Source organism: Hyperolius riggenbachi, chromosome 6, assembly GCF_040937935.1.
Source record: "Hyperolius riggenbachi isolate aHypRig1 chromosome 6, aHypRig1.pri, whole genome shotgun sequence".
Lineage (NCBI taxonomy): Eukaryota > Metazoa > Chordata > Amphibia > Anura > Hyperoliidae > Hyperolius > Hyperolius riggenbachi.
The window spans coordinates 73,497,910-73,619,805 of NC_090651.1; the positions used below are offsets into that span (position 1 = coordinate 73,497,910).

The 121,896-nt window shown below is 44.0% G+C and overlaps 4 protein-coding genes across 5 annotated transcripts; 2 read left to right on the forward strand and 2 right to left on the reverse strand.

Moving 5' to 3' along the window:
- Positions 1-39,298: 39,298 nt before the first annotated feature.
- On the reverse strand, positions 39,299-57,848 carry LOC137520921 (target of EGR1 protein 1-like). The gene is made up of 8 exons (XM_068239509.1): positions 57,770-57,848; positions 56,865-56,981; positions 54,820-54,860; positions 54,356-54,452; positions 49,582-49,740; positions 47,484-47,743; positions 46,343-46,514; positions 39,299-43,257 (listed from the first exon to the last, which is right to left on the reverse strand). Exons 2-8 carry the CDS (start codon positions 56,973-56,975, stop codon positions 42,400-42,402), a joined length of 1,698 nt encoding a protein of 565 aa, XP_068095610.1. The 5' UTR covers positions 56,976-56,981; positions 57,770-57,848; the 3' UTR covers positions 39,299-42,399.
- A 77-nt stretch (positions 57,849-57,925) lies between these two features.
- Positions 57,926-93,808, forward strand: MUTYH (mutY DNA glycosylase). The gene is made up of 16 exons (XM_068239510.1): positions 57,926-58,005; positions 61,622-61,716; positions 63,458-63,576; positions 69,037-69,076; positions 69,396-69,469; positions 71,690-71,731; positions 78,756-78,827; positions 81,003-81,116; positions 81,223-81,320; positions 81,837-81,981; positions 88,172-88,265; positions 89,328-89,510; positions 89,621-89,766; positions 91,265-91,432; positions 93,110-93,160; positions 93,232-93,808. The coding sequence occupies exons 2-16, from the start codon at positions 61,626-61,628 to the stop codon at positions 93,343-93,345; spliced, it is 1,551 nt and encodes a 516-aa protein (XP_068095611.1). The 5' UTR covers positions 57,926-58,005; positions 61,622-61,625; the 3' UTR covers positions 93,346-93,808.
- Positions 93,809-95,030: 1,222 nt separating this feature from the next.
- HPDL (4-hydroxyphenylpyruvate dioxygenase like) lies at positions 95,031-101,142 on the reverse strand. Of its 2 annotated transcripts, none has more exons than XM_068242527.1 (2): positions 101,093-101,142; positions 95,031-98,013 (listed from the first exon to the last, which is right to left on the reverse strand). In XM_068242527.1, the coding sequence occupies exon 2, from the start codon at positions 97,991-97,993 to the stop codon at positions 96,827-96,829; it is 1,167 nt and encodes a 388-aa protein (XP_068098628.1). In that variant the 5' UTR covers positions 97,994-98,013; positions 101,093-101,142; the 3' UTR covers positions 95,031-96,826. The 2 variants fall into 2 exon arrangements, with proteins under 2 accessions (XP_068098628.1, XP_068098629.1); XM_068242528.1 differs by lacking the exon at positions 101,093-101,142 and adding an exon at positions 100,878-100,990.
- A 5,126-nt stretch (positions 101,143-106,268) lies between these two features.
- On the forward strand, positions 106,269-121,278 carry LOC137520923 (selenoprotein Pb-like). The gene is made up of 5 exons (XM_068239512.1): positions 106,269-106,349; positions 106,558-106,767; positions 113,171-113,383; positions 117,974-118,115; positions 120,404-121,278. The coding sequence occupies exons 2-5, from the start codon at positions 106,562-106,564 to the stop codon at positions 120,647-120,649; spliced, it is 807 nt and encodes a 268-aa protein (XP_068095613.1). The 5' UTR covers positions 106,269-106,349; positions 106,558-106,561; the 3' UTR covers positions 120,650-121,278.
- Positions 121,279-121,896: the final 618 nt, after the last annotated feature.

Genomic DNA, 121,896 nt, shown 5'->3' on the forward strand with positions numbered 1-121,896 from the left:
CTACAAAGTAGGGTGGGGGAGCACTTTAACAACATAAAGAAGAGGTGTGTGGGACATCCGCTATCCAAACATTATAGAGAGGAACATGGGGGGAGTATAAGAGGGACAATATTCTTTGGTCTTGAGGTTATTAAGCAGTGTGGAAGAGGGGGGGACTATATAAAGAAAATGTCGCGTAATGAATCGAAGTGGATCTTCCAGTTGGACACAATTATGCCAAAGGGTCTGAATAGTGAAATGGAGGTGTTTGCCTTTTTTTAAAAAAATGAAAATTGGAGGTCTAGATAGTGTATGAGGATTGCAACAGTCAGATATTGGAGAATGGAGTGCAATACTATGAGCATGTGGAGAGTGATTGCACCCCTCTTCAAAACTGTGGGTGTCGGAATGGAATTCCTCTTGATTAAAATGATGTGAGCGGAGTATGTATGTATGTAAGTTTGATGTGATACGCTCAATATTGCTATTGATTTTTTAATTTTGGTTTTATTACTAATTTTACCCCACCCTTTGCATTGCCTGTTCTTATATGGATTTTAAACAGGAACACTGAGTGAACATTACCAAAGTATGGTCCTAATTTGAATTAGAACGAGAGATGGCCCTATGAACCATGACCCCTGACCCCTCTAATGAGGGGGATGAACGCTCTATGATGAGTATAAAGGAAGTGACTGAAATTGCAGCACTAGATCAGCAACAAAAATCCTCCTGAAGAAGGCCATCGTTTAATGGCAGAAACGCGTTGAGGTTTCTCTTCTTTAATTGAGTATCGGCATATGGTGGGGACCGTGGACGAAAGGTGTACCGTAAAGGCGCCTAGCGGGCACCTGTAAGCAAAGATCCAGAGGTCCTTTGAAGTGGTGACGTCACCTATACTAAACCAATCCGGAACTGAGCAGGCTGAGCGGAAGTGCGGCTAGTGAGTCACTGTAACGTGTGTGCGGAAGTGACACGCGCCGTACTGGGGAGCCAGCGTAAGTTGATCAAGTGAGCGGTTGGCAACACAAGGTCTTGCTGTTGTGGTGGATTACCGGTAGGAACATCAAAAGTCTACACGGAGGCAGCTGCAGCGGACTGTGAGTAAAACCTATCCTTGGCATAGGATTGGGCTCTCTCTCTTGAAACTTGCGGAACGTTGTTTTGAAAGTTCAGTAAGGCAGAAATCGCCTAATGTGAGTTTCTATATGGGACTATTTGCAATGAGGTTTTAACAGGATCCTATACCTCCAATCACTCACATTCAATTTATTGGATCACCTGGTCCTATATATTTTTCTATATTTTTATATATTTTTTATGCTCTATGTTTTAATTCCATTTTTAGAAGGGCCCTTCTAGGGTGTATGTTTGAATGTGGTATGAATGTAGGAGGAATTGAGTACCAACAAAAACGGTGTATATGCAATTTTTTTCAATTTGTGCAATTTGAATAAAACTATTGGTAATTTCAGCTAGCGCGTGTTGGGTGTACTAATATAACTTTGCCCAAAATTTTTTGAGTGTTTAAGGGACAGCTCAACCCCACACGCTGCTTGATAGGCAAGGGATCAGACCTAGCGCCTGGTGACGAAAATAATTTGATTTATAAAACAGTCCCTTATACCATGGCTGCAGGAAATGGATTATGGGAATTTAGAAACCATCAGAATGATCGGATTAGGAATTTTTTCAATGAGAGTGAAAACAATCAAGGAATATACAGGATGGATGGCACACAGAGAGTGAAGGAATTGGAGAAATTATTAGTAAAGGAAACGAAGAATATGTGGGAGGTAGCGTCCCTTGAGAAGTACTTGGAGTGGGAAATAGCACCCGTAGGTTTGGCGGTGTCTAAAGTTCTATCTGAGGATTTGGCAGATGAGGAGACTTTGGAGAAGTGGGAGTATATGTTTCATGTATTCTCAATGGAAACGGTCCAATTTGTGATGGATGCTAGGAAGGCCCAATCTAAGAGTTTAGGGGAAGAAATAGAGGGCCTTAAACAAACCCTGGCCCCATTTAAATCAACGAAGGAGTACCACAATCTGGAGGTGAGTATATATAATAGATTAGAAGCATTAGAAAAGGATATAATAAACAAAAAATTGAAGAAATTTGCCAGGGACGCAATCCCTATGAATAATATAGAAGATTTAAGAATAATGGTAGAGGAAAGTATAGGAGAAGAATGCCCCCAGGGCACCACCATGATGGGAACGCTTGAAACTATTGATGAGATCGGGGAGGATTGTGAAGGGGATGGGGAGGGAGCAAGGTGCTCCACTATACAGGATTTTGAGGTGGGGAGTGATGAGGAAGGATTTGGGGATATCAGTGATGGGGAGATGCAGGTGAGTATACCGAAACCCATAGTGGAGACACCGAGAGTAGAGAGGGATAATGGGGTATACACTAATAAAGAGAATAGGACTGCACGTGATGGGAAGAGTAGAAGCAAAACAAAGTCCCCGCATGTGAGCCCAAAAAGATATAGTATCCCCACTTCTAATAGATATTCAGTTCTGCGGAGCCCGGTAATTAATCAGAGACAGATAGAGGGGAATTTGGCCAACAATAGGACACCAAAAGGGTATCCACTGAGGGGAAAGGAAGATTTTAAGAAGAAGAGACTTAATAGAATGGCATTGACACCAAATAGAACCCCACGTCAGCAATCTAGGACCCCACAGCCCACCAACAGGAGGGGACCAAGGAATGAGTTGGGGGATCGAAGGAGTAGGAATAATATAGTGGTAGAGGAACCACGAAACTCCATAAGTCAATATTTTTTACGGACACCCAGGGTGGGAAACGGAAAAGGGGATGTAGGGGGGGTCGGAAAGGGGGTAAAAAGGTAATGGGGGTTGACAGTCAAACCACTGAGGAGGGGGGGAGGGGGGTGTTCAATTTAAGTAAACGTAAGCTCGAGAAAAATGAGATAGAACTTTTGTCGAAAGGGTTAAAGTTTGCTCCTAGTAATAGAATCAACAAATTTGACTCTTTCATAAACATAAAGAAGTTTATGAGGAAACTCTGTCTAAAGAAATTTTTTCTAAAAAACCCCATGCAGAGGGAGAGTGAAGACTTAAGGTTTACACATACCTCATTAAGAAACCCCTCCACTTTTTTTCCACAAACGGAGTATAGTGATGCAATGACGGCATTTGAGAATCTGGTAGAGAAAGATATCAGACGTATAAAAACCAACAGATTTGCGAATGATAATTTAACAAATGCCGAAAGGAGAGCCTTGAAGGAGCTACAGGGTGATCCGAACATCACTATACGGCCGGCGGACAAAGGTGGGGGGATTGTGATACAGGATACAGAAGTTTATAAGGCTGAAGCCTATAGACTGTTGAATGACCCAGAGACTTACCGCGTCTTGGGCCACGATCCAACAGTCGATTTTGCAAAACAACTGAAAATAATATTGGATGAAGGATTGAGCTGTGGGATCCTGACCATAAAGGAATATGATTTTCTAAACATAGGATTCCCACGGAGACCATTGTTCTATCATCTGCCAAAGATCCATAAGGGTCTGAACAATCCGCCTGGTAGACCCATAGTGTCTGGGGTGGACTCGCTGACAGCGAACCTCTCCAGATACGTGGATACGTTCCTACAGAGATCTGTGAAGAGTACAAGAGCCTATATTGCGGACACCAAACAAGTTATCAATATTTTGGGAGACTTGCAGTGGGAAGAGGGATGGATCATGTGCACATTGGATGTGGCATCCCTATACACTATAATTGATCATGAAAGAGGATTGGGGGCGGTGGGTTTTTATCTGGAGAAAGATGAAACCCTGGATGTTATCCAGAAGGAGTACATTTTAAAATCGATACAATTCATATTACAACACAATTACTTTCAATTTGATGAGAATTGGTATCTACAGGTCGGTGGAACGGCGATGGGGACCAGGTTCGCACCTGCCTATGCAAATTTATTCATGTCACAGTGGGAGGAGAGCTATGTTTATGGGGAGCATGGCCCGGGTGCGGACCTGGTCCTATGGCGTCGTTTCATCGACGATGTGCTGATGATATGGAAGGGTGATGCCCCGTCACTGCACAGGTTTATCGAGAGTATAAATAGGAACGATTGGAGAATTTCATTCACTGTGGAAACTAGTGTACACACTGTAAGTTTTCTGGATTTAGAATTATATGTAGAGGATGGCATCTTGAAAACCAGAACATTCCACAAACCGGTGGATGTCAACAGTTATATATTATATACCAGCTGCCACTTACCAAGATGGTTAAACAATATCCCCAAGGGACAGTTCACGAGACTCCGCCGTAATTGCACTAATATAGCAGAATATGACCGGGAGGCGGAACAACTCGTGAGCAGTCTCTTAGAAAAGGGATACCCAGAGAAATATGTTGATGAATCAAGGACATTAATTAGACAGAAAGAGAGGGACAGTTTACTGGGACCGAGATTGGAACAAAAATGGGAACACAATGATTTTAGTGTTGTCCTGCAATACACGTCCCAATCAAATAAAGTTACAAATATAATACGTAAACATTGGGACGTGTTGAAAGAGGACAAGATTCTGGGTGATAAATTACCATGTATCCCTAAAGTTGTCTTTAAAAAGGCACCCAATTTGGGGCTCTCGATTGCAACAGCAGCAAATGAGAATAAAGGTACCAATGGTGGGGGAGGGAGAGGAACAACAGGATTCATCAGATGTGGGATTTGTCTAAACTGTAGGAGGACTAGTAATCCGGGTAGAATAATAGAGGTTGAGGCACTGGATGGAGTGAAATACAGAATTAAGGACCCTATAACATGTACTACAAAGGGGGTCATTTACTGCATCCAGTGCCCCTGCCAGAAGAGATATGTGGGGAGAACGAAGAGATCTCTACAAAGTAGGGTGGGGGAGCACTTTAACAACATAAAGAAGAGGTGTGTGGGACATCCGCTATCCAAACATTATAGAGAGGAACATGGGGGGAGTATAAGAGGGACAATATTCTTTGGTCTTGAGGTTATTAAGCAGTGTGGAAGAGGGGGGGACTATATAAAGAAAATGTCGCGTAATGAATCGAAGTGGATCTTCCAGTTGGACACAATTATGCCAAAGGGTCTGAATAGTGAAATGGAGGTGTTTGCCTTTTTTTAAAAAAATGAAAATTGGAGGTCTAGATAGTGTATGAGGATTGCAACAGTCAGATATTGGAGAATGGAGTGCAATACTATGAGCATGTGGAGAGTGATTGCACCCCTCTTCAAAACTGTGGGTGTCGGAATGGAATTCCTCTTGATTAAAATGATGTGAGCGGAGTATGTATGTATGTAAGTTTGATGTGATACGCTCAATATTGCTATTGATTTTTTAATTTTGGTTTTATTACTAATTTTACCCCACCCTTTGCATTGCCTGTTCTTATATGGATTTTAAACAGGAACACTGAGTGAACATTACCAAAGTATGGTCCTAATTTGAATTAGAACGAGAGATGGCCCTATGAACCATGACCCCTGACCCCTCTAATGAGGGGGATGAACGCTCTATGATGAGTATAAAGGAAGTGACTGAAATTGCAGCACTAGATCAGCAACAAAAATCCTCCTGAAGAAGGCCATCGTTTAATGGCAGAAACGCGTTGAGGTTTCTCTTCTTTAATTGAGTATCGGCATATGGTGGGGACCGTGGACGAAAGGTGTACCGTAAAGGCGCCTAGCGGGCACCTGTAAGCAAAGATCCAGAGGTCCTTTGAAGTGGTGACGTCACCTATACTAAACCAATCCGGAACTGAGCAGGCTGAGCGGAAGTGCGGCTAGTGAGTCACTGTAACGTGTGTGCGGAAGTGACACGCGCCGTACTGGGGAGCCAGCGTAAGTTGATCAAGTGAGCGGTTGGCAACACAAGGTCTTGCTGTTGTGGTGGATTACCGGTAGGAACATCAAAAGTCTACACGGAGGCAGCTGCAGCGGACTGTGAGTAAAACCTATCCTTGGCATAGGATTGGGCTCTCTCTCTTGAAACTTGCGGAACGTTGTTTTGAAAGTTCAGTAAGGCAGAAATCGCCTAATGTGAGTTTCTATATGGGACTATTTGCAATGAGGTTTTAACAGGATCCTATACCTCCAATCACTCACATTCAATTTATTGGATCACCTGGTCCTATATATTTTTCTATATTTTTATATATTTTTTATGCTCTATGTTTTAATTCCATTTTTAGAAGGGCCCTTCTAGGGTGTATGTTTGAATGTGGTATGAATGTAGGAGGAATTGAGTACCAACAAAAACGGTGTATATGCAATTTTTTTCAATTTGTGCAATTTGAATAAAACTATTGGTAATTTCAGCTAGCGCGTGTTGGGTGTACTAATATAACTGTATTAAAACAACTGGACCTAGGTTAAAACATACAACTTACATTGCAGGTCCAAGCAAACTGGACCCTAACTGCATAAATTCGCTTACAAGGTTTTTGCAGAGACTGTAAAGTGGCGATGCACCTTACATAGGTAACAGTCTCTGGTTGTCTTGGGAGAAGCCCGTTCTCCTTCCCTAGATCACAACTGATCACAATATGTAACAGGGTGAACTATGCATGTTGGCAGGTAATGTGCTTCTGTTATCTGCCACAATCAGATTTGCTCATCAGTGTGGCACCCATTTCACTGCTGCCGCCAAAGGCTGCAATGTTAAAAGCCGCGATCAACCAAATTTGGGCCAAAATCGGTCAAATTGCTGGCTGGCCATGCTTGTTGCAGCACTGATTTTAATTTGGTTCAATAAAATGATTGAATCAGATGGTTGACCAGACTGCAAAATCAATTTATGGCCATCTTACGGTGTCTGCTGTCTAATCATATCCTTATGCTTTTAAGTAGCTAAACAAACATTATTCAGATACATGATCAGGGCCAGATGTAGACTTTGTGCAGCTTGAGGCTAATTTGTGAGATTGCTTCTATAGCTGCAGTGCACCCCCCCCCCCCCCCCCCCCCAAAAAAAAAACCTCACACACCCTCAGTATAGGTAGGTAGCCAGGTATAGGTGCCGCCTGTATAGGAAGCCAAGTATAGGTTCACATGCCACTGTTTGTAGTATAGGGTCCTAAGAACGTACATGGCCCCCCTCCCCCTATTTTGGCTGGGCTCCCCTCCATTGTGCTCCATCCTCTGTAGCTAAGAGTAGAGCCAGATATGTGAAAGCTGAGGTAGCAGTAAATGTATCCATTCTATGCTCCCTGTACATCATCCCTGTGCCCACAACACTCTGGGCTGTGCACTAACATACAGGGGGCATGGATTGGACAGAACATGCACCGCTCATTACAGAGTGACACATGGGCACAAAGAAGGTACAATGGAGAGGAGCCCATCAAAACAGGGGGATCTGCAGGCATTTGGACCCCATACTACAGATATTGGCATGTATAGCTTCCTGTTCAGGTGTGCTTTAAAGTATATTTTAAGTTAGAGTGTACTTGAGATGAGAGGAACCACAGGAATTTTACTTACCTGGGGCTGCTCCAGCCCCTTGTAGTGTGTCCTCCAGTCCCCTCCGTTCTGCTGCTGTCAGCCCTGATAAAGTCCACAGCTGGCCCAGTTGCGGAGTACTGTGCCCCCTTGGCCCGGGAGCGTTCTGCACCTGCTCAGTTACAAGCTTTAAATGTGCAGAATGCTCCCGGCTATGGGGGCGCGATCGAGGAGCTGACAGACTACAGGGTGCTGGAAGAAGGTCCAGGTAGGTAAAAATTCTGTGGTTCCTCTCAGCTCAGGTTTACTGTAATCTGTGCATCAGGAACAAGGCAAGCCCTACCATGAAGTCACCTGACTCAAATGATTCAGGCAGTAAAATATAGGGGGCAACTGGCCCAATCTGATTGGCAGAGCAGCCTCAGTGGAGCACAATTACCCAGTCCACCTATCCATCCTTTCCGTCACTGCAGCCCATCCCATGCAGCAGCATCTCTCTGTAGGCTCCTGATGACCTGCACTGGGAGTCTATGGAGAGACACTTCTGCACAGTGCTAGGCTGCAGTGACTAAAGCTGAATACTCACCTGAAGACGCCAGAAAATGGATCAGGGAACCTCACAACCAACGTACAATCATTCCCCGATCCATCTTCCTACCCACGGGAACATGAGATGCCACACGGCGTCATCTATGATCTTAAAGATCTGATCCTCCACGGTGCTCGCAATCGTCGTGCATCACAAAACATCATTCGGCCAATCGCACGTATGTACCGGCCTTGTAAACTCATGGAAACAATCGCTCCTCGTGCAAAAAAAAATAGATAAATTTCATTAGTCCTCTGAAAAATCTTGCAAGAATTTGTGTTGTGGGTATGAGCCTTTAGAGGAGAGGTCCCAATGCTGGACTAGGCGATTGTGCTCCGCTGCATGTTTTCCTATTTGGGGGAGGGGGGATTGAGAAAGAGAAAGACTCCCTTAGCATTAGTGTCCCTTAAATCAAGAGCAGGGGAAGCACAGCATGTGACTGCATGTTACTGCACTTCTTACTAAGGTGGGGGATGGAGGGGCAGATTCTGACCACACTTCTTACTGGGGGCAGGTTGCTTCAGGGCCCTTTCACACTGGGGCAGTGGAGTAAATTTAATGCACCCCACCACAGCCTAATGAAAGTCTATGGGGTAGCTCACACTCCCCACGTTGCTGTACGCTGCACCGGAAGTGCCCTATCCAAGGTGCGTCCATACCTACCTTACCATGCGGCTCCTGCAGCGATCTGCGTCAGACCGGAAAGCCATTATCTATGGGCGCTCTCTGCTTCCTGCTTCATCACAGGCAGCAGCCGTGAAGAGCGCTGCTGTGAATTATGGAGCAAGCAGGAGAGGGGAACAGGGTTGCCAACCTAATTTTTAATTTTAGACGGACAAAATGACCAAAAAAGCAGGACGCCTATAATTTTGGATGGACGGGGGGCGGAGTCAGGGGTGGAGTCAAAAGCGCACTTTTAAGTTGAGTTGTTAGTGAGGCTAAGCGCTAGGCATTTTCAGCAGCACTGTACATAGTCATGTCACTGACTGCCCTCAGAGGAGCTCACAACCTAATCCTAATGTCCTACCACATTATTATTTGTTTATATAGCGCTGACTTCTTCTGCAGCACTTTACTGTCCTCAGAGAAGCTCACAATCTAGAAATGTGCCACATAAATGCAGTTCAAAGCAGCTGTAGCGATGTCGTGTGTCCCCAGCCATCGTAATTCATGCCTTGAGATGTAGTCCATTAATCTACCAGACGAGACATATAGTAATACTTATGGACTATATCTTCCAGCATGCATTATTACGGCATCCAGTCAGGGGTGCATAATAACACCGCAGCTGCTTTGTTTATATTGCGTTTCTGCTGTATACAAATAAGTAAGATGGAGGTACCTGTGTAGACCTGGGGGGTTAAATATCATAATATGTACATAAAGGCTCACAGCTGCCCCCCACAAACACATCATATACAAACCTCCCTTATGCTGGGTACACACGTTTCTTTTTTTTGTGCGATTTAGCCACCCGATCATGTTTTCGGCACAACTTCACACTCAATTCTCTTATCTTTATTCGTTTTTCATCTATCGCACGAAAAACGTAACCTGTGTACCTAGCATTAGGGAGAGATATGTGTCAGATTATGATCATGTACAGCAGTGTCAATGTCAAAGGGGGAGGGAGGACACTACAGATAAGAAGCTCATTGAGATTCAATCAAGCTACAACAGGAAGTGAACCTAGATCAAATAAACACACAGAACTTCTGCTGCTCCTATACTATATCTGAGCAGCTCCAAAGGGGCGACGCACGTTATCGGGCACTACCTACCTATACTGGGCACTTTACTAGCTATACTGGGCACTATACTAGCTATACTGAGCACTATACTAGCTATACTGGGGCAATTCACTAGCTATACTGGGCACTATACTAGCTATACTGGGCACTATACTAGCTATACTGGGCACTATACTAGTTATACTGGGCACTATACTAGCTATACTGGGCACTATACTAGCTATACTGGGCACTATACTAGCTATACTGGGGCACTACCTACCAATACTGGGCACTATACTAGCTATACTGGGGTACTTTACTAGCTACTTTACTAGCTATACTGGGCAATACTACATGCTGGTCTTGGGGTCCTGAGTAGTGGCAGTGCTCGGGGCCCCGGCCTGTCATGTGGACTAGTGTTTGCATATTTTATTTCATTTGTAGCTCCTTATACAGGTTAGTTAGGAAAGGGGGGGGGGGGGGGTGAGGGGGAGATTCCTGCACGTTGGTGCCCCCTGCTAGCATATAGCCTTTGTCTATAGGTTACTGAAGCCCTCCCTCTCCAACGATTGGCTGTATTGCACAGCCTCTGCTTAATTGAGTATTGCAGACTAGGTGCAATGTATTTGCACTTCCTATTGGCTGACAAGCAGTCTGTAGACTACATAAGTGGCAGAGTGCTGTCTGTCAGTGAGCATTTTCTTTGGTGTTTGGCGTTAAATTTCCCCAGAATTTCTGTGCAAAAAAGTGATAGTACATTTTTATAACTTTTCCTGTAACTTGCCAAAATGTGTCAAGCAAGGGTCTAGTATACAGTGCAGGAGAGTATTGATGTGTATGCACGTTTATACTGTTCACAGAATGTTTTGTATGGACGGATATATCTGTCAATACCGCTAGGGAGGTTAATAGGCGCCACAGCCGAACAGCTGCTTGCATCACTCACTCCAGGTGGTGATGGTCTGTAGCAGGTCAGGAGTTGTCAGCATGCTCGTGGGGGGGGCGGGACTTTAAGGGGCGGAGTGGAACAATTAAAGCATACCAGAGGTGACATGATGATATAGACTTGTATGTTCAGTGCCTAGCACACAAATTAACTGTGCTGTGTTCCTTTTTTTCTGCAGACCTACTTGGGCTTCCTCCTGCCCCTGGCAGCCGATCTGTCCCTCCCGCAGCTCCGGTGTCCTGGGTTCTCCTCCCTTGTAGATTCCGGAACTCGCCAGGTCGGCATCTTCTGCGCCTGCAGATTGCTTCTGGCGCGGCCGCGTGCAGGCACAGAAGATGTTGACCAGGTGTCTGCATCGGAGGAGACCCCGGACACCGGAGCTGCGGCAAGGGACAGATCGGCTGCCAGGGGCTGGAGGAAGCCCCAGGTAAGTAGATTTATTTTTCCCCTCAGATGGGTCCTTTAAGGCATTTCCTATTGGCCCTGCAGCCTGCCTGTAATGGAAAGGAAGGGGAAGGAAGAAGAAAGGGAGCAGTGAGCATGGGGACTTCCTGCAGGAAGCCGCTGCTGATAGAAAACTTTTTGAAGTAGTGCCTTCACACCCAAGCAGCCAGGCGAACGTGCGGCGGACAGACGGCCGGCCGGCCAGGCAGCATCACTCACTCTCACATCACTTAAAGGATACCCGAACTGAAATGTGACGTAATGAGATAGACATGTGTATGTACAGTGCCTAGCACACAAATAACTATGCTGTGATCCTTTTTTTTCTTTCTCTGTCTGAAAGAGTTAAATATCAGGTATGAAAGTGGCTGACTCAGTCCTGACTCAGACAGGAAGTGACTACAGTGTGACCCTTACTGATAAGAAATTCCCCTTTTTATCTCTTTCTTGCTCTCAGAAGCCATTTTCTGCTAGGAAAGTGTTTTATAGTTGGAATTTATTATCAGTGAGGGTCACACTGTAGTCACTTCCTGCCTGAGTCAGGACTGAGTCAGCCACTTACATACCTGATATTCAACTCTTTCAGGCAGAGAAAGAAGAAAAGGAACACAGCATAGATATTTGTGTGCTAGGCACTGTACAACATACCCATGTCTACACGATACATACATAAACATAGGAGTCCCTCTGAGGGACAGTTAGTGGCAAGGCAATATATACTCTGTACAGCGCTGCGGAAGATGTCGGCGCTATATAAACACTAAATAATAATAATCAACTTTAACCCTCCCACTATCGATGCCTGATCCTTAACCACTTCACCACTGAGGGGTTTTACCCCCTGACCACCAGAGCAATTTTCACCTTTCAGCGCTCCTTCCATTCATTAGTCTATAACTTTATCATTACTTATCACAATTAAACGATCTATATCTTGTTTTTTCCACCACTAATTAGGCTTTCTTTAGGTGGGACATTATGCCAATAATTATTTTAATCTAAATGTGTTTTAATGGGAAAATAGGAAAAATCTGGGAAAAAATTAATTATTTTTCAGTTTTCGGGCATTATAGTTTTTAATTAATGCATGCTACTGTAATTAAAACCCATGAAATGTATTTGCCCTTTTGTCCCGGTTAAAAAACTGTTATAAAATTGTCCCTATCACAATGTTTGGCGCCAATATTTTATTTGGAAATAAAGGTGCATTTTTTTCAGTTTTGCGTCCATCCCTAATTACAAGCCCATAGTTTATAAAGTAACAGTGTTGTACCCTCCTAACATAAATATTTAAAAAGTTCAGTCCCTAAGGTAACTATTTATGTATTTTTTTTTATTGTACATTTTTTTATTTTTTTTTTAATTACAAAAAAAAAAAATTTGGGAGTGTGGGAGGTAATGAGTTATTTTTTTGTGTAAAAGTAATTTATTTGTATGTGAAAAATGTGTAGGGTGTAGTTTTACTATTTGGCCACAAGATGGCCACAGTAACTTTGTTTTAATGCGACCTCCAAGCGTCCTTCCGGAAGCTTGGAGGAAGTATTTGGAGGCTGGGTAAGATCACAATGATCGCGCTGCCCATCTTAGAGCAGCGGATCATTGCGGGGCTTAAATCAACGAACGGGAATGGATTTTCCCGTTCATTGATCTCCGGGCGAGCGGGCGGCAGCGTGTTTACTAGCGGCGGGCGGCGTGTTTACGAGCGGGAGCGCGGACAGCGGCGGGAGTGCGCAAAGTACGGATTTCTCCGTCCCTGGGGGTTAAAGGATGGAAAAAGGGACGGAGAAATTCGTACGCGTGGGGGGAAAGTGGTTAAGCCTCCCCCTACCGATTCCTAACACTTAACCCCTCCCCCCTCCGGCAAATATTTGATTTTTGACCTGAGGTTTGCCTCAGTTACACTGAGTTGTCTTAATTTGTTTCTAATTGCTGTATTTCAACATTAATACAGAGTTTATGGCGAGGGTATAATAAGAGGTATAGTGCAGTATTAGGCCTATTTTTAATAGTATCTCTTAAAACAGAATACTTTTAACTGGCATATGCCAATTCCCATAGGTGTTGAATAACAAAGATTGTACAGTACCATTATTACAGATCTATACTTACATGGCAGCAGAAACATTGTGCACATGAAAGTAACAAACACACACAGAGGAGGGGAAGCGTGAGATGCGCTACATTGTGGAAACTTCCTTTGAAGTTACCTCAGAAAAACAGACGCACTGGACAAGGTGATTGAGGATGAGGAAACCAGTAATGTCCGGGGACACTTGTGTTTGGTCATTTTTGTTTTTCTGCATGCTCTGATTGGCCAAATACCGTATTTTTTCAGACTATAAGACGCCCCTGAGCATAAGAAGCACTTAGGTTTAGAGGACAAAAAAAAACGGGGGGAAAAATATATATACTAAACCTGGTGCATCCATGGTGAAGGCGCATCTTGTGGATTATGCCCCCTTGTACCTCTTATGTCCTCCTCTGTCCACCTTGAGTCCTCCTCTTTGCCCCTTTGTCTCCCCATGTGTCCTCTATGCCCCTTTGTGTCCCCCTGTGTCCTCCTCTATGCCCCTTTGTCTCCCCTTGTGTCCTTCTCTATGCCCCTTTGTGTCCCCCTCTGCATGGGCCTAGTACAGGGAGTCCTCGAGATTGTGGCAGGTGGGAAGTTCATATTGGGAGGCGTTCACAAGTCAGGAACTCCATACATTTGGACTATAAGACGCATTTACTTTTTTCCCCCACTTTTGGGAGAGATAAAGTTAGTCCAAAAAATACAATACTTCCGAGTTGAGTCTGCATTCTTTTACAGGTTCAATGCTTGCTCACCTGTTTGCACTCGCTGGAAGCAATGTGTTTGGGCCGAGTGGCTGCTGCTTTCAGTGAGTGGGTGTGTTTATTTGCCTGATGATTACAGATCTGGCCACAGTCACCAGCATATATACCTGATGATGATGGTGGTATCCTGATGACAACAAGCAGCCATGAGAAGAGCCCCAGGCAGCTCTGCTGTCACACAGACATAAGGGGGCCACTAATGATGCAATCTTATACATCTATGTAGCATACAGGTAAATTAAGTGAATACATTGAATGAATCATTTACAAAACTCCTAAAGGAGGCCACTAACATTACAATTTCTAGCGAAACATTGTTTGATCGATCAGATAATTCTGATCAGATTGGTTGTAAAAAAATTATAAAAATCTTGAGATTGGATTTTCGTTGAACCAAAATTTGGATTTTCCGGTCGGTTGTGATAGATAGGAAGCAAATATTGGTTCATTGATGGTGTAGTGAACAATACATTACGATATTTCACTTCCAATCAGAATTATGCGATCACTCAAATGATTTTTCGCTAGAAATTGGATCGTTAGTGGCCATCTTTATATTACATAGAAATGGTAAGAGTGGATGAATAGGTTGGATCATTAATGGCCACCATTAAAATGATCAATAACTATACAATTTGCCAAACAATTGTTTACAAACGATTCTTTGCATGAACAATCGGAAATTATTGTTTGAGACCACTAATGGACAAAACTTGATAGATCTAAAAATGTGATCAATTTCATTAATCTGATTGGGTTGGTTAGGAGATTTTTGTCCATTAGTCGCACCAAACGATCATTTCCAATCGTTCATACAAAGAATCATTCATAAAAGATCGTTCAGCAAATTGTATGTTTAGGGACTACCTTTAGAGTGAGTGACTCAGGAATGGTACACATACTAACCAGGAGAGGGGGTGGGTCTGTGATCCTACACATCACATGCAAAGCACTCTGCTGTACACTGCTCACAGCTGAGAGTAGCATAGTAGTGCACCCAGGACATTAAATGGCACTCCAGGACTGCACCTGTAAAGCCTGTGCTTTTAAATGCCTTGGGGCGTATTCACAAGATGGTAAAATTGCATAGCACACTACCTATGCAATATGGGTTGCTATAATTGCTACATGTGGGCTACATTGGAGTAAGTACTGGTGAAATTGCCGTTGTCATACGGCACATAGCAATTTTACCATGCTTTAGTGAATATGCCCCAATGACTCTAAATACAAAAACACACAGTACCTCCTCCATGATCCTAATGCAGTCCGTCAACTTGGGCATGTCCTTACTGCTTCCAGTCACTCAGTTGCAGCAGGTGTGGAAAATAACTACATCCGGCAGTTTGTCTTCAGAGTCGGTTTTGACTGTAAACACAAATAAATATATTATTTCAGAAACATTACATTTACACGCTTGCAGCACATTTTCAGCAAGAGTGGAATTACGCTTTAAAGGGAACCTGAGATGGGGGATTAGCATTAAAATACACATACCTGGGGCTTCCTCCAGCCCCCTCCAGCCTGATAGCTCCCAGGGTGTCCCCTCATCTCCTCGTTTTTCCACAATTGGCCCCAGATAGAGTCTGGAGTAAACTGCGCATGTGTGGCACGGCTGTGTGCATACTCCCGCTGCGTTCACGTTGCCTTGAGCGTTCTGCGCAATACTATTGCACAGGAGCTGAAAACTCCCGGTGACAGGAGCGAGACAGATGAGCGCACTTGGCCAGACTGCGCATGCGCCGACTGGCCCCGACTGACAGACTTCCCGGGGCAAGTAGTGGGCAAATGGAGAAGGAGAAGAGGATGGCGTTGGAGTGATCAGGCTGGAGGAAGCCCCAGGTATGTATATTTTATTGCGGGGGTCCCATCTCAGGTACACCTTAATGCATCAGGGCTAAAACAGATTAAACAAATGTAAGAGAGGAGCAGCTGCCCAATGGAGAGTAATATGAGAAGGACTGCTGTACATGGAAGAAGGGGCTGCTCATGGAATGGAAGGACAGCTGCTCTACATAGAAGGGGAGCAACAAGAAAGTTGGCCTAGGGGTGGATAAATTGTATATCCAGCCTTGAATGGCTGACCAGGAAGCCTAGGTATGTATATTTTTTTCCGCTTTTTCCTTTAAGATGGTTAATCTGCTATAGCAGATCAGGGGACAGTGAACTCTATAAGGGATGTATTAGCAGCACACTAAGGTAGTGAAAAGGTTAAAAAAAAGTGAAAAGTAGAAGACCCCCGTCAAACAATTATATTTTGGGGAAAATATTTACATTTTTAAGAAGCGAGGTTTTTCATAGCATGACATATGTCTAGGGGTTGAATATTGTGTAAAGTTGCTAGTTGGTGAGCTGTATACCCACATACCTATCCTGCCGGCTGTAGCTGGGATGACAGATTTGCTTGCACATTTAAAACCAAATAGGTTTGGATGGAGAAACACTTTATTTTGATTCATGATTTTGAGTTTGGCTCCATAAATGCTGTGACTGACTTGGCCGCTGGCTTTGCCTAGTAGTGTGCTGCTGTCACACAAAGGCTCCATTGGTCACATGACAGCTATTCTACCTGTTACATGTTGCAATGTATGCCCATATTTAAAGGGAACCAAAGACGAACAAAGTTAAAATGAAAAAAAGATGTTATACATACCTGGGGCTTCCTCCAGCCCCATAAGCTTGGATCGCTCTCACTCTGCTGTCCTCCATCGCCGGTACCGGGTCCCGTCACTTCCGCCGGATGCGGCCAGTTTTCCCGCATTCACAGAGGTTCCCTCCGTCTCTTTACGCATGCGCAGTATGGAGGGAGCGCACTGCGCTTGCGTCGACTGGCCAAAATAACGGGACCCGGTACCGGCGGACAGAGGCAGCGGAGAAAGGCAGCGTGGAAGCGATCCAGGCTGATGGGGCTGGAGGAAGCCCATGGTATGTATAAATATGTTATTTTATTTGTCTTTGCTTCTCTTTAAGCTCATTTAACAATGGCGAGTGGGAAAAGATAATGTTTAGTGGAATAGAGGAGTTCTGCTGTAAGATGGAAAGTTAGACTAACATTTATATTTATTAACAAACTGGTACTAACTGAACACAATTTATACATAAAGTGTAATCAATTCTCAAGAGTTTACCTACTAAATGACAAAAAAAATATTCAAGAAAACAGATAGCTTTTTAAACTTACATTGATTACAATAATATCTTAAATTAGAATGCAATTATCAAAGGACAACTTTCACAATAGTTGTAAAATTTTAAATACATACAAATATTTTTCCCCAAAATAAAATGCACTATTCCTTTTTTTCCTCTGTTACCGTCACTTATAGTAGGTAGTGAAAATCTGACAGATCTATAAGGTTTTGGACTAGTCCATCTCCTAACAGAGGATTCTTATTTATTTATTTATTAATACACTTACTGTAGTTGCTCAGTCCAACTGCCAAAATAATGTGCAAAAGAGCTGGAAAGCTGGCTAACATCTTTGTATGAATCTTTTCCAGGAAGTACTTTTGAAAAGAATAAAGGCAATGTTGAGAATCACCCATGAGGACATGGACTAGTACAAAATCTGTCAGCTTTGTAATTCCTACTTTGAACGACAGCAACATAAGAAATACGGAATTTTTAGCTCCTCTTACACTGGGAGAAATGTACATTTTATATGTATGTATTTTACATTTTACAGTTATTTGTGATGGTGGTTCTGTAGCAAAATTGCTTAAATAGATGTTACTTGCTTGTAAACAGTACAGAAATGTAAGAAATTGAGGTTATTGGTTGGTTGGGAGATGGCTCTTCTGCCTAAACATTAGAGGATTCAGCTCTGCTATAGTGTGACATCATCGGCATGAGCTCCCTGCATGAGCCCTGGCAGTTGGTAGTCAGGAGGTGGCAGTTGGAAGTCAGTCTAGAGCTGGCGGCCATTTTGAAGAGCAGCAGCTTGAGACTCTCCAGGCGAAATTCACGGTTTGTATTCTTAAAAAAATAAGATTTTTGTTTAGAAGGTGACATAGACCGACTAGGACTACATCATGGAGGGACTGGACCCAGGACATGTGACGGGAACACAGAGGAAGGCGAAGAAGAGGAGCAGAGGTGAGCCAGCTGACAGCAGCCAGGCCGAGGCAGGAAAGCAGAGGGCGAAGAGAAGCAAGCAGAGGGTGAAGAGAAGGGAGCAGAGGGATCCAGAGCTTTGGCTGCCAGACCTGGGGCTGACCATGGAGGACAAGAAGGACCTGCAAGGCACTGGCATGATCCATCGTCGAGTGGTGAAGGCTGCTGTGCTACTGCTGAAGCAACAGTTTCAGGATGCTACGGGTCTTCCTTGCATCAGAGCAGTGGAATTCAATGTCAAACCAACAAGACAGCCAACAGTTCAGATTCACGTGGACCTTCAACACCATCATGCCTTTGTCACAGCGTGCGATGGAACAACGGTGCTGGTGGCCGACAGTGTTTCTACCTGGGTCTTTGGAGACATGGCCATCCAGCAGATTGAAGGCAGCTACAAGAGCTATGTTGAAGAACCACTGAAGAACATGGAGTATCTGCAGGTAGACCAACAGACATACACCATTGGAGATATCTACTCTTGTGTCCTGCATTCCATCGCAAACGCCTATGAACTGTTGGCAGAAGATGGAAGCACAGAGTGTGTTTACAACAGGGAGCGCATGAGGCCGCATCTGCTGCAGTGCTTCATCAACAGGAAGATCACAGAATTTCCCAAGGATTCCAAAATAGACAAAGCACAACAACCCTTGAGGAGGCCTTTCAACTGGAAGACATGAAGCTAAAGCAGATTCTGCCTGCCTCCCACCACTCCAGCCACCACCAGTTCTCTTTTCAGCCAGGATCTAGAAAGACCAGCATCTCAGCAATAACACATTAATGGGGCATGCAAGTATTAGCTGAAAAGTTTCCTTACATGCAATTCTCTGCTCGCCCAGGAATTAGCAAATGAAAGCCGCTAGCTGACGATTATTTAGCTGACAGATTGGTTTCATTTGCTAATTTTTTCATTTTTAGTAGATAAATCTTTGATTCAATTTTTTATACCATCAAATCTGTAAAATCTGTAAAGGATTATACATGTTTAGTAATGTCATCATCCTGGGTTAGTAATTTGTATGCAAGGAAGCTTTTCCATCCACCCCAACCACACACTCTGCCTCCAAGCTGCAGACATCCAGCTGATCTTATAAAGCATCTGAACCACTCCAGCATGCCAATGCCCTTTCCTACCACACCGCAAACATCTGAGTTTTTAAAGTATAGTAAAAGAATAGTAAAAGAAGTGCGTATAAGTCCCCCATCTCAGAAGAGGTGAGTATAATCCTCCCAACTCATAAGAGGTGAGTATAATCCTCCCAACTCATAAGAGGTGAGTATAATCCTCCCAACTCATAAGAGGTGAGTATAATCCTCCCAACTCATAAGAGGTGAGTATAATCCTCCCAACTCATAAGAGGTGAGTATAATCCTCCCAACTCATAAGAGGTGAGTATAATCCTCCCAACTCATAAGAGGTGAGTATAATCCTCCCAACTCATAAGAGGTGAGTATAATCCTCCCAACTCATAAGAGGTGAGTATAATCCTCCCAACTCATAAGAGGTGAGTATAATCCTCCCAACTCATAAGAGGTGAGTATAATCCTCCCAACTCATCAGAGGTGAGTATAATGCTCCCAACTCATCAGAGGTGAGTATAATGCTCCCAACTCATCAGAGGTGAGTATAATGCTCCCAACTCAGAAGAGGTGAGTATAATGCTCCCAACTCAGAAGAGGTGAGTATAATGCTCCCAACTCAGAAGAGGTGAGTATAATGCTCCCAACTCAGAAGAGGTGAGTATAATGCTCCCAACTCAGAAGAGGTGAGTATAATGCTCCCAACTCATAAGAGGTGAGTATAATGCTCCCAACTCATAAGAGGTGAGTATAATCCTCCCAACTCAGAAGAGGTGAGTATAATCTTCCCAACTCATAAGAGGTGAGTATAATCCTCCCAACTCATAAGAGGTGAGTATAATGCTCCCAACTCAGAAGAGGTGAGTATAATGCTCCCAACTCATAAGAGGTGAGTATAATGCTCCCAACTCAGAAGAGGTAAGTATAATGCTCCTAACTCAGAAGAGGTAAGTATAATGCTCCCAACTCAGAAGAGGTAAGTATAATGCTCCCAACTCATAAGAGGTGAGTATAATGCTCCCAACCCATAAGAGGTGAGTATAATGCTCCCAACTCAGAAGAGGTAAGTATAATGCTCCCAACTCATAAGAGGTGAGTATAATGCTCCCAACTCATAAGAGGTGAGTATAATGCTTCCAACTCATAAGAGGTGAGTATAATGCTTCCAACTCATAAGAGGTGAGTATAATGCTCCCAACTCATAAGAGGTGAGTATAATGCTCCCAACTCATAAGAGGTGAGTATAATGCTCCCAACTCAGAAGAGGTGAGTATAATGCTCCCAACTCAGAAGAGGTGAGTATAATGCTCCCAACTCAGAAGAGGTGAGTATAATGCTCCCAACTCAGAAGAGGTGAGTAAAATCCTCCCAACTCATAAGAGGTGAGTATAATGCTCCCAACTCAGAAGAGGTAAGTATAATGCTCCCAACTCAGAAGAGGTGAGTATAATCCTCCCAACTCAGAAGAGGTGAGTATAATCCTCCCAACTCAGGAAAAATAACTTACTTTTCCATTTTAACTTTTGTTTTAGTCCCCCCCCCTCACCCCCAAAAAATGGAAAAAAATCCTCAAAAAACATTGTTTTTTTATCTAATTTTATTTATGATGTTAAGACTGCCATAAATTAGATAAGCATATATATATTAAAAAAAAAAAAAGCCCCCCTTTTCAAATGTTCTAAGTTTTTAATTATTAGAATATTTATAATGTTTGGACTGATATAGATGAGCAGAATATATATACAACCCCCCTCCCCCTTCAAATGGTCTTTGTTTCTTTCTCTTATTATATTTCTGATGTTATGACTGACATAGATGAAGGTATTAAAAATAAAAAAAAAATAAAAAAAAGCCCTTCCCTCCCAAATGTTATTTGTTCTTTTCCTCTTATTATATTTATGACGTTATGCCTGACATAGATGATTGTATTAAAAAAAAAAAAAAAAAACTTCCCCCCCTCTCCTTCCAAACATTCTTTGTTTTTTATTCTATTTATAAGGTTAATATGAACAGACTGAAAGACAGAAGTAAAGCTGGGCATACACTATTAGATCTTTTTTTGTAGGTCAGATAAAAGCTCAATATCCCCCTGATGGGGATCCTTTACCGGATTACCACCTTCCACCAAGATATTTCATCTAATTTCCAAATGACATGTCACTAGCCTTGCACCCCTCAATGCAGCTATGTGGCTGCAGATTACTGGTGGGTGACCCCTGCACCCCATGGATAATCAAGAGAGGGAAAACATTTCTAAATTAATGGTTACGTCAATGAAAATTAATTTGACTTTTTTTCATTCAATTTTAGTTGTAATGTACTGTCAAATTTCTAAATTATTAAAAATGTCTAACAATGTTTGCCCAGTTTAACAAAGGACAAAATACACAGACCTGTCGTTATTAGAGTGACTCACTGAGTGTAGTGATAGGGTACAGTATGCAGGTTAGATGTAGGGTTAGACAGATGCTCACTGAGTGTAGTGATAGGGCGCAGCATGCAGGTTAGGAGACGTAGGGTTAGACAGACTCTCAGTGACTGTAGCGATAGGGTAGAGAGCACAGGTTAGGAAATGTAGGGTTAGGAGAAGCTTAAAGTGTACCTGAACCCTGCATGTCTAATTAACAATGGTATTTGTACATTCTCCTCTGAAGCACAATTACTTATTTTAGTGTCTGGTCTGTGAAGTCCCATTCTGCAGATATTCCCACTTCCTGCTAGCTGTGGGAGAAAATGGGAATACCTGAAAAATGGGGCATCAAACAAAGTAAAATAGACTATTTTCCTATAAAACTTAACTACTGTACATACCTTTATCTCTGTGAAGTCCCATTCCTTTCATATCCTCAATGAAGAATTGCTGCTGGTCTTCACATAAGAAGAGGGAATATGTCAGGAATGGAACATCACAGAGACACAGTAATGGAACATAGCTAATCCTGCTTCAGAGAAAAATCTACTTTTTATTCAATTAGTATTACCTTTTACAAAAAAAAAAAAAACAAAAAAAACACTGCTGCAGCTCATGTTCACTTTAAACTCCCAGACGCACGTGTGAGGTGAGAGATGACTAGCATCTATTAGGTGAGGGTAGCATAGTGTAGTGTAGGTCCTGCCCAAGATGAGTCTACCTTGGCGTTGGTGGCAGGCTTAAGATCTTTTGGCCAAATATGTTTATGTTACTTACAGCAGCGTTTTTAAACCAGTGTTCCGCGGCACACTAGTGTGCCGCGGAACGTTGCCTGGTGTGCCGTCCTCTTATCCCCCCTCCTGCACGTCCCCGCGGCCGCCGCTGCTATTACCTTAGCAGCGGCCGCTCTCCCCTCTCCAGCGCATGTGTTTATTCTAGCAGCGTATCTCCTGGCTGCTCTGTGTGTGATGCGCAGGAGGCAGGGCTCGGTTTCCATAGTAACGATACATATCGCCGTTACAGGAAGCCGCTGCCCTGCTTCCTTCCGCATCACACAGAGCAGCCGGAGATACGCTGCTTGAATATACACGCGCCGGAGAGGGGAGGAGCGGCAGCTATTAAGGTAATAACAGTGGCGGGGACGGGCGGGGGGCACTATACCGGGGCACTATACTAGCTATACTGGGGCACTATACTGGCTATACTGGGGCACTATTCTGGCTATACTGGGGCACTATTCTGGCTATACTGGGGGGCTATACTGGGGCACTATACTGGGGCACTATACTGGCTATACTGGGGCACTATACTAGCTATACTGGGGCACTATACTGGGGCACTATTCTGGCTATACTGGGGCACTATACTGGGGCACTATACTAGCTATACTGGGGCACTATTCTGGCTATACTGGGGCACTATACTGGCTATACTGGGGTACTATACTAGCTATACTGGGGGGCTATACTGGGGCAATATACTGGCTATACTGGGGCACTATTCTGGGGCACTATACTAGCTATACTGGGGCACTATTCTGGCTATACTGGCGCACTATACTGGCTATACTGGGGCACTATTCTGGGGCACTATACTAGCTATACTGGGGCACTATACTGGCTATACTGGGGGGCTATACTGGGGCACTATACTGGCTATACTGGGGCACTATACTGGGGCACTATACTGGCTATACTGGGGGGCTATACTGGGGCACTATACTGGCTATACTGGGGCACTATACTGGCTATACTGGGGCACTATACTGGCTATACTGGGGGGCTATACTGGGGCACTATACTAGCTATACTGGGGGGCTATACTGGGGCACTATACTGGCTATACTGGGGCACTATTCTGGCTATACTGGGGCACTATACTGGCTATACTGGGGCACTATACTGGGGCACTATACTAGCTACACTGAGGCAACTAAACTCCCTACACTGGGGCAACTATGCTAGCTATGCAGCCGCACCCCAGCCCCCCCCCCCCCCCCCCCCCCCCCATAGCCTGCTGCGCACGGCACTGTCCACTAGGTCGCGCAAACAACCGGGGGCCGCACCGCACCCCTCCTCCCCCCCGCCGTTCCCCGGAGAAAAATTTGGTCAGACAGTGTTCCCCGGGCCGGAAAAGGTTGGGAACCACTGACTTACAGTACTTACTCCACCACTACTTCCTTGTTCCTATTTACAGCCACTGATCAATCCTCAGCACACATATACGGTACATTTATGTCTCCCCAACATCGCTCTTAGAATTGCTTATTGTCTACTCAATACAACCTTATACTTGGAGTATCTTTCCCTGTCACATTATGGGGTCCTCGTGTATAACCCACACTGTCATATCCCACTTGTGCTGGTCCTAAAGGGGAGACATTCTGCAGCACACACGTGGCTTCCTGCCAGTAATTCCTTTCAAGGACACTAAAAGCTGCATTTCATCTATAAAAGGCTGACAACACAGGAGGAATAACAGGGACACCTCTTTACACTGTATCATTTTTGGCCACTTGATTGAACTAGAGGACTCTGTTTTTTGAATTAGCTTATAAAAAAAATAGCTTTACTGAGACAGAGTAAAATATATAAACAGGTAAAATAATCCAGTGTAGTAATGAAATTGGTGAGTTTACTTTTCAGAAAATATAGCAGCCCTGCTGAAGCCAACAAGAGCGACAGGTGCGGCAACCACAAAAGCGACAGGTGCGGCAACCACAAGAGCGACAGGTGCGGCAACCACAAGAGCGACAGGTGCGGCAACCACAAGAGCGACAGGTGCGGCAACCACAAGAGCGACAGGTGCGGCAACCACAAGAGCGACAGGTGCGGCAACCACAAGAGCGACAGGTGCGGCAACCACAAGAGCGACAGGAGCGGCAACCACAAGAGCGACAGGAGCGGCAACCACAAGAGGAGTTTCCACAAGAACATGTAACTGCTACAGCATTTCCTGATAGGCAAAATAGTGTCATGATCACATGACAAATCACATGTCTTGTCAGCTGACCAGCACAAAAAAAAAAAAAAAAAAAAAAAAAATCAAGATGCGACGCATAAAAACCGCCACAACAGCAATGCGTACAAGAAGCTGCATGATGCAGCTTCTTGTACGCGTTGCTGTTGCGGCGTTGTGGCGGTTTTTATGCGTCGCATCTTGATTATGGTTTTTTTTTTTTGTTTTGTTTTTTTGTGCTGGTCAGCTGACAAGACATGTGATTTGTCATGTGATCATGACACCATTTTGCCTATCAGGGACTGCTGTAGCAGTTACATGTTATTGTGGAAACTCCTCTTGATCTCTGAGTGGTGAGATTCAAATTTGAACATTGTGTTTTTATTGGTGGTGTATTTTTGACATGAGTCTTCCATCAGGTCCTCTGCCCTAGAGTGTTGGTGATTGGCTGATGGAGGAATCATGGGTAATTGTGTTTGACTATATATATGTGCAGTTTTGATATTGTCATTTGATGATCCTGTGCAACTTGATAAAGGCCCATGGGGGCCGAAACAGCGTCTGTCGTTGCTATCATATTGATGCCAATAAATTTATAAAGAGCTTCTAAATACATCGAGTGGTGCTGGTCCTTTGGCGAGATTCTATGTTGTGACCCCTTGGTACTGGGGTGAGGACCTAGGCACACTTTCCTGCACTAAAGCCACTGTGAGTGCTCCTGGGCACTTGGAAGAAATAGCTAAACACAAATGCACACTATATTATCCCTTTAAAAGGAACATAAAGGTGAAAGCAAAGCTTTGTCAATGGCGGCTGCTATCCACCATTCTCCTCACTCTCTTGTAAAATGCATTTGGCAAGCTGTGAGTCACATTGCTGTGCTTTTAAAGTGTTAATCTGAGGGGAAATCTGCCTTGGGTTGCTGTGCATGCAGATGTGGTCAGAGTATTATGTCCGTCCTGAGCAGTGTTAAAGTGTACCTGTCACAGACACCAGGCAGACCTCACCGGAATAAAGTGCTTCTAATGCCACAAACTCCTAAGTGGGTTAGGTCTGCTGCTTCTGGCCTACTGGATTTCTGGCTTTGTTGTCATCTATGGCAGATATATTTTACTTTGACTGAAAATTAAAAAAAAAATAAAAAATGAAAGGATGAATGTAATGTTTGTAGTTGAGCAAATCTTCAGTCAACTGTCAAAGTATAATTCTCCTTACTGCCATCTGTGTCTGCACTGGAGACTGGCACCTACAGTTCCTGCGCCAGTAGCACAGTGAGAGCCGTATAAACCGTAAAAAAGGAAAAGTCTCCAACAGGGACAGCTGGTAATAGTTTGCCATAGGCTATTAGAGATTAGGGGCTCAGACACACTATAAGCGCCTTTTGGCCATCAGAGCTTTCGGAGGGTTTTTGGTTTTTTTTCAAAAAAAGGCTCCCATTGATTTACATTAAAATCGTGGTAAAATCTCAATCGTGTGATTTTTACCGTAAGTCAATAGGAGCGTTTTTTTTAAAAAACTCTCAGAAAACTCCAATGGCCAAAAAGCGCTCAGAAAAGCACTTACAAGTGTGTCTGAGCCCTAAGGCCTCGTTCACATCATTTAGCACAGATGGCTGTGCGATCGGAACGCAACGCGTCTGATCGCACACCATCTGCGCTACTATGCGCTGAAGATCCCATTCATTACAATGAATGGGATTTGCGCTGCGATTCCCAAAAATGCATGCAACACACGATAGCGCAATCGTACTGTTTATGCCATTCTAACGGTCTTGCGTGTCGCACACTATACGCGCTGCCAAAATGCACACAGCAGCGCGTATAGTCTGAACGAGCCCTAATACCCGGGGGGGGGGGGGGTGGCTTTGGAGTTTAACATGGATCATGGTCTCTTTTGGTTATTCCTGTTGTGTGCAGCCATTTGGGTGGCTCCTCCCCTTCCTGTCTGACAACCGTATAGCTTAAAGGCCACAGTGATTCCAAAGTCTTTCAGCAGTTATGTGCTGCAAATAGCAGAATGGCCTCTCCTGTGAGCACAGTGCCAGGAAGATGCTGGTTGTACATCAGACCTCTTCAAATAAGTTTACTGTAATCTTTCCATGGCCCTAGTATTGGGCTCAGCACTTATTGGGAACTACAAGCTGTGCATTCTCACATGGACACAATTTGTACTGTAGTGTAGCATAGGGATGCTGGGTAATGTAGCCTGACCTCTGATTGTCCCCTTATAATGTCGCATTCTCACAAATGATAAACTTACCCAACAGCTTCATCCAGAGGGGAGAGGATGACCACTGCAGTTGAGTTTATTCATCACATTCGGCGCTCGTCTACCATAGGGAACCCAGCGGGTACTCCCCATAGACTAGCGCTGCACACCTTTTGGGGGGGGGGGGTAAGAAATTACTGCCCGCCGGAGACATGCAGTTAAATAAAAATTACATGCGCATGTAGCTTAGACATTTCCCTAACAAATTCTGTTCTAAATGCAGCAAAAAAAAAACAATACTTGCCGCGTTCTCTCTCAATCAGTCATGTACCCTTGTTGCTCTGCTGTGATCTTGCTTCCCAATTGGAGACTTCCTTGCTGAAAAAAGTGTTTAAGCACTCCATCTAGTGGTGGCAAAGGATGCAATTATATGTATTTATTTTAATAGTTACTTGTTTTACTGGAATCCTTGTTCCCTACTGGCTTCACTCGCTGGGCTGCGGGCTCGGTCCTGGCTTCGCTCGTACAACTTTTTATTGAAACTCTAACACGCTTGGATAGTGGATTGCACATGCTCACTGAGCTTTAGGCTGGAAATTCTGGTTGGCGTAGGGTGACCATATTTTGAATTTCAAAAAAAGAGGACGATCACAACAGCATGTGGGCGTGGTCATGGGTGGGGCCAAATATACAAGACCTTAGCAGTGTGCTGTCCAACTTCGCGGGCATGGAGGGCCGTTTTTTTTTTCCAGACCACATGGTGGAGGGCCGGCCAACCACAAAATGCAATCAGATTCGCAGAAGATTTCTCCACAAAGTGCAATGAGATTGGCAGCAGATTTCCCCACAAATGTGCGGACAAGGTATATGTCCGCAGTATAGGTTAGATAGGAATATGGCCCCAGTATAGCTTAGAGAGGTATATGTCCGCAGTATAGGTTATATAGGAATATGGCCCCAGTATAGCTTAGATAGGAATATGGCCCCAGTATAGCTTAGATAGGAATATGGCCCCAGTATAGCTTAGATAGGAATATGGACCCAGTATAGCTTAGATAGGAATATGGCCCCAGTATAGCTTAGATAGGTATATGCTCCCAGTATACATTAGATAGGTATATGCTCCCAGAATACATTAGATAGGTATATTCCCCCAGTATAGCTTAGATAGGTATATGCCCCCAGTATAGCTTAGATAGGTATATGCCCACAGTATAGCTTAGATAGGTATATGCCCACAGTATAGCTTAGATAGGTATATGCCCACAGTGTAGCTTAGATAGGTATATGCCCTCAGTGTAGGTTAGATAGGTATATGCCCCCAGTGTAGCTTAGATAGGTATATGCCCCCAGTGTAGCTTAGATAGGTATATGCCCCCAGTGTAGCTTAGATAGGTATATGCCCCCAGTGTAGCTTAGATAGGTATATGCCCCCAGTGTAGCTTAGATAGGTATATGCCCCAGGTGTAGCTTAGATAGGTATATGCCCCCAGTGTAGCTTAGATAGGTATATGCCTCCAATGTAGCTTAGATAGGTATATGCCTCCAATGTAGCTTAGATAGGTATATGCCCCCAGTGTAGCTTAGATAGGTATATGCCTCCAGTGTAGCTTAGATAGGTATATGCCTCCAATGTAGCTTAGATAGGTATATGCCCCCAGTGTAGCTTAGATAGGTATATGCCGCCAGTGTAGCTTAGATAGGTATATGCCCCCAGTGTAGCTTAGATAGGTATATGCCCCCAGTGTAGCTTAGATAGGTATATGCCCCCAGTGTAGCTTAGATAGGTATATGCCCCCAGTGTAGGTTAGATAGGTATATGCCTCCAATGTAGCTTAGATAGGTATATGCCCCCAGTGTAGCTTAGATAGGTATATTCCTCCAATGTAGCTTAGATAGGTATATTCCTCCAATGTAGCTTAGATAGGTATATGCCCCCAGTGTAGCTTAGATAGGTATATGCCCCCAGTGTAGCTTAGATAGGTATATGCCCCCAGTGTAGCTTAGATAGGTATATGCCCCCAGTGTAGCTTAGATAGGTATATGTCCCCAGTGTAGCTTAGATAGGTATATGCCCCCAGTGTAGCTTAGATAGGTATATGCCCCCAGTGTAGGTTAGATAGGTATATGCCCCCAGTGTAGGTTAGATAGGTATATGCCCCCAGTGTAGGTTAGATAGGTATATGCCCCCAGTGTAGGTTAGATAGGTATATGCCCCCAGTGTAGGTTAGATAGGTATATGCCCCCAGTGTAGGTTAGATAGGTATATGCCCCCAGTGTAGGTTAGATAGGTATATGCCCCCAGTGTAGGTTAGATAGGTATATGCCCCCAGTGTAGGTTAGATAGGTATATGCCCCCAGTGTAGGTTAGATAGGTATATTCCCTCAGTGTAGGTTAGATAGGTATATGCCCCCAGTGTAGCTTAGATAGGTATATGCCCCAGTACAGATTAGATAGGTATATGCCCCCAGTACAGCTTAGATAGGTATATGCCCCCAGTGTAGCTTAGATAGGTATATGCCCCCAGTGGAGCTTAGATAGGTATATGCCCCCAGTGGAGCTTAGATAGGTATATGCCCCCAGTGGAGCTTAGATAGGTATATGCCCCCAGTGGAGCTTAGATAGGTATATGCCCCCAGTGGAGCTTAGATAGTTATATGCCCCCAGTGGAGCTTAGATAGGTATATGCCCTCAGTGTAGCTTAGATAGGTATATGCCCTCAGTGTAGCTTAGATAGGTAGATGCCTAGGCCAGGAGGGTGTGCGGAGCGGCGGGGAGAGAAGTTTCCACTTACCTGCCTGGATCCTGCAGAGAACTTCTATCTTCAGCCTCTCCCGGCCCGCGTCGCATTGGTAAGAGCTCCCCCTGTAATGACAGGCGGTTACGTCATCACAGGGGGCGCTGTTACCATACCGACAGATGCCGGGACAGGAAGTAGATAGTAGCTGGCAGGATCGAGGAAGGTAAGTGGGAAAATCTCTCTCTCGCTGTTTCGCCAGGTGCCCGCACACCCGCCGCCCGATGTCCGCCCGCAGCAGCAGAGCGAGGCCCCCCCGCAGTGTAAGGCCCTAAGCGGGGGGCGTGCCTCCCCTATATGCTGACCGCCTCTGCGTGCGCTCTTCCCCGGGCATTTCAAAAAACCGGCCGGATGCCCCGGACAGGTCTGAAAAAGAGGACCTGTCCGGGGAAAAGAGGACGCATGGTCACCCTGGGGCAACTTGAGATTCCAGCCTGAAGCCCAGCGAGCGAGTAACGGGACAATGAGGTTGACTGAAATGAATTAAATAACACATTAAAATTGATTTAAGTTTATCCTTTAGAACAACTGGGGGGGGTGTTTGTTTTTGTCGTGTGGGTTTTTTTTTTTTTTTTTTACTCTGCTAGAAAGATTCCAATCAGGAGGCAGGAGAGCTCAGAGCAAAGATGTCTGTATGTAGTAAGAATCAGGTTTTTGGTACATTTAGAATAGAACTTGTTAGGGAAATTCCTTGGTTACACACTCCTGTAATGTTTGCATGGCTCTGGCGGGCAGGATTGCAGTGTGTGTGTGGTGCTGGGGGAGAAGCAGATAAATTCCTCACATTTAGCGCACAAAACACACATTCTGTAACTAGTTTGCCTCTGCACACAGTTCACAGTCACGTGACCACCCGATTCACAGTCACAATTTACTTTTTTCAGTCTAAGTTTAGTTAGGACAGGAAGGCATATTGAGGCCTCTTGCACACTGCAAGCAATTCCGATCCAGATTCAGATTCCGATTTGCAGTGTGCAGGGAGCAAACTGCAAATCTGAATCTGAATCGGATGTAAAAACTGATGAAAAAGCGGAATCGGAATCGCGTGCAGTGTGCAAGAGGCCTAAGCCAAACTAAGGGAGAGATTTTTCCCACTTGTTGTGTGGTCAGCAACACAAATAGATTGCCAGTCAAATGCAAATAATTCTAAACGTGCCCATGTACTGTATAATCATCAAAAAAAAATTGATTTTTGATAATCTGATAGGATGTGTTGGAAAAATCAGGTTGATTGCTTTGAAAATTGAATGGTGTATGGTAGGTTTGATAAAATCAAGATGGATTGAAATCTTATAAAAACAAAATAAAAAAAATGGAATCTTGTGTGGCCACCTTCACAATGCAAATTGCATGCAGCTTGCTATCGAGCCCATCAAAATTCACAAGAAGTTGACTTGATTGGCTCGCTTCCAAGCTGAACACAATTTGAATGAAACGAGCTTGCAAGAAATAATCTGCATCTAAGGCTAGAAACCCACTAGGAGAGCTTTTCTGAGCGCTTTGTGATTTGAAAAGCTCTAGCTAATGTAATGCTATGGGTGTGATCCCACTTGAGTGATGTGATTTCATAAAAATCCCCCATAGCATTGCATTAGCTAGAGCTTTTTCAAATCACTCACGCTTACAAAGCTCTCCTAGTGGGTTTCTAGCCTTATTGACGATATCTGAGCACACATTGCACTAGAAACACAAAAGGTTATCACCCATGTTTACACTTTCCAAAACTAGTAAGGCCTTGTTCACATTATGAATCGCCCATAACCGAATCGCTCATATGTGAACACTCTCATAGGAAATCATTGCACAAGCGCTTTGCGATTTCTCTATGCCTTCCATTACAGGCAAATTGCCCTGAAAATGGTACAGGCAGTGCTTTGATGAGCGGATCGGAATCGAACTGCTCATATGTGAACACTCTCATAGGGAATCATTGCACAAGCGCTTTATGCAATTTCTGAAATCGCCTGTGCTCAAACACCCACAAACGTCCTTAGTGTGAACAAGCCCTAAGAGTTGGGCTACAGCTCCCTTATTATTTCTAAATCTAAAGGGAGAATTGTAGCTGAAGAGGTCTGTCTCAGTGTTTTTCACTCAGTAGGGGGCAGTGGAGAGGCAGCAGCTGCATGGAGGCACATCGGAGCTGTCACACAAGGCACAACTTGAAGTGGATTCTTGCTCCTGGGTGACAGCATCACAAGTCAGGTGTAGGGTTACAATCACTGCATTCAAGTGTACCAGAGGCGAATCTTTGGTCCAAAAGCTCATACTTACCTAAGAAGAGGGAAGCCTCCAGATCCTATAGAGACTTCCCACCCCATCCCCATGGTCCCCGTTGCAGAGCCAGACCCCTCCAAATATTACCCACAAGAGCTTCTCGGTAAGGACTTTGGGGCCTTGCTCCTCTTCAGGCACAAGCGTGGTTATACTGCGCCTGTGGGAATGTGGCTGCACAGTAAGCCGGAGCTGCTTATTCATGAGGGGCAGCCAGTCTCGTGCCACTTGAGGAGCTCAACCCTGATGATCTGGCGAGTGGTAGGAGGAGCAAGGACCTGGAAGCCTCTGCAGCAGGGGTGTCCAAACTTTTCCATCTTGCCGCTCTTGCTAGATAAACTAGCGTAACACAATTTGGGGGGGGGGGGAAGATGGGGCTGGGGATAAGGAATAGGTATCTTGGTTAAACTGAGATATGCCTGTGACAGTTCGTCAGATAAAACCTTTCCATAAGATATGGCGTATATCCTGTGTGCAGTTAGCACAGTGGCAGCTGCTAATCGGCGGCTGTTACTGCTTCTGGCATAGTTTCGGCTGCTAATCTAATGCTACAGTGGTGGCTGGCAGGCTCAGTGACTGCACAAGGTGGCCCCTGCATGCGGCGTGGCAGCTACGGCCTGTGGGCCGCATGGAATGAACTACTGTACAGGCCCACCAGAAAAGACTTGGCGGGCCTCATTTGGCCCCTGGGCTGGACTTTGGACACGCCTGCTCTATAGGATACAGAGGCTTCCCTAAGGTGGCCATACACTTATAGATTTGCAGCAGATTCGATTTCTGTCAGATGCCGGTCAATTAGAATCTGACAGGAATCTATCTGATGTGTGCCACACACTAGGAACAGATTTGGAATAGATTTCAGAATGAAATCTATATAAATGCATTATTGGACCATTAGATCCAATGCAACTCTATAGGCCATCAATCTGCAGCAGCAGATCGACCTAGATCTTCCATCCTGTCAGATCAAATCCATCGAAATCGATCAAAATTGGCCACAAATCTATTTGAAAGAATAGATTTCTGATCAATCGATTCTATAGACTCGATCGACTGCTGAAATCTACCAGTGTATGGGCCCCTTTAGGCATTTCCTCTTTGTCCTGAACTTCGGCTTGTATGATTCCTCCCTTGTGATAGAGGCTCTATTCCCAATGAATGCATTGTACATTGTACCAGAAAATGTTAGCAAGAATTTACACAGACCAGATCTGCAGCGTGTCACTCCCGCTTTTAAAGTGTGTATATTTTAGTCAGGTATTTCCTGCTAACAAATGCTAGTTAATGCAAGGCTTTTTCTCTAAGCCACTATGATAGGCCCACGGCTGTCTACACAAAGCTGGGATTATTCATGGGCTGAATTGTGTTTTTTCTGTAATGGATCTTCTAGCTAAGACACTTGAATTTTTTCCGTTGTAATTTTTTTATGCACTTATTGCTGATAAATTGCTGTCCGAACATTTCTATGCAAAAAAAAAAAAAAAAAAATGGAAAAAAACAATCTTTAAGGCTGCTTACACACCAAGACGTTACAGGCGCACGTTAGTGCGCCTGTAACGCTCCCCCAACGCACAGCAATGTAACACAAGTGGGCTGTTCACACAGCCCACGTTGCGTTACATGTAACGCTGCACGTTCTGTGCAAAGTGCAGCATGCTACGGCGTTGGAGCGGCTATAGCCGCGTTAGACTGTTTGCACATGCGCAGTGGGGGGCGGAGAGGAGGCGGGGAGAGCCAGCGACAGTAGCCGCGCACATGGCTACTTAATATTCACTGCACTGGCGGGCGCTGATTGGCCGGCGGGACCACGTGATGCGGAGTGTCTCACTCCGCATCACGTGGTCCCGCTGGCCAATCAGCGCCACTCTGGGAGACATTATAGGACTCGAGCCGCCTAACGCGGCTCACTCTACCGTCGGCTCTTGCAGCACCATACGTTGTGTTAGGTGCACGTTATGCGACCTTAACGTGGCACCTAATGCAACGTCTTGGTGTGCAAGAAGCCTGAATGGAGTGGTGGTCTTTGGCAGTCAGATGAGATTCTGAGCCTCTTGAAAAGCGGTGTTTATATTTATAAAGATGTTTTATGAAGTCTTAAAAAAAAGTGTTTTTTTTTTCTGTAACTAACAGAGCTGTAATTAATGTTTATTACGACACTGCCAGCGGACTTCTCCTCACAAGATGATTCTGTTTCTGTTCCGATTTCCTGTGTATATTTATGAATCTGCCAATGTTGTATATATAATTTTTCTGCAATGAGGAACCAAAGAAGAAAATGGATGAATCGTTTTACTTTTTATTGTTGTAGTTTTTTGTCTGGTATCATTTATCTTTCAGATTAAAATCTCTGGCACTGCGTGTGGCATGGCTGTTTACTAGCTGTGGTCTCTCAATGTGATCTTGATGAATCTGCTTCTCAGACAAAATTCCTTAAAGGATACCCGAGGTGACATGATGATAGACTAGTGTATTTACAGTGCTTGCACACAAATAACCATGCGGTGTTTTTTTCCATTTCTCTGCCTGAAAGAGTTAAATATCAGGTATGTAAGTGGCAGTTCCTGTCTGAGTCAGGACTGGGTCAGACTACAGTGTGATCCTCACTGATAAGAAATTACAACTAGAAAACACTTTCCTAGCAGAATATTGCTTCTGAGAGCAGGAAAGAGATAAAGGGTCAATAGTTCATAGATTTTAGCTCTGGCATACTTCAATGAATGGGTCATTGAGCAAAAACAAATCAGTAAAAACTTAAAAAGTAGATTTAAATAAAAAATAAAACTGTAGAATATCTTAAAAGGTAATTTTTAAAAGGAGGATAGATACAATTGGTTATTTTATTAATTTATTTTCAGCTCGGGTGTCCTTTAAGGTTCCCCTCCCTTCATGGCAAAACAGCAAGTCTTGGAGGGGTTCTCTGAAGCAGTTCCCAATGCTCCTCAGAAAAAGTATAATCTAAATCCTAGCATAAGAATTAGTTTACACTTAGCTCACTGTGGGGCATTTTACAGATCAGACGGTAAGGGAACAATGGCCATAATCCTGTCCATATAGTCCATTTTCACCTGATACAGGTATTTCCATTGCTGTACCATAATGACCATTCCTAACCTGTACAGATGTGTTGTTGTCTCAGATGCTACTGCGGCTCTGCGGACTGGGAGTATTTCATTGGACCACTGGAGTGGGTACAGTACATAGGATCACAATGAAAAGTTGCGTGGTAAGATTGCGACTGTATAGTAGTGGCCAGTGAGCCATGCTTTCATTGTAAATGTGCACAGCGCCCAGTAAATGTACTACTTGCTGTGCGTTATCCTGATGGAACCCGCCGCAGTGAGTGTGATAGCCCCATAGGAATACCTTTGTATTGTGCTATTCTGCTGTAATGCAATGATATTGTCTGTTGTGCAATGTGAATGGAGCCTAAGGCCAGTATTAAATTTGTTTTTTGTTTGTTTTTTCCATTGCCATGCTCCTGCTGCACCACACAGCAAAAACCCTCACTCTTATGACACTGAGGCAGAGAATGCTGAACAGGTCATATGCTTAGTGCCCCCTCCTGCTCAGCAACTTGCTCTCTGCTGGGCAGGAAATACATCACTGGGATTTCCCAGTCCACACATGCACAATGTACACTTTACTGCGTTGCCCATAGACTTCAATAACCCCAAGCGCTGTGCGTTAAGCGCGGTACTTGTGGTAACGTGCTGAAGCCCTTGCGTCAATCGGATACTTCAGCACACTACAGCAGACCACAGTAGGTGTGAACATTTCCATAGATTTTCATTGCTCTTGCGTCCCCTTACGGTAAAATAGGGTTTTGATTCCTAGTGTAAAAGGGCCTAAGGGCTAACACTATAAGCACTTTTCTTAATGCTTTTTGGCTTCCAGAGCTTTCTGAGAGCTTCGTGGGAAAAAAAAAAAAAAAACCCTCTCCCATTGACTTAAATTAAAATTGTGCAATTTTAATGCAAGTCAATGGGAACAGGTTTTAAAAACCTTTCAGAAAGATCTGGAGGTCAAAAAGCGCTCAGAAAAGTGCTTATAGTGTGTCTGAGCCCTGAGGGCCCATTTCCACTATCGCGAATTCGCATGCGTTTTTCGCATGCAAATTCACATAGCAATACAAGTGAATGGAACTGTTTCCACTTGTCAGGATTCCTATGCGTTTTTCTGTTCAGAAAAAATTCGCATGGCAGAGCCATCAGGATTCGCATACCGCTATGCGAATCGCATACAATGTATTTAATAGGAAATTCGCATGAGGTTTGGGTATGCGAATTTTCATGCAAATTCGCATAGAAACAATGGAACAGCACACCAGCACTGCCATGGTTAAATTCGCATACATCATCATCCATGCGAATTCGCAAGAAAAATCGCATGAAAATTCGCATGGACTCCGCATGCAAATTTTTACCGCGGCGATTTGCACCGCGCAAGTGGAAATGCAGCCTAAAGGTTTTCCCAGTCTGGTATAAACATGCAGTGCTAGAGCTTATTTTTATTTTAGTAGAAGTTCCTTCATTGCTTGATGTTAGTTAGTGGGCAAGAGTGCAGGCATTTCCTGCAACAGAGTGCTAGAGCAGTGTATCCTGTCTGTGTCCCCTTACAGCCTGAGTAGCCCAGCCTATAGATCTGGCTGCAAACCCAGACAGTTTTTACTTCAGTTTTGGAGTGAGAAATTTTAATCTGCTCAGGGATATTTCTCACCTCCCTTTCCAAGCATGGCATCACCTAGAAAAGAACTGCAAGAATGCTGTCTGGAGTATGTTGAAGCCCCCCCCCCCCCCTCAAAAACAAAACACAGTTTAGTGTAGTAAACCACACTGTATGTAGTGTATAGCTATAATGGAGAGCTACTCATGGAGTGTGGGTTGTAAGACCAGTAGCCACAGTATTGAGCAAGTGAGGAAAACCTGGCCTTACTGGGGTCTTAAAGTGGATATCAGATGAAAAACTATAACAAGTAACTTGCCTATATATCTTATCTAAAGTTTAGATAGTTTACACAGCAAATCTAGCTGCAAACAGCTTCAAAAGTTTGATCATTTATTCCTGTGATATGAGGGCAGCCATGTTCTGTTTGTGACAGGCTGAGGGCTGGAGATGCTATCAGTTTGCCTGTGTGTAAATTCAGTCCCCTCTCCTCCTCCCCTCTGTAATCAAGGGCTAGTACCCTCCTCCTCCCCAGACTGAGCTTCCATAAGCCCTTGCTACAGTGCCAAGGCTTGTTTAGAGTATAGGGAATTAGAGTACTAAAACAAAACAAAAAAAGTATTTGTCTTGAGGAACGCCCTATAAACTATATGATAGGAACACAATTGTGCAAGGAGTAAAAGTTTATCCCAGATCCACTTTAAGACATCTGCAGGTAGGTGGGTTGCGCTTCAGGGAAAGGGTTGGTTATGAGTTCCAGGGGAACTGAAACCATTCCCCATAAAAAAAAAAAACTGGGTAGTATACAGTAATTGAGAATGGATGCAGCACCCTAATAAAATGGTGTTGCTTTGCTTCAAATGCATGCAGAGTAGGCAGAATAATTTGTATAATTAAGATATGAACAAAACATGAAAAGCATTCTTTAAAAAAAAAAAAATCTTCAAAAAGCTCTTTTATCTTATAAGAGTTATCTCTGCAAGAATCTAACGTATGTACAGCTGCTCTCTGACATAATTTAGCAATCCAGCAGACTGGATCGCTAAACGCCCAAGAACGAGGGCATTGTTTTTACATACCCACCTGCCAGAAGCTGCTCACTTGTGTCCCCTCTCCACTGACAATGCTTGCTATGGTTGAGAAGCGTGTCTGTATAGCACTGGTGCACAGAACTCACCCTAACGATTGTGCCACACTAACTTTCCATATCTTCACATACCTTAGGCTCCCTGCACACTACAAATCCGTTTTGCGATTCCGATTTGCAATTCCAATTTTCGCTGAATGCAATCAACAGAAAAACGGAGGAAAAAACGCAGCATGCAGTAGCGATTAAAAATCGGAATCTGATGTAAAAATCGAATGCAGTGTGCAGGGAGCCGAATACAGACTAAAGAGAATTAAACTACTTGTATGTTTGCGGAAAGAAACCACTAGAAACACAGCATCTGGGCAAAAAGTGGAACTTTAATACTATAAGCTGAGGGTGTGCTATACACTTACCTATAAAAACTGTAATTCTTAGATCCACTGCTGAGCGACGGTCACAGTTGATTATTCCAAAAGGAAGTGCAAATTTTAAAGTAAACCTGAATTAGGGGAAAAATATGAGTGAAGGCCATGGTGGACAGATTACCTCCTCCATAGACTCCTAATGCTGCTTCTTGTCTTCAGGGTTACTCCCGTCCACGACTCTTTCAAATAATTTTCTGGAAGTTCCCCTCAGTGGTACCGAGTGATTGAGAACTGCGCAGGTCCAAGTAATGCAGTGTGGTGTACAGTAAGGAAGTGCCTTTCTAGGAACGCTTTTACTGTACATGTGAGGTTTAAAACCTGCATTTCAGGTGCTCAACACTGCTCAGAGGAACTCCTGGGAGGCTGTGGAGAGAAGAGGACCAGGAGGGACCCCAAAAACCCCATCTAGCCCTCCATGGACTTCATTCAAATTGTACTTCAGTAAAAGAACTCCAGCATAGGCCACAAATAGATTTACTAATGCCAGGTCACCCTACAGGAGGAGTTTTTAAAGGAGAACTGAAGTAAGAGGTATATGGAGGCTGCCATATTTATTTCCTTTTAATCAATACCAGTTGCCTGGCAGCCCTGCTGGTCTATTTCTCTGCAGTAGTATCTGCATAACACCAGAAACAAGCATGCAGCTAGTCTTGTCTGATCTGACTTTAAAGTCTGAAACACCTGATCTGCTGCATGCTTGTTCAGGGGCTATGGCTAATAGTATTAGAGGCAGAGGATCAGCAGGGCCACCAGGAAACTGGTATTGCTTAAAAGGAAATAAACATGGCAGCCTCCATATACCACTCTCTTCAGTTCCCCTTTAACTATAGGAATAGTTGAAACCAGTGGTCACATGACCTCTCCTCCCTATATGGATGAAGCTCAAGTTTTCTGGCTTTCACATCCCCAGGTCACGCCTCCCTTCATGCACTACAGTTACAGGGGTGCAATACACATCAGTGTGTGGCTGCACATGTCCTGAAACATTGTGTAATAGTTTCTTATTGTGTGGTGATTATTTGTACTGTATTTTGTAACAGTGGCAAACACCATAATGAACAAAGTGAAATATTACGGTTTTCAGCTGAAATCTGTTGTCCCCTCATCCTGTCCCCTCCCTTTTCTCTAGGCTTTGGCTACAAAACTGCTCCATTTCACTAATCAGAGTTGCTTCTTAGAACAGCAAACCCCCACCCACATCCAGGCAGCAGAACAGCACACAGTCATGACACTAAGCACAGTGACTGTCACTGAGCCTCAAGCAGGCAGAATTGTAGAAAGAAAGCAGAGTGGTATTTGACTGACAAGTAATTTATACAGTTACATAAGGAAGGTATAAAGAAACAGTAGTAAAAGTCATGGTAAGGCTATTGCTGTGTCAGATTGTTAAATATAACAAAGTATATACAATAAACTAATTTACTGTAGTTCCTCCTTAAAACCAGTCTAAACACTACCAAAGTAAGACTACTGTTACAATGGACCTCATTGTCACAAGATGCCCTTCGTTGGAGATGCTGACCTTGCTGGGTAGGCATCTTCTGTGCATGTGCGAGCACGCTCCAGTGGCTGAGCATCCAGGCATCGTGAGCAGCACGGTCATGCACTCACGCAGGCGCAAAAGATGCCAACCTTGCGAGGGGTCAGCATCTCCAACAAAGGGGATCCCTGGACACCAAAGCTGGGGTCATATTGGCTGCCAGGGGATGAAGCCCAGATAAGTAGAATTTTTTTTTTTTGCTCAGACCTGTCCTTTAATTTTTTGGGGGATGTGCCCCTCCCCCTCATGGCGGATTTCAGTCTTAGCCATAGGCAGTTTTCCCTAGATACGCCACTGGTGAGAGCACAGACACAGCTGTGAGTACCTCTGCCGGTCACCTCACCAGCATCACTGCATAAACCACTGAATGCCAACATGATGAGGAAGCTTGAGGACACTAGCAATATGGCAAGACAATATGATTTGGGGTGGTAAAAGTGGTTATGTTATGAGCAGGAAGAGGAGCACCATGTTGGGAATGTGTTTCAGGGTAGACTGAGCAGAATGATTATCACAAGTGTTGGTAATTGAAGGAATTGTGGCACATTGGTTGAGCAAGATAGGAGCATTGTGGGTAATATAGGGAGGATGCAGGATATGAAGCGCGGGGGGGGGGGGGGGTAGGGGGTGCTACAGTAGTACAGAGAATCCTAGTGTGCTCCCTGCTACACCCCTTCCAGCCTCCCGGGCAGCACTCATAAGGAGGTCAAGCAGTGACAACATGGGGAGGGAGGAAGAAGCTAGTAGCCAAATACTGTGGGGGAATTTTCTAGGTTTCAGTAGGCCCCATTAGTGTCAGCAGCTAGTACTACTGAGGTTGTAAGGCTGTATATTCTACCTCTACAGGATCACTTTGTGGCTCCTCTCGGAATCAGTGGCTGATAGCTTCTTCTGAGAGTGTTAAGCCTGGTACACACTTTCAATTATGATTGTACAATCACTGACCAATTTTACCACCTCCATGGCCTCAATTCATAAAAGTGCTGTCGGGAAGGTAACGTCGAGCGGGGAAACACCGCTGTCGGTATTTCCGCCTTCAGGGTGGTAATTCATAAAAATTTTGCTAGTTGTGACAGGCGTGCGGAGATATTCCGCTGTAGGCAGGCGTTAGGCTATCGGGAGACATGCGGAAACAGGAGAAGCAGGCGGAATCCCTCCGTGCAGTGTTCTCTCTGCAGCTGCTTAGGAGGTCTGTCCCATTCACTGCAATGTATTCCGCACGCTTCTCGCCACATCAGAGGTAGCGGTAATACCCGTCCGCATACCGCTACCTCTAATCTTTATGAATTGACTACTTGTTACTTTTGCTATGATAATCACCGCGCAAGGCGGTGATTTATCACTCTGCTCGCGAAAGTCGGCTTTTCATGCGGAAAAAGCCTTTATGAATAAAGATTCTGCTGTGGGGTCGGTAAAGTGTGCCATTTTCAGCATTCCCGCATGCGGGAATGCTTTATGAATCTAGGGCCATGTAGTATGAGGGTTTACCTACACAATCAGCTCATAGTATTCAAGATCTGTTGGCCCTCATACTACATGGAGGTGGTAAAATTGGATGTGTACCAGGCTTTACTCAAAGTACTGAAGCCAGTTGACTGACTGGAAAACGAGTGTATTCCCACTTCCCTTTGATTTCCACCCCCACCTTTCCCTCCCAACAGTTTAAACATAATCATTAAATCACAGTTACCAGACAGCTCCCAGCCTAAGGAGTCACATCACTGATACGTTCAACCTTAATGTGAACCTCCAGACTAAAAATCTACTCAGCAGGACTGAAACTTTTCACAGCATCAGAACTTTGTTTTTGATACCAAAGTCTCATTTTTTAACTGCACAGAAGAAAAAATGCCCGGGCATTTTTCCCCTGATGCTGTGCAAAGCATGATGGGATTTCTGATGATGTTGTTCTCCTTCTGCTGTTTTAGTGCAATTTTTTTTTTAAATTTGGAATTTGAGATTTGAAGCCTAGCGCACGCAGCTGGGAGGGGTGATCAGGACACAGGACAGTTGGAACTGTGTCTCATGCTCCCTGTCACCTCCTTTCAACCAAAAAGATGGCTGCCCCCATGAAATCACAAACATTTGCCTGTTCTTTTAAAACAGAGTGGGTAAGAGATTATATTACCTATCTATTTTAATTAACATAACTAATGTAACATAATGACAGTATGTTTGTTTAGGATGAAGTTCCAATTTAAAAGGAACCCAGGTGAGAGCCATATGGAGGCTGCCATATTAATTTCCTTTTAAAACAATAACAGTTGCCTGGCTGTCCTGCTGATCATTTTGGCCTTAGTAGTGTCAGAAACGAGCAAAGGCTAATCCAGCCAGATTTTAGTCAAACATCTGATCTGCTGCATGCTTGTTCAGGGTCTATGGCTAAAAGTATTGGAGGCAAGGGATCAGCAAGACAGCCAAGCAACGTGCATTGTTCCAAAGAAAATAAATGTCAGCCTCCATATGTCTCACTTTGGGTTCCCTTTGACAATACAATTCAAGGTCTCTTCAGGAGATCAAATGGGCTCCTTCACTAAATAATCCTACATTTCATTTGGGAAAAAGGAAATGTTTAAAAAAAAAAAAAAAAAAGATAATTAAAAAAAAAATAGGATAATTATTGTTGGTGGGAGTTTCTTCACTCTTCATAAATCAGCCCCCCTCAGACAGTGAGAATTATGGCTGGATTTGATGCTGCCAGTGCATAGAACATGACAGATAGGTTGTGGTCGGTGAAATTCTAGTTCAGACCAAACTAGACATTGAACTTCATAAGAATAAAGTCATTCCTCAGATCCAGACTCAGAGGCAGCCTTCTCAGTCATATTAAAAATGCCAATGGCGCTCGTTGTTAGGAAGCTGCAATCAGCTTCATTTTCTGCATGTGGGCGCGGGAGAATTTGGCGAAGATACTTTTTGCAATCTGTAGTGGAACGTTCTTCCCGCTCAAATAGATTTTATTGTGGCAGTCTGGGAGGCATTCCGATGGTTGTGCTTCCTTCCCCCTCTTCAGCATGCACACGTAAGCCATGATATATCCAGTCATAAAAGCATCGAAGCCAGCACGGTGGGTTCCAGCATCGGATGAGTTGGTGGTGGGTTTTTTAGCCATCTGTAAATGCTCATCCTTGGTCTTGTCTTCCTCTGCGCAACCTTTATGTAAAGGTCCAGAAGGGGCTTTGTGGTCTTCACCATGGATAGAGAGGTCTGCTTCCTTTATCTCTGGTTGGTCAGAAGGCCTTGCACTGTACAGCACTTCTTCAGTCTGCCCATCACCTCCATCAGTCAACATCTCTGCCCCTTCATTCTCCTCTAGTTTACACTGGTCGGAGGGCCTGATAGTGGCATTCTCCTCTTCTGCCTGTCCATCCTTGGCACCAGTCACTATCTCTGCGCCTCCATTCTCTTCCTCTGACTGGTTGGGGAGCCTAGGGGTGGCCACCTCCCCATCTGTCTGCCTGCCGCCTCCATCAGTTACCATCTGTTCTCCTCCAGGATTCCCCTCTTGCTCTGGGACATCAGTAGAATCCAATAAGGCCTTTTTACTGGGAGGGTCTGCATCAATCTCCATATTATTCTCTCCTTTGTGCTTCCTCCTCCTCCGCCTTTTCTTCTTCTTCTCCTCTTTGCCCTTCTCGTCCTCATCAATGATCAGATCAATGTTGTGGGAAAGAGTGCAACCCGTTCCATTGGGGCACCAGCCATAGGCCTGCAAAACAGATATAACTCACATCAGAACTGTAAGAACATTGCACTTGTGTATAAAATTCCTACTGATAAACCAATCAACTATTCAAACATTAAGAGGTTTATTTAAAAATATCTTTGGTCACCAAATTTAAAAAGTGATATTGCAAGTAGCGCTCTCAGAGTAACATTACCATGTCTGTTTCTACATACACCAGAGCAGCTCCAGTAGAGTCCAAAGCCATCTGATGGCTTCCTGACTGATGTTTATTTGGAGAGCCAAGCCAATCCATAACTCCATTCACATGGGTGGAGCTACTGGACGCATGTATGGATCATATTGCAAAATTAAAAAAGTGGTGAACCATGACCCACAGATATGCATTGCAGGCAAGGCTGTGGAGTCGGAGTCAAGACATCTAAGTCTGAGCAATTTCTGGGTACCTGGAGTCGGAGTCTGATTTTTGTACTGACTCCACAGCCCGGACAGGCGCACATGAAAGAGCAGAGCTCGCAGTAGTGGAGACCACAATGCTGGGTGGAAACTGTGGACCAGTAGGGGACTACCCTCTGGAGGACAGAAGATGCTGGCAGCCATTGCTGGCCTGGGTGGAATGAGGTGCAAGTAGTGATCCTCTGCAAAGTCGAAACAAACACCCTGTTCTCCACTGAAATCTATGGAATTTACCGCTTTGGTGATTCATATAATGTGGTCACTGATCACAGCTTTATAAATACTGCAATAATGAATTATTGGTAAAAGTTGCTCCAGGGAAGACCATATTACTGCTGTTGCCCAGCCTCTTGTAATGCCTTCTGCAATAAAGGTTGCTTGGTGGTATCACACGACTCTAGAAGTTGGGGTCCTGCCTGATCCCAGATTTCCTCTATAAAGGGAATGCTAGTTTTGTTTTGTTTTTTTAACCACAGATGCTTTTTTTTTTTTCTTCTGCTAAAAATACATTTTCACAAGTAGCTAGAGCGTATTGATAATTTACTGATATTCTACTAATTTACTGATATTTTTCTAAAGCTGCAGTGCCATTTTTTGATGTACACAACCACTGCCCTCCTTTTCCCAGTCACAGCTGATATTTAAAGGTTAGAGGAAAAAGGGACTTTCCAATAGAAACACGATACAAGACTGCAAAAAAAAAAAAAAATCCCATTAGAAGTTGTAAAGGCTAACATACATAATATACATCCCATCTTATAAAAGCCCTGGGATCTGCGCCAAGTGCGAAGAAAATTTCCCTGACAAAATGTACGTACTGTGTAGTACAGATAATTAATAAAAAACATTAGTAGCGAAGTAAATACTTATTTTTATTTTCAATTATATAGGTTGTTTTTTTTTTTACATAACATTGCATAATTCTCTAATATTTGCAGTTAACACACTACTCAGCATTCTAAATGATTTTACAGAGCAGGATAATGTCTTTTGTAGTTTCCTCTGCAGAAAAAAAACAAAAAATACAGTGGCAGACAGTTGAGATAATAAGCTTCAGAAGACAGATCTCTCTGCCACTTTGAAAGTAGTGGAGCTCAGTGAAGCTCTTCTGCACAGATAACAAGTGGAGTTTAACTCTTCCTGTACTGGAAACAATATTAGACTCATATCTCTGCTGCTAATGTTTTATTTTTTTGCTGTACTACACATACAAATCATTACATCATAAGTTTATTTTCACTTCAAATTCCCTTTAACAATGTATCATTAATAGCCTGCCTGACTCGTCCAAGGAAAAACAGCTAAAAACATATGGACGAGTCAAGCTTGTCCAGCAGTTCTAAAACTGGATTCAATTTTTTCACATTTAAATCTGCCGTCCTATTCAAATTTTCACATGCTCTGGAAACCTGCATGCACATGAACGAGAATTTTAAATGAAAAAAAAAACAAACAAAAAAACCCATGTGTAAAACTGCACGGTTTCTGACAAAAGCTGAAGAGTGGGGAAATTGTGGCCTGGCAGAAAGAGAAAATTACATTTTTTTTACATGATATTCAGTTTGAACCTATAATAATGCTCAAAAATGTGTACTAGACCCTTACTTGACACATTTTGGTAAGTTACCGGCAAAAATTTCATGGAAATTAGTTGAACCACTTTTTTTGCACAGAAATCCAGCAGAAATTGAATGCCAGGGAGGTTAAAAGCTACTTATAACTCCTACAAAAAGAAGAAGAGAACTCAGAGAGCCCAATATAGTATTGGAAATTGGGAAAATGAAGGTAAGTAAATAATAGTACTCACAAACCAGGGTTACCCGATTAGGCAACCACTGTAAATGCAGGTGGGGAGATTAAGACCTGTCCCCACTCAGTATTAAGAGGTCGCTCTCTGTAGATCGGAAATAAGGGCGTATATCACCCCTCCACCAGGGGTGGACACAGGTATCGCAGAAGGTGAACAGAGGCACCAACAGGATAAAATATGCCAAAACTTCTAAAAATGCTAGGGAGGCAGTGGTGGACCTACCTCCCCGAAGCAGACATGAAACTGTCCATTTTCGAAAGATTAAATTTATTCACATACTCCAAAAACCAGAGCAACGTGTTTCGCAGGTATATTCCCGCTTCCTCAGGCAATAACAAGTAGGAGTATCTAACAGTAATATTTTGTGATAATGCCTAGCGCCCCTCTCTACTTATAACTCCTGTTTCTTCCAGCTGCTTCCTCCCTCTCATGTATCTTATAAGGTCCTCCTTTCTCTTCACATCCCCAGGCAAGTTGTCATGAGCAAGTAGCATGGTCTGAAGCTGCTAGGATGGGCACAGTGTCAGGTGGGCGGTAACATGGGTGCAAGGATGCACAGTCACCATAATGCTTTAGGCTTGGCAGCTTTCAGTAATATTTGTGCTGAAAGGAAATACAGGGGGAGGAGCCAGGAAAATAAATCTGGGCGAGGAGCCAGGAAAGGAAATCCAGGGGGAGGAGCCAGAACAGAACATTTATTTTATTGGGGAAGTATGAGGTTTCCCCACCTTACCTTCCTCCAAGGTTTTTAAGTTTTTACCTATAAACATCTAAATTTATATCTGGAAAAAAAAAATCATCAGAGAGAGGTTTGTAAAGATGGGAGGAGATCTCATGACTCACAGAAAACCTCTCGCAGATGTGTGGTGGGTTGGCTCCGATGGTGGTGGGCTCTGGTTCAGGGAGGGAGCAGACACGATAGTCCACATACACCGACATGCTGCTGGAGTACTGACAGAACTCTACAGACAGGTGATTGATGCTCAAGTCCATCCGTCTGCTGTTCTCCCGCTTGCTGTACAAGAGACAGAAAATGAGAAAAACTGACATTAAAAAAGTCAGCAAACCATTAGATGCTACGATGCAACATAGACAAGCATTCTTTACACAGATAAGCTGCTCTGAGTACAGAACAAAAATGGACACTGGAGTCTATACTAGAACAGTTATTTCCACTCTTTTGATATCTTATCTAGTTATGTTGTCAGTTATGTTTTATAAATATACAGGGATTTCAATGTAAGGTTTAACTACCGCATCACGCCAATGGGCGTGACCGCAGGGGCAGCCCCAGGACCGCCTAACGCCAATTGGCGTCAAGTCCTGGGGCCGGCTACTGCAGGAGATCGCGCGCTCGGAGCTCCGCCTTCAGTCTCCCAGCGGCGATCACTGCTCGGGGACTGTTAGATGACGCCTTGTACAGCGCTGTACTGGGGACACAGGAGTGATCGGCTGTGATAGACGCAGAGCTTGGGAGACGCACACACGCTGTATACAGGACATCAGCCGTGGACGCGTAGGAGGCGACCGGAGCTAAACTTGGATGTGTAACTATGATGTGCTTTTTAACAAGAAGTTTTAATGTACGTGGATTTTAAGAGGGGCCATGGGCGCTCTATTAAATTGATTTACACTATGCGAGGCCGTCTCTCTTATACTTTTTAGAAGCTGCCTTATGGGATTTGATACGCTATATACCAAGCAGTGATCTGGTGAGCAGGGGAAAACTGGGGGGGGGGGGGGGGGGGGGGAGTGTGTTATCCTCCTGTCCTATTGGTGATAGCTTTAATCACTTCAGCAGTACTTTTTGAGCACAAGGGTGTTGTGATAAGGCGATATTCGCTATGAGGGCTCCCCTCTTGTACTCTGCTTATTTTTAAGGTCCTGTGGAGGTTACAAGTGGACTCTGCTGGCGCTGCTATTTCGATTGGAACACTTTAATAAAGTGTTTTGTGTATCTAACAGAGAATGAGGTCAGGCTCACCATTTCTTATAAGCGTACTCCAGGTAAGATGCGGTAAATCGGGTCTCAAACTCGGAGGCATATTTGGTGTCGTAGATGCCGGCTGGGAACATCTCTGACAAGTCAGCCACGAAGTTCATCATCTTATCGGGGAGCTGAGCGTAGAAGCACTGATAGAGGAAGGCCAGGTCTATCAGGCCATTATGCAGGATGAGGGGCTTCCGAGACTGCAGCAGCTCCAAGAAGAGGGTCCGGATACTCTGCAGGTGTCGCTCATCTCCCTGAAACGAAGAGCAAGATATGAGCTATACAAACTAGAAGGACTGGAGTTTAAAGAAAACTGAAGTCGGAGGGATAGGGAAGTTGCCATATTTATTTCTACACCCTTTGTCTCTGAAGAAGCGGTATTTCCACGAAACGGCTGTAAGGCCAGTGTCTGTGCACCCTATGTGTTTGGTATGCCCTGTATGCTGATCCCTAAATAACACTTAAATTGCAAGGATTGATGCCTCGTCTGCCTTCTACCATTTTGCAATGATTATTCTATCTGCTGGAGCACACCTTGAGGAGTGGACAGCTAAGTATATTGCCAGTTAGAGCATCGATTATTCTATTTGCAGGAGCACACCTTAAGGAGTGGACAGCTAAGTATATTGCCAGTTAGAGCATTTGGTGCTGACACCATCTTTACATCATACTGCCATATTTATTTCTATTTAAGCAATACCAGTTGCCTTGCAGTGCTGCTGATCCTCTGCCTCGAATACTTGTAGCCATAGCCTCAGAACAAGCATGCAGCAGATCAGGTGTTTTTGATGTTGTCAGATCTGACAAGATTATCTGCGTGTTTGTTTCTGGTGCAATTCAGACACTACTGCAGGCAAATAGACCAGCAGGACTGCCAGGCAACTGGTATTGTTTAAAAGGAAATAAGTATGGCAGCCTTAATATTCTTCTCACTTCATTTGTCCTTCAAAGAGACTCTGAAGCGAGTCTAAATGACTCTGAAGAGAGTCTAAATCCACGTTTTTAACTTCTATTTATGTTAAGCACTATAGCTAGGGCTAAAATGCTGCATCTCCGCGGCAAATCGAGGGGTTTATACCCCCAAATCCCCTGTGCTAAGTGCAGGGAGCACTTTCTGCTTGAGGCAGAGCTTAGGGCTGTAGCTCTGCCTCTTCGCGCGTCAATCCCCACTGATAGCCGCCTCTCCCCGCCCCTCTCAATCTTCCTTCACTGAGAGAGGCGGAGATCTGCGGGCAGATTGACACGCATGGAGGCAGAGCTGCAGCTCAACGCTCTGCCTCCATGGACAGCAAAATCCACGGCCAAGAAAGTCATGGATTTTGCACAGGGGATATGGGGGGTATAAACCCCTCATTTTGCCGCGGGGATGCGGTGGTTTAGCACTAGCTATAGCGCTTAACATAAATAGAAGTTAAAAACGTGGATTTAGACTCGCTTCAGAGTCTCTTTAAAAAACACAACAACAAAAACCCTACATGTTTCCCTCAAAGATGGGCCATAGAAATGTAATTAAAGTATGAGTCCTGACCCCTAAGTTAGCTTTTAGCCCTGAATTACTGAACAATCCAGTATTTTATTGGCTATTAAATTGTTTAAATGACTGGTGGTGGAGCTTAACACATGAAGACACAGAGCTCAGATCATAAAAGAGGCGACACAGTAAGAGTCCACGAGAGCAGCATGAGGAAGTGTTCTATAAGGCTCCAAACTTGTATTTTTGTGAATTCCTTTATCTGCCTTCGTACCCATGTTAAACTGTACCCTTCCCTCTAATCACACTTTTCTGACAACCTTTAGGACTTCTCATTCTGGCTGGATAGTGTAATGGTTAAGGGCTCTGCCTCTGACACAGGAGACCTGGGTTCGAATCTCGGCTCTTCCTGCTCAGTAATCCAGCAGGAGACCTTGGGCTCCCAAACACTGCTACTGCCTATAGAGCGCATCCTAGTGGCTGCAGCTTTGGCGCCGAGTCCGCCAGGAAAAAAAGCGCGATATAAATGTTCTGTGTTTGTTTGATTTAGGTCAGCTACCATTAAAAAACAACAAAGGAAATAAACAAGCCCATTCACAAAATAATGGTCTTTCATTTCACCTTGTCATTTCCCTTGTAATATGGGATCCCTTGTGAGTACTGTTTATTGAAGTCAAAACCATGCTGGACCAGGAACTTCACAGATTGTGGCTCAATGGTGTAATCCTCCATACACAGCAGCGTAAGGTTGTAGATCTGCGACAAGTACACATTCTGCCCCTGCACACAAAGATAAGACAGAGAGAGCATCAAACTGCTGGGAATTAACGGAAAGAACAGCCAAGATGACACTAGTGAGCACCTGCAGGAAATCAACATACAGGGGTTGGACAAAATAATGGAAACACCTAACATTTTGGCATCATAATCTTTGAACATGTTTTAAGCAATCAAAACTTGACATATGGTATTTTTTTTGTCTATCATTTTTGTTATTTGATATGTTTAATTAAAATAACTGTTTTTACAGATATTTAAACCAAAGTTGGTTATAATTTATAAAAATGGCAGATCTCTCAGACTTTCAAAGAGGCCAAATTGTTGGTGCTCGTATAGCAGGTGCTACTGTAACAGAAAGTGCCCGAATGCTTGGCATTTCAAGAGGTACTGTCTCAAAAGTAATGACTGCCTTTGAAAGAGAAGGAAAAACGTCCTCAGCAAGGCACAGTTGTGGCCGAAAGTCAATGCTGTCCGAGAGAGACCGTCGGACTCTAAATCGAATTGTTAGAAAAGCTCGCAAGATCACGGCTCCTAAAATCACTGCAGAGCTGAACGAACACCTACAGAACCCAGTTTCCACAAAAACTGTTCGTCAGGAGCTGCACAAATCTGGATTCCACTGAAGAACTGCAATTGGAAAACCTCTGCTCTCAAAGACAAATGTTTCAAAGCACTTAGAGTGGTGTAGAAATCACCAGAATTGGTGGTCCCTCGAGCAGTGGAAAAATGTGATTTTCTCTGACGAATCATTGTTTACCTTATTTCCAACCTCCGGCCAAGTGTACATTTGGAGACTGCCTTCTCCCAACCGTAAAACATGGCGGCGGTTTTGTGATGATCTGGGGTGCTATTTCTTGTTAATCCGCCGGGCCAATGATTTCCCTTCATGGAAGAATTAACAGCCTAGACTATTTAGGAATTTTGGGTGACCACGTTCATCCTATGGTTCAAGAACTGTTTCCGAAGGGGAATGCCATCTTTCAAGATGATAATGCCCCAATCCACACAGCTAGAATTGTTAAAAAAAATGGCACGAGGAACATTCTAATGAAGTTGAGCATCTCATCTGGCCACCACAATCCCCAGATCTCAACCTTATTGAGCATTTATGGTCGTTATTAGAGATTTAGGTAAGAAGTCGATTTCCGCCGCCATCGTCTCTAAAAGAACTGGAGGGTGTTTTAACTGAAGAATGGGCTAAAATTCCTTTGGAAACAATTCACAATTTGTATGAATCAATACCTCGGAGAATTGAGGCTGTAATTGCCGCAAAAGGTGGACCTACACCATATTAAAATATATTGTGTTGATTCCCAAGGTGTTTCCATTATTTTGTCCAACCCCTGTACATCAAAGCCTTTTACACACATACGAGGCGTGTCGACCTGGTGGGATCAGGACTCCATCCCTCAAGTGACATTGCAGGGCTGGGGCTGTACAGATGTGTCGCTAGACTGCAGGCTACCAACATGTTCCGTTGGAGGAGCGCTGACGGAGCAACGCACGAGTGAGGTCACACGCCTGGCGAAGTTAACAAGGAGAACAATGCTCTAAGCCAACTCTCTGCCAAGTCAGTCCAGAGGGCTGCTCACTGGTCAAGGCATCAGAGGTCTTCAAGGCCCACTGTACCCATGCTAGATTCTTGAAAGAGGTGGTCGTTGTGGTCCGTGTAGACTATGTTTCATCTAGTATGTGTACGAGGCTTTGGTCTTCTGACTCTCCTATATGCTGTGAGGAAGTTGTAAAAGCCCCTCATGCAGGAAATGGTTCGGCCCATCAGTTCAAGTATTTGCAGACTTCAGAACTGATATATATAGACCATTTTAAGAGAGAAAAAGCTATATGAAGAATTAAAGTGCTCCTAATACTAGTGGGTAGTGTGTGTGCTAATATACAGTACTATATACAGTATTGGCTGAAAAATGTAATGTTGGTTGTAAGAGAAAGGTGCAGTTCAACTTGATGCATATGGGAGTGCATAGCCACAGACCAGACAGAGTGCCCATGTCAACCTTTATCCACCACTGAAAGGACTTACAACAAGCACAAGAGTGTCAGGAACTCTGGTTTAGGGACAAGCAAAAAAACAAAAACATCACCAACAGGACAGCATCACAAAGCCAATATAGTAAAGGCATTGGTACAAAACTCTACTGTCTCTATTCCCTTACACAAGCACTGTGAATATATACAGGTAGTCCTCAACTAAGAACGCCCGACTTACGAACGGCCCGCCGATACGAACGGCATGGATTCAGCGTTTCCATGGGAACAAGCCAAAAAAATTAATTTCAAATTGGACTTATAGTTTTTGAGAAAAATTGTAAGAAAAAAATGGCTTTTAAACTTGTATAAGCAGGCACAAAGGGCAGAGGTGACACAGAGGGGGACACTGGAGGCACAGAAGAGGTACAGGGGACAGAGATAGCACATTGTTCCGACTTAAAGATGAACTCCAGTGAAAATAATGTAATAAAAAAAATAGCTTCATTTTTACAATTATGTATAAATGATTTAGTTAGTGTTTGCCCATTGTAAAATCTTTTAAATCCCTGATTTACATTCTGACATTTATTACATGGTGACATTTTTACTGTTGGCAAGCGATGTAGCTGCTGCATGTTTTTTTGGCAGTTGGAAACAGCTGTAAACAGCTATTTCCCACAATGCAGCAAGGTTCACAGACAGGAAACTGCCAAAGTACGTAATTTTCTTGTTTCTTGTGGGAGAGGTTTCACCACAATATCAGCCATACAGCGCCCCCTGATGGTCTGTTTGTGAAAAGGAATAGATTTCTCATGTAAAAGAGGGTATCAGCTGCCGATTGGGATAAAGTTAAATTCTTGGTCGGAGTTTCTCTTTAAAGAGAATCTGTACTCTAATATTCTTACAATAAAAAGCATACCATTCTATTCATTATTTTCTCCTGTGCCCCTCTGTGCTGTTTCTGCCACTCTCTGCTGCAATCCTGGCTTGTAATTAACAGTTTTAGGCAGTGTTTACAAACAAACTAACCAGCTTCTAATAGGCTCAGCTAAGTATAGTGTGTGAGTCATTCAGAGTGTGCAGGGGCCCTGCAGAGGGTGTGTATCGCTTCTACCAATCCCAAGCAGCCCTGCACATTCCACACAATCAAGCCTTAGCCCGACAAACAGGACAGAGGAAAGATACATTGATTTATTACAGAGACAGTGCAGTTAGGAAAGACTGCAGTAAACCAGAGCAGATTAGAACAGGCATAGGAACTTATAGGATAGAAGAACTAAGGCTGAAAAATTTGTTAGAGTCTCTTTAAGAACAGATTCAGGTTGAGAACGAACCTACTGTCCCTATCTCGTTCATTAACCGGGGACTACCTGTAAACTGTGCCTCAATGGATCAGAACTGTTTTAGTGGGATATGAACAATACAGCAAAGTCCCTAGTATCCGAGACCAGCAGGGATCACCTGATACCGGATACATGTGCTTGCCAGTTGCTTGAGTATCTGGAGGATTAAAAAAAAAAAAAAAAAAAACCTCCCCCCAACAGCGATGTCTTGTAGCAGCTTTCTGACCTATGTGCATGGAAGCTGGCGTGTCACCTCACTTGCATAGGGTCACGTGATACGCCGGGAGCCATGAATGGAAACCTGAAGCCACTAGGAGCCCCCAAGAGCTACAGGAAGGCTACAAGACGTAGCTGGAGGTTCGGTGAGTATTTTCATGCCTAAAAACAACCCCGAAAACCCCAAAATAAAGTCCCCGTTCTCTCCTCAGGCAAGCCGGTTAGCTGAGACTTCCAGCTGCCCGAGTTCCAGATAACGGGGACTTTGCTGTATTAGGCAAGTTTTAAAGGGTTCTTTCAGCTTTTTTAAAAACAAAAAAGTTTCACTTACCTGGGACTTTTACTGGCCCCCTGCAGACATCTTGTCCCATGCTGGTCCTCAAGGATTCGCCGGTCCCGTGTCACGGCTACCTTATTATTAAGCCTTCTCATACAGCGCCTGCGCAGGACGCTCCCAGCTACGTAAGCAGGAGCGTGGGTGTGCACGGCCACAGACTCGCAGTAGCATTCGTTTAGTTAGACTAAAAAAAACATAAGTGAACCGCGGCACGGGGACCGGAGGATCCCTGAGGACTGGCATGGGACAAGACGTCTGCAGGGGGCCAGTAGAAGCCCCAGGTAAGAAACTTTTTGTTTAAAAAAAAAAAAAAAAAAAAAAAAAAAAAACCTTAAAAAGGACTCCTTTAAGGGCTGGGACCCACTAGCAGCCCTTTTCTAAGCACTTGTGATATGAACAGCTCTCTCTAAAGTAATGCTATGGGTGACTTAAGAAAAAAATAAACAAATCATATCTCTCAAGTGGGAATCACACACACAGCATTGCATTAGCAAATCACAAGTGCTTAGAAAACCTCTACTAGTGGGTTCCAAGCCAGAGTCCATAGTGACAAGAAAAAGTATCCTGGACCCAGTTAGAGGTACCTTATAGTAAATGGCACCACTCAGGGAGATCTCTGATAGGCTGTGGGGAGCTTTTAGATGTTTCCAGGTGTGCAATCATGATAGAGCTGCTGCTTTCAGTATACAGCCTCAAAGCACGACTCCTACTCCTTCAGTCGTCACTCACTCACCTTTTCTGGCAGCTCTTTGAAGCAGGCAATTCCCAGAGAGAGTATGGCGCGCGTCCGAGCAGCATGACATATAGCTTTATAGCGTTCCTCAACGCATCTGTAACACACCAGACACACATGATTACTGAAGACAGCCTGTGCCGCGTATACAGCCTAAAAACCAACATCACCCAAGGCATACAGTATTAATCAATAATAATCTTTCATTTCCAGGGAAATGACAGCTTGCTGATGAGGACTAGAGCTAAGGAGGATATGGGTATGCCACCACTGGGGACCCCACGACAAAGACAGAAATAGATACAACAAATGCTAAAATAAGTCCTTGTTGCTGACTGGCAAGATTTGTAGTGGGTAATCTCTATTTTTTCATATGTATAGATATGAAAATCATTGGGGTTTTTTGATGAAAAAAAACGCTGTTACTGATATGCATTCGCACAACATAAACTGAAGCTACGTACTGGTTCAGTAAGCTCTTGCGTGATCCCAGGCCACTCAGCTCCTGCAGAAACACAAAATATTGGGGTTAGCAGATGCCAGTAAGCACAAGACTTTACTGAAAAACGTCAGTGTCATAGGCAGCCTACAGTGAAACCTTTTATAGTTCACAGACTAAAAGATGTAATTTACCAAAAGTGGAAATGAGAGCAAAGCGATCTATGCCCCTGAGCATCCCTACTGCCCAGTAAAGCAATCCATAACATAAAAGAACCAGCAGAGAGATCTGAAAGGTCACATGGGCAGAACATCTGTTAAGCCCCATACACAGCTAGATTTATGTCAGCTAAGGTGGCCGATAACAGCCACCTCAGACGATAATCGGATGTGTGTACAGCAGCCACGACCATTGACCACCGCTCTGCCAGCGATAAGCCAGGTAGATAACTTGGCCTTGTGGCAGCCAATACCTTCATTGGCGCCCCTCACGCTACACATTGCATGACATTATATCATATCGGTGCCATTCTGTCGGCTCTTTACTCTCCGCACAGCAACAGATCGCATTGTCAGCTGACACCATGTCTGAACAGACTCGGCCCAACAATGCCACCTGAGGGATCAGGTTCTGATAACCATCAGGTGACATCAATCAAATGTGTGTACAAGCTGGTACACTTAGCAACAGCAATAACTTGCACATTATTATCCAGGGTATAGCTCTGGAGGAGGAAAAAAAAAAAAAAAAAAAAAAAAAAAAAAACACAATCTCTGTTCCTGTACACAATTATCATAAGCTCACTTTATTTCTGCCTGAGATAATTGATCACTAGGGTGTTAGAGATCAATGAAGACAGAGACTGAACCTCCACCTAAAAATAAAACACCCTATTAGGGCAGACATTGAATTTAAAGGAAATATGAAGAAAAAGGGGGCATGGAAGCTGACATAATTATTACCTTTAAAAAAAATGCCAACTAGTTGTCATGTTGATATTTTGACTCCATGGTGTTGATTCACTAAAAGTAACGCGCCCATAAGTGCGAGTTAAATTAAACGAGCGTAAGTTAATTTTAAATGTCACTATTGCGTGGCATTTAGATAGATTGGCTGTAACTAAAAAGCGCACACTACGCTGCCAGGATCGTGCATAGTGTGTGCTCATTAAAATTAACTTCCGCTCATAAAAAAGTAACTCGCATTGACGGGCAGATTACTTTTAGTGAATCAACCCCATGTGTGTTTGAGTCATACCCACAGAACAACAATAGTCTGCATCCTTGTTCCAAATCAGTAAATAATAGTGACATAGGATCCACACTAGAGACCTGCGAAGGTCTGAATTCTCAGACACACAAACCCTGTCCACTCCCACAGCCCACTACCCACTTCATAGTGGGTTCCTAACCTCCCATACACACACCCGACCTGCAAGCCAACCTTAACTGTACTGTAACAAATTACATACTGAAAGTCTAGTGGGAAGGCTGGAAATTGAATGGAACAAAAACAGAGAGATGTAATAGTCCTAAAAGAGCAAAACACTCACATCCCAGTGCACTTCAGGCTTTGCTGAGCAAAATGAAAGCCCAAATAAACACTATAATTAAAAGCAATTACTGCCTCAGTGCAGTGCTGCTCTATAACAATCACCACTTGTAGTGGCTCCATAGATGATATGGCCAGAAACTGCTTTCTCTTTGCCCCACAGGGAGCTGTCTGCATGGGTGGAACTATAGCCAGGAGCAGCAGGAGGAAACTGCACACAGCTTAGTATCACATCATTCAGTACAAAGCTAGTGGTGCCAAAGTTTTGATTAAGTTTTCTGCTAAAATCTCATATAAATAAGTGGTGCCAAATACTGTAGTACACTTGACCGGGAAAATTATCTGTATTTCCATGAGGGATATACCATTTGTTAGATTAAGTGTATGGCACATAGTATATAGAACGTATTAGACTATTCATCTGAAGAGATCACAGAGATCAACTCTGCCAAGGAATGTCTCATAGTGTATGGTCACCTTTAAAGTGCAGTAAATCAAAGACTTCATTGCATGCCTTACCGTATCGACAGCAATAAATGTGGATGTCTTCAGTGCTAGCAAAATGGAGGGCCACAGTTCTGAAAAATTGTCATTTTGGACATCGATGACGGGGACCCGAAGAGATGTCATTGTCACCTGCTTATGGAAGACAAGGGAAAGATCAGAATTTGTAGAACACAGCTATTAAAAAAAAAAAAAAAAAAAAAATTGTATAGTTATCAGAACTCAGACTGACCAGTTCTAATGTGTTCAAGCTATCTACATGTTCATACTTTTATTTATCTCTAATAACTGCTGAGCCACATGAAGTCCACAATAACCACAGGCTCAAGCTACATGCTAAGATTCTCCCTCCTACTACGAATTCTGGCTGGTTCCCAGAAATATGATCTAGATTTGGACTTGCTAGTTTATTTTTTTAAATGGGAGCATAAGCAAAAGGCTGCACTGCCTAATACACCTGCTGAACACAACCTAAACCACGGTGGGAGTCCATTTGACCTGAAATACAGGCTTTCCAGCAGACATGCCAGACAACCACCAGCTTGCACGACATGTTGAGACTTGTAGTTCTGTCACAAGTGAAGAGCTACAAGTTGTGTCCTCCAGCTGGATAAGGCATGCTGAGACTTCTAGTGCTTCTGCTACAAAATGAAAGCCATTGGAAGTCTGATGTATTCATGCAATGCAGAAAATCGGTTACATTCCATCTCGCTGTCCTTCTTTGTCTAACACAATAAAATACCATAAGTATAGCATAACACGTGGAAAATTACACTGTAATGTCATTCCACAGAAATGCATTATCAGTCAGTCAACACAATATTCCCTGTGTGTCCCGCTTCCGTAGCTCAGCAGGAGCCCAGAACCCCCTCCATTACAATTTAGCACGAAAAAAAAAGATTAAGGAAAGATACAACAACCTGTCACAGTCAAAATTCACAACCCTGCCCCATTTGCCGCTGCATTTCCGTCGCGCTGTGATGACGAAGGATCACATGGCCACTGTTGTGGGTTCCCGCCCAGTGTACGTCAGGAGTTCTTACTAGAAGAGTGGAACATACATGTTGTGTAACCCCGCCCCCTTTCAGCATGAGAACCACTCAGGTGAAAGCAAGCAGGACATCGAGGGGTGGAGCCAAGTTGGCAGCGTGGAGTGGTGAGCTTAGCAAAGAAACATTAAATAATAATTATGCATATTGCATTATTGTGATTGTTAATTCAATGAAATGAATGTATTGTTTGTGTGCTGTAATTGCAGTCCTATAATTTCCCTCCTCCTACAACCCTATACTGCAGCCATGAACTTATGCCTCACTTTGTCATTTTTCTAGTGACCCATTATTTCTACTATATACAACGATCAGCCACAGCATTTATACCACTGACATGTGAAGTGAATAACATTAATTAATCTTAATATATTGTTGCTGAGGACCTTTAAACCATGATTGAACTTCATTATAATCTGTATGGCTGATAGACAGTGTGGTGTAACCCCTCCCACAGTGTGATGTCATGACCATGGCCCTAACATTTTGCTGTTAGCCTGTTGCATTGTGGGGAATAACAGCTTTTCCCAACTGCTAAGCAAGCAATATCTCCCTTTGTGCACTCTCAGTAACGAACATTTCGTACAGATCACCTGGCAGAACTAAAGATGTCACCAACTGTGATATATTTCAGAATGTAAGCTAGGAGAGGAAAGATTTTACAATGGGCAAACATTGGCTTAATCATCTATGCATGAATATTGTAAAAAATTTGCAATTTTGTTAACTGTGTTATTTTCACTACAGTTCCTCTTTAAAGCGAATCCGAGATGAAAAACTACAACAAGTAACTTGTCTATATATCTTATCTAAAGTTTAGATAGTTTACACAGCAAATCTAGCTGAAAACAGCTTTAATAGAATATGATTATTTCTTCCTGTGATACAATGACAGCAGCCATGTTGTTTGTAAACATTACACAGAGGCAGGCTTATCTGCATCTTGAGCAAAAAAACCTAATCCCCCCTCCTCCTTCCTCCTCCCCTCTGCCTCTGAAATCTCTGGCAATTAATACCTCCCCCTCCTCCTGCCCAGACTGATCTCCCATGAGCCCTTGCTAATGTCTGAAAGTGCCTTGGCTCTCTGAAAACCTGTGGGCATGGCTTGTTTAGTTTATAGGGAATTACAGTATTAAAACAAAAGCAAAAAAGTATTTGGCTTGAGGAATGCTCTATAATCAATAGGAAAGGAACACAATTATGCAATGAGTAAAAGTTCATCTCGGATCCACTTTAACTATGATCCACTGCCAGCTAATCAACATGGAGAGAGTAGAGTTTTCAGTGCCCACTAGAGTTGTTATGGACTGGTATTCTTGTGTGATCACCCAGGTGAACACTGTATATTACAACTTGTTTTTTATGCAGTTCCCACGCTGTATCCTATCCTCTGCTGAAAGTGCTTATAGTGGGCATATGCCCATCAGAATAAGGCCAGTGAGAAGTGGAAGAAGGATACCCAAAGTGATGAATCATGTTTAAAATTCCTCAAATCTCACTCTGATCAAGCATCTGTGGGATATTACTAATGGAAACACATGTGTAGTAAATGATGCGATGTACATATATTTGTTAAAGTCAAATGTGTGAAGTGAAGGATGAAAAGGAGCAGGACCTAAAGTGGATTGACCTGAACCTTAGAATGGGGTTTAAAGGTGGGTTTACAGCTCATGTACAGTATAGGCAAACAACCCTGGTTTAGGCATTGCTAGCTCTAACCATGTGGAGAGTGTTTTGTTTGCAGTCTTCTGGTTGAACAGTCTGTAGAGGCGCACAAGAAAATAATAATTGAGAAGCTGTGGAGCAAAGTGTGTATATTTAACGGACAACAGAAGCGAGAGGTATAAAGAGGCTTCCATATTTATTTCCCTTTAAGCAATACCAGTTTCCTGGCTGTTCTGCCGATCCTCTGCCTCTAATACTTTCAGCCATAGACCCCGAACAAGCATGCAGATCAGATGTTTCTGACATTATTGTCAGATCCCACAAGATTAGCTGCATGCTTATTTCTGGTGTTATTCAGATACTACTGCAACCAAATAGACCAGCAGGGCTACCAGGCAACTGGTATTGTTTAACGACCTGGGGACCGCCTAACGCCGATGGGCATGGCCGTGGCAGCAGCCCCAGGACCGCCTAACGCCAATTGGCATCAAGTCCTGGGGCTGCAGTTTCCCAGGGAACGGCCGCGCACATGCTCGATCGTTCCCTGCTACTTCATGGAACGGAGTGTTTGTAAACGAAAGGGGAAATAAATCCTCTTTGTTTACATCCTCCGTACAGCGCTGCGGTCCCCGGCAGCGCTGTACGAGATCGAATATCCACGGCCTCTGATTGGCCGGGGAGCGCCGTTCTCTTATAGGCTAATGCCTATGAGAGGCGGAATAGGACGGATCGTTGTTATGTTCAATACAGGATCTCGGAAGGGAGAGAGAGCCTCATAGAGGCTTAAATAAAAAAAAAACGCCACAGCGATCGGACACCTCAGGCAGCATGTCCCCTTAGGGACGAAAAAAGGAGGTGAGTCCAATCGCTGGGGTTCATAGCTGGGCTGTGCAGGAGGCTGAAAAGCCTGCACAGCCCAGTTTAACGAAAAAGAGGCTGGTCGTTAGGGGTTAGGGGACACTGCGGTCTTCAAGTGGTTAAAAGGATAAATATGGCAGCCTCCATACTGTTCTCACTACAGTTATCCTTTAATAAACAGATACGACTGATCTCTTGCACTTACATTGTTACAAACTATCCACAAAAAATTGCTTTGTAAAAGAATAATTATTGTTTTATTGTGATTCCAATCATGTGTATCAAAAACATGGAGAAATCTGCCCATAGATCTGATAGTTTAGTCTACATTTGGTAAATCAGGAAGTACCCAGAAACTGCTTTCCATCTGTAGACCAGCCCACTCATACTGCTGAGCAATGACTGCATGCATAAGCTGGCCTGACTTCAGAAAACAAACTTCAGTTCTGCTACATCAGTGGATGGAGATTCTTAGGCCACATACACACATCAGACCATAGTCTTTTGAAACTGAAAGATCACAGACCAATCTTACCACCCTTCATGTAGTATGAGAGCCATACTCTACACAGTCTTTTCTATGGAGCTGAACTCCACATCAGAAAAAAATCTTTGCAAGATGCTGCACACACAGATGCTGTACAGACACAAAAGATCAGTATCTGCAAAAGATCTGTTCCTGCCAAAGATCTGTTCCTGCAAATTGCAATGATAGTCTATGAGATCTGCAGATCATCATACACACATGATTTAACTGACATTCATCTGCAGATCAGATCCACCAGGATGGATTTTTCAGATCTGCAGATGATTGCTTGATCTGCAGATGAATGTCAGTTAAATCATGTGTGTATGATGATCTGCAGATCTCATAGACTATCATTGCAATTGGCAGGAATGGATTTTTGGCAGGAGCAGATCTTTTGCAGATACTGATCTTTTGTGTCTGTACAGCATCTGTGTGTGCAGCATCTTGCAAAGATTTTTTTCTGATGTGGAGTTCAGCTCCATAGAAAAGACTGTGTAGAGTATGGCTCTCATACTACATGAAGGGTGGTAAGATTGGTCTGTGATCTTTCATTTTCCAAAGACTATAGTCTGATGTGTGTATGAGCCTTTAGTCAGTCCTGCTCTGTCATCTGTGACACCTGCCTTATGTGTAATACTGTTCAATGATATTGTGCATTTTTTTTCCTCCAGCACAATGGCTCGGCCAAGTGTCAGACAGGCTTCCAGGAAAGCAGCAAAGAAAGGCCCCAAATCCTCAACCAAACAAGCCACAGCTAAAAAGCCGGGTAAGTGGTGAGATAGGAGTGTATGCAGGAATCTGTATCTGAAAATTAGATTTGTCCTAGGGAATAGGGCAGTTGCCTAAAAACAACTCGTGGGCTAGGAAGCAGCCTTCTGAATCAGCAGTAGGAAAGGCACAGTACCATCTCCCTGAGCTCACACAGTCATACAAGTTCTTGTAAGAGAACAGATTTTTTTGTGGGTGGGAGGGGGGGGGGGGGCAGAGGATTATACTCTTTGCCAAATATGTATAAAAAAAAATAAAGAAGTTTAAGGTAGAGGGAGGAGTGATCGAGATAAAGACGCATTAGAGCATTATCCCTTTCCTATCCTTTGCTCCCAGGCTATGACATTGCCACTTTCCATCATAGGTCCAATGTCGGACTTAGTCCAACATAGGAAAATACGGCTGCCCCCTGTTGCCCCCTGTGCAGCTCAGCGTCAACTCCTTTAGATCAAAGTATCGGACTAATGGTGCTCATACACGGTACAATAAAAACGTTAAATTTTCTGTTTATTTGACCAAAACAATGGAATCGAATGAAAGTGGATGAGAATCCTTTTTGTCGATCAAGAAAAAGTAACGATTATCCCATTATTATTTTTTTCAATAAAAATCCGATCAGACATGTTGGAAAATCTTTATATTCGATCTAATAGAATAATGAAACTACATTTTCTAATCAAAAAAATTGTACTTGTAATTGGACTTGATTGACAGCGGCACTCGCACATGCGCAGTAAAGGACGACCTCATGAGGTTGGCCTCTGCAGCGGAGGAGACAGGGAGAGCGGAGCTCCAGCGTGGGACATAGCGGCTGCCAGGGGCTGGAGGAAGCCTCGGGTAAGTAGATCTCCTTCTTTTTTTTTTTTTTTTTTTTTTTTTTTACGTAGCCTGGACATTCCCTTTAAACAACTTGTCAGCAGACAGGATTCGAGTCTGATGAAGGCGGAATAGCCAAAAACGTACTCTTAATTCTTTTATGTTAGCCAAAAAATGGTATCATCCTGATTCAAAACTTCTTCCTTTTATCTCTGTAGTCTTTCACATATCCTGCATTCCTCAGACCCCCACATTATTCACCTCATTCACCGCCATAACCCATACTTTCTTTCTTTTTCTTTCTTTTTTTTTTTTTTTTTTTTTGAGGGGGGGGGGGGGGGGGCACCCACCTGCCGTAACCTCACCAGTTTCACATTCACTAGTTAGGATGAGTGAGCATATAATATGAATATGCTAGATCAGTGGTCCCCAAATGTTCTGGGTCGAGGGCCGGGTCAACATACTTCAGACTGTTGGGGGGCCGGAGCGTACAAAAAATGATGTAGAAGTCTTTGCGGGCCAGACAAGGAAGCATACCCAGGTGACAACCTGCAGTCCGATAGGACAGTAGTGTCAACCTGATGTGGAATTAGATTGGAAACCAGCGAATTACTGCTTTCTGGCTTCCATGTGGATGGGTAGTGCCAGCACTGCTATTCTATATGTGGACCACCAATAGTTAAAGATGTAGCTGACCGCATCTATCAGGAATACATTTTGTGTGTGGGGGCAGTACAAAAGCCTTAGGGGGCCACATTCGGCCCGCGGGCCTTATTTTGAGGACCACTGTGCTAGATAAATTTCAGGTTGTAATGCATTGCAGCTATTTTTCCTGGCTGTGGTCGTTTTGTTCATCTGCCTTGTTGAAGAACTCAGTAGGAGAGTTTATTAGGACATTTATATGGGTTGTGTTTTATCTGCAGACCCCCCATCCAGAATATCACCGTATCACACATTTAGCACTCAGGAGTCTAAGTTCCTCCGTATCAACCTTCTGTCCTGGTATGACCGATGTAAGCGGGATCTGCCCTGGAGGAAACTGGTGGGTAAATGAAGAGACACTGTGTGGTTTGTATCAGACTGTCTTAAGGCAAATTGAAGTGAAATTAAACTTATGAGATAAATTATTTTATCTGTACAAGTCTTCCTAAAAAGAACTTCCCTGTAGTCCGATTCTTATTTTAATTTTAAGCATGAAAACCTAGGTCCGAAGTTTCAGCCAGATATAATGTCACACTGACATGGCTTCTGCTGTTTAGGCTACTTACACAGTAGGACGTTGTGTTTGATGCGACGTTAAGGTCGCACAACGCGCCACTAACGCAATGCATATACACTTTAACAGTGCGACGTTAAAGTCGCACGTTACAAATTGTATTTACTATGTATAACAAAAACGGCGCATGCGGAACATTTTAAAAAAGGGAAAAAAAACATTACTGAGAATGTGCAACACAATTAACGCAGCAGATTCATTGTTAAACGCACAGCATGCAGCACTTTTTAACAACGCTACACGTTACACACTAACGCTACGTGTGCACTGTGAATGTCGCACAGACTTTGCATTGCTGTGCGTTACTCTGTGTTAAAGTATTTTATAACGTGCTACTTTAACGTCGCACTGTGAAAGAGCCCTTAATCCCCTCCCATATGTAGAAATGATGACCTTTTGAACTATTTATCACTCTCCTGCTACCATAGTTTGCGCCCAGCCACACAGGGGTTTTAAAGCCTCTTAAAGAGACTCTGTAACTTCAAAAAGATCCCCTGGGGGGTACTCACCTCGGGTGGGGGAAGCCTCCGGATCCTAATGAGGCTTCCCACGCCGTCCTCCATCCCACGGGGGTCTTGCTGCAGCCCTCTGAACAGCCGGCGACAGGCCTGACTGTAATTTCAATATTTACCTTTGCTGGCTCCAGCGGGGGCTCTGTGGCTGCTTTCGGCTGGGAAATAGACGGAAATACCCGATCTCCGTCGGATCCGCTCTACTGCGCAGGCGCCGGAGACCTGCGCCTGCGCAGTACAGCGGACCCGACGGCGATCGGGTATTTCCGCCTACTTCGGAGCCGTCATAGTGCCTGCGCAGGAGCCAGGAAGGTAAATATTACGTCACGGCTGTACGGAGGGCTGCCGCGAGACCCCCGAGGGACGGAGGACGGCGTGGGAAGCCTCATTAGGATCCTGAGGCTTCCCCCACCCGAGGTGAGTACCCCCCAGGGGACGTTTTGCCGTTACAGTTCCTCTTTAAGGTGCATACACACATCAGACTATAGTCTTTGGAAATGAAAGATCACAGACCAATCTTACCACCCTCCATGTAGTATGAGAGCTATACTCTACACAGTCTTTTCTATGGAGCTGAACTCCACATCAGAAAAAAACCTTTGCAAGATGCTGCACAGACAGATGCTGTACAGACACAAAAGATCAGTATCTGCAAAAGATCTGTTCCTGCCAAAAATCCATTCCTGCAAATTGCAATGATAGTCTATGAGATCTGCAGATCCTCATACACACATGATTTAACTGACATTCATCTGCAGATCAGATCCACCAGGATGGATTTTCAGATCTGCAGATGACTGCTTGATCTGCAGATGAATGTCAGTTAAATCGTGTGTATGATGATCTGCAGATCTCATAGGCTTTCATTGCAATTTGCAGGAATGGATTTTTGGCAGGAACAGATCTTTTGCAGATACTGATCTTTTGTGTCTGTACAGCATCTGTCTGTGCAGCATCTTGCAAAGATTTTTTTCTGATGTGGAGTTCAGCTCCATAGAAAAGACTGTGTAGAGTATGGCTCTCATACTACATGAAGGGTGGTAAGATTGGTCTGTGATCTTTCATTTTCCAAAGACTAAAGTCTGATGTGTGTATGCACCTTAAGAAGTTTTCAGTAGAACTGATACTGCAGTCCAAGTGCACAGATACAGCACTGGGTCATTAACCCTTGGAATAAAAAGAAACACAAGCAAGTTCTAAGGCCACATACACACATCAGACCATAGTCTTTTGAAAATGAAAGATCACAGACCAATCTTACCCCCTTCCATGTAGTATGAGAGCCAGACCTTCACAGTCTTTTCTATGGAGCTGAACTCCCCATCAGAAAAAAATCTTTGCAAGATGCTGCACACACAGATGCTGTACAGACACAAAAGATCAGTATCTGCAAAAGATCTGTTCCTGCCAAAGATCCGTTCCTGCAAATTGCATTCATAGTCTATGAGATCTGCAGATTATCATACACACCTTGTTTAACTGACATTCATCCGCATATCTGGCAATCATCTGCAGATCTGAAAATCCATCCTGGTGGATCTGATCTGCAGATGAATGTCAGTTAAACAAGGTGTGTATGAGGATCTGCAGATATCATAGACTATGAATGCATTTTGCAGGAACAGATCTTTTGAAGATACTGATCTTTTGAATGTCTACAGCATCTTTGTGTGCAGCATCTTGCAAAGATTACTGTCTGATGGGGAGTTCAGCTCCATAGAATAGACTGTGTAGGTATGGCTCTCATACTACATGGAAGGGGGTAAAATTGGTCTGTGATCTTTCATTTTCCAAAGACTATGGTCTGATGTGTGTATGAGCCTTAAGTGGGATTGGGACTGTACATACATACGTTTATCACATCATATTACTTTAGATACCCTTTAAAGCAAACCTGAAGCCTTAAAATAAGAATTTGTTATACTTACCACTGTAGAGGGAAGCCTCTGGATATTCCAGATTCTTCTCTGATTCTCCAATAGGCCATTTACAATAATGGGTGCTAGGCCTAGGCCGCTACGCCCCTCACAACCCCCTACCCCCCGTTGCCTCCGGCAACGCCTCAACAACATTGCGGCCGCTACACATACACGCCCGCACAACAGCCACGACGCGCACGCATGCCGCAACGCGAACGCACATGCCCGCCCCTCACCTGTCCTCCTGTGCTGTCTAAAGTCCACCCACGTGCCGCGCATGCGCACTGGCCTAAACGCACGGACACAGGCAGATTATTATATAGGATTACTATTGAATATTGTAAAAAGGGTCCCGATGCTGCAACGGAGGGGTGTAGGACACTTCCTTCTACTGATGTAAGTAACTAACTTTTTTCCACTTCAGGTATGGTTTAAGACTTGCGTAGATGGGCATTAGGGTTTTAATTTTTTGTATGCATTCCAGAGTTAAATTAAGGGCAGTATTTGAATTGGCTCAATGATAAATTGCATTTCCTCTTGCATCTGTCAGTGTTCACCTCGTGGTTTTGTAAATTCAGAATGCCTTATTCTGCACAGATACTTTTACTTTTCTTTTTTTTTCTTTTTTTTTTTTTTTTGCAACACTCTCAGAGGCTAAGGCTAGGTTCACAGTGGTCAGTTGTCTTATGCACATGTTACAATTACGGTGAACTGCTAATGAGTCTGGACATAGACTTTAAAGTGGATCCGAGGTGAGACTGATATGGAGGCTGCCATATTTATTTCCTTTTAAACAATACACATTGCCTGGCAGTCCTGCTGATCTATTTGTCTACAGTAGTGTTTGAATTGCACCAGAAAGAAGCATGCAGCTTATCTTGTCAGATCCAACAATAATGCCAGAAACAACTGATCTGCTGTATGCTTGTTCAGGTCTATGGCAGAAAATATAATAGGCAGAGAATCAGCAGGACAGCCAGGGAACTATTATTACTTAGGAAATAAATATGGCAGCCTATGCATCTATCTCACCTCGGGTTCACTTTCATACAAAGACTGCTTGCAGTGAGTTAGATTAACGCAATCCATTACAACGCAATGGATTGTATGAGCAGTGAGCTGACGGAGAATTATTCTGCAACACAACTGAGCACTGTGAACTAGCCCTAAGGCTGATGTCACATCAGCAACCAGTGTTTTCATTGCAGTGTGATTGGATGAATGCATTGCTCTGCAAAAAAGAAGCTTCGTAGTTACCTTCGAGTGTTAGGCTGGATTCACAGTGGTCAGTCACATAACGCAGGTGTTAAATTGTTTGTGAACTGCAACTGAGACTGGACTTAGACTTTAATGCAAAGCCTGCATGCAGCAAGTTAGAATATCACAATCCATTACTGTGAACAGCCCCATAGAATTGTGTGGGCAGTAAGTTGACATGCAGACATTTTTCTGCAACGCAACTGAGCACTGTGAACCTAGCCTTAAAGAGACTCTGAAGTCTTGTGTTTTTACCTGCTTTTTTCATATAATCCTGTTCTGCATGATTGCCCCAGTAGATTCAACGCATCCCCGCGGCAGATGAATGATTTATTACTGTGAAATCGACCTGCAAAGTTCCACGGCTTTGCAGGTCGCAGTTCTGCTGCCCTGGAGAGGCAGAGCTTTAAACTGTAGCTCTGCCTCTCCTCAATCGATCTCCGCCTCCTCCCCACCCCTCTGAGTGAAAGAAGACTGAGAGGGGCGGGGAGAGGCGGCGATCGGCAGAGATTGACTGCGGAGGAGGCAGAGCTACAGCTCAAAGCTCTGCCTTTTCCAGAAAGAAAAGCCCTGCGAGCCAGGGAGCTTTGCTGGACTGTTTCACAGGAATAAATCATTCATCTGTCGCGGGGATGCGGCGAATCTACTGGGGCAATCATGCAGAACAGGATTATATGAAAAAAAGCAGGTAAAAAACGAGACTTCAGAGTCTCTTTAATGTAAGTCTCTGCTTTAAAACACACCATAAATGTGGCGGAAATACGTATTGCTAGCAAGTATATTGGAGAATTTGCTTCTGCGTATGTGCATCGCATTACTAACACAAAACAGTTTATAATATCTGTGGCGCCATTGACTTACATGACTTCCGGGCAACATGCCTTACCGCAGATGCTGTGCCATAACGCGCTGATGACCTAGCGTCAGATGGGATGCTTCCATGCATTGCGCTGCATCCGATCTGAAATAACCCATTTGACTTTCATTGCTTTTGCGTCACCCTGCGTTAAAATGGGTAATGCAATAAAAACGTACCGATGTGAAAGGGGCCTAAGGGTTTAGTCAATTTATGTTGATAAATTAATTTGTTCATTAAATAAGAAGTAATAATAATAATTCCAGTATTTGTATAGCGCCTTTCTCCTGTTGGACTCAAAGCGCTTGCGAGGCAGCCACTAGAGCGCACTCAGTAGGCAGTAGAAGTGTTAGGGTTAGGGAGACTTTTCCAAGAACTCCTTACTGAATAGGTGCAGCTTTCTGAACAGGCAGAGCTGAGGTTCGAACCCAGGTCTTCTGTGTCAGAGGCAGAGCCAATACACTATTTTCACACCAAAAGAAAAGAGACCCCCGCGGCCCCTAAAAATAACCACAATATTAGGAGCAAAAAAGAACCAGTACACTATTCAGCCACTGAATTTTTCATAGAGCAGCACAGAATATTTCAGTTCTTGCATAAGCTCATTAGTGACTTAATGGATGTAATGTTCTTGCAACATTTTAGATATAATATTTGAACAGCTGCAATATATTTATTTCAGGCCAGCACTGAGAGTGACATGGATCGCAGGGCATACTCAGGTAGGAAACAATTATATTCGAATGCTTGGAATATATCTAACTACTATGAAAAATACAAGGCTGGAATAACAGTGAGCCCAACCTTTTGCAGTCTGCTTTGGATTTGTGTTAAAATGCTACATAATTGTGTCTACTCGTCAACCCTGTATAAGGCACTGTTAACAATTTCTGATGTTTTTTTGGTTTGTTTGTATTTTTAACAAGTAGCTAGTTACCTACTGGCAGGAAATGGGGAGGTTGAAGACACGCCCCTCTATCTCTGATTGACCTCCTTGTATGTGATTACTGTACCTTTCCTTATTCTCTCCTCTCCTTCTAGTTTGGGTGTCAGAAGTGATGCTGCAGCAGACTCAGGTCACCACTGTCATAGACTATTACAACAAATGGATGAAGGTGAGCTGTAATGCGTAGGTGGGTGACCCCCTACTGGTCACTTCTGTAGCATTATTGTCACAATCTGTTTATTTCATTACAGGATCACTAACCTAAATTTACAATTTTCAAGAAATATTCACACAAATTCACCATCACAACATTCCTGTTGCTTAGGCTCTCTTTATTTTATATAGCAAGGAAATGAACAGCGCTACTTAAAAACAGGCAAGTGCCTACCTGCAAAAGAGTGCAAGCCCCACTTGTGGGATATAATACACACCGAGCATACACATGACCTGTCTACCACTGGAGGAGGATGTTAGTTTCCTGTAACAGCTTGCATGCAACCTATTGCCTAACACTAACTAAATCCTAACCTATGTATATGCATAGCCTGGGTGCGGCTAATCAAATAAAATTGAAAATTGCGCAAAAGGTGCATCAGCGCAACACCAGGCCGCCTCCGAATGGCCTCCAATCAGAGGTGCGCTGAGCCCCCCCAGAAACTACAAACGCACCTTGAACCCAAACAGAAGCTCTGCATATACACCAAAAGCATGGCTGTTAAGTGGGAGCAGCTGACCAAAAACGAAATAAATTAGTACATAGCAAGGAAATGAACAGCACCACTTAAAAACAGGCAAGTGCCTTCCTGCAAAAGAGTGCAAGCCCCACTTGTGGGATATAATAGACACCGAGCATACACATGACCTGTCTACCACTGGAGGAGGATGTTAGTTTCCTGTAACAGCTTTCATGCAATCTATTGCCTAACACTAACTAAATCCTAACCTATTCTCTTTATTTTATAGTCTGACTTACAGACTGATCTTGCTTTTTTTCAGAGTTATTTACTTACGTGTGACCTCTGACCATTCCCACTTTTCATGCAAGCGTTGTTAGAGTAACGTGCACTACGCAATTAACTTTGCTGAAATGTTGTACCTGTGCCCCATTGGGTGGTAATAAGGACTTGCCTGCTATCTGTCTTCTCATTTATGGTCTGTAGGTCTCCTAACTCATGGTTTTGATCTTCCAAGGGGGACAGGAAGCATAGTAAAGTCTGTGCCCTGCACCTGCCATCTTCAGTGTATGTGAAATCATTGTCGGTTCCTCTGAAACTCTTGCTTCCATTACTCACTTTTATGTTGCTGATTTGGAAATGAAAGAAAAAAAGTGTTCGCTAATCATGCCACCAATATCATGTGACTATAGATGGTGACAGCTGGCCAATGGGAGAGGCTCAGCAAGTGGTGGGTTCAGTTGACAACTCAGAACCAGTAGATTGACTCCTAGATATATAGCAGTGTACAGGGCCGGCCCTAGACTATTTGCCGCCTGAGGCAAAAAAAAATTTTCCGCCGCCCATAGTTTTTTGTTTTGTTTTAGCTTTCAATAGAAAGGAAGAATACTAGTATAGCTGACAGGTTTTTATTGCAATCCTGAAAGAGATTGTAACCTGTTTCCACGGTACTAACAAAAAGGTGTATCATAGGGTTGTAGTTGGAGAGAGTCCTGCCTCCTCCTGACCTCAGGAATTGGTCTTCACCTTTCTATTCTCTTCCTTTAACTTAATGAATTAGTTATCATTTTTTTCTGGAATTCAACTTGATAACGTTCACTGTAGGCACTGTATTGATTTAATGTAAACTGCCATAAGTGGAATAATTATCGAAACAGAGGCGCCAATACAGGTTAAATATATTAAAACCAGTTTAAAAAGGGAGGCAGTGGTGGACTTACCTCCCTATTAAAGACTCAATATGTCAATATCAGAAAAGAAGGAATATTTATTTTTCACCTCAACAATATAATGTAATGCAACGCATTTCACAGGTCTATAGCCCGCTTCATCAGGCAATTAAAAAATGGTGCAACTATTATTTGTTGAGTCATCACTAGGTGCCTCACTGGGGAGCTATGCCCACCACTGACTCCTTTTTTTTAAACTGGTTTTAATATATTTTATTATTCTCAATAATCTTTCATTTGTCCACCCTGGTGGAGGCGTGTCACCCCTTCTTCTACAGAGAGCGACTTAATCACCTGAGTGGGGACAGGTCATTTTCCACCAGCGCATACAGTGTTTGCCTAGGAGGTAACCCACCTTTGTGAGCAGCTTTTTAAACCCTTATTTGCCCAATAATCGAACTTAATACACTAAAGTGGGCTCTCGAATGCCCCTTTTCTGTCTTACAAATAAGCTGAATAAAGTTATGTTATTTTTCTCCCCCACAGACATGGCCTACAATACAGGACCTGGCTCAGGCCTCGCTGGAGGTAAGACTGTTTCTAGTAGGGATGGATTTCCAATCCAATTTGCTTTCATATTTCCTTGTATTTAAATTTTAGCCTATCAAATCCAGTGTCTGCTGGTTAATTAACGAGCTGTCACTAAAAGCAAGAAAGTCATTTTTTCAAGAATTCCAGCGTTTAACATCTATGCTTTTAATGGCTTTTGAAGGCTTTTAATGGCTTTCAGGAGATCAGTGCATTTTCTGGGCTTTTGGTGGCTTTTGCAGGAAGTATAGGGAAAGGCTGGGCTTTCATTGAGTGGCTTTTGCTGGCTTTCAAATGCCTTCTAGAAGCTGCATGTTGCTTTTGAGATGAGATGAGACACCGGGATCAACTGCTAGTCTTTCATGAAAGCCTGCAAAAGCTTGTACTAAACCCCCCCATTGACTTGCATGGGACAGCAGTAGATCCCTAAAAACGTTACTTTTAAAACGCAGTGTTTAATGCCCACAAAACGTCTGTGTGAACCTGCTCTTAAAGACACAGTAAGTGCATTACATCTCTAGTACCAGAAATAGCAAGGGCTGAAACCAACCTTGCAAAGAGACGCTGTTTAACATAAAAGTGCTTACGTGTTGAGGGACGCCCGTGTAGGCTCTCTTGTGCCCCCAGCCTAACCTCTCTCGACCATTATCCTGGCTTTGAGAACAGATCAGCTATGTGGCTTTGGATCTGCATTTATGTAAAGAGGGGAGAAGCCAAACTTATCACATAACTAGAACTTTTCTGCTGAGTGTAGGTTCCTGTCAGCCGACCAGCTAAAGGAATCTGGATCATCAAAGGTGGGGCAAATTCAGGATTCTCTATAAGAGGGATATGGAACAGGGAGGGGACTGGGAGAAACCACTACTGATTTACTGTGCAATCAGCCATGTACGTCAGATGTTTTTTTTCTGATTTTCGTTTTATATTTACTTTAAAGTGAACAATATTGTAGATCAGTATATATATATATATATATATATATATATGTATATATGTATATATATATATGTATATATGTATATATATATATATATATTTTAGTTCTAGGATACATACGTGATCCCAGTATTGTTCTTTTTAATTGTAAATTCAAGTTGTAAATGATTCATAGACGTGCAGCAACATTGATCAAAAGTATGGAAAGGATATATTTTTATAATTTACTTACAAAACCACTAGCTCTCAAAAACCAGTCCAACGAAAAAAGTAAGCATTTCAAATCTGGTTTGAACAGGTTTTGGACTAGTCCATCTTCTCGTGGGGTGCAGGATTCTCAGAGCTCTCTTTGTTTTCAGAAGCATTTCTGGCAGTTGCTGTAACAAGTGGTGTCAGCACGCAGAGAGAATCTGATTATTGGTGATCTGCAGTATCACCAAGAATACAGATATATACCTGATTATTGATGATCTGCAGAATCACCGATAATACAGATATATTGCTAACCTCTGGACACCTGAAGCGTGTAAGTGTTTGGTGTAACAGTAGTAATTTGGACCACCGGGGAAGCAGATGGTCCAATGAGTAGAGACATTCTAATCTAAAGCTTTGTGAATCATTGTGAATCAGTGAATGCAGCTAGCCAAGCTAGCTTCACAATGATTCACAAAGCTTTAGATTAGAATTAGCACACAATTTGCATCTGCTTTGCATTCAGGGCGTGTCCAGAGGGGCTGTGCATTGCCCCTGTAGGTTTGCAAGCGAATGCATCCATGAGCGCTGTCACCAGTCTGTATGTATGTTTATCAAATGTGTATACCATTTGTCTGATTAGCTGCACTGGAAATATTGTGTTTTTATTGCTAGATTAGCGTTAGGTCTTCCCCAAGGGGGTCCGTCACAGTCGTGGGGAAGTCTAGTAAGCATAATTTGTGCACATATTATCTCTGAAGCTAACCACCCCCCTTTGCCTGAAGTGAAGCTAGGTATGTATTTTAGTCCAGTGGTCATTGGAGCTCTGCATATTGTGGCAGATAATTCATTCAGGTATAGGTTCACCCCTCACTGAAGTTATGTTCCCCCATTTTTTGTGCCTGCAATGAGTGTTGGTGTGTATTTTAGTCCAGGAGTATTGGAGCTCTGCACATTTTATACTATTAAAACATTCAGGTATGAGTTTTTGAAAGCGCTGCCATTCCTTTTGCTGTATGAATTGAATGTGTGTATACTAGTGGCTAGCTGCATTCACTGATTCACAATGATTCACAAAGCTTTAGGTTAGAATTAGCACACAATTTGCATCTGCTTTGCATTCAGGGCGTGTATTTAGTCCAGAGGGGCTGTGCATTGCCCCTGTAGGTTTGCAAGCGAATGCATCCATGAGCGCTGTCACCAGTCTGTATGTAGGGACTCAATGTGGCTGTCCAATCTCTCCATGTCTCAGTGGCTGTCAGAACTACCTTTGGGGGTAGGATGGCTGCAGGCTGCACTGACTCAGCCTCAAAACACCTGGAGAGAGCATCGGCCTTGACATTCTTACTCCCAGGAGTATACGTGATTACAAATCGGAATCTTGCAAAAAACAGGGACCACCGGGCCTGGCGAGGGCTAAGTCTCTTAGCCCCCTCAATATACTCCAAATTCTTGTGATCTGTATAAACTGTGATAATGTGTTCTGCACCCTCTAACCAGTGTCGCCATTCCTCAAACGCCAATTTGATGGCCAAGAGCTCCCGGTTGCTGATGTCATAATTTCTCTCGGCGGGTGAAAATCTGCGAGAAAAGTAGGCACATGGGTGCAGCTTGCCCTGCAAACCTGACCTCTGAGACAACACAGCTCCTACCCCCACCTCTGAGGCATCAACCTTTACAATGAAGGGAAAGGCGACATCAACATGCCTCAGTATTGGGGCAGAACAAAACAGTTTCTTTAGGGTCCAAAAGGCCTCTTGAGCTTTGGTGACCAGTGATGAGTGTCAGCCCCTTTCCTGGTGAGACTAGTGAGAGGAGAGATGATGGTAGAGTACCCCTTAATGAACCTTCTGTAGTAATTAGCAAACCCCAGGAATCTCTGAAGTGCCTTCAGCCCCACAGGCTGAGGCCACTCCAGGACAGCAGAAACTTTCCCTGGGTCCATCGAGAGACCAGAAGTGGAGATAATGTACCCCAAGAAGGCTACTGACTCTACCTCGAAGAGGCATTTCTCCTGTTTGGCATAAAGTTGATTCTGTTTTAACTTTTTTAAAACCCATCTGACATGCTGGCGATGTTCAGACAGACTGGACGAAAAGATTAGTATATCGACCAGGTACACCAGAACAAACTTTCCCAGCACTTCCCTGAACACCTCATTGATTAACTCCTGGAAGACGGCTGGTGCGTTGCACAACCCGAAGGGCATCACCAGGTACTCATAATGCCTGTCGGGTGTGTTGAAGGCCGTCTTCCATTTGTCACCGTCCCTGATACGGACTAGATTGTATGCACCCCTAAGATCTAGCTTGGAAAAAATCTTGGCATTGGTCACCTGCGTGAACAAATCGTCAATCAATGGCAAAGGGTAGCGGTTTTTCACTGTGATCTTATTCAGGCCTCGATAATCAATACAAGGACGGAGGCCTCCGTCTTTTTTCTTTACAAAAAAGAAACCCGCCCCTGCTGGTGAACGAGAGGGACGGATGAACCCTTTTGCCAAGTTTCCCCTGATGTATTCCTACATAGCTAATTTCTCCGGCCCAGACAGGTTATAAAGATGACCCCTGGGCGGCATACAACCAGATCTCAGATCGATGGGACAATCGAAGGCACGGTGGGGGGGAAGTTTGTCCGCTGACTTAGGACAGAAGACGTCAGCAAATTCTGTGTATTGTCTTGACACACCTTCAACCTAAATGTTGGTATTACCCATGGTTACTTTCGCTAAACAATGATGATAACAGTGGGATGACCAGCTCGTTAGCTGACCTGAAACCCAGTCTATCTGAGGCGAGTGAATTCTTAACCAGGGCATGCCAAGAATGATGGTAGAGGTTGCCATATGCAAAACCAGAAATTGCAGATTCTCCCCATGTAATACCCCTACACTGAGTTGCAAACTTGGCGTACGGGATAAGGGGTGTCTACTCTGCAGAGGAGAGTCATCTACAGCAGTGACCAGAATCGGCTGAGCCAAGGGGAGCATGGGTATTCCCAATTTTTTTAGCAAAATCGTAATCAATAAAATTAGCCGCTGAACCGGAATCAATGAAAGCTTCAGTGGAAACAGTCTGACCCTCCCATGTGACAGAACAGGGAAGTAGCAGATGATTGTCATGTAGAGGTAAAGACTGCGCGCCTAGGGTATTACCTCTGACTACTTCTAGGCGGCAGCGTTTCCCGACTTCCTGGGGCAATTCTGCACTCTATGACCCTCCTCTGCACAGTACAAACAGAGCTGTTCTGTTTTCCTGCGATTCTTCTCTGCCCGCGTTAATTTGGACTGACCAATTTGCATTGGCTCAGGTGGCGGTGAGGCCGGTGGAGAAGTGGTATAGGAAACATATCTGACTCGGTCCTTACCACGGGTCTGTCTTTGATATCGTAGTCAAAGATCAACCCGCACTGCTAAAGAGATTGCTTCCTCAATGGTTTTTGGTTCAGGGTATCCCAACATCAATCCAGAGACTGCGTCTGATAACCCTGATAGGAAACAATCCAGCAATGCAAAAGCCCCCCACCTGGCCGACACCGACCACTTCCTGAACTCCGCTGCATAAACCTCCACAGGATCCTTGCCCTGGCGCAAGGTTTTCAACTTCCGCTCCGCGGTAGAGGAAATGTCTGGATCATCATAGATTATGGCCATGGACTTAAAAAACTCCTCAACTGACCTGAGTGCTTCATGCCCTGACTCTAAATTATATGCCCAGGTCTGAGCATCCCCTGAGAGTAAGTTCTTAATAAAGCTAATTCTCTGTGCCTCTGTTCCTGACAGGTTAGGCCTCAGTTCAAAATATGACATTACACGATTCTTAAAATTCTGAAAGTCAGATCTACGGCCAGAAAACCTTTCAGGTACAGACATTCTCAAGTCTGTAAAAGGAGGGGATCGCACTGAATTTACAGTCGTCTGAAGGACTTGTAGTGACCCAGATAAAGCAGAGATCTGGGCCTGCTGACCGTCCATCACTCTGATGAGGTTTTCCACCGAGGTGGTGAGTGTGTCAAGACGACTGCTAAATGCTTCCATATTGGTTTGGTCTGGCGTTCTGTAACGAGTGGTGTCAGCACGCAGAGAGAATCTGATTATTGGTGATCTGCAGTATCACCAAGAATACAGATATATACCTGATTATTGATGATCTGCAGAATCACCGATAATACAGATATATTGCTAACCTCTGGACACCTGAAGCGTGTAAGTGTTTGGTGTAACAGTAGTAATTTGGACCACCGGGGAAGCAGGTGGTTCAAATGAGTAGAGACAGACTCTACTGCAGTCAAGGACTCCAGGAGAAGGAGACCCTGACTGATATAGCAGTAGTGCCCCCTCTGAGGAGCAGGGGCCCCTGCAGGAAGGCTGAGCACCCAAGGGGTGGGTGACAGCCAGAAAGGTCGGGCAGGCCGGGTCGACAACTCACAGACAGATAAAGTACAAAGACAGGAAGCTGATTCGGTATCCAAGGCAAGCAGGGTTTGGCAACAGGTAATCAGAAATGCAAGGTACCGAATCAGATGGCTGAGGGAAAGTCAGGAAAGCAATAAGCCATAACAGATATCAAACAATGCCTAATCTGGGTGTGAGGTCCGTGGTCTCTACACCCCGGAACTAGTCTGATGTATAACAGAATGATAACATAAGTTCCCTAGTCTGGGTGTGAGGTCCGTGGTCTCTACACCCTGGAACTAGTCTGATGTATAACAGAATAACACAAGTTCCCTAGTCAGGGTTCTCTACACCCTGGAACTGGTCTAAGGAATAACACAGATCAACATGTAAAGAAGAAAGAGAAAAGGGCCTTGCACATCCCTGTATAAAACTTGGCATTTATTGGAAAAAGTTAAAAGGCATACATTACAATACCACAAACTGGCAGAGAGAGGTACAGGCGAATGGGGAGGTCGACAGCCGTTTCGCGCCGTCACATTCTGTGGCGCTTCGTCAGGACACAAGTTCCCTAGTCTGGGTGTGAGGTCCGTGGTCTCTACACCCTGGAACTGGTCTAAGGAATAACACAGATGATACACAGTATTCCTAGTCTGGGGTGTGAGGTCCGTGGTCTCTACACCCTGGAACTGGTCTAAGGAATAACACAGATGATACACAGTAAACTGGCTAAGTGTGGATTCCCAGGTCCACCTAGTTCCACCACCCTGAAGGATCTGACTAAGGTCTGAGTGCTAACACATAGGTATTCGCAACGCCAGACAACCAGCAACTGAACAGCAAGAGATATATATAGTAAAGCGCTCCACAGCGCCGCCCAGCTCCCATCAACCAATCACCTGCTGAGCTGGGATCAGCTGACCGCCTCGATCAGCTGACCCTTTTCCTATTGGCATAAAGAGCCTGTCTTGCAGCGCGCGCATAGCTCTCCATCTGTGTGCACTACTAGGTCCAGGCAAAGCAGAAGCATGTCGCCGCGGGGAAACCACCGCTCTGTGCGCGGATTCCGCCGCCTCACTGTCAGAACGCGCGGCGGTTTCTCCGCAATCCGTCACAGTTGCTAAGTCTAATTGACAAAATAGTGTGCAGGTGAGAAGGGAGGCTGGCTGGTATCTTACTGTTTTGGCAGTTAACTGTTGTTTATGAAATGTTTTTGAAAACAAAGAAAATCCTGAGAATCCTCCATAAGGAGATGGACTAGTTCAAAACCTGTCAGTTCTGTCAGATTGTAACTGCTTACCTTTTTCACCGGAGTGGTCCTTTTTGTACACCATACAATTAAAATGAGTATGACTCAGTCCTAGAAAATATTTGGAAATTGATGTATTCAATAAAAAAGTAATGCAAGTATGAACACTTTTGATTTCCTGTATTCAGGATTTTTCTTCTTTCTAATGTTGTTCAGCCATAGTTTATATTTTGATGTCTTCTTGGTGCCCTCAGGAGGTGAATGAGAAGTGGTCTGGTCTGGGCTATTATTCACGTGGCAGACGTCTACATGAAGGAGCGCAGAAGGTGTGTATTTCTCATACAGTCAGGACTTTGTTCAAAACCTGCAGTAAACCTTAGTAGAGAGTTTACCCCGCTGTGATCTGTTTGCTTCATAGTGTGGTAGCGCAGTGGATAGCACTCTCTCCTTGCAGCGCTGGGTACCTGATTTGAATTTGGGCCAATACCCTATCTGGATGGAGTCTGTATGTTGTCCCGCTGCTTGCGTGGGTTTCTTCCGAGCACTCAGCTTTTCTTGCTTATTTAAAAAACCAATCACTTTCTTAAACCCCCCCCCCCCCCCCCCCCTCCCTTTGCAAGGTAGTCAAATAGAATAGAGCACACTATAATAGGGGGTACTGTAAAAAGAAGCACTAAATTGTAGGTCAGAATACTAATGAGCACATTAATAAAAAGCACTAGAATAAGGAGACAATATAATGAGTGGCAGTGTAGTGGGGGGTAGTGAAAATAACAGCCTCAGCTACTTTTAAAGTGAACCTTAAGCCAGAAAAAAAATGAGTTTTACTCACCTGGGGCTTCTACCAGCCCCCTGCAGCAGTCCTGTGCCCTCGCAGCCACTCACTAATCCTCTGGTCCCCCGCTGCCAGCTAGTTTCGTTTTTGCCCACAGGCCCGTCAGGACTGGCCACGCGTAGCTTTTTCCGCATTCCCGACTGTAATAAGCGCTATTACGGGCCGCAACGCGTACAAAAATACGCGTTGCCGCATATCTATGTGTTCGTAATGCGGCAACGCGTATTTTTATTACAGTCGGGAATGCGGAAAAAGCTACACATGGCCAGTCCTGACGGGCCTGTCGGCAAAAACGAAACTAGCTGGCAGCGGGGGACCAGAGGATTAGTGAGTGGCTGCGAGGGCACAGGACTGCTGCAGGGGGCTGGTAGAAGCCCCAGGTGAGTAAAACTCATTTTTTTTCTGGCTTAAAGAGACTCTGTAACAACAAAAACCTCCCCTGGGGGGTACTCACCTCGGGTGGGGGAAGCCTCCGGATCCTAATGAGGCTTCCCACGCCGTCCTCTGTCCCACGGGGGTCTCACCGCAGCCCTCCGAACAGCCGGCGACTGTGCCGACTGTCAGTTCAATATTTACCTTTGCTGGCTCCAGCGGGGACGCTGTGGCGACTTTCGGCACGGAAATAGACGGAAATACCCAATCTCCGTCGGGTCCGCTCTACTGCGCAGGCGCCGGAAACTTGCGCCTGCGCAGTAGAGCAGACCCGACGGCGATCGGGTATTTCCGCCTACTTCGGCGCCGAGAGGCATCAGAGCGCCTGCGCAGGAGCCAGGAAGGTAAATATTGCGTCACGGCTGTACGGAGGGCTACAGCGAGACCCCCGAGGGACGCAGGACGGCGTGGGAAGCCTCATTAGGATCCTGAGGCTTCCCCCACCCGAGGTGAGTACCCCCCAGGGGCCGTTTTGTCGTTACAGTTCCTCACCTCTCATGGGCATGCCTTTAAGACAGACGACTTCCAACAAAGTCGTGCTATGACCCCTCTGGAGGAGCCTCTTGCAATGGCCATGCGTGTCACTTCCTCTTCCTGCTTCATTCAGTGATGTACTTCTCTAACAGAGAAAACCGTGGTGACCTGGAAGTTATAACATAGCCAAGGTGGCAGCCACGATTTTTACATTGAAATCGAATGAAAACTGTTTGGTGTAGAACAGCGATTCAGGCATCAAATGAAAGAGGAGAGCACAAGTTACAGAAAGGTATGCATCTTTAAGTACTTTGCAGTACTGGTTGGAGTCGTAAAGGTATACCCATGAGAGGTGCTCGGAGTCCCTTTAAAGTCCGTGCCTCCTGCAAAATAAATGCAGGGGTTCCTCGAGATCCAAAAAATATTTTCAGGGGTTCCTTGAGATCCAAAAGTTATTTGCAGGGTTCCTCCAGGTATAAGAGGTTGAGAAAGGCTGCTTTGAAATAATTGTGTGTCGTTGGGTGTTTTCCCAAAAGCACACACAGACCTCAGCGCTTTGGCTTTCCTTAGCACTTCTGTAAAGGAGAGCCAAAGCTCTGAGGTCTGGAGTATAAGTTGTTGTTGCCATTATTGTAAGTGGTTACCTGAGCAGCTGGCTTAATTTGGAGATACTGGAAGGAGCCCCTGTATTGTTTTTCTACTGCGACACACACTTGCACTACATTTTGTATTAACATGCAATGTGCTCTGTGGTCACCAGGTGGTGCTGGAGTTGGGAGGGCAGATTCCTCGCACTGCGGAGGACTTACAGCGACACTTGCCTGGCGTGGGCCGATACACGGCTGGAGCCATCGCTTCCATCTCCTATGGGCAGGTAATTATTGCACGATAGAAACCATGAAGCCCTCCCTAAAGCAAGACTGGAGAAAGTCTTCTGTCACTCAGAACCATGGCAGTACAATCTCCCGCTCTTTCTGCAGGTGACCGGGGTCGTGGATGGAAATGTCATTCGAGTTTTATGTCGGTTGCGATGTATTGGAGCAGACTTCACCACGCCGGTGGTCTCTGATGCATTATGGTGGGCTTAAAGAATTTTCTGAATACATTTGTGTGCCAGTGCTCAGGTTTCAGATGATGTGTGTCTAAATGGATAAAAATGGTAACAATCGAATTAATTTCATTTCCTCAAAGGAAAATTGAAGTGAGAGGGATAGTGAGGCTGCCATATTTATTTCCTTTCAAACTGACCAGTTGCCTGGCATGCTGCTGATCATGCATCAGTAGCGGCTGGGTCATTCACCTTAAAACAAGCATGCAGCAAATCCACTTAAACTTTAGTCAAACATCTGATCTGCATGCTTGTTCAGGGTTTATATTACGTCACAAAGGTGGTGCATTGCAAAAGCGGGCGTTATGCTGCAACACACCACTGTTGTGAATGTAGACTAAAAGTATTAGATGCAGAGGATCAATAGGACAGCCAGGCAACTGGTATTGCTTAAAAGGAAATAAATATGGCAGCCTCCATATTTCTCTCACTTCAGTTGTCCTTTAAAGGCTTTGTGAGCTCTTACTTATTTTTCTATCCACACAGGAGTTTGGCAAATAATCTTGTTGATCCAAATCGACCAGGAGATTTCAACCAAGCCATGATGGAGCTGGGGGCCACCGTCTGCACCCCCAAGAAACCGCTATGCTCGGAATGTCCACTGCAGAATCTGTGCAGAGTGTACAAGAAGGTGATGTGTATATTAAGTGATCACTCTATACCTGGAGAGTGATCACTTAATGATTTCTTTGTCATTCTTCATAGTAAACGTCACTGAATATAGATAGTTCTCCAGTAAAGCAGAGCAGATCCTCATACACACCTTGTTTAAGACATTCATCTGCAGATCGGATCCACCATGATGGATCTTCAGATCTGCAGATGATTGTCTGATCTGCAGATGAATGTCTGTTAAACAAGGTGTGTATGAGGAACTGCAGATATCATAGACTATGAATGCATTTTGCAGAAACGGATCTTTTGCAGCATCTTTGTGTGCAGCATCTTGCAAAGATTTCTATCTGATGGGAAGTTCAGCTCCATAGAATAGACTGTGTAGAGTATGGCTCTCATATACTACATGGAAGGGGGTAAAATTGGTCTGTGATCTTTCATTTTCCAAAGACTATGGTCTGATGTGTTGTGTGTATGCACCCTTAGGAGTTCACATTGCACTGATAAACATATTCCTGTTACTGGTTTTCTTGAGAAATAGGCTCTAGAATGACTCAAAACACTGGAAATATTGCAGCACTTCCTGTCTGTTTGAGAACTTGCATTGTCTCAGCATTCTTACCCCTTTGGGTGACACCATGAGCTGTGCACTGCTAGACTCTTGATTGGGACAAAATACAGCTAGGCACTTGTTTAATTGTGTTGGCTTCATGACAGCGATTGAGAGGACCATGTATATAAATTAAGGGTGCTTTCACATTGCACCTGTTGCTTCCATTGCAATGGACAGTATAATCACAATGCAATGCAATTATATTTCAGTGGTATGCCTTGGTGTCCTGAGGAGGTGTGGTCATACGTGAAACAGCTGTCTGCAGCTTCTGTGCTCTGTTGCTATCTGTAACGTCTCTCTCTCTCTCCCCCCCCCCCCCCCCCCCCCCCACTGCCTATGCAGTGGTTTCTGTTGGAATAACCTGAGACACGCTGGAAATTTACTGGATGACCTGCATGTTTACTGTTGCAGTGAAGAATACTTCAATGCACTGCATGCTTCAGCTGTATTTGTTGGTTTGCGATCCATTTTCCAGAATGCACAATGTAACCTTCATATAGAGTAAAGTAGCCTAACCGTTAGGGCTAGAACCCACAAGGGCGATTTTCCGAGCATTTAGTGAGCGTTACAAAACGCTAGCGTTTTTCCAAAACGCTCAGCTAATGTAAGCGGATGGGTCAAGTTCCACTGTAGCGTTTGTGAATCCTAAAATCACAAACGCAGGACATGCAGCATTTTTGGAGCGTTAGCGCTTCAATGTTAAGTATGTAAGCGCTGCGCAATCGCTGTGCAAACGCAATGTCGCGCGTTTTGTGAGCATTTTCAAAATTCAGAAAGTACCCAGAAGGCTTACAGCTTCCCAGAATGCTATAAGATAAGGTTTCTGTTTCCTGTTGACGGCTTGTGGTACAACGGAAGTGCGACAGAGCTGCAGGCTGTGTGGAAAGTGGCTTCTTCAGGGCAATGTCTCGGAAAAAATGGTTTACAACGGAGGATGTCATCTCCAAAGTGCAGCCACATGAAGTCCTGTACAAGAAAACGAACAGAGACTACAAAGTGAACCAGCTAGCCAACGAATTATGGGCAAAAATAGCAAAGGAGCTGTATGAGGAGGCTGGATTGACATGGAATATGCTGTCACCCAAGCTTCAGGATACAAAAAGTGAGTACCTTTTGTATGTATAAATGATGTCAAGAGTGTCTCTCTCTCTGTCTGTTTGTGTGTATATATATATATATATATATATATATATATATATATATATATATATATATATATATATATTATATGTATATATACACACACATTCACACACATACACACACATTCACACACACAATCGATTGATGATGTTACATTGCCTTCTTTTTGGATGCTGTGTGATGTTGTAATGGAGCTGGTGGAAGTTATTCATGCACAATGATGTCCTCTTTGTCCCGCACACAATTATGTAGGACAAATGCAGCCTTTACAATTGCCACAGCATTTGCAGTGTTATAATGGTTGTCCTGCCCAGTCGATACTGGTAGTGCAATGACACATATGTATGTGCAGTAGCTAGAAACCTGTCACAAATTAACATATTTTAATACTGTTTTTATATTATTTTACAGTACAACAAGTGAAAACTCGCTGGAAGTCCATAAAGGATAACTTTAGAAGGGAGCTGCTGGAAGAGAAAGTGGAAAGCAAAAGTGGTTCGGGGGCATCCAATAGGACAAAATATAGCTTCACTGCAGAACTAGCATTCTTAAAGAGTAACTGTCAGGCTGCAGAGGCTAATTTAAACCTCTATTCTCCTGTGTTAAACAGTTTAGAAGGAAGCCAAAAAGGCATTAGTGAAGATAAAAATCTCTCTTACCTTTGATGTGTGCTTATCAGAAAAGCTGTTAGACCCAAGCAGGACGCAAGCCGCATACTATACTGCAAAGCATTCTGGAGCCCTCCCCTCGGCTGCTAATGAGACGCTACAGCAGCTTGTAATCAGTCCAGCGCGTAGCACTGATAAATCTCCCGGCAGAGCACACTGCAGGAGTCAGCTATTGTTCCTAGCCACATGGCTAATTAATATTCACTGCACACTGTGTTATTCAGTACGAGCTTTTCTGTGATCAGGAAGCAGGGAGGACATGACGACACAATTGGCTTCATAGAAGACAGAAAAACATGGAACCTGCCATGAGCTGTCAGGAGCATCATTCTCTGCATATACTTTATAAAAATTCTGTGAAGTACAAACGTGGACAGTGAAATGCATATGTAATGTAAGTACAGCCTATATTTAGCTACTGATATATGTGTTTATTTTCTCTGAGACCTTATACCTAACAGCTCCTCTTTAAGACCATGTATGGAATTGGAGGAGTAAGTAATGTATAATTGTTTTTGACTATTCTCAACATACATTCACTTTCTGTACAGGCCAACACACACATCTCTCAATACATTTCTTGTTCACACTTGCAATACTTAACAACCTTTGTCCTTCCATAGGACACAAGATAACATGCCGGCTGATCCTGTGTTGACAGTTGATGATGAAGATGCAGAAGAAGACAGGGGAAATACTACTGTATCTTTATTAAGCACCTCAGACACACCAAGTGATGATATGTCTCATAGTAGCAGTGCTACTGTATTGTCTCCTGCGCCTCCTATTACCTCCACTACAAAACAGACAAAACAAATAAGCAGAGGAAGGCGACAAGGTGGAGGTGGCAGATCACAAAGCAGTTTTGAAAGTGGTGTATTAAGTTCTATGCAGGAAGCTGTAGGTGTTTTACATCATGCTAGCTGCGATCACTACAATTTTGCAGTAAGTCTTGTCCCATACATGAAAAAAGTACCAGAGGATAGAATTTTAGATCTCAGACAGGCGATCATAGATCTAGTTAAAAAAGCTATCAAAACTACACCCTCTACCTCTGCTGAACAATCACAGAGCTCTTCTTCATCCTCAACACCCTCACCATCCCCTCCAGTGGCAATTCCACCATATCACAAGCAAGCACCATATGGCACCTTTCCATACCATCACCGCTATTATCCGCCTGAAAATGAGTATACCTACCAAAATTATCCATATAGGCCCCCAAGCAACATGGCCTATTTCCCCCCTTACCAAGGACAACCAACCAATAATGAGCCAACCCAAGAACCACTGTTATATACCGATATTGCACCAAGAAGGCCTCAACCAACAAGTGACAATACTGCCCCAAAAGCACCATGTTTTATGGATTTGCTATCACGAGATGAAAATGAGTTGTGTGTTAGGAGTTTGACACAATCACTATGTGTTTACAATGTTATTGCTTTGGCCTTAATGGGCGTACATATGATGCCCATGACTTTTATTTTTTTTGGATGTTACTGTTCTATTATTTATTAATATAACATTGTAATACCAATCAATATTGTATATATGACATCTGGACAATAATTAGTGTCTTGAAAACCATGGTTATAAAAAAATAACATATGTTAACGTACATATTGGTACACAAAACAATGTTTGACATGGAAGGACAACTGAAGTGAGAGGGATATGGAGGCTGCCATTTTTATTGCAAACTAATCAATGCCAGTTGCTAATAATCTGCCTGTAACACTATTAACCATAGCCCATAAACACACAAACAGCATATCAGGGGTTGATGACCTTAATATCAGACTTCAGTACAGTAGCTGCATGGTTGTTTCTTGTGTTATTCAGATACTACTGCAGCAGGGCTGCCAGACAACTGGTATTGATTACAACAAAATAAATATGGCAGCCTCCGTATACCTCTCACTTAACTTCACCTTTATTACTGTTGCAATGTTAAACAGATATGTGAAAACATAATCTTTCTTTCTATTATGCAAGAACAATCGATATGAACAACAATTACTACTTTATGCAAGCATGCAAGTAAACATGCATGTTATACTTCCTGTAAGGCCACAAACTGCTGGTTTGTTTACAACATTTCTTGTACAGTTGTTACAGTAAACTAAACTCCTGTTTTAGTGATTGTGTTAGTTGACATGACATTAAAAAGAAGAATAACATATTGGCCTGTTTTATTTTTTGCGTGTATTTACAGCTAAATTATAAGATATATTGATGACATATATTGAGTAACCATTGTCAAGTGTGTTTATTCCATTAGTTACATTATGTCATTTCTCACATGGTGACATTTTCACTGCTGGTAGGTGATGTTCCTAATCCTTTTTTGTTTGCACATTGCAAAGGAAATTAAACAGCTATTGCCCACAATACAGCAAGGTTGACATACAGTAAACTTCACAAAGTAGCTACTTTTCTTGCTTCTTGAGGGAGGGGTTTCAACACAATATCAGCCACAATATCAGCCATACAGCTCCCCCTGATGGTCTGTTTGTGAAAAGGAATAGATTTCACATGTAAAGGGAGGTATCAGCTACTGATTGGGATAAAGTACTATTCTTGGTCTGTGTTTCTCTTTAAATCTTGGCCCAAACTGACATAATTTGAAAGAACCAATGAAATAGCAAAACGCTTTGCTACAATCGCTATTCGCAAACGCTGACAAAACGCTCATCATTTTGCAAAAAACGCTCTAAAAAACGCCGGAAAACGCTTCAGTTATCGCTGGTAAAACGCGCATACCAAACGCTTGCGATTAGCGATTGCGTTGTGCAGTGGGTTCCAGGCCTCAAAGTACATGTGAAGCAGCTAAAAAAATAAAAAAATTATACTATGCATCCCATAGAGCCTTCCCAGGTCTCGCTCCATCTCCTCATTCCACTGATGCCCCCTGGTGAAGTTAAATGCCTGCAGGACTCCACAGCCATATCTGGAAGAACTCACATCCCCCAGTACTTCCAAAGATGGGTGCATGCGTATTGTGCATGTGCAAGCCCAGACTCGCACATGTGCAGTACGAATCCACTCTTCTTTGGAAGTACTCGGGATGCATGTACCTCTGAAGACTACCCGATCAGAGCAAAAGGCTTATTTGTCCAAGTTGGTCAAAGAACTTCACAAGTGTTGGAACTACAGGATGGAGAAAGGGCCATTCTATGGGATTCAGGACTGCTCTATGCGATCCAGATCCTACCATCTAAGTACCAAAATACTTTTTTTGTGCCTTTTTAAATGCTTATGCAGTGGGACTTGGAGAAGGTTGTAAGAAGAATAGATAAGTCTAGCTGCTGCATTCATGATGTCTTTTAGAGAAAAGAGTGTTGCTGATGGAGGTAGGCCCCGTTCACATCACAAACGCGGATGGCCATGCGTGCGGAACGCGTGCGGACCGCAACGCGTACCAACGCACGCCATCCGCGTTTGTGTGCGTTGCGTGGCTGATCCCATCACTGAAAAGTGAATGGGACAGCCATGCGTTTTTACAAAAAATGCATGCAGCATGCGTTCCCGGACCGCACAGGTCCAGAACGCATGCAGTGTGAACATCAGACATTGCACTCTATGCAATGTCTGATGTCGTGCGTATCAGCCACCTGCACGCGTTTCCAAAACGCGGCTGGAAACGCGTGCAGTGTGAACGGGGCCTAACAGATAGGAAAACATTAACAGACGAGGTTAGAAATGATTATGACTGTACACAATGATGATGTTGAAGTAGTTTGTATGGAGTGTGTTGATAAGTTACCTCTCTGTTGTAGGTGGAGCAGGATTCTACATCGAATCTCAATAAACTTGTGAAAAAAAAAAGTGCTGACACTCGGCCTGCTATCACTCTTGACATTGAAGAATGTGGTGAGTGCCAGCTAGATAGACTGATATGTACAGGTTCACTTTAAAGATTGAAGGAATTGAAAGTGGTTTTAACCTCTGGCATATTCCAATAGCTCCCAACTGTCCCTATTTCAGAGGGACAGTCCCTCTTTGGGAGCCCTGTCCCTCTTTCAGGACTTTGTCCCTCTTTCTATGTAAATGTATATTTCTCTACTAAAACAATGGCTTCGAATCATAAAAGCAGTGCGATAAAATAAAATCTGGGAGGGAAAATACAGCACTCGGTATTTTCTCGGTCTGTGTGCTAATCCATAAAGATTTTCCCAGCTGCCTTTGAAGCTCGGTAAATTACCGAAGCCCATTGAGCGGTAGAGCAGAAGTGTGGCGATATCTCTCTTTTGCCCTGCACAGGTGACTCACAGACAGCTCTCTGCACAGATGACTCACAGACTTTCGGCTCCCTGCACTTTGCATTGTTAACACCTCACCAGAGGTGTCGGTATTTTAAGACCTCACCAGAGGTGTCAGTAACTATCGTCAGGCTTACCACTTGTTGAAGGCTTTATGAATTGACATTTGCTGAGAATTTACTGACATGTGTTGGAGGTAACTTCAGCTATGTCGGTAATTTATCTCCCTGGTCGGTAATTGTAGCTTTTCATGCGGTAACAGCCTTTATGAATCTACACATTGCTAAGTGCTCGGGAAAGTCTGCTGTTTTCAGCATTCCCGCATGCGGTAATGCATTATAAATTAAGGCCAATGTGTGTGATTGACTTTAAACTTTATTCCCATCATTTAAATTAATATATTATTAATTTTAAAATGTTAATATGAAGGAAAATGAACCAGGATAGAAAGGACCAGTGTGGTTTGAATTATAAAACAGCATATTTTTCTTATGAATTCTTATGTGTGACTGGGGCGTGATCAGGGGCATGGCTTAAAAGTCCCTCTTTCTCATAGTTAGGAGGTATGTATTCCAAATACTCAAACATCAGGTGTCAGTAGAGTGACACTTTCATTTGTGATAAGTTCTCACCTTCTGCAACACCAATATAACAATGCAGCTTTCTGTTGCAGCTCCCTCTTGTCCTCTCTGCCTCCCATCAAGTGACTCTTGGGACAGCAGTTTGGGCGTGGCAAACCTTCCCCGCAAATCTGCCAAGAAAGCATCCCGGGTGGAGCAGACGCTGACTTGTGTGGTGGAAAGACAGAACAAGCTGGGGGAAGCAGAATATTTGTTGGTACAGAGACCAAAGACAGGTACTTTTGTAAGCAATAAGGTCACCTCTGATGTCATTATCTTTTTGCCTTCTGATCCAGCATGTTAATGACACACTGCTCTGACACCCTTCTGCTGTCTGGTGATTTAGGTCTTCTAGCCGGGATGTGGGAGTTTCCCAGCATGCTTTTGGAAAAGGACTGCACTGAAAAGGAGCGAGCAGATATTTTAGGCCTCCGTATGCAGGAAGTCACCAGCCATAAGACTCCGGGGAAAGAGCTGCAGTTCATCGGGGAAGTAAGACACAACATCAGTGCAGTTTTTTTTTTCACCTCTGTCTATCCACATACATTTCTATTTATTTTATTCACCTAAGTATCTCCTAGCTTTCGCCCCTTGTAAATGGCCCATAATCCACTGCACTGGGCACTTCTAATGTTCATTTTGCAAAACTGATTCTTTTTGCAAAAAGTTTAGTATTTGTATAAAATAAATAGAAAACATGGACCAGAATTAGGACTAAAAAAATGTTCTTACTAAGTGCACATTTTTAAGCACAAGGTTTTTAACCTTTCAGCAATCTTTGATCAGGTGCAACATGACCCATGTAAGGGTTGTAAGTTTAAAGGGAAACTGTAACCAAGAATTGAACTTCATCCCAAACAGAAGCTGATACCCCCTTTCCATGAGAAATCTATTCCTTTTCTCAAAGGGATCATCAGGTGGCTCTGTATGGATGATTTTTTTTAGTGAAACCCCTCCCACAGTGTGATGTCAGCTCCTCACAGCACTGAGGTACTGACATCACACTGTGGGAGCCTTGTTGCATTGTTGGAAATCACAACTGCTAAAAAAGCAAGCAGCTCCTCCTTCCAGTGACATCACCTGCCAGCAGAAAAAATGTCACCATGTGATAAATGTCTGAATGTGAATCAGGGAGAGGAATGTTTTACAATGAGCAAACACTGACTAAATAATTTATACATAATTATTGTAAAAATTAAGCACTTTATTACATTATTTTCTTTCACTGGAGGTCCTCTTTAAAGGATATCCAAGCTGGAAAGGAATGGATATCCCTAATTCCTTCTTCCAGCCCGAAGCAGTCTATCAAGACCTCCGCTGTGGTTCTGCTGCCCTCCATGGTGGCGCTGTTCCCTCCAAAAGATCCCTGACCACAGCTGTTCTCGCGGGCTACTGCACGGGTGCATCCACAGTTCTCTCGATTAGGCTACTGTGGCTTGGAGCATTCAGCGCTTGCGCAGTTTAAGTCTTTGTGATCTGTGCAACTGCATGCAATCGAGAGGTATACGGACGTGCATACACAGTAGCCCACGGGCACAGCTGTGGGATCTTTTGGAGGGGACAGCGGCACCTTGGGGAGGTAGCAGAATTACAGTAAGGGACAAAATAGACTGCTAGGAGCTGGAAGAAGCCCCACCCCCCACCCTCAGCTAAGATATCCTTTAAGCACCTAATAAGACAAATTTTACTAAATCCAGGCCATGTTTGTAAGCTAACTTATGTTCCATAGTAGTGATGATCATGTCTAGGAAAACTCATGGAGAAGTGTGTGATTTGTTTGATCAGCTGATAGATTTGCAAAGCTCTGAGTTGCTGCGATCACATCCTGCTTCAGCACATGAGCATGACTTGCAAATCACAGAATTACATTTCTATCACCTGACCAAACTGATCAAATGCTTCTCCAGAAGTTCTCCTAGACATGACCATCAATATTTTCCAGGGATCAGGAAATGGATCCCAGTAACAGAAAATCTTCTCTTATCTGCAGGTTGTCCACATCTTCTCCCACATCAATCAGACGTATCTGGTCTATTTCCTGTCCGAGGGCCGCACAGAGTTTCTCTCCATAAAGGAGGAAGAGTCTGAGCAGCCAGCATGTCGCTGGGTCACACACAGACAATTTCTGGAGGCTGCTGTCCCCACTGCCATGAAAAAGGTGAGCAGGTCTCTTGGTGTGAAGATATATGACTCTTGCATTTCATGCTTTTGTCATTGCTTACAGTTTCAAAGCCTCTACACACACATTAGGAGTATTGTTCATGACCATGCCAGGTGACAGCTGTACAGACAATCTGCTTGGCTGCTGCCACATAGCCTGTTTCTCTCTATGGACAGGGAAGTGGGAGACGTTTCTTTGCAGGGATAACCATAGCCTCACAGCAGCAGTCAGGCCGACGTCTTCAACAGTGTGGTGGGAAACCTGTCCAGACATTAGACTGTCAAATGATCATCTCAAATTATAAAAAAAAAAAAAAAAAATCTAGTATATGTACGTAGCTTCAAAGTCTAAAAAAAGGACTCTGTAAGGAGAAGTTTATCTACAGAAATATCCAGTGTTGTGGAGCCACTAGGACCCCATTCTCAAAGCCGTGAATGCACTGATGATATACCGTGTATGGAGTGCTCTTGTTTGGACTTTCATGCTTTTCTAATCCAGCCAGTCACCAGCGAGAGTCATCAGAAAGTGTATGTACATATTACTAACTGTTCTCTGTATGTAGCTTCAGGCTGCCTCTCGTGCAGACATCACCCAACTATGTACAGTGCAATCCATCAGCTGACCGGGCAGCAAACACTTGGTTTGCCAAAGCATTCTAAAACTTCATACATACATTAAATAAAACTCAGTAGAGGCAGCGGATAACAACTCATTCAGCTGAGACTCTAGCGTGTGTACAGTGGCCCACCATACCTTGACCAGCGATCAGCCCAGTTAATCGACTCGGCCAAGAGCATTGTTCTTATCACTCACCCCACCCGCCAAGTAATGCTTCTCATGTGCCTCTCAGTCAGCCTTCTTACTCCCTCCCCTATATAGCAACAAGCTAGAGATGCCTACTGTTCAGCCTCGGCCGTACAGCGCCACCCAAAGGATCAAGTTCCGATCCCTTCCGGGCAACTTGCCTTGTACGTGTGTAGCAAGCACTCATAGCCTACCATGATCACATAGATCATATGGCCACCATTTTCAGTTCAAAATTCAAGTAATTAAAGGCCTTATTTTTATAAGGTCACCTGTCTATGGGAAATCCACTAACCATGTACTATGCTGTGATGCCTTACTTTTTTTGATCCTAGAGTTCTTGTTTAAGTACACAGACCACTTAGGGGGACACAAGAACAACCAATAATACTAGTCATGTAGGGGGACACAGGAACATCCAATTATTACACTGACCACTAAGGAGGAACACAGGCAGGCGACATGGAAACAGCCAATCAATGATTAAGCCTTAGTACAGTGGCACAGTGGATAGCACTCTCTTTGTGCAGCACAGGTTTCCCGGTTTGAATCCTAGCCAGAACACTATCTGCAAGGAGTTTGTATGTTCTCCCTGTGTCTGTGTGAGGTTCCTCCTATTTCCCAAAAACATACAGATAAGTTAATTGCTTTCCCCCTAACATTGGCCCTAAACTACAATCTATACACTACACGATGCATACATAGACATATGACTATGGTAGGGATTAGAGTGCGAGCCCCTCTGTGGAACAGTTAGTGACAACACAATATACTGTGTACAGTGCTGCAGAAGATGGCAGTGCTATATAAGTACTAAATAATAATAATACCAACACCTGAACACTGTCCTTCTTCTTGTTTACATCCCAGATTCTAAAGCTGTGCGAGAGTAAGAGCATGTTGCGGGGAGTCTCTGAAACAGTAAGTGATGTCCACATACCTGCATGTTCCACAATTATTCTGTTATGGCTATGACAATCTCCATCTTACAGAGCAAGAAAAGGAAGAGAAACGATGACAAGCAAGTGGCCACCAGGAAGATTAAGTCAGAGCCAGATAATCAGAGGACGATAAAGAGCTTCTTTACACCCGCTAGCAAGAAGTGACCCCTGCCAGGCTGAGTATGCTGACATCACTGACCTCTGATCCCCTGCACAGGAACTAGCTTCTTGCACAGTGTCCAATCACATGCAAGCATTTTACTTGTGACATCATGTCATGGCTTCCCTTTCCCCACTGCTATATCCCTTAACATTCAAGTTCTTTTGCCGAATAATCATGGTATGGAAATGCTACTGCAAGTAAGGACATTCTGAATACTTGACTATAATAAGGTGGTACAACCTGTGCAGTACTACCTCCTAAGGGACTACTAACACCAGCATGCCTTTCTGTCTCTACTTCTAGTTCTGTCACTACTTCTGGGGAAGGTTGGGACACGTATTTCCTGTAAAGATGAAATGTTGTCAGGTGTCTGCTGTGGTTTGACAACATAATGGATATCAATGTAAAGTTTTTTCATAAATTTTTATACAGTATTTTTTAATAAAAGGCTTTTGTTTTTTAAAATTTGCTGTACATGATTCTGGTTAAAAAATGACTGCATTTATCTGTATCTTAAATAACATTTCACAAAAATCAATAGGGCACATACAGTATATCACAACTATCATTACTATTTTCAGTATCTGTAAAAATGCATATTCTGAATTTCTATTTCCTGTCTGTGCCTAGGCACAAGAGGATGTCGCATGAGGAGGCTTGGGAGGGGCAGAGGTAAACTGGCAGTCCAAAAAGAGGTTATTTTCAAAAATAGACTTGACGCATGTCGCCTTGGGCAGCATTGCAGGGCCGACACTATACAGACGTGATTCTAGCCTGCAGGCTAGCGGCTTGTTCTATTGCAATGTGGGAGGGAGGTGCGTGGGATCCCTCACTGTCCTCTCTGGCCCTTTGTTTTCTAGTAATCCAGCCAGTCTTGCGCCTCCCTTGCTTGGGCGCGTTCTAAGCCTGCGCAGCACTAATGTGCAGGCGCAGAACACTCCTGACTGCCGGATCGCGGCGGGAGTGTGCGCACAACCAAGCCAAGCATTCGCAGAAGAGCACGGCCGGATCACCAGCGGGATTTATTAGAGAAGAGAGCTGCTGAGGATGGCGGCGTGGGACACAATGCACCTAATGGGGCTGGAGGAAGCCTGAGGTAAGTATAAACACACCCACAACACCCATTTCAGGTTCCTTTTAAGGGTACTTGAGGTGAAAGGAATATGCACAGTTTAACTTACCTGGGGTTTTTCCAACTCCCTGTAGTCCTTCTGGTCTCTCACCGTTATCCCCCTCTGAAAGCTGGCTGACTGGGCCAGTCACAGGCTACTGCGCAGGGCTGCACAACACTCCTCGATTCCCATGGCCGAGAGTATTCTGCAAATGTTCAGTTGCAAGTTTTACTAACTGCGTAAGCGCAGAACACTCCTGTCTATGAGAGCGCATTTGAGGCCTGGGGCCATGCATGCAGTTTTTGGAGGGGAGAGCGGCTAAATGGAGAAAAGCGAAAACATCGCAAGGGCCCAGGGGCCTGAAAGAAGCCTCAGGTAAATTGAACTGGCCAACTTACTTTAGGCTTCCTTTATTTATTATCAATTTGTTATTATACTGCAAAGAATTGATAGCTGTGTGACCACACTATCCCAATAGGAGCAGCCCATTAAATCAAATGTCCTCTTCCATGTCAGTGACACACCAAGTAATGAGCCAGGAAATCAGCGATAGGTTCAGAAGAGTAATACTCATGTATTTGTCATAAAATTTGCATTGAAAAATATTAATGCACAACATCGACTGCTGTAAACACAACACAGAATTCAAGTATCTTTTTTTTTTTCTTTACACATGTATCGTAATTTACTGTTATCTCCAACAGACACCCTCTGCCATGTTCACCAACTGTCACATAAATATGATACAAGGAAGAAAAATGGACAGAATATCAACGTACGGTATACACCAGAATATCATTTTCATACTAATGCCCTTGAATATAAATATACAGTATAAGCAACACAGCTGGGAAGTCTTTACATGAGTATGGTCTGACCATAATTTCACCCAATAATAAATAAGATTATTACTGTATAATAGCTTTAAAATGCAACCTGGTTCACACATTAATTGCCTAAATGTATTGACCAGCAATGACCTATGTGTGCATGAAGAGTAATCTCCATTTATCAGCAGCAAATCATAACCCTGCATGCAGCGGTGTGACAAGATAAGGGTGGGGCCTCTTCTGCACTGCTTATCACATTACTAGTTGCATGTGCCTAAGCAATAAGGACAGCTTGTAGGGAAACTCGGTAGGTTGTGAGGCATCAATGACAGCTAATTCAAAGAGAAGTAATGAAAACCAGGACATCCCCAGCATCCCTGCTATGCCAGCCATGTCTTATTTCTGATGCACATCATATTCTTTCCAAAACCACAGCACCATCTAGTCACTGGAGTGAAGAAGCACACCCCATTTGTCCATGCAGGGATGCAGAGGAAGGCAGGTTTCAGGTACTGCACTCCATACAGAAGTGATGATTTTTAAATCCTTCTGCATTAGTAACTATCAGAGCCATGTGGACCCCAAAACAATCATTTTCATGTTTTCTTTTCTCCGTTGCAAAAATGTATAAAGGGGAGAGCTCAGATGTAAACGGTCAGTCTAAATAAGTTATTTCATAAGCAAAAGCAATATTCCAGTTGTAGGTGGAGTTTGATGTCCGGCACTGGCTTAATTCTGGGAATCATGCAGTTAGTACAGTAGAATCTCGTTATAGTAAACCTCTGGCTATAGTAAATTCAGTGCTCAGGTCCCAACCTTGCACCTGTATGAATATACATTGCATGACCAATTCTGATATATTGCAAAGTCCCTGTTATCTGGAAGTCTCAACTAACCGGCATGCCTGAGGGGATAACAGGGACTTTGTTTGGGTGGTTTTTGGGGGAGTTTGCAGACTTTAAAATACTTACCGAGCCTCCAGCCACGGTCTTTTAGCCTTCCTGTAGCTCCTAGCAGCTTCCATGCACGGCTCCCAGAATGGCACGTGACCCGATGTAGGTCAGGTGACACGCCGGCTTCCAGAAAGGAGCAACAGGAAGGCTACAAGACATCGCTAGAGGCTCAGTGAGTATTTGGAGGGGGGGGTTGCGCTCAAGCATGCACATGCATCCGACATCACTGGTGCCGGGTAGTAGGGACTTTGTAGTAACCTACTTGGCCAGGTCCCTTTAATTTAAGGGGATTTTACTGTATATCTGTACCCCCACCTTTGGGTACCTTCCTTGTCCTGAGAAATTCCCAGTTACAATCTTTAAAATACAGAATACTGTAAATTACAAACTTAGTGAGGGAAACGACGGCCCCACACAAAGATAATGGTAGGTGTGCAGAACTTTGGGGGCCAGAAATCTCAACACTTGCATCCCTGAGACAGATAAGAAAACAATAGATATTTCAACATCCTAGCAGCAACTACTAAACAGTGAAATGTATATTAGTTTTGGGTGGAGTGTTACTAATAAGGCACAATAATAAGGATGTCATTGAATTGCTGCCCCTTCCTGTTTCTTCTGGCTGAGATCTTCCATAATATCCTGCATGGAGCGCCAAAGAGCCCGAATATTTCCTTCCCCAAATCCCTGGGCCCCGCGCCTCTCAATCAGCTCCAGGTAGAAGGAGTCTTTGCTGAAAAGTGGCTCAGCGAAAATCTGTAACAAGATCCTTCTGTCCTTCTCAGCCAACTCCCCTTCTCCCAAGGCAGAGTCCAGTAAAATTCCAAACTGTGATAGCTGCTTGGGCTCCAGCCCTGCAGCAAGGATCTCAGCTCGCTTCAGGGGGTCCGTGTAGTATGATGGAGGCTGTCCAGCAAATAGGACTCCACTCTGAGCTAATGCAGAGGCCGCTGTAAAGATATTTGGGGTAGAGAGGCCAGCATGCTGAACCCCACCTTCACTGTGATGCTGCAGGAACTGGTCAATCTGGTTTACTCCTTTCTGTGGCAATGATTCAGCCAATACAATCTTACCCACCCTGCTATGACCAGAGCACTCTACAGAGGTCAAGCGTAAGCCAATCTGAGGGCCACTAATTTCAAATCCACGATCAGGTTCTTCTCCTTCAAAGAGGGGGAAATGCTGGAATCCAAAGCACCTCCTGTACCAGTCCATGATACGTGGGGTGCTTCCTCGTGGGCAGGCGTATGTGATGTGGTCTATATCCGTCATAACGCCTGCACAGGCGCTATCGCTCTGGCTGGGAAGAAGCTGGAATCCAGGAAGAAAAGGTGCAGAATACCGAGTGCGGTCAATCAACGTGTGGTTCACGTTTCCCACTATAGATTTTACCACGCAGTAAGTAATGGACCCGTCATCATCATGGAGCTCTGTGGGTGGTACTAAAAGATGGCAGCCTTTATCTGCCAATCGCCGATACAGATTGGGAACATTATCCACCTCGTAACTTACGTTGCTCGCCAAGTCTGGTGATGGGATTGGAACTGGTGAATCATAAAGCAGGGATGAATTATTTTCGTTCACCATAAACACCACCCCTCCATTTCTTAGAGCCACTTGACACGGGGATGTGCCATCCAAACCACGTGCTGCAAAGGGTCTGAATCTGTACTTGGTTACCAGGTCGGAGATGATCCTTTGGGAGTTGGAGACCTGCAGAGTGATGTGGCTCAGCCGGATCAGCGGGGTTGCCATGCTTTGGACTGGAGTGCTTTCTGCAAAGAGGAGATAATGACATGAGTTTGGTTGTTTATAAGCACAAGACGATTAAATTGTAATGAAAAAATAAGTAGGATGTAAAACGTTATGGTTCTTGATCCAAACAGAACGGAAAAATCAGATTTTTTTCCCATTGAAGGGATTAGCTTTAACTTTCTACTGCATCTCCAGAACAGGAAGTGAGGAGAACTCTTCCCAATAGGCACCTAGACAGCATTATCAGCTTTGTAGACAGTTCTTTTTGGTACACATGCAAGTGGTTAAACCAGTATGTGTATGTGTACAAGCGTGCGTCACTCTGTACCACAGCTTACTGGCTCCCCTTCCCTCCTGTGTCCATCCATTATCCCCTCAGATCATACATGTCAAACTCTGGCTCGTGGGCCAAATCAGGCCCGCAGGTGTTTTACCCACTTAGCATTATGTTTGGCCCACAAACAACTGAACTTTGAGCCAAGGGTGAGGACATGGTGTTTTCACCATACTTGAATGTTAGCCAACTCGCATGTGATATTACTTCATGATTTATGCAAGGTTACTAGGCCACCAGAGATTCTATATGTGGGATGGGGGAGGAAAGCATTACACCATCAGGGAATCTACACGGTGGATGTAGAGGGGCCAATAGACACCAAAGAACTGTATAGGGGAGTGGGGCCACCAGACACCAGGAAACTGTATAGGGGAGGGATGGGAGCCCCCTGACACCAGGAAACGGTATAGGGGAGGAAGGGAGAACCACTAGACACCAGGGAACTACATAGGAGAGGGAGGGTGGCACACTACACACCAGGGAACTGTATAGGGGAGGGAGGGTTTCACACTAGACATCAAAATTTAAAACATCCCAGTTCTAAATTTTGTCCCACTGTGTATTTGAGTTTGACTCCCCCCCCCCCCACCGCCTGAGACTGCAAGCTCATATGGTTAGGGCCTACTCTCCTACCTTATCCTCTGATCACTGTACAACAACAACAAAACATTTGTAAATCGTTTTTCTCCCTGAGAACCCAAAGCACATAAGCTAGTGATGTGTAGAGTGGAAAAGTTGTGATCATAAATGCCAGACTAAACCGGTGGCTCTTCAGTTCTGATTTAAACACGTCCAGGGTTGGAGCTGAGCTGTCTTGATTAAAGAGAACCTGAGGTGGGGTTCTAACAGCGAAATCCCCATACAGAGGCTGGGTCTGTCTATAGAGCCCAGCCTCTGTTGCTATTCAGATTCCCCCTGAATAGCAACAGAGGCTGGGCTCTATAGGAAGACCCAGCATCTGTATGGGGATTTCGTTGTTAGAACCTCGCCTCGGATTCTCTTGAAATTTGGCAAGGCATTCCAAAGGGTGGGGGCTGCATGACAGAAAGCTCTGGCTCTAAAGGTTTTTTGTTGGACTCTAGACTCTAGTGAACTTTAAAGTTGGGTGGTCAAGTTATTAGATCCTTTTGATCTGAGGCTGTGGGAGGTGTGACGCAGTTGCAACAAATCTTTTTAGGTATCTGGGGCCTAGGTCATGTAGAGATTTGAATGTTAGCATGCTAATTTTGAAAACGATTCTCCATTTTATGGGTAGTCAGTGTAGTGAGGAAAGGATTGGTGTTATGTGGCAATGGCAGGGTTGGTTTGTTAACAGTTGTTATTGGCAGCATTCTGTACTAGCTGCAGGCGGTGTTTGGAAGGACTGCATAGAGGACCGTGCAATAGTCCAGCTGTGATATGATGGAGTGAACTAGGGTTGGAGGATACTCCGGAGGAACGAGTTGCTTAATTTTTCCAATATTCTTTAGGTGAAAGAAGGACAGTTGGAATTTGATTCCTGAAGTTTAATTCCACATCAGTTAGTAAACCAAACTGCACACAGTGTTGAGCTAGTAAGGTCTGAGTTCCCTAACCTCAGTGGTGCTGGCTGTGTCTGGAGCTACTTTACTGTTAGGTGCTGGCCTCTGATGACAAGAACCTCAGTTTTGTCAGCATTTAGTTTTAAGCCGGCTGTCATTCATCCACTCCTGAAGCTCAGCTAAGCATGTATTTATTTTTGGAATGGTGTCTGTCATGTTGGGTTTGAATGACAAATATAGCTGGGTGTCATCAGCATCGCAGTAGTATGTCAGACCGTGTTTTGGATGCTTTTTCCGAGCAGCAGGATGTATAGGGTGAACAACAAAAGGCAATAGTATTGTATTATTGTTATATATATATATATATATATATATATATATATATTATTATTATTATTATTATTATAGTACTGAGCCCAGGGGAACTCCATATTTTAGTAGTACGGAGTTGGAAAGGACCTTTCCTTTCCCCAAGCCCCAAGGCTACCCTTTGTATTCTGCCAGCCAAGGAGGAGGAGAACCATTGGAATCCATCAATGCCACAGTACTCACAGCCAATATTTCATGATCAACTGTATCAAAAGCCACTAGATCAAGCGGTATCAGGAGGGAACACTGGCCTCTGTCTCTGGCCATGAGCAGTCACTGCAGATCTGGAGTAGGGCTATTTCGCAGCTGTGGTGCTTCTTGAAGTTAGATTGTAGGGGGTCATATATGGTGTTCCTTGCGAGCCTGGCTGTCCCATCCATACATGAATACACTACATTATATTCATTTTTGTAATTAGTTTGTATTATGTACTCCTTATTTATTTACACACTGCCACAGAGCAATTTACATGCATTTTATATACTTCTAAATACAGTACTATACTGTATATGGCGGTCTATAATACATGGCGAAAGCTATGTTGTTACCTGATGTACATTTGTTATATAATAGCCTATGTTCTATGCAGCATACAGTAATTTACAGATGGCATGTTACGTTGTACATTTGTTTTATAGTATAATAATAATGTGAATACCTATTGCATATAGTAAAGCTACAGGTCGTCTAACATGAGGTGTATTTCTTCTATAATAATGTATGTGCTTTACACAGAATGTGGCTATAGGCACAAAACAATATAATGTATAGCTCCGATCCTGCCTACAGTAACGAACAGATAACATGCACTGTCTTGTCTATGGGGCGATCATCATCTACACACCCCCTCCAGCCCACCCGTGTCCTCCTCACCTTGCCGGGTTACAGTCACGTGGGAGGAAACTCATTCATTCAATGTAACGTAAGACCTTGCCGGGATGTACCATTCTGATCACAACAGGGGGAGTCACACGTGGCTCCCGAGACAGAGGGACTTTACTGTGAAGTCTGTTGCTGCTCATTATTAGCTGTCTCTATGCTGTCTTTGTCATACTGGTATTGTTTGTTCAGGCCGTAGGTTTTTTGTAGGAGAGCTTCTGTTTCCTCTCCCCCTCCCTCGTACGCGGAAGTGGAATGTTCCACAAGTCATTGACTTAACCTTGTTCTTATATGACTTGACCCTCTCTAGACTACTATTATTATTATTATTATTATTATTATTATTATTATTATTATATGCATCAACATATGCTGTGGTGCTGTACAGAGTAAAAAAAAAAAAACATGGGAAACCTAATAATACAATGGTATAATATAGAATTGGTTGACATATTTGTTATAGTGACAAATGTATCATGAATATCAAAATGTTAGTATTACTATTTATATAGCGCTGACATCTTCCGCAGCCAGTGGCATAGCTAAGGAGCTGTGGGCCCCGATGCAAGTTTTACATGGGCCCCCCCCAAGAACTCTATACAATACATAACAATTGATACGGCGCACCAAAACCTGCCAATGGCAACTACAGTGTCAGAGGTGCAAGAAGGGGATGGGGAGCAGTTTGTTAATAATTACCACTATTTAAAGTATCTATAGAAGTGGTTATTATGAGCACAGGACCAATACAGAGCTAATACTGTAGTTGAGGAAGGGCCCTTCGGGGCCCCTCTGGCCCAAGGGCCCCGATGCGGCCACAACCTCTGCAACCCCTATTGCTATGCCCCTATCCGCAGCCCTGTACGGAGTAGATTGTCTTGTCACTTCTAAAATGTATAGCAAATTCCAAGACACAAAAGGGTGAGAGAGTTCTGCCCTTAGTACAATCTAAATACTATGGGCTTCATTCACTAAACTGTGATAACTCATAGCACGGCCGCGCTAGCTTTTTTGCATTTTTACGCGCAATCGCGAATTTCCGTGTGCAATCGCGAATGCGTGCGAAAATGCACGCAAAAATGCTAGCGCGGCCGTGCTATGAGTTATTCACGGTTTAGTGAATCAAGCCCTATAGGCCCTATTATGCCTGGCACACACCCTGCAATTACCCGTCAGATCGACGGGTCTAATCGATAATTTCCGACAGGTCTGATCAGGTTTCTGATCGATGTTCTGAAAGATTTTGTGATCAGAAAACAAATGGAAATCAGACTTATCAGAAATTATTGCTTCAGCCCTTTGATCTGATGAGAAATTGCATGCTGTGTACCAGGCATTACACACAAGCCAGTATTCACTTCACAGAAATTAACAATCTGATCACAGTTAATGGGTTGTCAGAGGCATGCAATCTAAATATGGCCATAAACGTTTAGATTGCCACCCAATGTGGTAAACAGGTCAATCCCTTTCTGATCTGAAACTGATCAGAGAGGGATCGAATCCCCTCATAACTGAAGCATTGCTCCATTCAAAACAGTGCAATGGTATGGGCTGTCAAACTACCTCCGCTCTCCCACCACATTCAATAAACTAAAAATTTCCATGTGGTTTAAAGTATGGTGACCATACGTCCCGCTTTACTCGGGACGCGTCCCGTGTTCGGGGGGGGGGGGGGGGGGGGCTCTCCCAGGCTGCATGAGGTCCTGGGAAACGTCCCGCTTTTAGCTGCGGGACGTCCCGGCTTCGGGACTCTGGCCACCGTCCAATGTCTCATAGACGCTGCGCCAGTTCATTTCCTGCAGCCCCTCTGCAGCCGTCCCATGCCAGCCTTTTGAAAAAAAAGCTCTCCCATTCCCATTTCAGTAAAAATTGCAGTTAAATTGTTCATGTCGATTTTGCCACGATTTTGAAAAATCACACCAATTTGGCTGTGATTTTACCGCGATTCTCATTCAAGTGAATGGGAGAGCATTTTGAAAACGCTAGCAAAACAAAAACAAAAATGCTGCATGTGTGTTTTAGCCCTTACTGGTTTTGTTTAGAATGGTGAGCTTTGTGTTGGCAGTACCAACAGAATAAGTTTAAGCTGCAGTATAGTAAAGCAACCACAAGATGTCGCTGTGTTCCTATCTGTTCTAAGTAGGCTGCATTTCCTGGTGGTGGTGTATGGTTTATCTCTGCATATTTTTCTCTAGTAGAGTTCTAACTTGTTATACTGGGTGGGTGCCTGTCTGCTTCTGCGTGTACGAACCACTCTGCTCCATCACTTTGAACTGTGGTAATCTTTTTACATGACATTTATTTTCCGCTTTGTTGTTGGGGATGGCAGTGTACAATTTGAACAAGAGCCCATGGCTTTGTAGCTACAACCCCTGGTCGAGCTAGGGATTGGGTCACAATACACTCCATAAAGAGTACCTGAGATGGGACAGAAGAAAAGAATTATACATACCTGGGGCTTCCTCCAGCCTCCTCCAGGCTAATCAATCCCTCATCATCCTCCACCGCTGCCTGGGTCCTCCGCATTTGGCCCTGGAAAGTCCTCCAGTCTTCGCAAAGGAAATCTGGTCCATTGCAGGGAGCATTCTGCGACTGTGCAGTACTCTCCTGGTGATAGGAGAGCGATGCCCATGCACAGTACGCCCCAGGCCGGAGGACTTTCTAGGGTCAAATGCAGAGGATCCAGGCAGTGGTGAGGACGATGAAGGAGTGATCAGCCTGGAGAGGGCTGGAGGAAGCCCCAGGTATGTATCTTTTTTTTCTCCTGCCCCATTTCAGGTACACTAGTCAATAGGCAAATGCTTAATCAGTTGTTGAGCAGTCATATTTCCTGGGAAATATCAGTTGGACATATTGGGCCTGACGCACTAACGATTATATTACTGTGGAGTGGTGGTGGTTTGTACGCACAGAAATACTGCAATACAGACATACATACAAATATGGCATATACTATATGAACCAGATATATCACTATTCATCAACATGGCCTCCTATGCTTTTACAGGAGGGTATCACAGAGCACAGTACTCATCAGTGGAGTAAAGTGCAGTACAGATAACCTGCTCAAATATTTGTCAGCCACATAAACATGGAAGTGTACAAAATGCAAGAGCTGGTTAATGATCTGCACAGGAACCCTCCAACCAAACAAAGCCCTTCACAGCCCCTGTGGGCTTGAGACCGGCCACTGGGAATCAGTAGGCTGTATACTTTTTTTCACAGATCTGATCAGTTTCTTGATCGAAAAATAGGATCTGAAGTGAAAATTGCATGCTGTGTACCAAGCAGAAAAAGATTAAAAGACAACCGAGGTGACATGTGACATGATGAGATAGACATGTGTATGTACAGTGCCAAGCACACAAATAACTAGGCCGTGTTCCTTTTTCTCTTTCTCTGCCTGAAAGAGTTAAACATCAGGTATGCAAGTGACCATTTCTGTCTGGGTCGGGCCGGGTCGGACTACAGCGTAACCCTCACTGATAAGGAATTGCAGCCATAAAACATCTTCCTGCCAGTAAATGGCTTTGGAGAGCAGGAAAGAGATAAAAACGATCAATAATTCATAGATTTTAGCTCTGGCATAATTCAATGAATGTGTCATTGAGAAGAGGCCATGAAACAGTAAAAACGTAAAAAGTAGATTTAAATATACAATTAAACTATGGGATAACTAAAAAAAAGTTTTAGAAGGAAGAGCACAGATACAATTGCTTATCTCATTAATTTATTTTCACCTTGGATGTCCTTTAAGATGAAATGGGGCCCAAGGCAACATACTAGCCTTTACTCCCTCCTATAATATTTTTTGGTAAGTTGAGGTGGGAGATTGGTAGTGGGGCTCTTGATGCCCCCTAGGCCCCAGGCAGTTGCTTAGGTTGCCTTGTCAATGATCCTGCTCTGGTACCAGGCCCTAAATCTTTGTGCACCCCTTACATTTTCATTGCCTGGAATGATCATTCATGCTTAGTCATCTCAAGTGGACACCTGCAAAGGGAATACAAACCCCATGCACATTCTATCCTGGCCAGGATTCAAACCAGGTACTCCGGCTCAAAGAGGAACTCCAGTGAAAATAATGTAATAAAAAAAGTTCTTAATTTTTACAATAATTATGTATAAATGATTTAGTCAGTGTTTGGCCATTGTAAAATCTTTTAAATCCCTGATTTGCAGTCTGACATTTATTACATGGTGACATTTTTACTGTTGGCAGGTGATGTAGCTGCTGCATGTTTTTTTTGGCAGTTGGAAACAGCTGTAAACAGCTATTTCCCAAATTCCCACAATGCAGCAAGGTTCACAGACAGGAAACTGCCAGGAGTAGGTACTCAAGAGTTTCTTGTGGGAGGGGTTTGACCACAATATCAGTCATACAGCGCCCCCTGATGGGCTGTTTGTGAAAAGGAATAGATTTCTCAGGTAAAAGGGGGTATCTGCTACTGATTGGGATAAAGTTCAATTCTTGGTCGGAGTTTCTCTTTAAGTGTCTCGCTTTCTTATTTTAAAAAGTTGGGAGGTATGGCTCCATCGTTCACACTTACTGCGTCACAGTACTTGTGGTAACGCACTGCAGTCTGTGCGTCGGGCCCCAACGGGTCATTGGCATACCGCTGCCCCCTGCTCAGTGACATACTTCTTGCTAGACAGGAAGTACGTCACTGGGATTCCCGTCGATCTGCGCATGCGTGTCACTATGCTCCATGGCTTACACTTTCTGCGTGACAGTACTTGCGGTGACACGCTGCAGGCTAAGCGTCAGGATTGTAGCTCGATGAACACTTTCAGCACAACGATGTAAGTGTAAAAGGCCCCAATGACTTGCATTGCCGTCACGTTACACTGCGGTAAAACAGAGTAACGCAACGCACACTAACGGGGCCTCAAGCTTTACTGCAATACTCCAAAAATATTGCTGGGAATGCTGAAACAATAACACCACCTTCTGTGGACCTCAGACAAAAACTTTCTAGTTACACAAATGGACAACTTTAGAATTCTGGAAAGTCCTGACCAAGAACCATGTGTTGTTGCCATGGCTACAAGCTTTATTTTTCAGCAATTATAGAAATTGTTAGCTAGCAGCAATCACTTTTAATAAATGAACAGTTTATGTAGCAAACATTTATGCCCTTGAATGGGATGCCCCCCACCCCCGCCTTAGGGAGGAGCTACAGGAGTAAAGTGCAGTTGGTCTGAAAGGTTTGCACAACAGCAGCAGACAGAAGCAGGACAGCAGGGCAAGGTGAGCTGGGGGAGGAAGCTGTGAATGACTATAGCATATTGGTGTGCAAATGATGCACTGGACAAATGCTTGTGATGCAAGCTGAGACAACTGGTGAATCAGCAACAGCCTGGGACAAAGGAACAGACCCCACAGGAAATCACTGGACAGCGGTCGAATCCTAAGTAGTGGAGATCATTTTGATAATTTGTGTCTTATTTTTTTCCAGTTGCATGATGAAGGGCGCATCTCTGTTTGTGATCACCCTGCTGTGTCTATCAGCTGCGGTTTACTCCGCGGAGAATGAGACGATGATCTGTAAGCCGGCTCCGCGGTGGAGCATTGGAGAGGAGGTGCCCATGCTGAAGTCCCATGGCACTGTCACTGTGGTGGCTCTTCTGCAGGCCAGTTGTCACTTCTGCCTGGTGCAGGCCAGTAGGTAAGCAACACCTTACTACAGGCATCTTCAACTAGCTCTAGCCTGGATACACCAGTCAGAGTACTCAAACCATCTAGCTAGAGGTAGCCATACACTGGACAATTTTTTTGTCCATTTAGACTTTCGATTACACAAAACATTGAGTTGGACGTAGACTGAAGTAGATTTAAACATTTTGCATTATTAAGATCGATATTAAGGGCTTACATTGATTAAAAGATTGATCTGCAAAGACAGGCAACTAAATTAAAGAGCTCACTTACCAATAAAGGTTGGATAAACTGGGCTTATTTAGCTTGGAAAAAAAGGTGACTGAGAAATGATCTGATTACCATGTATAAACACATCAGAGGGCAATACAAAAGCTTGGCAGTTGAGCTTTTTGACCCTAGGCATGTCCAAAGGACAAAGGGACATGAATGATCTATGTATGGAAGAAAAAACTTCATCTTACCTCAGGAAGTAGTTATGGCAGACTTTATATCTGCATTTAAAGAGGGCTTGGATGCTTTCCTTGCATTGAAGGACATTCACAGATATAATTATTAGGTAATTCCTGGGAGAGTTGATCCAGGGATTTATCTAACTGCCATATGGAGTTGGGAAGGGAATTTTCCGTTATAAGGCTAATGGGCCCAAGCCTTGTAAGGTTTTGTGCCTTCCCCTGGATCAACTGGGACATGTGCGAGTTCAGGATGGTGTGTTTTTTTTCCTTCTGTCTTTTTTTAACCAAACTATGTAACTATATTGGTCTTTAGTCAGCTGTAAAATAATTGATCATCAGTATTTATTATTATTGATTAAGGAAACACCAACATATTCTGTGGCAGTGTACAGTGTAAGAATCATGGCGTACATAGTAATAAAGACAGTGGTATTCACAAAATATAGACATTGGTACCTAATACAGAATTGGTAGACATAGAAATCACATTGACAAATGTAACACGATGAACAAACTGTATAGCAAATTCCAAGACACAAAGGGATGAGAGAGCCCTGCCCTTGCAAGCTTACAATCTTAAGGAACAGGGAGGAAACAAAAGGTAGGGGTAGCATACAATATGTATACTGAGAAACAGTGTGTTTTTAGGTTATATTTAGTAAGGAGTACAACTTGTCCAAAGATGGAAGGGGAATGGCTTACATTAGAGTAAATGCCTGTTTGAAAAAGTGAGATTTGATGGAGCGTATAAAGATTTCAAAGATTTGACAGTTTTGGGTGTGTTTTGGAAGGAGATCCAAGAGGAGGGGTGAGGTACGTGAGAAATCTTGTAAAGGTGCATGTGAAGAGGTGATTATAAAGGAGGACAGAAGATGGTCATGTGCAGATCTGAGATTGTGATGGTATCTGTATCATATGTATCATAATTTCGATTGAAAACAAAATCAAGTGGTAATTGAATAGTATATGGCCAGCTAAATACTGTACAGATCTCCTTATGGTTCATATACACACTTGAGATAAAAGTCTTTGGAAAAGGCAAGATCACAGACCAATTTTACCCCCTTCCATGTAGTATGAGAGCCATACTCTACACAGTCTATTCTATGGAGCTGCACTCCCCATCAGATAAAATCTTTGCAAGATGCTGCACACAAAGATGCTGTACACATACAACAGATCAGTATCTGCAAAAGATCTGTTCCTGCAAAAGATCCATTCCTGCAAAATACATTCATAGTCTATGATATCTGCAGATCCTCATACACACTTGGTTTAACAGACAATCATCTGCAGATCAGATCCACCAGGATGGATTTTCAGATCTGCAGATGATTGCCAGATATGCAGATGAAGTCTGTTAAACAAGGTGTGTATGATGATCTGCAGATCTCATAGACTATGAATGCACTTTGCAGGAATGGATCTTTTGCAGGAACAGATCTTTTGCAGATAATGATCTTTTGAGTGTGTACGGGCATCTGTGTGTGCAGCATCCTGCAAAGATTTTATCTGATGGGGAGTGCAGCTCCATAGAATAGACTGTGTAGAATATAGCTCTCATACTACATGGAAGGGGGTAAAATTGGTCTGTGATCTTTCAGTTTCCAAAGACTTTTATCTCAAGTGTGTATGAAGCATTAGTGCTTGCTAAACAACCCTGACTCATCCAGGCCTGGACTCCACAAGACCTCTGAAGGTTTCCTGTTGTACAAGGCACCAAGATGTTGTCAGCAGATCATTTAAAGGCTACCTGAACGCTAAATATATTTTAAAAAAGATGCCTACTGTGTGTGTGGGGAGTTTTGCAGAGGCTTACTGCACCTCCTGTGCCCCCCTCCGTTCTCTCCCACTTTGCCCTGTTCTGTATTGCTGGTTGGCCCAGTCGGTGCTCTCTGGCCCAGACATATTACACTGCACATGCCCAGTTTGTAGGCTTGGGCGCCTTGTGACTGCGCTCCCCGGCGACCCCACATGACGTAAGCACGCACTCGCAAGGTGCACATACTGCGCATGTGTACCATAGTTTGTCTGGATCGGAGGGCACTGACCACGCCAACCGGCAAAAGAGAACAGGGAAAAGGAGGCGGAGAACAGAGCGTGACGCCAGGGCACGGGAGGTGCGGTGAGCCTCTGCACTACTCCTCACACACAAAGTAGGCGTCTTTTTTTTTTTTTTAATATATTTAGCGCTCAGGAATCCTTTCAGTCTTGTACGTTGCAAGATGAGGTCTCTATGGTCTGCACTTGTTTTTTTTCCTCCAAATCACATAAATAAAACTATATAGTGTGTCTAAAGCATCTGGAGATGATGGGCAGATCAACCAAGAGACAGATCTCTATCTGATCAAACTGATCAGGGAGAGATCTGATCAGAGAGAACTCTGTTGGCTGCCCATACACCGCATTTCAGAAATCAGGCATGCAACACCACCACCTCACTGCATCCATTGCAGTCCCTCATATGTTATGTGTCACACACGCATTACGTGCTATACGCTGGCAGCGACTGGGGAGCAAATGCCGAAGCGGGTGAATACTAGTGTCGGGAGGCCGGACAGGTGAGATATTTTAATATACAGGCACTGGGTGGCATATAACATTTGGGGGCATAGTGGCCGGGGGTTCCTTTGCATTCGTTGCTCTTCAGCCACGGTGGCCTGAGATTTCCCAGCAGGTACGATTGATACATTTGATCGATTTTGGCCTGAAATAGTGGCACTGCAATCAGCTGCAAAATTGCCAGACGTATGGCGAAACTCATCATCTTGCCTCCACTGAAATGCTGATAACATCTGCAAACACTATTGATGACTCATTTTTCACTGTAAATAATAGTAATTATTATTATTATCGATTTATAAAGTGCAAACATATTCCGTGGTGCTGTATGAAGTAATCAATAACAGTGACAAGTTTGTATGCTAGAATAAAACTAACTGATAATGCAAGTAGTGTGTATTCCATTATTTATCAAAGCCTTCTTTCAAAAGACAACTGAAGCCAGGGGGATATGGAGGCTGCCTTATTTATTTCCTTTTAACTACTTCTCTACCGCAGGTTTTTTTCCCCTCAAAAGCTCTTCCCATTCATTCGGTAATAACTTTATCACTAATTATCACACTGAAATGATCTACAGTGGGTTGCAAAAGTATTCGGCCCCCTTGAAGTTTTCCACATTTCGTCACATTACTGCCACAAACATTTATCAATGTTATTGGAATTCCACATGAAAGACCAATACAAAGTGGTGTACACATGAGAAGTGGAACAAAAATCATTCGTGATTCCAAACATTTTTTTTTACAAATAAATAACTGCAAAGTGGTGTGTGCATAATTATTCAGCCCCCTTTGATCTGAGTGCAGTCAGTTGCCTATAGACATTGCCTGATGAGTGCTAATGACTAAATAGAGTGCACCTGTGTGTAATCTAATGTCAGTACAAATACAGCTGCTCTGTGAGGTCCTCAGAGGTTGTCTAAGAGAATATTGGGAGCAACAACACCATGAAGTCCAAAGAACACACCAGACAGGTCAGGGATAAAGTTATTGAGAAATTTAAAGCAGGCTTAGGCTACAAAAAGATTTCCAAAGCCTTGAACATCCCACGGAGCACTGTTCAAGCGATCATTCAGAAATGGAAGGAGTATGGCACAACTGTAAACCTACCAAGACAAGGCCGTCCACCTAAACTCACAGGCTGAACAAGGAGAGTGCTGATCAGAAATGCAGTCAAGAGGCCCATGGTGACTCAGGACGAGCTGCAGAGATCTACAGCTCAGGTGGGAGACTCTGTCCATAGGACAACTATTAGTCATGCACTGTACAAAGTTGGCCTTTATGGAAGAGTGGCAAGAAGAAAGGCATTGTTAAAGGAATACTTAAGTCACCTAAAAAAAAATGACTTTTACTCACCCGGGGCTCCCCTGAGCCCCCTGCAGCTGAACGGTGCCCTCGCCGTGTCCCTACGATGCACCAGGACTCGCCGGCGGCCACTTCCGGTTTGGCCGTCACCGGCCGACAGGCTGGGAACGCGGCTGATTATCTGCGTCCCCGGCCGCAATAGCATTATAGAGGGCGCTATTGCGGCCGGGGACACGGATAATCAGCCGCGTTCCCAGCCTGTCGGCCGGTGACGGCCAGACCGGAAGTGGCCGCCGGGGAGTCCAGGCGCATCGGAGGGACACGGCGAGAGCACCGTTCAGCTGCAGGGGGCTGAGGGGAACCTCGAGTGAGTAAAAGTCATTTTTTAGGTGACTTAAGTATTCCTTACAGAAAGCATAAGAAGTCCCATTTGCAGTTTGCCACAAGCCATGTGAGGGACACAGCAACCATGTGGAAGAAGGTGCTCTGGTCAGATGAGACCAAAATGGAACTTTTTGGCCAAAATGCAAAACGCTATGTGTGGCAGAAAACTAACACTGCACATCACTCTGAACACACCATCCCCACTGTCAAATATGGTGGTGGCAGCATCATGCTCTGGGGGTGCTTCTCTACAGCAGGGACAGGGAAGCTGGTCAGAGTTGATGGGAAGATGGATGGAGCCAAATACAGGGCAAACTTGGAAGAAAACCTCTTGGAGACTGCAAAAGACTTGAGACTGGGGCGGAGGTTCACCTTCCAGCAAAACAATGACCCTAAACATAAAGCCAGGGCAACAATGGAATGGTTTAAAACAAAACAAATCTATGTGTTAGAATGGCCCAGTCAAAGTCCAGATCTAAATCCAATCGAGACTCTGTGGCAAGATCTGAAAACTGCTGTTCACAAATGCTGTCCATCTAATCTGATTGAGCTGGAGCTGTTTTGCAAAGAAGAATGGGCAAGAATTTCAGTCTCTAGATGTGCAAAGCTGGTAGAGACATACCCTAAAAGACTGGCAGCTGTAATTGCAGCAAAAGGTGGTTCTACAAAGTATTGCTTCAGGGGGCTGAATAATTACGCACACACCACTTTGCAGTTATTGATTTGTAAAAAATGTTTGGAATCATGTATGATTCCCGATCCACTTCTCACGTGTACACCACTTTGTATTGGTCTTTCACGTGGAAATCCAATAAAATTGATGCATGTTTGTGGCAGTAATGTGACAAAATGTGGAAAACTTCAAGGGGGCCGAATACTTTTGCAACCCACTGTATACTGGGCTTTCTTTGGGCAGTACTTTATTCTAAGAATTATATTATTTTATATGCATTTGACAGGGAAGAAGAAGAAAAAAATGAAAAAAATCACCATTTCTCAGCTTTCAGCCATTGTAGTTTAAAAATAAAATGTGCTATTGTAGGTAAAACAGACACATTTTATTTGCCCATTTGCCCCGGTTATTACAATGTTTAAATTGTGTCCCTAGTACAAAGTATGGCGATAATATTTTATTTTGGTTTAGGGGTGAAGGAGTTTCAAAAATAATGAAAATGTATTTACTTTTTCTATGGTAAGTGAATAATGGTGTATTTGGAAGTAGTTTTACTTTTTGGCCACAAGATGGTACTATACGTACTCAGTTTTCTAAAAATAGAAAACGGAACCAAATATCTAGATGTGTTTATAGGTGTTTGTAAACAAGGACGTAGAAAAGCGTGACAGAAGTTGCTAAGTGCAATACCAGCTGCCTGACTGTCCTGCTGATCCTCTGCCTCTAATACTTTTAGCCATAGACCTTGAAGAAGCATGCTGCAGATCAGGTGTTTCTGACATTATTGTCAGATCTGACAAGATTAGCTGCATGCTTGTTTATGATGTGATTCAAACACTACTGCAGCCAAATAGATCAACAGGGCTGCCAGGCAACTGGTATTGTTTAAAAGTAAATAAATATAACAGCCTCCATATTCTTCTCACTTCAGTTGTCATTTAAGTTATTTCAAGCACACTTTAGTATGAGTATTTTATCACTTAAAACTGTTTCTAATCTCCTTGGATGAGTGAAATCTTTGTCATTTTTTTGTAGCATGGGCCCACTGCGTAAAAAACTGGCCAGTCAGGGACTGACTAACATCAGCTACATCATTGTAAATGATCAGAGTCCTCTCTCCAAATACCTGTACCCAGAGCTGAAGAGGCGAGCGCCAGAGGGAGTGCCAGTATACCAGCAGATCCCTGACCAGGAAGATGTGTGGGGCATTCTGGGAGGAAACAAAGACGACTTCCTGATTTATGACAGGTAATCACTCATTGCCGGATGTGCAGCACAACAGCAGCCCAGGAGCTCTGACAGAAACTTACAGCAAAGGTGGAGCAGGTGCCCAGAGCAATCATGCTACTTGTTTCATTCACTGAAAACTTATTGGTTGCTCTGAGCACACTCAACTTTTACTACAGGTTCTTAATAACTTTTACTACATGTCTTAATAATTCAGACAGTCTATCAAGTGCAGACATGATCTAGAGATACCCGAATGTCAGTTTAAAGCAAACCTGTTTGTGTGTGGGTCAGTGGGGGGGGGGGGGGGGGGGGGGGGGCTGGGCATAACATATATATATATATACTTACCTCAGTAGACTTTACAGATCGTCTTTGTACCCACTGTTCCTGCGCTCATGCGCAGAGGCTTCCTATTGCCGGGGTATCTATTCTTTCTTTTATTTCGCTTCAGGTACATTAATCACTGTTGGAAGCAGGGCAGTAACTATAATCTATGGGGCCCTCCAGTAACAATCTAATGGGTCTCCCCTCCTTAGAACCACCCACCCTTTCCCCTGTGAAGATCCCCCAGAACCTTACAACAAGTGATGCAGCCGTGTGTGTGTGTGTGTGTCACAGCAAGTGACCATGGCACACCAAGTGCAGCTCCACCATAACTAATATAGGCTGTGTAGACTTGCTTCCAGCCCCCTCCCCCACCCACCAAACAAATGTGGCCCATTTGCCTTCCACCTACCTCTTCCTCTCTACCCGCCGCTTCCCTCCCCCTCCCCCCTTCCACATAAGTGTGACCAGTATACCTGAAATTTTCATCACATAACCAGAAGCATCGACAGGGCCGGATTTACCATAATGCTTTCTCCCCTCCCCAAGTACATCCCTCCGCCTTACCAGATTCCCAAGTGGAGTGCAAATTACAGGTTATTCACCTGGGTCTCTGCATTCCACTGACCAGATCTTCCTTCAGTTGGGGGCACGTCTAGCTACCTAATACTTGGGGACACCTCTAGCTACTTATACTGAGTGTTAGTATGGCTACCTAGTACTAATGGTCACCTGTAGCTACCAACAGTTGTGTTCAAAATTATTCAACCCCCACTGACATGGGTGTTTTGGCCAGTTTGACATTGATTTTGATCATTTTCAGTCATCTTGTTTATTATTAAATCAAAGAGGCACTTGTAAGTCAGACAAATATAACATAACATTTATAATGAAATAACCACAAATGTCTTTTCTGTGCTCACATCATTATCAGTTTTATTCAACCCCCAAGTGACATTCATTCTTAGTACTTAGTGCAACATCCTTTTCCAGTTATAACAGCTTTTAAACGTGAAGTATAGCTTGACCCAAGTGTCTTGCAGCGATCTACGGGTATCTTAGCCCATTCTTCATGGGCAAAAGCCTCCAGTTCAGTCACATTCTTAGGCTTGCGTGCTGCAACTGCTTTCTTTAAAGAGACTCTGTAACCTCAAAAACATCCCCTGGGGGGTACTCACCTCAGGTGGGGGAAGCCTCCGGATCCTAATGAGGCTTCCCACGCCGTCCTCTGTCCCACGGGGGTCTCGCTGCAGCCCTCCGAACAGCCGGCGACATACCCGACTGTAAATTCAATATTTACCTTTGCTGGCTCCAGCGGGGGCGCTGTGGCTGCTTTCGGCTCCGAACTACACGGAAATACCCGATCTCAGTCGGGTCCGCTCTACTGCGCAGGCGCCGGAAACTTGCGCCTGTGCAGTAGAGCAGACCCGACGGCGATCGGGTATTTCCGCCTACTTTGGAGCCGACAGCCGTCAGAGCGCCTGCGCAGGAGACAGGAAGGTAAATATTGACGTCATCTTTCACGGAGGGCTGCAGCGAGACCCTTGAGGGACGGAGGACGGCGTGGGAAGCCTCATTAGGATCCGGAGGCTTCCCCCACCCGAGGTGAGTACCCCCCCAGGGGACGTTTTTACGTTACAGATCCTCTTTAAGTCCCACCAGAGGTTCTCCATTGGATTTAAGTCTGGTGACTGCGATGGCCACTCCAAAATGTTCCAGCCTTTAATCTGCAACCATGCTCTAGTGGACTTGGAGGTATGCTTGGGATCATTGTCCTGTTGAAAGGTCCAACGTCTCCTAAGCTTCAGGTTTGTGACGGACTGCATCACATTTTCATCCAATATCTCCTGGTACTGAAGAGAATTCATGGTACCTTGCACACGCTGATGCTTCCCTGTAGCTGCAGAAGCAAAACAGCCCCAAAGCATAATTGACCCCCCCGCCATGCTTCACAGTAGGCAAGGTGTTCTTTTCTTCATAGGCCTTGTTCTTCCTCCTCCAAACATAGCGTTGGTCCATGGGCCCAAACAGTTCTAATTTTGTTTCATCAGTCCACAGAACACTACCACAAAAGTTTTGGGATAGTGTTCTGTGGACTGATGAAACAGCTAGGGCTAGGGATTTGGGCAGCATTGGAGACAGATGGGAAGAGGAAGCTTCTGCACTGGAGACGAACTGAGAAATGAGCGAAACTGATAGCGGCTGCTGCGGTGTGAAGGCAGGCTGGCTACCTATACTGAAAGGGGGGGAAGTGGGAAAACAAGGGATTAAGGGAGTCATTTGGCTACCTATACAGGAGGGAAGGGGGGAGGAGTCATCTTGCTACCTATACTGAAGGGGGGCGGCTAGTGACAGCGGCCTTGGGCGGTAAAGAGTACAAATCTGGCCCTGCCCCCCATGTACCTGCATCTGACACGACAAAAGATAGCTTTTCACCATCGCGTAACACCGCCACTTGTCAAAACACAAGCAGTATTATTGAAATTATTTTTTTCTCTGCTCATAAATGTTATAAGTTAGTATTTACTGCTGGAAGTGTCTGGATAGAATACAGTTCACATTAGTTCATAAGGTTAAGGTTAGGGATCATTTATGGGGATAAGGTTAGGCTTAGCGGAATGGTTATAATTAGGCATTTTTCAGGGAAATGGTTAGAGACAAGACCAGTGGGGTAAGGAAGGGTTTAAGATAAAGGGAAGATATGTGCAGAAAGATGTTATGATGGGCATACAGCCAGTTGTTGGGGTTATGGTTACATAGTAGAGACTGTTAGAACCCTCATTGCAGGAAAGAAACAATGTAAATGGGGAAACAAATAGACCTTGCTGCTAAAACTTGACGAGTGGAAATTCTGATATAAGCCTATATGAGTCTGCTTGACATGAAACATCCAGCACGAGAGGCAGAACTACAAATAAAGTGACCCTATAGCAGAAGTTTGGTAAGGCACCGTGTACAAAGACACACGCACGCACGCACACACACACACACACACACACACTCTTGAACAAAATGGGTGTGGCCACACATCAGGCTGTGGTTGTAGTTATGGAGGGTGGAAAAGGTACATCTAGTATTTAGATAGCTAGATGTACCTTCTTCTCTCGATAGCGATATTTGCATCCCTTCCGCCCATTTAGATAGCAAAATGTGCCCCCTTCCCCAAGGGGGCCCATTTGGCTCTGCGTAATGTAAGATTAAAAATAGATGTTTTTAGACATTATAGTGTACGGACGTTTGTGGATATTATTTGGATACTAGACTGTATGCCCTGTAGCGGGCACTTGAACCCATGGGCAACAGGATCACTCTTCATTTGCCCTCCTCCCCACACTGGACTCCGGACTACCCCTGTCTGCCCAGGCAGCCAATGAGGAGCCACAGCAGCCCAGGAGCTGGCCAAAGTGCACATGTGCAGAACGAACTTGACACGGACAAAGAGACACAGGCAGAAGCAGCAACAGGCATTTTATTATAGTGGAGATGTACAGACACATACAACATGAAATGTATTCTCAAGGACATACAGATATATGTTAACTTTTAACACGCACACTAGAATCATCAGGAAACTTGTAGTGGATAGCAATAAACCCGAATAGATTTGGAAATACCACTACCTCTAGAGCATACATGTCAAACTCCAGCCCGCGGGCCAAATCTGGCCCTCAGAGCCAAAAAATTTGGCCCTCAAGTGGTTCCCCCACTTTGCATTATGTTTGGCCCACTCTACACCACCAGGGAAGCTATAGTGGAGGAGAAGCCCTAGAACACCTGGGAAGCCATATGGGCTAGGTAGGGAGAAAGCACCAAACAAAAGGAAACTATAAAGGGCAGGGTGGAGCCCTTAGAGACCAGGGAACTGTATAGGGGAAAGTGGGGGTCTCCAGACACCAGGGAACCGTATAGGGGAGGGAGGATTACTAGACACCAGGGAACTTTATAAGGGAGGAGGGTGGCCAATAGACATTGAGGTTGGCCCGCAACTAGGTCCCAGTGTACAATCTCGTCCCACTTTGTATTTGAGTTTGACACCCATGCTCCAGAGTCTTGTGGGCAGTGATGTTACTTCCTGCAAAAGAGGAACTCTCTATAATTTAATTAGTGTGACAATACCCGTAACAGTGCACATACACACACTTCCTGGGCTCCGTAGCTCCTGCCATGCCTTATCTGGTTATGAGTGGCCTGCTATGTCCTGTCCTATACCTGACCATATACAGCTTTCAGAAATCTGTACGATATTAAAAAAGTGTTTATTTTTTCTTTCTTTTATTTTTACAGGTGTGGGCGTCTCACCTTTCATATACGATTGCCTCTCAGCTTCCTCTTTTACCCATACGTAGAGGCTGCCATTAACGCCACTTATTATGAAGACTATTGTCAGAACTGCAGTTTCTACGCCAATGTCACCTGGACTGCCACGGTAACCGCTAATCTGCTGATTCATCCGTCACGCAGAGTTCTTGTATACAAAACTTTAGGGGACTGGATTTGCTGGGAAATAATGATTATAATTATTTTGACCGGGACCCTCAATATAGTACAAACTCACGGGCGGTTTGGGCGTAAATGCTACCTCCTTGAGTGCTGGGCTGGGGAATGGAGAAAATATTTCAAGCCCAACGCCAAGCACAAATCTAAATATACCATCTAACAGCCTATTAAAGAGGAGCTACAGTATGGCCTGAATTATAAACCTAATCTCCTTATTAACTATTATATTGCCAAAAGTATAGGGACACCTGTCTTTATACAAGTATATGAACTTTATAGGAAGTCTTAAGCTATTTTAAAAATAAAAAAACATATAAAAACAGATAACTACCTAAGGAGAGGGAAGGCTTTGGGTCCTATAGAGCCTTCCCATTCACCTCCCTTCCTCCGCGTTCTCCTGCAGACTCCCCCGTTAGCAGTCCACGCTCTCTTCTGGGTTGGGCTGGCTTCGGCAGTCTTCTGAAGCACTTCCTAAGACTGGCTGCTCCATACTACGCACATGCGAGCGCCCTCTCTCGAGCATGCAGTACAGAGCCGCCGGTCTTTGGGAGCCTGAGTGCTTCTGAAGACTGCAGAAGTCTGGGATGGGAGGAACAGAGGAGCCTGCGGGGGAATGAGGAGACCAGCAAGAGACCCAAAGCCTTCCCTCTCCTTAGCTGAGTATCTGTCGCTTCATACTCACTTTAATGACATCCCATTATTATCCATGGGCTTTAAAGTGTACCTGTTGTGAAAAAAGTGCCCCAAACGGGTACTCACCTCAATAGCTAATCCAGATCCTTCCCCCATCTTCCGATCGCCACCGTCTTGCAAATACTCACATGTCCCCCGTTCTGCCACTGCTGACTTCTCCGCTTTGTCCCGGGAAAGAGATTGGTGATCGGCACAGGCATAAGGATCTCCATTGGGTTGCAAAAGACTTTTGATTCATGGTGGATCAATGAAAACTCTCCCTGTTGCTAGGTAGAATTCATCTATTGTAATTCTATCGAGAGCTCCATGCTCCAGACGGCCTCCAGTCTGTTTACCGGCTTTGGAAGGAAGAGTCAGCAGAGGTTGAATGGGGGGATATGTGAGTATCAGCGATCATCATAGAAGGGGCAGGTGGACGAGTGCAGCAGATGCAAAACAGGCAGTGCAGACGTGCGGCATAGCGAAGTTCATACCATCCTGTTTTGCATCCGCTGCAAATGTGAACCGAGGCTAATTGTGAATAGTACAATGTGGCAGATCAGGGAAATAACAGATGTCAGGGAGATATTGATTGTTTCTCTAGTCTACTACAAAACACATAGTGTATGGTCAGTTTTAAATCTAGAGTGTAATAAGAAGCTAAACGTATTCAATAAGGAGTCCTTGGGCAAGACTCCTAGGGCCCTGTTCACACTGGGGATTGCAAAACGAGCAACAAGGTGTTTTTTTGTTTTTTGGGGGGTTTTTTTTCATATTTTTACTGGAAATTTTCAGGATTTTTGAGTGATCACAATTTTTAACATTTCACTCGTGAACAAGCATTGCATGCACCGTGTTTGCGTTATCTGTGAATTGCGAATCGCTGGTGATCGCTACTGTGAGATCAATTCCATATCCTTTTAAATACACTAGTGCTTTCCAAAGTGCTAGCGATTCAGGAATTGGTGGAAAACAACCGCAAATCACCCCAATGGGAATGGAACCTTACACTTCTACTACCTACTGAGTGCGCCCTAATGGCTACAGCTCAGGCGCATTGAGTCCGCCGGGAGAAAAGCGCAAAAATAAATCTTCTGTGTCTTGTCTTGTCTAAACTCTACTCCCACCCATTTAGGGGACTTACTTTCTGTCAAGCCTCTGGCTGCTAATTTAGGGAGTGTTCACACTGCACGCGTTTCCAGCCGCGTTTTGGAAACGCCTGCAGGTGGCCGATACGCTCAACATCAGACATTGCATAGAGTGCAATGTCTGATGTTCACACTGCATGCGTTCCGGACCTGTGCGGTCCGGTAACGCATGCTGCACGCAGATTTTGCTAAAACGCGTGGCTGCCGCTGTCCCATTCACTTTTCAGTGATGGGATCAGCCACGCAACGCACACAAACGCGGATGGCCATGCGTTCGTACGCGTTGCGCTCCGCACGCGTTCCGCACGCATAACCATCCGCATTTGTAATCTGAACGGGCCCTAATCCACATTGCAGAGATCGGTTACATTACAGTCTCTCTTGTCTTTCCAAACAGAATGGTGGCTCTGCTAATGCCTCAGAGGTAAAGACAGGGAAAACAGCAGAAAGTGAAGCCACTCATAAGGAAGATGGTAAAGTGGATGGCCACCAGCAGCATGACCATAAGAGCGAGGGGCATGGGAAAGATGGGAACAGACATCACCATCCAACCAACAATGATGAAGACAATCGCAACAAAGAGCATCATGCAAATAAAGGGGATGACAAGCCTCACTATCCCACCAGCAAGGATGCATCATAAATCTTTTTTTTCAAATTTCAAGAACTTGGATAATGAATTTGATGCATCCAGGACACATATGCAGGCTTATTATAATGAAACACAATTTTCCATGATATCCTTTATAATCCCATCCTGTTAATATCAAATAATGTTCCTACAAGGCTTTATTCACACTAGAAGCATGCCAAACGCTTTTGCTTGACAATCACAGCCATATCATGCGCGAGACGACCTAGGCAGCTGCCTAGGACCTGGTGGGTGTCTAGGGGTCTGATTGTCATCTCTAAGCTTCTGTGTTTATCTCTGCCTAGAGGGAAACCACAGCTGCTACGTTGCCATGGTTACCATTTTACCCTTTGCTGTGTGGCACAATTCTGGTCCCCTTTAATTGAGTCGTGGACATGCAAGAAATATTGCAAGCAAAACTGAATGGAGCTGTGAACTTTATTACAGTAGGGAATTACAGGACTGATCACCATGGTAAGGGAAAAAAAACTTGCCGGTAATAGATGTGATGATTTTAAAGCAAAAATGAAGCAGAAGTAAACTGATTATTATTATTTTTTTATTACTTAGGATTTATATAGCGCAATCTACCGCAGCGCTGTATGAATGCTGGGCTGATGAAATAAACAATTGTATCCATAGTCTTATTTTGTGTTTGAAAGCTAAAAACACAAATTTAATATTTCTTAGTCTCAGCTGAATGACACCTCCTATCTCGAACAATCGACCTTTTTGTACCTGTTCCCTGAATTCAGAAGCGTTCCTCTGCTATGCAAAAGGTGATGGCTTGTAATAACAGTTGCACAGTCTGACAGAAGGGAAAGTGTCATCAACATATCTACATTCTTAACCCCTACAGTCAGAAAAAGAAACAGGGAACACAGTCTAGATCTGTGGGAGAATACATACATGTTTACCTCATCATTTCACATGTTGGTTCAGGTACCCTTTAAAGGACAAGTGAGAAGTATATGAAGGCTGCCATATTTATATCCTTTTAAACAATACCAGTTGCCTGGCATCCCTGCTGACCTATTTGGCTGTAGTAGTGTTTGAATCACACCAGAAACAAGCATGCAGCTAATCTTGCCAGATCTGACAGTAATGTCAAAAACACCTGATCTACTGCATGCTTGTTCAGGGTCTATGGCTAAAAGTATTAGAGACAGAGAGGATCAGCAGGATATCCAGGCAACTGGTATTGCTTAAAAGGAAATAAATATGGCAGCTGAGCCTACATATATCACTCTCACTTCAGT

Bases quoted from the DNA above. Each gene is read 5' to 3' on its own strand.
- HPDL (XM_068242527.1), bottom strand. From the start codon at position 97,993: ATGGCAACCCCGCTGATCCGGCTGAGCCACATCACTCTGCAGGTCTCC.
- MUTYH (XM_068239510.1), top strand. From the start codon at position 61,626: ATGGCTCGGCCAAGTGTCAGACAGGCTTCCAGGAAAGCAGCAAAGAAA. The intron at 88,266-89,327 runs GTGAGTGCCAGC...TTTCTGTTGCAG, and splicing joins TCTTGACATTGAAGAATGTG to CTCCCTCTTGTCCTCTCTGC. The intron at 89,767-91,264 runs GTAAGACACAAC...TCTTATCTGCAG, and splicing joins AGCTGCAGTTCATCGGGGAA to GTTGTCCACATCTTCTCCCA.
- LOC137520921 (XM_068239509.1), bottom strand. From the start codon at position 56,975: ATGACATCTCTTCGGGTCCCCGTCATCGATGTCCAAAATGACAATTTT. The intron at 47,744-49,581 runs GTGAAATGAAAG...TCTTCGTTTCAG, and splicing joins ATTACAAGGGAAATGACAAG to GGAGATGAGCGACACCTGCA. The intron at 46,515-47,483 runs GTGAGCCTGACC...TCTCTTGTACAG, and splicing joins GAGTACGCTTATAAGAAATG to CAAGCGGGAGAACAGCAGAC.
- LOC137520923 (XM_068239512.1), top strand. From the start codon at position 106,562: ATGATGAAGGGCGCATCTCTGTTTGTGATCACCCTGCTGTGTCTATCA. The intron at 106,768-113,170 runs GTAAGCAACACC...ATTTTTTTGTAG, and splicing joins TGCCTGGTGCAGGCCAGTAG to CATGGGCCCACTGCGTAAAA. The intron at 113,384-117,973 runs GTAATCACTCAT...TTATTTTTACAG, and splicing joins GACTTCCTGATTTATGACAG to GTGTGGGCGTCTCACCTTTC.